The sequence below is a fragment of the Macaca thibetana genome, chromosome 20 (assembly GCF_024542745.1).
Source record: "Macaca thibetana thibetana isolate TM-01 chromosome 20, ASM2454274v1, whole genome shotgun sequence".
Lineage (NCBI taxonomy): Eukaryota > Metazoa > Chordata > Mammalia > Primates > Cercopithecidae > Macaca > Macaca thibetana.
The window spans coordinates 64823773-64966208 of NC_065597.1; the positions used below are offsets into that span (position 1 = coordinate 64823773).

The 142436-nt window shown below is 48.6% G+C and overlaps 3 protein-coding genes and 1 pseudogene across 23 annotated transcripts in view; 3 read left to right on the forward strand and 1 right to left on the reverse strand.

Annotated features, from left to right (window-relative positions):
* Nucleotides 1-666: 666 nt before the first annotated feature.
* Nucleotides 667-14537, forward strand: DEXI (Dexi homolog). The gene is made up of 2 exons (XM_050774639.1): nucleotides 667-1589; nucleotides 13874-14537. Exon 1 carries the CDS (start codon nucleotides 1156-1158, stop codon nucleotides 1441-1443), a length of 288 nt encoding a protein of 95 aa, XP_050630596.1. The 5' UTR covers nucleotides 667-1155; the 3' UTR covers nucleotides 1444-1589; nucleotides 13874-14537.
* Nucleotides 14538-17033: 2496 nt separating this feature from the next.
* CIITA (class II major histocompatibility complex transactivator) lies at nucleotides 17034-79077 on the reverse strand. Of its 20 annotated transcripts, none has more exons than XM_050774198.1 (20): nucleotides 78733-79077; nucleotides 46983-47129; nucleotides 46647-46742; nucleotides 43364-43426; nucleotides 43088-43168; nucleotides 40547-40591; nucleotides 39921-40067; nucleotides 39304-39447; nucleotides 38213-38377; nucleotides 37288-37356; nucleotides 33962-35612; nucleotides 32924-33082; nucleotides 31853-31924; nucleotides 26398-26478; nucleotides 25594-25686; nucleotides 23452-23538; nucleotides 19644-19727; nucleotides 19404-19487; nucleotides 18569-18666; nucleotides 17034-18021 (listed from the first exon to the last, which is right to left on the reverse strand). In XM_050774198.1, the coding sequence occupies exons 1-19, from the start codon at nucleotides 79013-79015 to the stop codon at nucleotides 18591-18593; spliced, it is 3627 nt and encodes a 1208-aa protein (XP_050630155.1). In that variant the 5' UTR covers nucleotides 79016-79077; the 3' UTR covers nucleotides 17034-18021; nucleotides 18569-18590. The 20 variants fall into 20 exon arrangements, 18 of the variants coding, with proteins under 18 accessions (XP_050630155.1, XP_050630156.1, XP_050630164.1 ...); XM_050774199.1 differs by having other exon boundaries at nucleotides 43088-43165; nucleotides 78733-79027; XM_050774207.1 differs by lacking the exon at nucleotides 78733-79077 and adding an exon at nucleotides 67680-67944 and having other exon boundaries at nucleotides 43088-43165.
* A 19181-nt stretch (nucleotides 79078-98258) lies between these two features.
* LOC126944141 (rho GTPase-activating protein 21-like) lies at nucleotides 98259-104711 on the forward strand (annotated as a pseudogene).
* A 21303-nt stretch (nucleotides 104712-126014) lies between these two features.
* The window catches only part of TVP23A (trans-golgi network vesicle protein 23 homolog A), a 52472-nt gene continuing 36050 nt past the window's right edge, over nucleotides 126015-142436 (forward strand). The window contains exons 1-2 of one of the 2 annotated variants that reach the window (XM_050774550.1): nucleotides 126015-126207; nucleotides 126512-126591. In XM_050774550.1, coding sequence (XP_050630507.1) covers nucleotides 126199-126207; nucleotides 126512-126591 — 89 coding nt within the window. In that variant the 5' untranslated portion in view covers nucleotides 126015-126198. The remainder of the gene's footprint in view (nucleotides 126208-126511; nucleotides 126592-142436) is intronic. The other variant, XM_050774549.1, reaches the window with a different exon arrangement.

Consider the following 142436-nt stretch of genomic DNA (forward strand, 5'->3'; position numbering starts at 1 on the left):
TCCTGAAAGACATACGGTGGTTACCCAAGAGCAGGGGGAACCAGTGGGTGGGAGAGACTCCCTTTTCTGTGTACTTCAAGGTTGTTCGAATGTTTAGCCATATGTATTATTGCTTTTAAACATGATTTACAAACTAAAAAGAAACAAAAAGCAACCTTATGGTTGAAGATCTGAACTACCTCGGAATCTATTCAGGTATTCCTTAACTCTAGGATGCAGGTTCCCTAGTGGGCAGACCTTCCAGCAACCAGAGTTTGGAGAAGCGAAGGGGACACTGGTTGATCACCATGAAAACTGGCGCTTTGGGAATGTCCAAGATTTTCAGGGCAACCGTCCGTCGCCCCTCCCCGACCCCGCCTCCTTTCAAAGGAGAAACGGAGTCCCAAAGACGCATGCATCAAGGTGCAGCGGAAGCCCGGGTTTTCTTCGGCTTTTGAGGCCTTAGCATTATGTCTAGGTTTGAATTGTGTTCAATCTCTTTTCCCTCCCGCTATTTGATATGCAGAGCGAATCTGAGCGCAGACCCGAACCAGGAAAGCAACTCAGACGCGAGCGCTCCGAGGGGCGGAGCGAAGCGGTATCCGCCCCCTGGAGGCCCGGGCCAGTCAGCGCGGGCGTCGAGCCGGCCAATGAGCGTATGCAGGGGCCGGCCGGCGAACCAGCTCGGGGCCGCTCGGGAGGCGGAGCTCCGAGCGCGACCCGGAGAGAGACGCGGCGGCCGCAGCCATGGGCGCTGGGCCTGCGGGGGCGCGCGGGGGGGCGCGAGGACCTGCGGGGTCGGGCGGGAGAGACAGCTGCCGGGACCGGCCCTAGACGCTCAGCCGCGGTGGGATCCCCGCCGGCTGCGAGGCCCTGCGAGCGCCAGAGAGGCGCCTCGAGGGAGCCGGGCAGCCGCCGGCCACTTCAGGGGGGCCCGTCTCGCCGTCTGGGCGGTCGAGAGGGCCTTCTGGGCACATCTGGGGGTGCGGTGACCCGCCCGGCGTATTTCAGGGGTCGGGGCGCGTTTGCCAGGGGACATCTGGAGCCCGGCGCCGCCTCTGTCGGGCCCCAGGGCACCCCTGGATGGCTGCGCTGTGCCCTCGCCGGCCGCCCGGGCGCCGCAGCGGCTGAGTTCGCCGGGATCGCCGGGCCGCCGCCGCCCTTACCACCCGCTGCATGCTCGGCGCCCGGGTCGCGGCCCACCTGGACGCACTGGGCCCCCTGGTCCCCTACGTGCCGCCGCCGCTGCTGCCCTCTATGTTCTACGTGGGCCTGTTCTTCGTCAATGTGCTGATCCTGTACTACGCCTTCCTTATGGAGTACATCGTCCTTAACGTGGGCCTTGTCTTCCTGCCCGAGGACATGGACCAGGCGCTCGTGGACCTCGGTGTACTCTCCGACCCCGGCTCGGGCCTTTACGATGCTGACTCGGAGCTCGACGTCTTTGATGGGTACTTGGAGTAGGGTCTCGACTGCCGTTCCCCTCTTCCCTCGAGCCGCAACCCACGCCCTGGACCAGCCGCCCAGATCATGCCGCCGCAGCTGGTTGGGGGCACCATCTGGACGGGGATGGTTCCCCAGGAGGAGATCCTCCCCTGCCTCCGAGGCCTGTAAGTGCCATCTCCGAACAGGATGAGGGCGGTTTGGGGCGCTGGCAAGGGAGAGGGAGGCATCCCCAGGCCGGATACACACCCCTCCCTCAGGCTTCTCCCTTCACCTCCTCCAGGTCTAACTGGATGCCAGGAATGGCCAGACCCCTCTTAAGTCCTTCGTTTGGGCTAGAAAGCTTCCCTCAGCAAAGGGGACAGTTGGTGAAAAGGAAGGGAACCCCGAGACTAAGTTACATTTGGGGTCACCCTGTGACTTACCCCCCAAAGCTTATGGAAAAAGCCTTCGCTTCCAAATCTATTTGAGGAAGAGCTGTTCGCTCCTCCCCCAATCCTCATCCTGGCTTGATGATGACCTTGGCTTTTGGGGGATTCTCGGTCATCCTAGAAGGATAAAGATTTAGAGGTGTCAGAAGGCACAGGGAGCCAGGCACGAATCATATTTGTACTGTGGCCCTTGGGTGGCTGGGTGGGGATTAAGTGCAGGGGCTCCAGGCCAAGGCTGTGAGAGGAGAAATCTCAAGCAAAGAAGCCTGTACTTCCTTTTGGCCTTGGGTTTGCTGCTATTTTGGAGTCAGATTTCAGGGTGCCCCAGCTCATCAGTTCTGCAGCTCAGAACTGCAGGGGCTGCCAGTTTTGTAGGCTCCCTTCACAGAACAGGCAGGCAGGGAGCTGGTGCTAGGGCTCGCTTTGTCTGCAGTGTTTGCAAGCACTCAGGGGGCTCTTAGGTCCTTGGGAGAAGGGACCACAGGGTCATTGCACTGAGATGGTCAAGTCCTGTCTTTGGGGCTGTGATGAGGGAGCTTTGCATCCAGCATCCAACCCACTGTGTATGTGAGAGGTAGGGAAATGAAGGTCCAGGGAGGAGTAAGACTTGGTCATAGTCGCCAGGAAGAGAGGCAGCTGGACTCAGTGAGAGAGAACACATGACCAGATAAGCTGTCAGGCAGCCTCCGGGACTGGTGAGGGTCACAGGGCAGGCAGGAACGCCTTGGCTCAGCCCCTGAGGCTGGACAGTACTGGAGTGTCACTTGGCACAGGGCCTCAGTGGCAATGAAGAGGGGATGCTGAGTTATGGTAAGCAAGGGCTCCTTTAGGAAAATGGACGCTAATACCATTCACCCCAAGCAGGCTGAGTCCACCCCTCTCCTGCATTACCTGGCTTTGCCAAGACAACCACAGGCAGAGGGTGTCTTAGTTCAGTCTTCTATAACAGAATACCAGAGGCTGGGGGACTTAAGCATTTATTTCTTACTGTTCTTATAAGGGCACTAATCCCATCCATGAAGGCTCTGCCTTCATGACCTAATCACCTCCCTAAGGCCTCACCCCCCAATACCATCATTTGGGATCAGGGTTGCAACATATGAAGTTTGAGGAGACACAAACATTGAGTCTGTTGCAGGTGGTGGTACAGGGTGGGGTAGGACCTACTGGCAGCATAGCTGGGTGCAGAGGGCTCTCCTAAGGGGTCCACAGTGAGATTTCTTTGAAGAAAGCTTCCGTTGAGCTCAGTAAGATCTTAGCAAGAGCCAAGTGCCAGGGGGAGCGTGTGCCAGCTGCTCTGCACACCTCCCCAGCCTGCCTGCCTGCCATCCGTCCGTTCTTTTACGGAACAAACACTTTTTTGTTCAGTACAGTGCCTGGTGAGTGAACACAGTGAGGAAGACAGACCCAGCCTTGGCCCTTTGGCACTTGGTGAGGAAGACTAGTAGGAACCCAAACAAGAGAATCAGATTTTTTCAGAGCTATGAAGACAGGCAAGAAGGATGTGAGCCGTGTTCAGTGCCGTGTCCTCAGCACTTAAAACTGTGCCTGGCATCTAGTAGATGGTCTCTGTAGGTGTAGACATGGAGTAAAACAAGTGAACCAGTAGAATAGAGATGGTGGGCTGCTTTAGCTGAGGGGTCATAGAAAGGCTCTCTAAGGAGATGATGCTTTTGAGCTGAGCCTTAATTCGATAGAAGGATCTAGAGAAAAGCAGTCCAGGCTGAGGGTGCTGGTAGTCCAGTAGTGCCAAGACCTTCAGGTGAGAGAGAGTTGGTTTTTCCAGCAACCAAAAGGAGGCCCATGTGGCTGGAGAACAGCCCCAGGAGAGGTCAGTGAGGTGGGCGGGAACCATACATGGAGGACCTGGAAGGCCATAGCCAAGAGCAGTGGAAAGCCATTGGAAGGTTCTAGGCAGGAGATGACACAATCACATTCCCATTTTGTAAAGATGACTCTGGCAATTGTGGACAGAATGAGCTGAGGGGTAAGAGGGGAAGCAGGGACACCACCTCAGAGGCTGTTGGTTGTCCAGGCCAGACATGACAGAGGCTTGGATGAGGGGAGTTTAGTGAAGATAGAGAAACATGAACAGACTGAGAACAACTCTCAGAAGTAGAACCTATGAAATCCATTCAAAATCTGTAGTGAGCGTTGATTCTATGGCACTCCTGGGTCTAGGCCCTTTGCATATGCACTCACTCATTCAACAGACTTTGACCCTGCCTGCTCTTCTGCCAGGCCATGTGCTAAGGCCCTGCGGTCCCAAGATAAATCCCTGTCTCCAAGCCAAGCACTTGACTTTGAAGCAGTGTAACTTGGTGAAGAACGTCTTATTTTATCTCTTTATCACATCAACAGAAACACTTCCCCTTCCAAATGAAAACATTGGCATATTCTGAACTAAAAACTGAATCCCAAATGCTTCGACATATTTTGCAGCAAACGCTGTTTAAGCAGAAACACCAGGAAGTATCTCTCAGGGACACCCTTGCAAAGCTCTCGGGGTGTCAGGGCCTGACCCTGGGAAGTGGGGAGGCCTGGAGAAGTGGTGGAAGCCATGCACAGCCTTCCCCCCTCCCCACCCTCAAATCCAAGCCAAGGAGGTCTTGCCTTCAAGTGCTGAGGAAGCTCAGAACCCCGGGGTATGAGAGAGGTGGCTAGCAGCAGGGAAGCCGCTGGGAAAGACCTCAAGATGATCTGACTGAGCCTCATCTCCAGGCCCCTTTCCATAAGCAGGGGAATGCCGGTAGTCAGTCCTGTTTTTTCTCAGTCGTTCTCATGTGGTCACATGTGTTCCCCACATGCCAATCCAGGAAACAGTGACTAAGGGCAAGGGGCATGTCACGCAGTGGGGCCCAGGATGAGTATCAAGATGAACAGGCGCACCCACTTTTGTTCCCTCTTTTTTTTCTCTCTCTTATGTGTGGACCCACGTAATTCATTTCTTCAAACACTTGCTGAGCACCTACTTGAGGAGGCAGTATTAGGGTCATGGTTAAGAGCCAGGGCCCTGGGTTCACATCCTAGGGTAGCTGTGACCTTGGGCATGCTGCTTAACCTCCCGGTACTTTGGTTTCCTCTTCTAGAAAATGGAAATAATGAAAATCTCCCTTGTTGTGAGGACTAAGTGAGATATACATAAAGCACTTAGACCTCCTTGTATATAGTAAGAGATGTTTTAATATTAACCACTCGTATTCATAGTCAGATTTAATGGAAAGCGTGTTATACCCATGCCCTTGTGAACGTAGAAACCTGCACCTATACTCGTGCACGAATATTTATATTCCATGAGCAAAAGAGGATAGGCTGCCTGAGTGCCAGGGAGGTCCAGGTCTAGCCTAGCTGGGGGGGACTTCCCACTCTGCCTTCCCAGCCCCAGCACCCTCAGGAGATCTTTCTTGCTGCCCTGTGGTCCTCAGGGCACCAGAACCCTGGAGAGCCGGCTCTGTGGTCTTCCTAGAGTGTTAATTGTTGCCCAGGAGCAGGGAATGGGGAATCAGGAGCTCCCTCCTTCCCAGGAGAAAGGGCCGCAGTGGCTGGCCTGGGAGCCAGGGAGAGTCCTCACGTCCCAGCAGTTCTGGTGCAGAGGCAGCTCAGTTGGATTCTTCGTCCCAGTTCCTAATGAAAGCGAAAGGCCCTGGTACCTGCCAGCCCTCTCTTGGCACACAGTGAGCTGAAAATGCAGAGACTGGAGAACATTGCCACCAGAGTTGGCTTGTCCTGCTACAGCTCAGCTTTGGAGCTGAGGGTTATCCAATTCATTGGTCTATCTTATTCCAGGATTTACTAGGCTTCAGTTACCTCCCGACTAGGAACCACAGCTGCTCCTTCCTAACCTGGTCCCTCCTTGCCAATTTGTGGCCTTGCTGTCAGCAGAACCCCTGTGCTGGACATACAGCTGCCCAGCTCAGAAACCCAAACCTGCCGCAGGGACACAGTCAGATTTGAGTTATGGGAGATCCCACAGGCAGGGGTAAGGGCGGATGCAGGAAACCAGGCCAGGAAGCTGTGGCTGTCATCTAAGCAAGAGACAGACAATGGTGACACAGGGAGACAAGTGTGCCCCCAGGCCTGGCCACCTCTCCAACTCTGCTCCTGACATGAGGCTCACCCAGAAGGTCCTTGGCCACAGAGTACATTGGTGCCAGCTGCGTCTTCAGACAGGAGAAAACCCCAGTATGTGTCTCAACACAGTGAGACGTCAAGGGCCCCACTCTCTTAGCCCTGCATTATACAAACTGGAGATTTCAGCCAAGAAACAGGCAGGATCTGCCCCACTTATAGCCCGTGTGTCTGTTTTGCTGAACTAAGAAAGTGAGGGCTCCTCTCAATTTGGATATTCACATTTCTGGCGTATCTGCTAGCTTTCCTCCCAGAACTTCTGAAAGCATAGTCTGCTTTTGGGAAACCCAAGATCACAATAAAAGTGGCAGACATCTTTATCCCCGTCTCACAAATCAACGGAGGCACAGAATGGGGAGGTGGCGGCCAAGGGAACAAAGCCAGGGAAGGCTGCCAGCCCGGCTCCCTGGCCACAGCACCGAGGGTTTGAGGGGCGCCCCCAGTGAGGGCTCCCCATCCCCGACTTTGGAACACCAGCTCATAGTTTCTGCCAAGCCTGTGTCATACACACTCTTGCTCCTTTTTCCTGAATAAAAAAATTAAAAAATAATTTCACACATGCGGAAAAGTTGCAAGAGCACAAAGAATGCCCACCCAAATTCACCAAGTGCACCAATTAGCACTTTGCTCATGTATACATGCATGCATGCCATTCCCTGTTTGTATATGCATGCCTGTGTATATGCACACACGTGTATATGTGTAATTTTCATAAGCATTTGAAAATGGGTTCATTATGTACCTTTACTCCTAAATAATTCAGTGTTTATTTCCTTAGAACAAGGACAAATTTGCATAACCACAGTAGGGTTGTCAAAATCAGCAAATCTAGTATTGACACAATATACAATCCTATGACCAATCTCGTCTACAACTTTATTCAAATTTTATGGAGGCTGAGGTGGAAGGATCACTTGAGTTTAAGACCAGCCTGGGCAACTTAGTGGGATCCCGTCTCTACAAAAAGTAGGAAAAAAAAATAGCCAGGTGTGGTGGTACACGCCCATAGTCCCAGTTACTCGGAAGGCTCAGGCAGGAGGATCGCTTGAGTCCAGGAGTTCAAGGCTGCAGCGAGTTATTGCACCATTGCACTCCAGCCCGGGCAACTGAGTGAGACCGTATCTCAAAAAAAAAAAAAACCAAAAAATTGTCCCAGTAGTGTCCCCGAACAATAAAAAAGAGAGAGTTGAGGTCCAGGATGCAATCCCAGATCAACTTTTGCATTAATCTCGAGCCTTCTTCAGTCTGGATCAGCTCCTCAGTCTGTCTTTATCTCTTGTGACATTGACATATTAGAAGAGTACAAGGCTGGTGTTTTGTAAACTGTCTCTCAATTTGGGTTTGTCTGATGGTTATATTTGAGATTAGATTCAGATGAGGCGTTCTTGGCAGGAATATTGCAGAAGTGAGTGTGTGTCTTCAGTGCATCTTACCGAGAGGCACGTGCCATCTGTCCCCTTTCTGGCAACGTTAACTTTGATCAGTTGGTGAAGGTGGTGTCTGCCAGGTCTCTCCACTGTCAAGTTGCTATTATTCCCTTTATAATTTGCAGTTTAAGATGAAATGCACTAGTTTTAGTGCTCCATTTGTAAAACTACTTTTTTAGGTGAATTTATTTTAAAAAGAATGTCTATGTCACTAAAGAGAAAACCGTCATCACTTGGCATGGATAAAAACCCTAACTGCCAAAGCCATTAACTTTTGGCCAAATACCAAAGCCAGCTAAAGACACAGGGCCTTGGCCTGCTCTCTGTTTGTTAAAAAGAGATTAACAACTGTCAGGTGATAAACATAAGATACACCAGCACCAAACTGAACTTTCTCCTCTAAATAATCATAAGGATTGACCAAAAACTGAAAAGCAAATTGCTTGCTCACTATATGTGATTCCTTGTTACTTAGGGTCACCTCCCTGTACCCTCTAAAATTGTTGCTTACAACTGCTTTGCAGTTGGACACATCTTGGTTTAAATCCCAGCTCCACCAACACCTCAGACTTCATCTCCTAAGCCTCGGTTTCCTTCTCTGTAAAACAGGGATAATAGTAGCATATAATTTGCTACTATTTTTGCCTAAGGGCTTGTGCAAATTAGATTGGGATAGTGAATGATGTATAGTCGGTGCTTGCTTAGTGAGTGAGGTGGTCAGTGTCAATGGTGTGTCAGACCCTGAAGGGGCTCTAGCCCAGGAAGCCTTCCCCCCTTTCTTTGGGCGCCCTTCCTCCTGAGGATTGGTTACCAAGGAGGGTGTGTCTGTGTGGGCAGCCTTTGAAGTAGCCCAAGAGCAGTGATAATTGGTACCCAGTGAGTCCCCAGATGATGCTGGTACCCTCACAGCTGCCATCCCAGGCCTCAAGCTTGGAGTGGCGGGGAACTCCCTCCAGGGCAAGGCTTCATTTCTGGGAGTCCCTCCTGGCAAGTGGCTTGGCTGGGTGGTTAAAAATAACTGCCTCTCCCCCATCTCCATCACTTGCCCCAAGCGTCACCCTGTGAAGCCGCCAAGGAGGGTTCCATTAGACAAGGGAGGAAACTGAGGCTTGCAGAAGTTTGATGACTTACCTCAGATACCCATCTATGAGGTGGCAGCATTGGGCTCCTGGCCACACTGTCCTGATGCTTCCCCGAGTGAGGTGCTCTGCTGGAGGCGTCCCAGGGTGGCAGTGAATACGCAGCAGCGGAGCAGATCGGCTTTCAGGGGCCCGACACCCCCTGAGCACCTACTGCTTTGCCCTTTTAACTGGCACCAGGCTCAGTTGTACAGGCCAAGGGTATCAAGCTAGAATTCATGGTTCCATTTTCATTGTATTTTTAGCATTGCCTTCTGTGTATGATAAATTCTACTGCTTTGGGTGTTATATAGTGACATAAATGATCTTTTTTAAAAATTGGAGTTTAAAAAGTGCATTGATTTAAAATACTAAGTAAATAGTAGTCCAGGTGGTTCTTGGATGTGGCAGGACCTGGAGGGAGGCACTGGGCAAGTGCTGTCCTTCCAGAGGCCTCAGGGAGTCTTGGATGTGGTCAGCCGGAGGCACGTGGTGGACCAGGCATCTTCACAAAGCCCACTCCTGATCAGCTTTGGCAGCCAACATGCAAATCAGAAGCCAGGTTTGAGAAAGTGGCCATCATTTCTCTGTGACACTGGCTTTCCTCAGGGACATGGACCTTCCGGCCACTAGGAGACGGCCACCCAGTCACCAGGGTGGAGGATCAGAGTGGCTGCGTGAGCAGGGGAGGGTGCCATCTGTCTTTAGCCACTTTAATTGATTGTTTTGGTACTTGAAGAAAGGAATGAGCAATGGGTTTCTAGAAGGCAAAGTCTTTGAAGGAGGAAAAGCGCTACTGCTCTCAGAAGGCCCCCAGCCTTGAGAAGGTTCCCTGCCGGTATTGGTTTCTACCTGGGAACAGGTAGGGCTAAGGAGGGAAGGAACCACCACGTACTGATGCCTCATGTGTGCTGGGTATTGCCAGGCACTCCACAGACACAAACAACCCAATGCGGTGGGCATTGTCCCCTTTTCCGGATGAGGAAACCGGCCCAGAGAGAGTGGGTAACTTGTCTGAGGTCACACAGCCAGGGAGGGGCAGAACTACAATCAGCGCAGACAGGCTGAATCCAGATCTCACAGGGTTTGCCCTGAGGAGCAGCACAGTGGGCAGCTGAACTCCAGGAAAGAATCCCCTTCTACCACTTTCAGAGCCGCGCCTACCAGTGCCCGTAAAATGCAAGGGCCATCTTCTTAAGCCACATCCTGAACCAGGCAGCTTCTCTGCAGAGTTATTGAGCTGAGACATTGCTTCACAAAGTGGATCTAGTACCCAACTGTCATTCTGACTACAGAAGCCAGCCACGTCCTCTGTCCAGCTTTGGGGAATGGCCTGGAGTGAAGGCTTACAGTTTCAGAAAGGGGGAAAAGATCTAGTGACTGATAACTTGTGTGCTGTGCTCTAATGATGTCAGAAGGTTGGAGAACCTGCTGCCCTGGGTTCTACAAGCTGCAGCTCTGGGGTGCTTTTCAGTCTGGGGCTCTTGGTGCCTTAGAGCAAACTTGTCTAACCCGTGGTGCGGCCTGCAGGCTGCGTACAGCTCAGGACGGCTTGGACTGTGGCCCAACACAGATTCCTAAACTTGCTTAAAACCTCGTGAGATTTTAGCCTGGCCAACATGGTGAAACCCCATCTTTACTAAAAATACATAAATTAGCCAGGCATGGTGGCATGCGCCTGTAGTCCCAGCCACTCAGGAGGCTGAGGCAGGAAAATTTCTTGAACCTGGAACTGCAGTGAGCCCAGATCATGCCATTGCACTCCAGCCTGGGTGACAAAGCAAGACTCTGTCTCAAAAAAAAGAAAAGAATTTTTTTTTGGTTTGTTTGTTAGTTGTTTTTTGGTTTTTTTTTTTTGATTTTGTTTTATTTTTTAGCTCATCAGTTATCATTAGTGTATTTTATATGTGGCCCAAGACGGTTCTTCCATTGTGGCCCAGGGAAGCCAAAAGATTGGATACCCCTGCCTTAGAGAAAAGGGATGAACCTGCAGTGCCGAGTGGTTTCGGCTTTGGGATCAGGCCACAGAGGTTCAAATCCTGGCTCTGCCATTTATGAGCTGTGTGGCCTTGCACAGCTTGCTTAACCTCTCTGAGCTCCATGTGAAATGCAGGGATAATGGTCCTACTTGGCCCCACCTCCTAGAGTTGTTTTTGAGGAATAAGTGAGTTAAGACATGAGTTAGACAAGCCGGGCGCGGTGGCTGAAGCCTGTAATCCCGGCACTTTGGGAGGCTGAGACGGGCGGATCACAAGGTCAGGAGATCGAGACCATCCTGGCTAACACGGTGAAACCCCGTCTCTACTAAAAAATACAAAAAAAGCTAGCCGGGCGAGGTGGCGGGCGCCTGTAGTCCCAGCTACTCGGGAGGCTGAGGCAGGAGAATGGCGTGAACCCGGGAGGCGGAGCTTGCAGTGAGCTGAGATCCGGCCACTGCACTCCAGCCTGGGCGACAGAGCGAGACTCCGTCTCAAAAAAAAAAAAAAAAAAAAAAAAAAAAAAAAGACATGAGTTAGAGTAGTACAAGGTGAACACGAAGTAAATGCTTCATAAATGTCAAGTGTTGTCACGATTTTCATTTAGGGTTTGCCAAGGCTGCCACTGCAAGACACAGGAGGAAAGGGGTTGATCTCTCATAGCCAAAGTGGGTGACGGATGAGAATTGAACTGTGTCCCAGGACATCCTCCAGCCCTAGATATAGAAGTCTGGGGTCACATCCCTGTCCTCGAATCACTGTGTGACTTCAGGCAGAGATCACCACCCTCTCTGGACCCTTTTATTCTCTGTTGTGGAGTGAGTGGGACCAGCTGGGATCAAAGCCCTCAAACCTCATACAACACTCAGCAGCTTTTCCTCTGTCTGCCTGTTACCTGAACTATTAACAGTTTTCTTTAAATTGGCTCCTTTTAAAGTGAAACCTTTTGAAAAGAGAAACTTTTGTGTTTTTTTGAGACACAGTCTCACTGTGTCACCCAGGCTGGAGTGCAGTGGCATGATCTCGGCTCACTGCAACCTCTGCTCCCCCAGCTCAAGAGATTCTCCTGCCTTAGCCTCCCGAGTAGCTGGGACTACAGGCGCCTGCCACCATGCCTTGCTAATTTTTTTTTTCTTTTTTCTTTTCTTTTTTTTCTTTCTTTTTTTTTTTTTTAGTAGAGATGGGGTTTAGCCATGTTGGCCAGGCTGGTCTTGAACTCCTGACCTCAATTAGCCATGTTGGCCAGGCTGGCCTCACACTCCTGATCTCAAGTGATGCACCCGCCTTAGCCTCCCAAAGTGCTGGGATTACAGGCGTGAGCCACTTTGAAAAGAGAAACTATATTACTACCAGAAATGGAAACTTGGCATCACTTGCTATAAATAGAAGGCAACCCTACAGATAAACACAATGAAAACAGGAGTGTTAGTAGATTCCACGTGTAGCCCATTCAGACTGGAGATCTGCACACAAGAGAGCAGCTACAGCCAGACTAACGCCTGGCTGGGACTGTCGGGGATGCTGCTTGTGGTCACAGGATTGGGAGAGGAGTGAGGTCCTCACTGAATGATTCCATCTTCTCCTTTTTTTTTTTTTTTTTTTTTTTTTTTTTTGAGACAGGGTCTCTGTCACCCAGGCTGGGTGGTGCAGGGGCACAGTCATAGTTCATTGCAGCCTTGAACTGCTGGACTCACGCAGTCCTCCTGCCTCAGCCTTCCAAGTAGCTGAGACTACACCGTGCCTGGCTAAGTTTTAAATCTTTTATGGAGACAGAGTCTCATTATGTTGCCCAGGCTGGTCTCAAACTCCTGGCCTCAAGTGATCCTCCCACCCCAGCCTCCCGAAGTGCTGGGATTACAAGCATGAACCACTGTATCCAGCTGATTTCATGTTCTGTTAACACCCTGTCCACACAAATCTGAGATGGGCTCAAGGATGACCGCAGGCCTTGGAGATCTCTGCAATGAGCATCTGTGCAGCTGAATCTGAGTAACGGATTCTGCTCGGGGCTCCTGGCCAGCAGGTGTCTCAGGAGCAGCCTGGTGGAGGGCAGCTATGGGGAGACATTAGCCCTGCCTGCACTTACAGCCTGGGGACCAAGCAGGCTCTGGAGGCAGAGAAAGGCCTCAGCAAAGAAGGGCAGGTCAACCTGCAAGGAAGAGTGAGTAGAGGGAATGGGGTGAGGCACCCACAGTCTCTGTTAAGTTCTCATGGCACTAAGCAGGGTCCTCAGCCTGTGCTAAGACCTCAGGAGATGGTAGCTGCTCTCATTCAGACTGTTTCCATCGTTATTACCAAGCCAGTGCCAGCTTTGCCTCTCATAGCTGTGCATCTTTAGGCAGGTTACTTGGCTTCTCTGAACCTCAGTTTCATATCCTATACAATGATAAGAACCTCTGTTTCTTATCCTATACGATGCATGGATCTCAATGGAAACAGTTCTGCCCCCTTAGGTCAACCTTGGAAAAAGGGTAGGAGGGCATTTTTAGTTGTTACAGTGACCAGGGATGCTACTGGCACTTAGTGGCCTGGAGCCAGGGATGCTGCTAAATACTCAGTGCCCAGAACAGCCACTCCACATCCAAGAATTATCCTACCCCAAATGTCAATAGCACCCTGTCAAACACCAATACATGTCACATGTTTAACATACAAGTTCTGCGAGATGTTCAGTGAAGTTTGCGGAAGGGATAGTCTGAGCTGGCAGATGAGGCTTGGAATCAGAGCAGGGCTTGAGGGGGCTGCAGAGGGGTTGGGCATGGGAACACAAGGTGCTGCAGCGACACTGGCACCCAGCTGGGCACATAGAGAAGGCAGTGGGAAACGGGGACTTGCCAGGGGGCCAGGCCATGGAGACAGTGCTGCATCCTGAGAGAAGGAGCCAAGTGGGCTGCTGAGTGACTTGGCTGTGGCCAGTGCCTTCCTGTAGGTTGCAAAGCATTTTTCCGGGCAAGGTGGGAGGTGTTGCCAAGCCCTGCCCATTACCCAGCGCTGGCTCAGCTGGCCCAGAGCTGCAAGTCAGCCTTCAGACCCTGGGTGACTCCTGAGCAGACTGCACCAGCGTCCCCCTCCTCCCTCCCAATAAACAGGACAGACCTTCCTCTCCCGTGTGACAATGTGCTGGTTCTCCAGCCCAGGGCCTCTGAGAAATTAGGCAAATTCATTAAAAAGAGTTTTAATAAAAATTGCAGAAAGACGTTTTCAGCCTGAGTCTGGGGCTCCCAGTGGTTCCCCAAATTCAAAGGATGGAGGAAGACTTCCCTGCCCCACCCCAAACCTCCTGAGCCTCATGGATTGGTCCCTGTCCCCAGCCAACATGGTGGCAGGGTGGGGCTTCCATGCTAGTAACCCCCCTTTTTCCTTCTTGTTAGGCCTGCTCCCCTCAAAAGCTTCGTGCCAACAGAGAGGTTCCTATTTGGACCCAGGAGAGTAGAAAAGAGATTGGGACTGAGTGCTGAGGTTGGGAAGGCACCTGCTCCCACAGAAGGGGGAATGCACGGGGCGTCCCACGACCTCATCTGCCCGCAGCGTTACTCCGATGGCCTGGCCTTGGCTTCTGATTATTTGCAGCTGCGATGGAAGTTTACAGGAACCCAGCCAGAGTTCGCCTCCCCGCACTTCACCCCGGAGCGCACCTGCTTCCCCCACTTCACCTTCAGAGAGGACACTTCAAACTGCGGACACACGCAAAAGCAACTCCCAGCTCCGTTTGATGTGAGTTGAGCCTTCGGGCCAGCTGGGTTTAGCCCGAGGCTGGTCTTAGATGCAGCGGCTGTTGCAGGGAGTGACTCAGAAGAAAAAGCTGAGGAAGCTGTCGGGGGCTGAGGGTGGGATTCTCGCTTCTTCATTTCAGGTTACTCGTTCTTCAGCAAGTTGGCAAAACAGACATCATGCTGGGGAGGGCCCCATTACTCCCCTGGCTGGAAAGGCTTTTCTGACAGTATGAGTGTTGTGCCTACTTAATTCTGATAAACCTGTTTAAGCAATACTTAGGAGGCTGACTTCTTTGGATTAAAAAAATGTATGCAACTCCAACCCCTGGGGCCCTGCGTTTTTTGTTTTTTTTTTTTTTAACTTTGAGATTCGGGAAAGGAGTTCTAGGCAGAACCTTGTGGTTGACAAATAGCAGAAGACAAGGGTCTCCCAAGTTGGAGATCCAGAGGGGTTCAGAGAGTCTGCCCCAGTCGGGCTGGTGTGAGAGTCCCAGGCTGGCCCTCTGCCCCACTCCACAAGCCAGGGACAGCATTTGGGGTGTGGTGGGAAAAGCCTGAAGGCCAAACTAGAAACCAGGCCTGAATCCTATAGAGGTGGCAGTGGGTATCCTGTGCCAGGCACGTGGTAGACCTTCATTAAAGATATGGGGGAAGGCCTTGGCATGGTGGCTCATACCTGTAATCCCAGCACTTTGGGAGGCCAATGCGAGCAGATCACTTGAGGTCAGGAGTTCAAGACCAGCCTGGCCAACGTGGTGAAACCCCACCTCTACTAAAAATACAAAAAATTAGCCAGGTGTAGTGGCACACACCTATAGTTCCCAACTACTCGGGAGGCTGAGGCAGGAGAATTGCTTGAACCCAGGGAGGCAGAGGTTGCAGTGAGCTGAGATTGTGCCACTGCACTCCAGCCTGGGCAACAGAGCAAGACTCTGTCTCAAAAAAAAAAAAAAAAAAAAAAAAATTGGAAGGATTAAATGAATGAGTGGAATTGGGTCAACTTGCAGTTTCACGGAATACTAGCAGTAATTCTCTCCAGTTTGCAGAGCACTTGACTTCAAAGCACCTTCACATACACACCGAGTGAAGCAGGGTACAAATGATTAACCCCCTTCTACAGGTGAGGAGACTGAGGTGTGGGAGAGTAGAGGCGGCAGAACTCTGGGGAAAGACAGTTGTAGCACCACTTGCCCTCATGCGATGCTAAAGAAAGAAAAGCTACGAAATCTGGAAAGAAGACATTTGAGAGGCCCAAGGAAAAAGGTGAGCTTGAAGAGGGAGACATTTGCATGCAGAGAGAGGCCCGAGAGGAAAAGTGACCATTTGGAAGGTGCGCGGACTTACAATCCACTGGACGTGGAATTGCATCATCATGCCCCGATTCCTCTGAGCACTGCCCTACCACCTGACAAATGGGGTTCGGGGCACTTCCAGCACACTGTGCCTGTGCCTGCAGAGAGGTCCTCCAAAGAAGTCAGGAGTCCATTCCCTTATACGAGTGTGACTGTAAGTATCACTTAGATCTGTGACATGGAGACAGTGATTTATCCACACTTATGATGACTGTGTGTTAACTACAAAAACATGCCCCTCTGGGTTAAAAGGCTCCACACCAGCACTGCCAACTTGGCAAGCAGAACCCAGACTGGTTTGCAACCCCCATGTTCCCCCTTGACCAGGTGCCTTTGTGCAGTGTACAGACTGGCCAACCTCACCTGGCAGCCCTTTCCAAAGATTTTTTTTAATTTGCTAAAATATAAGACTCACCAGGGCAGGAACATCTTATTCATGACTGTGCACTCAGTATGTATTTGTAGAATGAATAAAGCAAAGTTAAGATCCATGCAGCCGGGTCTGGATCCCTCAGACTCTCTTGACACCCACGTCTCACTTGCTGGGGAGAGGAGCAGAGCTTGGGAACCAGGCTGATCCTGTGGGCACTGGGGCTGGTGAGCTGGAGCTGAACAGGCAGCTCCCATTGCCACCAGGAGTAAGCTAAGCTGTCTTGAATTGGGGCTTTCGGGCAGACTATGCCCGAGTGGAAAGCAACAGTCGTGCTGGCAGCTCGCTGGGTAGAAAGCGGAGCTGCCAAGTCCCTTTCGAGCTCACTGCAGCCAAGGTGGGACTCCATCTCTGCTAAAAACCAGCTCGCTCCCAGGACAGAGGCAGAGGACAGTATCAGAGGCAGAGGCAAACATTCCCCTTGGTACAGCTTTCGGTGCTTCAACCTTTCTCATCCCCAAGCAATGAATTTTCCACTGAATTTTAGGAAGCCACAAAGAAAAATCCTCTCAGAAAAGAGGACTTGAGTCAAGGTGGGCTCTGGTGTGAGTGTGTGTGTGTGTGTGTGTGTGTGTGTGTACGTGCACACATGTGCATGCGACATGTGGTGAAAGGAGGGTGGGTAGCAGAGTAGCAACCCTTGTCACACTGGCCAACAAAATATGGCAGAAGTGGGCTGGGTGTGGTGGTTCACGTCTATAATCCCAGCACTTTGGGAGGCTGAGGCAGGAGAATCACTTGAGGCCTTAGTGGAACCGAGGCCCCAGCCAACAGCCAGCATTGCCTGCTAGACATACAGGAGAATGAGTCTTCAGGTGACCCCAGCCCAGCCCTCAAGCTGTCCCACCTGACACAGAGTAGAAGAGAAGGAGCTGTTCCCGCTGAGCCCTGCTCAAATGACAGATGTGTGAGCAGAATAAATGTGTGTGTTGTTTTAAGCCACTATGTTTTGGAGTGGCTTGTTATGTATTAGATAACCAGAGCAGTGGGTACCCCAAAATGGTAACAGGGTATGAACTCAAACCCTGGACCTGCCTGTGACATTAAAGAGACATTTATAATGTAGTGAAAAAAGACACAGGAAATGAAGCTGTGCTTCCAGTCTGTTCCCCTCTCACCACCCCATTAGTGTCCCATTAGCTGTTTCCCTGCTAAGGGCTGGTGCATCTGGCCAGGCCTAGCTTTGGCCTTGGCCAACAAAGTCAGTGCATTGAGTCCCAGAGACAAAAGCAGCTGCCACAGAAGCCCAGCCTGTTGCAATCTGGGGAATTAGTAGGCTGGAAGTTGCCCATCAATGTCTTCTGAGTGCCCGGTGTGCCCTATCAAGGTGTCTGGTCGGAGAGCAGGGTGGAGAAGTACTTTCTCTGTGGCTGGGTGCTGTGGTTCATGCCTGTAATCCCACCACTTTGGGATGCTGAAGTGGGTGGATCACCTGAGGTCAAGAGTTTGAGACCAGCCTGACCAACATGGCAAAACCCTGTCTCTACTAAAAATAAAAAAAAATAACCGGACGTGATGGTAGGTGCCTGTAGTCCCAGCTACTCCGGAGGCTGAAGCAGGAGAATTGCTTGAACCCAGGAGGCGGAGGTTTCAGTGAGCCCAGATCGTACCACTGCACTCCAGCCTGGGCAACAGTGAGACTCTGTCTAAAAATAAAATAAAGAAGTACTTTCTCCCCAAGGTGGCAGGGGCCTAGGCAAGCAGAATAGGGCTGCCTCCGTCACTCTCTCTGGCCTGGCCGTGGCCGTCCGCAATGTCCTGCAGGGAAGGCCTCAGGGCTCCTGGGTGGACTGCAGCTGCCACCAGGCATCCATCCAACTGGACGCTAAAGAAGCCTGGAGCCGGGTCTGTGTCTGTCAGCAGAGCAAGACGTGGTTCATTCCGCAGCCGGGCAGAGGCCAACCCTGAACCAGCAGGGGCCGGGTGCCAGGATGCTGAGGCTCATGGGATATAGCCTGGAGAAGAGCTGTGTCCACAAGTACCCAGTTCAAGGTCCAGCGTGATCGGTGTTCTCAGAGAACGTGCTGTAGGGGGAGGAGACAGGAGAGGGGGTTGGACACTCTAGGAGGGGCAGCTTGACACCTGGGAAGGGTGCTATCAAGATGGGGAATGGGAGGGGCAGTGGGAATGGAGGCGTATGTGCAGCCCAGTGCGGGGAGCACAGCGATGGGGGACAGCAATCTTCATAGTGAGGGGCAGGAAACTTGTCAAGCAAGTTCATCTGAAGACAAACCCGGAGCATCAGGGCAGCCACCAAGCCAAAACAGCAGCTGGGAAGGCTTGGAGTCCCCAAAGGAAGCTCTTCTAAGCACTGAGGCTCGGGGATGTGGATGGCCAACTTTCCTGTCCCCTGGTCTCTAAGCCTGACTGCAGGGATCAAGCTCGCAAAGCCTGGATGACAGCTCCACCGAGCCCAGGGTGGAGATGGGGGGATGTCTCTGATGATGTGATCGTCCAAGGGTGGTGGCCCAGCCCCACCTGTGTCCCACCTGCGTTTTATGAATGCCACGTTCACAAGGACACTGTCCCCAACCCCCTGTGGCTCTCCCCTCCCCAGCCCACCCTGGTTACCCTGTCCAGAGCACAGCTGGGATCATCTCAGGCTGATCCGTGAATCCTGTTGTTGCAGGTGTTCCTGGACACTGAATGGGATGGTGGGCGTCCACATCCTGCAAGGGGGAAAGGGACACAGAGCCAGGTTAGAGGACAGAGGGTGGTCTGGGGCTCTAATGACAGCTGCCTCCAAATCCCTCCTTCCACCCAGCCTAGAACCTTGGGTACTTTTCCCCTGGCAAGATACAGACCGGTGTGGGTCATGGGGAAAAGTAGAAGCCTAGGAGGCCCGAGATTCCTTTATGGTTCTGCAGCTGACTTGCTGTGTGACCCCAGAAGGTTAGTTAACTGCTCTGTGCTTTTTTTTCCTCATCTGTAAAATGGGTCTCGTAAGACCCACCCTGTGTGTCTTAGAAGATACGAGTGATTATGGAGATAAAAGTGCTTTGAAAGAATATAAAGTAACCACTGTTGGACATCATGGTGACTTAATAAAAGATAAACTTGAACCATATGAAATTGCCAATTTTACAGGTCAAAAATGGGTGGATGTCAGCAATTTCATATGGTTCGGCCTAATATAGCATTTATGGAGCATTTTGGTGTGCCAGCTACTATTGTTATAAGAGCTTTGTAGGGCTTGATTAGTTTAAGCCTCACAAAACCTCTTGGGTGGATATTATTACCATCCCCACTTTACAGATGAAGAAGCTGAGGCCAGAGGGGGCAGTGTCTGCTCACTTAGGGTTGCAGATTGGTGAAGGGAAGAGTGTGATTTGAGCTCTGGGGTGACACTGGGCCACACGCCTGGGGAGTGAGTTGTTCTCCACCCACCAGGTTTGCCTGGACTTACGCCAGCGTCTCCACGTGAGGACACTTCCGAAGGCTGGCAGCGAGCTGCTGGGCCCCGGCAGCCGTGAACTTGTTGTACTGAACGCTGGCAAGAGAAACGCACTTGGGGCCTGACCCTTAGGACTCCCCAGCTCCAGACCAAGGCCACCCACACACCCAGCCCTTCCAGGACACCCAGGGAGAGACCCTCAGTGTCCCCCACCCGGGCTGAGCCACCCACCGCCCAGACTCCCACACTCACTCCATCACCCGGAGGGACACCATGTCTGGAAGCACACGAGCCAGGCTCTCAGCTCCCATGTCGCAGATGCAATTATTGTACAAGCTGTCAGAAACAGAAGGGAAGGGATTGGAGGCCCGTACATGGTCAGCCTTCCAGAAGCCACCACCCCTAGGTTCCAGAAAGAGCCTGGTCCCACCATCCCTGGGGGAAGGGACTAATATTTATTGCATAACAGAGCCTGGCATTGTGCCAAGTACTTACATAGACCATTAGGATGGTTCCCATTTTCCAGATATGAAAATAGAGGCTAGGAATGAATAAGTGACTTGCCCAGAGTTTCTTTCCCCAGGTCCCACTAGTCCTCTTGTCCAGGGCTGTGGTGATTGCTTCTAGGGTCTCAGTGTCCCCTGCAGCCTGGAGGTCAGCCCCGTGGGAGTCACCGCCTACTGGGATTACTGCCCCATTTTAAAGACAGGCAAACCAAGGCCCAGAGAGTTGAGGCCATTTCTCTGTGGTCAAACAGTGAGCCCAGGAAAACAGCAGGACTAAAAGGAAGTCATTTCTTGCCTTACTGTGTGGAAACTCCCCGGAGAACGACTTCCCAAGTTCAAATCCCAGCTATGCCTCTTACTGCCTGTGTGACCTTGGGCAAGCTACTCAACTCTTCTGAGACTCAGTTTGCCCATCTGTGAAATGGGCATGATTGAGTCATTGTGGGGAGGAGTAAATGAATCAATGCTGGCATAACATTTAGAATATGCCTTGGTGCCTAGAATAAACTAAATGTTAGCTATGGTTCTGACTACCTCACAGGAACATTGGTGAGGGTCACATGAGTCAACATAGAGGGCATGACCAGCACTGGGGGCAGGAAGAGAAAAAGCCAGTTAAGGGCCAGCTCGAGTTTCTGTGGCGTATTCACAACCAGCATTAGTAGCAGTGAAAATAGCATGATGAGTGTCATTGATGCCAACTTCGGCTGTTTACGCAACACCAAGCAGCCTTTTAACAGGCCAGGTGCTGCTGTGGGTATGATTTCAGGGCCATGACTTTGCCATGATTCAGCCTCAGAGCTGCCTTGCAGGGCCGCATATAAAAGCAGCAGATGCGGTGGCTCACGGCTATAATCCCAGCACTTTGGGAGGCCGAGGTGGGTGGATCACCTAAGGTCAGGAGTTCGAGACCAGCCTGACCAACATGGCGAAACCCCATCTTTAATAAAAATACAAAATTAGCTGAGCGTGGTGGCACATGCCTGTAATCCCAGCTACTCAGGAGACTGAGGCAGGAGAATTGCTTGAACCCGGGAGGCGGAGGTTGCAGTGAACTGAGATCACGCCATTGCACTCCAGCCTGGGCAACAAGAGCGAAACTCTGTCTTGAAAAAAAAAAAAAAAAAAAAAAAAAGCAGCGGATTTACACTGCTGCCAAGTGGATTCAGGCTAAATCAACTCATATCACAGGTCGGCCGCTACCAGTGCAGAAACTAGATGGGGGTTTTGCAATCTCTGAACCCTGGAGACCCTTCCTCCACCCCACAGGGAGAGTAATCTGACCTTATTTCATCGATGCCAAGACATGTATGTCACCATTTGAATGTCATTGAGATCAGGATGTGTCTTATAACCAATAGCGTGTCACAGCTTGCATTTTGGCCTAATGCTGGGGTCTTACAATGGATGGCCTCTCAGATTCCATGAAATATGATGTTTCTTAAAGTGTAAATCAGTCCGGGCATGGTGGGTCACACCCGTAATCCCACCACTTTGGGAGACTGAGGTGGGTGGATCGCTTGGGCCCAGGATTTCAAGACCAGTCTGGGCCACATGGTGAAACCCTGTCTCTACTGAAAACACAAACATAGCCTGATGTGGTGGCAGGCGTCTGTAATCCCAGCTACTCGGGAGGCTGAGGCATGAGAATCACTTGAACCCAAGAGGCAGAGCTTGCAGTGAGCAGAGATCATGGCAGTGAGCCAAGATCATGCCACTGCACCTTAGCCTGGGCGATAGAGTGAGACTTGGTCTCAAAAAAAAAAAAAAAGAAAGAAAGAAAAAAGAAAAAGAAAAAGAAAAGAAAAAAAGAAACAAAAGTATAAATCAGATCAAGTGTCACCTTCACAGGCCCACCTGCTTTTCCATTCACACTGAAAAAACTGCAAATGCCTCTTGTGACCCACAAGGGCCTCCCTGTGTGACCTGGATTCCCCTGACCTCCCCTACTTCCACCATTGCCCAGCCTCTATCCCTCATTCACTACACACAGCCACAGTGGCCCTTCTGACCCTCAAAACCCAGCCCCTTTTCCCACTTAGGGCCTTTGCACCTGCTGTTCTTTCTTCCTAGAGTCCTTTTCCCCTAGAGCGTCCCACAGAAGAATCATCTCCCCAGAGGTCCTGTACCCTCCTGGGCCTTGTTAGTTTCCTTCCCAGCATGAATCACTGTTTTACAATATTTTATTTATGTAGGTGCTTAATTCTTACTATGCAAAGAAACTCAAAAGCAAGAACCACATCTCTGGTTCATGCTTGTATCTCTAGTTTTTAGCACAACTGTGAACCAGACAGATTCTATTTCTGCCTTTGACTTTCTTTGCATAGCAAGAAGTAAGCACCTACATAAATAAAATATTGTAAAACAGTGATTCATGCTGGGAAGAAACTAACAAGTCTCAGGAGGGTACAGGACCCAGCTACTTGGGAGGCTGAGGTGGGAGGTTCGCTTGAGTCTAGGCAGTTGAGGTTGTAGTGAGCCATGATTGCACCACTGCACTCTAACCTGGGTGAGACCCCATCTCCAAATAAGTAAGTAAGTAAGTAAATAAATAAATAAATAAATAAATAAATAAATAAAGTGGCCGGGCATAATGGCTCACGCCTGTAATCCTAGCACTCACTTTGGGAGGCCAAGGCGGGTGGATCACCTGAGATCAGGAGTTTGAGACCAGCCTGGCTAACATGGTGAAACCCCGTCTCTACTAAAAATATAAAAACTAGCTGGGCGTGGTGGTGGGCACCTATAATCCCAGCTACTAGGAACACTGAGGCAGGAGAATCGCTTGAACCTGGGGGGCAGAGGCTGCAGTGAGCTGAGATCATGCCACTTCACTCCAGCCTGGGTGACAGAGCAAGACTCATCTCAAAAATAAATAAATAAATAAAAATTAAAAATTAAACAAATAATAAGGGACCAAATGCCATCTTTCCTGGGAATCTGACTCTGTCCTCAGTAAGTGCAGAGCTCTGGTGAAGAGGAGAGAAGTTTCTCCCAGTCTGGCGAGTGAGAAGAGCTGGTAATGCTGAGTTGGATGACTGGGGCTCTGGTCCAAGCCCAGTCCTCTCATTATCTCTGGGACCACACCAGGGCCTGGCTGGAAGTCACTCAAAAGCAAGAGGTGCTATGCCAAGGCCTACCAGAAGGTGGCAGTGAAAGCACTGACCGGCATGTGAGTGACAAGGCGGGCAAAAGCTGCTCGTGCTGGTTAGCCTTCCAGAAGCCACCACCCCTAGGTTCCAGAAAAAGCCTGGTCCGGCCATTTCTCGGGGGAAAAGGACCAATATTTACTGCACGACAGAACCTGGCATTGTGCCAAGTACCTACATAGCCCATTAGGATGGTTCCCATTTTCCAGGTAAGAAAACGGGGGCTAGGAATGAATAAGTGGCTTGCCCAGTGCTTCTTTCCCCAGGTCCGGCTGATCCTTTTGTTCAGGGCTGTGGTAATTGCTTCTAGTGTCTCAGTGTCCCCTGCCGCCAGCATGACGTGAGTTCCCTGTGCTCCTCAGCCCCCCAGCTCAGCACCTGACCGGTAGCCGGGACCCCACTTACCTTAGCCTGAGCAGGGATGCAGCGAGTGAAGGCAGGCCCTCAGCAAGTTTGTAGGCACCCAGATCAGTGATGCTGTTTTGGGACAGGCTGCGGGGACACAGTGAGGGGGAGGGCTCAGAACCAAACTTGCACGCCTCCCTTTGACCTCAAGGAGAGTTGTGGGTCATAGGCTGTGAATGGCGCTGTTGACAGACTTAAGCTACCTCTTGGTAAATAAGAGGATACTGTTGGGTCCTGTGGCCAAGTGGAGGGCAGGAGTGAGGAGGTGGATGGGAGGGAGAGCGCACCCTCCTGCCCCCACCTGTCCTATGATTCTACAAGATCCCCTCTTTTCACTCTGTGCCACTTTTCAGCACTATAATGAAATAAGTGTTGGCATTATTTGTTTAATGGCTGTGTAATCCTTTCTGCTGGGTTGTGGGCTTCATATGGAGCAGGGCTGTGTCTGTTTTGCTCATTACTGTATCCCTGTGCCTAAAGCACTGCCAGGCACATAGTAGGTGCTCAATAAATACTTAAGTGGGGTGGCAGGTAAGAAAGGGAGGGAGGGAAGGACTAAGGAGAAGAAATCTAGCTTACAGTGTTACCTAGGATACTAGAAATTACTGGAGAAGTCCCAGGGTCCTACAATTAAGGAAATTGCTAAGGAAATTCCGGTAAATTCTTTGGCCATCCCAAGACCTTGATAGTGACGGGGAGTGTGGGAAGATTTTGATATCCTCTAGGTTCAGTAAAAAATCATGTTGAACTGGGCATGGTGGCTCATGCCTGTAATCCCAGCATTTTGGGAGGCTGAAGCAGGCAGATCACTTGAGGTCAGGAGTTCAAGACCAGTCTGGCCAACCTGGTGAAACCTCATCTCTACTAAAAATACAAAAGTTAGTTGGGTGTGGTGGTGTATGCCTGTAATTCCAGCTACTTGGGAGGTTAAGGTGGGAGAATTGCTTGAACCCAGGAAGTGAAGTTTGCAATAAACTGAGATCGTACCACTACACTCAAGCCTGGGCTACACAGCAAGACTCCATCACCAAAAAAAAAAAAAAAAAAAAAAAAAAAAATCACATTGACCCAGGCACAGTGACTCATGCCTGCAATCCCAGTACTTTGGGAGGCAGAGGCAGGATGGCTTGAGCTCAGAAGTTCAAGACCAGCCTGGGCAACGTGGCGAAACCATGTCTCTTCAAAAAAATACAAAAATTAGCCGGATGTGATGTTATGCACCTGTCCCAGCTACTCAGAAGGCTGAGGTGGGAGGCTTGTTTGAGCCTAGGAGATTGAGACTGCAGTGAGCCATAATTACACCACTGAATTCCACCTTGGGTGACAGAGCGAGACCTTGTCCAAAAAAAGAGAAAAAATCACATTGATCCTCCTGTATCTTACCATCTCCAACTTCCCAGAGCCCAGAACAGTTTTTAAAAAGTTTTACTGTTTTGATAATAATGCTTTATTCATAAATCCTAATCTGTCTCTCCTATTTCACCCCCAGTATAATTTTCTGTCACCGAACATTATTTTCACTGCTGTACACTTCATAATTACTGACTTGTTTACTTGTTCATTATGTCTCCTCACTAGAATTTAAGATTCCTGAGGTCAGGGGATTCATTTGTTCTGTTTCAAGCTGGGTCTCCAGGGCAGGGCCTAGAAAAGTGTCTGCACATAGTAGGTCCTCCTTAAGTATTTGTAAATTGATAAATGGTTGGGTAATTAAATAAAGAAATGATTGAGTGAGGGGTTGGATGAGTGAGTAAAGAAATGACTGAATGAGTGAATGAATGAATCATTGAATGGAAGGATGAATGGCTGATTGAATAGGTGAGTGAGTGAATGAATCATTGAATGGAAGGATGAATGGCTGATTGAATAGGTGAGTGAGTGAATGAATGAATTAATGGATGAATCCACTGGGGCTGTGCATGGTAGCTCACACCTATAATCCCAGCACTTTGGGAACCTGAGGTGAGAGGATTTCTTGAGGCCAGGAGTTCAAGGCTGTAGAGCTATGATCATACCACTATATTCCAGCCTGGGTGACAGAGCGAGCCCTTGTCTAAAAAAACAAATTTAAATTAATTTTTAAAAAGTCAGCTGGACTTTGGGGGCCAGATTCAGCAGGAAGGGCAGGCCCAGCTCACTCACTTGAGAGTTTCCAGGGACTTCAGCTGGGGGAAGGTGGCTGAGAGCTGCGAGACACCCTCGTCCCCGATCTTGTTCTCACTCAGCGCATCCAGGCTGCAGGTGGAATCAGATGGGGGCCATCAGCTAGCGTCCAGGGGGCCATCTGACTCTTCCCATCCCAGTGTGGGCCTCCTCAGCCCTGGTAACTGCCCTTCCCGCCTCCCAGCTCTAATACACCATAGGCAGCCAGCATACTCCTGAGCTTTTCAGACCAGGACTTCATCACCTGGAGGCTCTAACCAGCCAGCCAGGGGACAAAGTAACTTGTGATGGACTGGAATCCCTGTTTAGCTTCTTAGGACCCCCCTGAGGCTTTGCAACTTCCTTAACCTCCATCGTAAAGTAGGACTATGCTCCCCAACCCCTCCCCAGCTGAATTGCTGAGAGCAGCAAATGAGGTTGTGAGGAAAAGAGTTTCAAAGGTCACAAAATGATCTACAACTTTTTTTATTTTGGGGATTCCCATCTGCTGTGGAGTCATCTCATCACTCATGTGCCAGCCACGTTGAGGATGCAGTAGGTGGAAGAAAGAAAAAAATGGGACAAAGTGAGGGCTTTCCTCTCTGCATGTGCCTTGGGGGCAGGATTTGGGGTTGTCAAAACCCAGAGGTTGCTGGACACTGTAGCATGCACCTGTGGTCCCAGCTACTCAGGAGGCTGAGGCAGGAGGACCACATGAGCCCAGGAATTCGAGGCTGCAGTGAGCTATGATCACAGCACTGCATCCAGATGTTGAGAGGAAGGGGTCCCAGAGTCTATACTCACTCCAGATGCTGCAGGGAGGAAAAGGCCGTGAGGATCCGCACCAGTTTGGGGAAAGCCTGGGGGCCTGAGATGGGGCCCAGCCTAGGAGGCAAAGAGCAAGGGTAAGACCTCCAGTCACAGTCACAGCCCCTCATTCAGCCCCAGGGTGGGATAGAGACAAGGCACAGAAGTCAGGTCCTGTCTGAGGCCCCTCCTCTTCCCTTCCACCACAGCCTCTTAGGTCCCTGCAATCCTTCCATATAGGACCCCAATCTTTTCTGCTTGGGGTAGATTTCACAGCCCCCCCATAACAGGCCAGCTGAGACTGGGAACAGTGGTTCATGTCTGTAATCCCAGCATTTTGAGAGGCCAAGGTAAGAGGACCGCTTGAGCCCAGGAGTTAGAGACCAGCTTGGGCAACATAGCGAGACTCTGTCTCTACAAAAAATACAATAATTAGCCGAGTGTGGTGGTGTGTCCTGTGGTCCCAGCTTCTTAGAAGGATCGCTTGGGCCCAGGAGGTGAAGGAAGCAGTGAGCCATGATCACACCACTGCATTCCAGCCTGGGTAAGAGTGAGACCCTGTCTCAAAAAAAAAAAAAAAAAAAAAGAAAAAGAGGTAAGTTGGACTCTCAGCTTGGGGCTCCCCAACTTCTGTCTCTAAGTAGGGAGCCAGTTCTTACTCTTCCCAACATCCACGGATACCCTTCTCCCTCCCCAGCCTGCGGAAGGAGTCCTCAAATGCCAGCTGAGGACCACCGCCAATGGTAAACCAGGTGGTTGACTAATATACGTTTGCATTTTAATAACAAAAGGAACCATTTGTTGAGCATTTATTATAAGCCAGGGACATGCTAGGCCCTTCCCTTGGCCTAGATCTCATTTACTCCTCAAGACTCTGAGCTACAGGCTCTTCTTACCTCCATTTCACATATAGGGAAACTGAGACACTGGGAGATCAAATAGCTCTTTGGGTCACACAGCCTGGATCAACATTTAGACCAGACTTCAAGGAGATGAGAAAAATAAGGACAATGAAGGGCCGTTTAGTTTAAAAATATGGTTAAATGCATTCCATATAAAAAGCTGTCTTTTATTCTGCAATTATGTCCTTTGAACTTTTTCAATATTAAAATGATCGTTCTTTGGTAAAATTATGGTGCCAGCAGTGGGTATTTTGTTACTCGTTTGTTTGAATGAGCATCCTTGATAAAAATTTAAAAACAGTAACCGCACACGGTCAGTCAAATTCGTTCTGAAATGTTCTCGGTCTCTGAAATCCTGAAGTCTGAGAACCACTGGCCTCAGCAAAAGGCCACAGGATCAGGGTTTGACTTCAGGATCTGGCATTTGGCTCCCTGCTAAGGGTCTTGGCAAATCCCTTCACCCCTGAGTCTCGGTCTCCTCAAATATTTCACCCCAATCTTATGGGGTTCTTGGATTAAGGAATTCATTGTTAAGTATTGACCGCTTGCCTGTTATGTGCCAGGACCGGGGGGGATGTTGTGGGCCAAACAGATGAAAATCCCTGCCTTCTGGGTGCTGACATTCCAGTGGGGAAGACAGACAGGTAATCAAAGACATTGGAAAGCAAGCTGATGTCTGAGATAATGAATCACATAGAAATGTACAGTGCTGAGGGGGATGGAGTTTTATTTTTAACCGTGAGGGCGATGGAGTTTTATTTATTTATTTATTTATTTTTGAGATAGGGTCCCACTCTGTCGCCCAGGCTGGAGTGCAGTGGCACAATCTCAGCTCACTGCAACCTCTGCCTCCCGGTTTCAAGTGATTCTCTTGCCTCAGCCTCCCAAGTAGCTGTGACTACAGGCGCCTGCCACCATGCCCAGCTAATTTTTTTTTTTTTTTTTTTTAGTAGAGATGGTATTTCACTATGTTGGCCAGGCTGGTCTCAAACTTCTGGCCTTGTGATCCACCCATCTCGGCCTCCCAAAGTGCTGGGATTACAGGCATAAGCCACTGCACCTGGCCGGAGTTTTATTTTTAACTGTGAGGGTCAGAAAAGGCCTCACTGAGGCCGGGCGTGGTGACTCATGCGTGTAATCCCAGCACTTTGGGAGGCCGAGGCAGGGGGGATCACAAGGTCAGGAGATTGAGATCATCCTGGCCAACATAGTGAAATACCGTTTCTACCAAAAATACAAAAAATTAGTCGGGCGTGGTGGCAGGCACCTGTAGTCCCAGCTACTCGGGAGGCTGAGGCAGGAGAATCACTTGAACTTGGGAGGTGGAGGTTGCAGTGAGTCGAGATTGTGCCACTGTACTCCAGCGTGGGTGACAGAGTGAGACTCCATCAAAAAAAAAAAAAAAAGAAGGAAGGAAGGAAGGGAAGGAAGGGAAGGAAGGAAAGGAAGAAAAGGAAGGAAAGAAGGGAGAGAGAGAGAAGGAAGGAAGGAAGGAAGGGTGGGAGGGAGGGAAGGAGGGAAGGAGGGAGGGAGGGAGGAAAGAAAAGAAAAGAAAAGAAAGGAAAGGAAAGGAAAAGAAAAGAAAAGAAAAGAAAAGAAAAGAAAAGAAAAGAAAAGAAACGGCCTCACTGACTAAAAACCAGAGGAGGTGAAGGCGTGAGCCATGCAAATATCTGGGGAGAACCGTTCCAGGCAGAGGGTGCAGCTGGTGTAAAGACCTGGAGACAGAAGCATGCCTAGGAGGGTGACAGCCGGCAAGGAGGCCCTGTGGCTGGAATGGAGAGAGCACCAAGCGAGTGTAGGAGGTAAGGGTGAACATGTGAGTGGGGACTGAATTGGGGAAGGACTTTGTGTACAAGTGGAGTTTCTGTAGGGTTTTGAGTGGTTGAGCACCCTGATTTGACAGACAAATGAGGTCTACAGGGTGCCAGGCACAGTAGAAGTGAGAGAAAATGCCAGAAATAGTCTTCCTTCCTTCCTTCCTTCCTTCCTCAGAACCTCCTCAGGGGATTCCGGGCTCCAGGTGGCTGGTCACCGGGCCCTAGGCTGTTCCACCCCATGGCCGCTATTCCCCAGAGTGCAGTTCTGATCTTGAACTAGGGGCTTTTTCTGTTGAAAATAATTTAAGCCAGAAAGGGCCCTCAGTTATTGTTTTCAGACATTTCCCCTTTTCAGCATCGTTTTTACCTCTGGACAATTGTAGCACCTTGTCTCTGTTCAAAACAAGAGACGCTGGCTTTTTTCTGGTGCACAGGGGAACAGTGATCAGGGAGAGCTGACAGCTTGTGGGTGACCAGCTGGGGGACCATGGGCAAGTCACTTGACCTCACCAGGCCTCAGTCTCCTCATCTGTAAAATGGGGAAGATGATGACTATCTGTCTCCCACAGTAGCTCGTGAGATTAATGAGACTATATAAAAAATGCACTGAATTATAGGCCAGGCGTGGTCGTTCACGCCTGTCATCCCAACACTTTAGAAGGCTGGCCAACATGGGGAAAGCCCGTCTCTACTAGAAATACAAAAATTAGCCAGGCATGGTGGTGTGCACCTGTAATCCCAGCTACTCAGGAGGCTGAGGCAGGAGAATTGCTTGAACCAGGAGGTGGAGATTGCAGTGAGCCGAGATCACACCACTGTATTCTAGCCTGGGTGACAGAGCAAGACCCCATCTCCACAAAAAAAAGGAAAAAAAATGCACTGAATATACCACAGGCATTTAACAATTCCTTCCTAATCATTAGATGATCTAGACCCCTACCAAGGAACAAACATTCATTTAGCTTTTTCTGTGGAAGGAACTTAGGGCCAGGCTGACCTGACTTTTATGACTTTGGATAAACGGTGTAAAGTCTCTTGTTCTCAGTGTTGCCATTTGTACAATGGGGGATGATGATAATGCCTCTAGAGGAGGGTCGCCTGAGATAATTGAGATGGAGGGTGAGTTGCAAATTTAAAAGCCTGTTCTAGCCAGGTGCGGGGGCTCACACCTGTAATCCTAGCACTTTGGGAGGCTGAGGTGGGAGGATTGCTTGACTCCAGGAGTTCGAGACCAGTCTGGGCAACATGGTGAAACCCTCTCTCTACAAAAAATACAAAAATTAGCCAGTCAGGGTGGGGCATGCCTATAGTCCCAGTTACTAGGGAGGCTGAGGTGGGAGGATCACTTGAGCCCAGGGAGGTTGAGGCTGTGGTGAGCTGTGACTGCGCCACTGCCCTCCAGCCTGAGGGACAGAGTAAGACTCTGCCTCAAGAAAGAAAAGAAAAGAAAAGAAAAGAAAAGAAAAGAAAAGAAAAGAAAAGGAAAGGAAAGGGAAGGGAAGGGAAGGAAGGAAAGAGAAAGGAAAGAAAGGAAAGAAAAGAAAGAAAGGAAGGAAGGAAGGAAGAAAGAAAGAAAGAGAAAGAAAGAAAGAAAAAGAAAGAAAGAAGGAAAGAAAGAAAGAAACAAAGAGGAAGGAAGAAAGAAAGAAAAAGAGGGGGGAAAGGAGGGAGGGAAGGAAGGAAGGGAGGAAAGGAAATGAAGGGAAAAGAAAGAAAGAAAGAGAAGAGAGAGAGAGAAAGAAAGAAAGAAAGAAAGAAAGAAAGAAAGAAAGAAAGAAAGAAAGAAAGAAAGAAAGAAGCTATGTTCTGACAGATCGAAATATAATAATTATTGTGCTTTCTTGGGGCCCTTGTGTGGTGGACTGCCCCTCCTCAGTGACCCAGATACAACTGGACTCCCTAGAGCCCTGCCTAGGTCTCCATTTCTGTCACCCCAGCAGCACTGTCTAGGATGTTGGCCCCCAGCCCTGGCCGCACATAGAGTGACCAACTGTCCCAGTTTGCCTGGGACTGAGGGACTTCTTGGGATGCAAGACTTTCAGTTCCCCAAACAGGATAGTCCCAGGCAAGCAGGGTTGCTTTTTCATCCTAGCTGCACTTCAAAAGCTCCTGGGAATCCTTGAAACTGAGGGAAAGATTCTCCCCAGGGAGGCCATCCCTTGGCTGTGGAAGTAAACAAGCTCAGGCACAAGAGGCATTGTGCAGCTCCTGGCCACAGGAGGGAAAAGAACTCTATAGTCAGTGGCATCCTCCTGCGGAAGGTTGGGGACACACTGGGCCTTTTCTGATCCCTGGCCAAATTACAATTCCAGGAAAGCCTTTCTTACTCCCCTCTCCCCACTCAGCTCATTCCTTATCCTCACTGAAGCTTCAGTGCAGATATCACCTCCTCCAGGAAGTCCCCCTGACCTCCTCCAGAGGGGAGTTGATTAGACTGTCAGCTCATTGAGGACAGCAGCCTCAGTCATTCAAGTGCTCAATATGTCTGTTGAATGAGTGATGGAAATGACCATGTTAACCAGCAAATGGGTCCATTAGCTTCAAATGCAAGAACCTCCAGCATTTGCCCAGACTGGCCACTTTCCAGCTACTGGAAGCTGTTTCCAAAGTGGTGGGCAAGAGGGTGCGAATGACCCTGGAGATCCATCTCGATTCATATCGTACAAACCCAGCTAATGCTTCAGGGGAAACTTTGCGCAGACCCACGAGACAATCCACCCCTTTGCTTACGCAAACTCCAGTTTCTTTAGGTCCCGAACAGCAGGGAGTTCCCCAGCTGTGTCTTCCGAGGAACTTCTTGTCCTGGAGAGAACAGGCAATGTTAGGGAGAACAGGCATTGCTGTTGCTGAGCCCTTACCCATAGGTCCATGATGGCTGCCCCAGTGCCCCAAATTCCCCAGGGGGATTGCTTTCCTTGGGGCAATTGCTGTCCCCCTCTTAAAAAAAAAGATCTGTCTGGATGCGATGCCTCATGACTGTAGTCCCAGCACTTTGGGAGGCTGAGCCAGGAGGATCGCTTGAGGCCAAGAGTTCAAGACCAGCCTGGGCAACATAGCAAGATCCCTGTGTCTACAAAAACTTAAAAAATCATCTGGTGTGATGACATGCACCTATAATCCCAGCTACTTGGGAGGCTGAGGCAGGAGGATCGCTTGAGCTCAGGAGTTCCAAAGGTGCACTAAGCTATGATTGCACTGCTGTACTCTAGTCTGGTACACAGAGCAAGACCCTGTCTCTAAGAAATAATAAAAATAAAAATAAAAGATCTCAGGACTGTACCTTTCATGGAAATGAGCCTCAGATTAGGCACTTACCAGTACCTATCCCAGACAGCACTTAAGAGGTGCTCAAACAACATGTGACGAAGGAATGAATGAAAGACAGTTTACTTGTTCTGTAATCCAGTTTTGTCTGCCTTCTGGACCTTAGCTCTGCCATCTATAAATTCGGGACAACAGTTGTCCTAAATACCTCAAAGGGTGGCAGTGGGTGTCACTTCTGTTACTAGATGCACAAGGCATCCTTGTTAACTCCTAGAAGGGGAGAGGTTCTCCATGGCTTTACCTAAGACTTGGACACATGATAGCAGGTTTTGAATGCAGCAAAATTTTCAATTCTGGAGGCTCCGCCTGGGCAGTGAGTGCAGTGAGAGACTCTGGCTGGCCAATGCCCAGAAAGAGGGCATGGGGTGTCCCAGAGGACAGGGGGCACTGCAAATGCCCATGACAAACTTGAGAATGGGTCCTACATGTCCTCAACCTGCATGGTGTGAACCACCTCCCATCCGCCTCTCCCCTCACCTCTGAGTCTGCACAAGCTTTCCCAGGTCTTCCACATCCTTCAGGGACTTGGCTTTGAAAGGTTCAATGGTGAACTTCTCCTCTGCTGCCTGAAGTAGCTCAGTCTCCCCATGCTGCCGCAGGGACTCCCACAGCGCCACCGTGTCACTCAAGGCAGCCCTGTGGAGGGAGGGCCTCAGACCCAGGCACGGTGACCAGGCTAGACCTTAGTGGAAGGGCAGCTCCATGAAGGGTCCTCCTACCTATTAAAATACTTTCTTTCCTTAGCTCAACCTCTACCTTTCCCAGAAAGCCTTCCATGACCACTCCAGCCTTTGTTGATTCCTACTTTCTCACAACTCGCACGGTGGTTTTCTTTCACTTTTTGCTTCGGCTACCAGGAAGCTCACTGCCAAATTATTGGCACAATTATGTAGGACCTTGCAGCTTGGGTAAAGTATGTTTAGCGGGGAATATGGAAGGAATCCTCTGGAGATTAAGCTGAAATGCTCAAGCAGATTGCAGACCAACTTAATGAAACCAAATTGAGGAATTTAGACTTCATCGTGACAGTGGTGGAGTGTCCCTGAAGGATTGTAAGCAGGGATGGGATACAATCAGATTCAAGTTCTGAGAAGATTGGTCTGGTTGCTGAATATAAAATGGAGCGGAAGAGGAGAGAATGGAGGCAGAGAGTCCAAGGGAAGGCTATGGCTTTACTCTTAGCATAAGAAAACAGTGGCTTGCTCAGGGGGTGGAAAGAATAAAACAAATTTGAGCCCAGGCCAGTCTCAGATTCTAGACATATCCCAGTGACTGGCACATGGCAGGCCTTCAAATATTGATTGGGAGAATGCCACTGCCTCTCACTTGCTGTGTGGCAAGTGGTCGCCCCTCTCTGAGCCTCAACATCCTCATCTTAAAAATGGAGAGAATCCATTCTGCCCCACCCGGCTGCCCTGAGTACTAAAAGAGACCCCACAGAGCACTGGGCTTGGCACCAAGACCACAGTTAATGCCCAACACAAGGATGCCTCTTCCCCTGACCCCTCGCCCCACCTGAAATGGGTGACACAGCTGAGTCCCACGAGGCTCCCCAATCCAGAGGGGTCAATGCCAGTGCTGCGGAGGTCCAGGGCGAAGTCTTGGCCTGCAGCCTCCAAGGCCTTGCCCAATACATGTGCATCGGGAGGTGTAAGACGGGTGCCCAGAAAAGAGAGGCGGGCAGGGAGCTCCTGCACCACGTGCTGCCAAATTCCAGCCTCCTCAGCCTCGTGGGCACAGTGCAGCAGCTCCAGCAGCTGCCGCGCCCGCAGTGTGCCCGGCTGCAGCCGCTTCAAGTACCTTGCTAGCACCTTCTGCTTCCTGTCCGTGAAGGCAGTCGCCGATGGCCCGACTAGGGCTCCCAGGCAGCGGGCGCGAGGCTGGAAGATCAGCCCAGTCAGAAAGCGTGGCACGCCCTCCAGCCAGTTGTCATAGGGCCTCTTCTTCCTTGGGGTCAATGCTAGATACTGCGGGAGCTCCTTGTCCTTGATTTCACCACTCAGAGCCAGCCACAGGGCCCCCAGGAAGCATTGCAGGAGGAAGCTGGGGAAGGCCAGCTCGGACTCTGTGGCCCCTGGGGGGTGTTGCACTAAGCCTTTGGCCATCGCCCAGGTCCTCACGTCTGCAGATGGGAACTGGTTCTCCTGTAGGGTACTTTGGTGTCTGCGGCCCAGCTCCCAGGCCAACTTGGCCAGCTCTGCCAGGGCCCCCGGGGGGCCATTGAGGGCTGCACGGCCCAGCAGGCCGACATAGAGTCCCGTGAGTGTGGAGGGCAGCTCGGCGTCCTCCCCAAGCTCCAGTAGGGCCTCTGAGAGCTGGCACACTGCCTGGCACAAAGTGGGGCTATGGCTGTGACTGAGAAGAAATGGCCGGTCCCGGAGGAGCGCCAGGGCTCTGTCTTGGTGCTCGGTCATCCCTGAGCACTCAAAGTAGCGCATCACATAGGCCTGGGCCTGCTCCATGGAGAACCCGGACAGCTCAAACAGGGCGTCGGCCTTGCTCAGGCTCTGGACCAGGCGACCCCGGGGCCGGGCTGTGAGGAGGAGGGTGCAACCTCGGAGCAGCTTCTTCTGGAAAAGGCCAGCTAGCAGTCCCCGGAGGGAGCAGGGCTCGGCCAGTGCCGGGCCGCATGTGCTGTGCAGGAAGCCGTCTTGCGCTTCCAGCTCCTCAAAGGCGTCTAGGATGAGCAGAATGCGGTCAGGTCTCTTCACGATGTGGCTGAAAACTTCATCGGCTGCCACGAGTGGCCGTGGGCCCAGGGAGAAGAGCAGGTCCTGCAGGCGGTAGACATCCCCCGGGCGGTTCAAGCAGTGGCAGGGGACAGAGAAGACAAAGTCGTATTGGGGAAGCCGGCCACAAGCCCAGGCCCGGCTCACTGCCCCAGCCCAATAGCTCTTGCCCTGACCAGCTTTGCCCAGCATAGCAATCACTTGTGTCTCACGTGGCCTCCGGTGCTCCTTGGCAGCCAGCAGCCCCTCAGCCAGGCCTCCTTGGGCCAGCTGCCGTTCTGCCCAGTCTGGGGTGGCCAGTTCCCGCTCCAGGCTCTTGCTGCTGCTTCTCTCCAGCCTGGCCTGCACCAGATCCACCTCCATCAGGATGCCATCGGGGCCTGTGGGCTCGGCCCGATACGTGTCCTGCAGTGAGCGGTAGAACTGCTCCACCGACTCTGCAAAGGCCAGGGGCATGTCAGGGTAGGGGTATGCGAGAGGCAGGGCCAGGGCCAGCCACCACAAGGCCAGCACTGCCACCATGATTTGCATCTGTTCCCCACACAGTTTTTGTTTGTTTGTTTTGTTTTGCTTTGAGACAGGGTCTGGCTTTGTTGCCCAGGCTAGAATGCAGTGGTGTGATCATAGCTCACTGCAGCCTCAACCTCCTGGGCTCAAGCGATCCTCCCGACTGCACCTCCCAAGTAGCTGGGACCACAGACATGTGACATCATGTCCAGATAATTTTTTTGTAGAGATGGGGTCTCACTATGTTGCCCAGGCTGGAGTGCAATGGCACAATCATGGCCCACCGCAGACTCAACCTTGCAGGCTCAAGCAATCTTCCCACCTCAGTCTTCTGAGTAGCTGGGACTAAAGGCGCCCACTGCCATGCCTGGCTAATTTTTCTTTTTTGTTTTTTGTAGAGCTAAGTTCTTACTATTTTGCCCAGGCTGGTCTTGAACTCCTGGGCTCAAGCAATCCTTCTGCCTTGGCCTCCCAAGGTGCTGGAATTATAGGTGTGAGCCACCACATCTGGCCCCCATACTGTCTTCATCAACTGCTTCATTCAGTCACCCACTCATTCATTAGTTCACTCATTTCCACATCCATTCATTCACTCATCCTTTCTCTTGTTTATCTGTCCACTCCTTTTAGACCTTTTCTCTCTCTCTTTTTTTTTTTCTGAGATGGATCTTGCTCTATCGCCCAGGCTGGAGTGCAGAGGCACAATCTCAGCTCACGGCAACCTCCACCTCCTGGGTTTAAGCAATTCTCCTGCCTCGGCCTCCCAAGTAGCTGGGATTACAGGCACCCACCACCACGTCCAGCTAATTTTTGTATTTTTAATAGAGACGGGGTTTCACTATGTTGGCCGGGCTGGTCTCGAACTCCTGACCTCAGGTGATCCACCTGCCTTGGCCTCCCAAAGTGCTGGGATTACAGGTGTAAGCCACGATGCCCGGCCACCTTTTCTCATTCCTTCATTTACTCACTAAACTTTTTCTTCTCTTGATCACTACCAACTCACCATGGGGAGGTCATGGGAGGGAGTGTTAGGAGTTAAGACAGTGGAGTCCACGTGTCTGGGTTCAAATCCCAGCTCTACCATTTGGAGCAATTCTGAGCATGTTATACATCCCACCATGCCTCAGTAGCCTCATCTGGAAAATGGGGATGATATTGGGATTGTGCGACACTTTAATGATTTAATATACCTAACATGCTTAGACCAGTATGTGAGAGCAAGTATTTTGTAATTTAGCAATTCTGCTATTCACTGGTTTATTCCCACTTTCCATTGCTCCCATCCTCATCAACTTCTCACTTCATCCACTCGCTCACTCCATCATTCACTTGCCCCTCATTCATTCTCTCAGCCTGAAAATGAGATGTTAACACCCAGTGCAGGCTTATTGGAGGGCAATAAATATTATTTAAGGGAGTGGTGGAGTGAATGGTGAAATGACGGCATCATCAAATAAGTGAATGAATGAATGAATAAATAAATAAATAAATGAGTGTGTGAGCCAACAAAGAAGGGATTGAATAAACATCAAGTGAATGAGTGATGTGAAGCCAGATTTGGGCTTCCATCTCCAGCACCCAGGGCAGAGATCCCGCACCACTCACCAGGCCATTTTGGAAGCTTGTTGGAGACCTCTCCAGCTGCCTGGCGTTGGGTGGGGGACGTCTTGTGCTCTGGAGATGGAGAAGCAGGTACCAGATTTAGGGTGAGGGTTACCCCTGGGGACTCCCCTCCCTCTGGGCCACTTAGTCCTTACAGCCTTCGTGGGCTGAGTTTCCCAAGTTGGAGGTTATAAGATTATCGGCCTGAAGCTGTATCTAACTCAAAGGTGTCTTTCTTTGGCCAACTGTACTTTAAAAAATTTCACCTATGTTTAAAAAAAAAAAAAATCACAATATCAGGTGGGGTGCAGTGGCTCACGCCTGTAATCCTAGCACTTTGGGAGGCCAAGGCAGGTGGATCACTTGAGATCAGGAGTTCAAGACCTGCCTGGCCAACATGGTAAAATTTGTCTCTGCTGAAATTACAAAAATTAGCCAGGTGTGGTGGTGCACACCTGTAATCCCAGCTGCTCCAGAGGCTGAGGCAGGAGAATCGCTTGAACCTGTAGGGTGGAGGTTGCAGTGAGCTGAGATTGCACCACTGCACTCTAGCCTGGGCAACAGAGCGAGACTCCATCTCAACAACAAACAAATAAATAATAAAATTAAAATTAAAAAATCACAATATCTATGTAAAAATCAGGGTTTTCAGCTTCAAAAGGCCTGGCCACATTGTCTGGCTTTTCTGCTGGGTAACAAGCAGCTGAAGGCTGATGGCTGTATTTGGATGGGATGTGGATTCTCTGGCTGTCCCCTCCCCCACAACCATGCCTCCAGTCCCCAGAGACCCTCCCTGTCCTGACTGACCCCTAAACATGACCTGCTGTCCCTACAGGCAGCTTTGCTTATGGATCTTATCCAAGACAATTCCTTCCCCAGGGCCTTGATCCTGCTTCTAGTACATCTCACAGGCCCTGAGGGTTCTTACCTGTCACGTTTGCTCGGGAGATCAGGGCAGGTTCAGGCATGCTGGGCAGGTCAGTGGCTGATGGAGCGAAGGGGCTGGTGGAGCCTGGTCGGTCTGGAGATGTCGGGAGGCCATGGACAGTGAGTCCACTGGGAGGGGGTACTTGGCTGGCCTGGGGCACCTCACCTACATTGGGGGTAGAGAGGGGTGTGAGAACAACCAGGTATTGATTCCAGAAACGCACTTGGGTCACCCCTACTCCAAACTGGGCTGTGGAGCTCACGAAGTCTGGAGAGAAGAGAGGAGAACTTCCAAAGGAAGATATTTCAGGACAGAGCTGAGGAAAGAGCTCTGGATTTACATCTAGCTCCTGGAACCTTGCTTTTCCAATCTGTGAAATGGGCGCAATTAGCTCATTAGGAGCTTAGGGCAGGTACTACTATTTCACTGTTCCTGCTGTGTGGTAAGTGCTCATTTTCCTAGATATCAGGAACTGCTTCTCCGCTTCTGAGATACCAGTGCATTATACTGAAACTGTCATGCAACCATGAACGGATGCTCTGGACTTGAGTGGAAGCATCCTCCTGGCCTCATCCCTAAAAGCCCAAACACACCTTCCCTGGGACAATTCACAAGCCCTCAGTGTGGTGGGTCAGTAGGGATCATTTTACTGATTAGGAAACAAGACAAATCAGAGAAAGCTATGCAAGGATGCACACCAAACTATTCACATCAGCATACTAAAAGAGTGAAACAGTGAATTCTTGTAAACATCACTTATCATTAGCTTATTAATGCACATGTATTGATGTCACAATTTAAAAACAAAAACATTAAATAAAAAATAAGGAAAAACTAAGGGTCAGAAGGGGAAAGCAACATATAGAAGGCCATACAATCACTCTTGGTCATGCACCCAGACCGCCTCAGAAATCTCTGCCCCTCTGCTTTGATTTTTGGGAAATGGGGACAGAGAAAGTTGTGCTGGGGAGGGAGGATCATGAGAAGGTGCTAGGGCACCACTGCCAAGTATGTGGAGTATGGGAAGGATGAGGTCAGGGAGTAGTCAGGTAGGAGGGAGAGGTGGTCGGAGAGCCAGGCCCTGCACTCACCGTGGTAGATGAATATACTGGAGACCCCTGTTCCAGTCCCAGAGATTTGCCAGAGCCCCTGGGGCACAGTGGAGACAGTGGGGACAAACTGGATGGGTCCCTCAGGGAGATTCAGGCAGCTCAACGAGGAACTGGAGGAAGGCACTGCAAGAGACAAAGGCAGTGAGGTGGGATCTTGCATAGCACCTGTGTTTGTGATTCTGCTTTTGCTTATTTGATTAATGTCTGACTTCCCTAAAGGGCCCTAATTTCCCTAAGAGCAGTAGCTGTTTCTGTCCTGCCCTGATGGCATTCTTAGCACCTAGCAGAGCAGCTGGCACAGAGAAGGAGCTCCATGAAGAACTGATGAATGAATGAGGCTGGCAGGTGAATGCCCTAATTGGTGGAGATTCCCTCCTAATCCTTGAACGGATGTGTTTTCTTCCGAGGCATGTTCTCTGCCAGGGATTGAACTGATGGGGGCCCCAAGGATGAAACTGGCTGGGGCAGAGGTGAGTGACACTGATAGGGTCGGGGAGAGGGGAGGTCCAGTTTCTGGCAGTCCCTGCCTTGGTGTCAATTCCTTATCCACCTCCCAAGAGGGAGAAAGCCCACCCTCTCCAAGCCCCCTAACATACTGGGCATCTGATTGGTTTCCTCTAGGCGCATCCGGCCGGAGGCTGGCTCCTGGTTGAACAGAGTAGGCAGTGGCAGGCAGGGCAGGGTGGAGGAGTTGCTCACTGGTCCCACCAGGAAACTGCCAGTCACCACAGCTGGGGGCTCAGCTGTGAGGAAGGGGGCTGTGTTAGAGGCTGGATGCTTGGAGGGGCCTTCCTGGGATGGGGAGGGCCCCAGAGTGGCGTGAATCTCTCTCCTGACAGAGGAAATGCTTGTCATCCTCTCAGCCCTGGCTGCAGCTGTGTTGATCAGCAACTGCTCTGTGCCAGGCAGCCCCCCAGTCCTCTCCCTGTAACTTGGCTCTGAGAGCTTTGCTGAGCAGGACCCTAGGGCTTCCACACGGAGAGCTCGGGCAGAATAGAACCTATGAACAGGCTGTTAGCTCCAAGGCCCTACCACCTTCCACAAACAGTCGTGAGCCCTTCAGGGGACCCTAAGAGGCCCCAAGCTCTCAGGCTCTGCCCAAAGAAGGGCAGGGGCTGTACCATGCACCATCCCCAACTGACTTGGGCCAGGAGTTCAATCTCTTCCATCCTCTCCCCAAGTTATCCACCCCTCCGAACCCTAGCCCACCTGCCCTGCTCACCTGGCTTCCAGTGCTTCAGGTCTGCCGGAAGCTCCTCTGGGAAGGCTGCAGAGAGAACATATGGTCAGCTGCCCCAGGGAGAGGATGTCCCAAGCCAGGAGAGGCTCAGGACTCCAGCAGGCCATATGGCCTTAACTTCCAGGTTGGGAAGTGGTCTTGTACGTCCCTTTACCTCCCCTTCCTCTAACCATTCCAACCCCAGCTCCTTGGCTTGAACCCAAATCCCATCTCAAACCACCCCAGGCAGTGCAGCAGCAGAAGAGACCTAGCCACAAATGGGGACACAACACGGGTTTTAACTAAAAAACAAAATAGAACAAAGCAAAGCAACCTGCTATTGAGTCCCTTCCTAGCTGTGTGCCTTTGCAATGCAGCTTCTCTGAACCTTTGATCTCACATCTATGAAATGGGGGTGGTGGTTCCTACATTGCAGGAGTATGCCAGAAATCCGTGAGTGAGTATCAAGCACTCACATCAACAGATTAAAAACCCATATATCCCTTAGCAAGGGTCTGCTTAAACAAATTATGGTTCATCTACCCAAGAAAACACCACATGGCCTTAAAATAAAGGATGCTGAAGTACACAAGGGGAAGTGTAAATCTGCAATTTACACTTGAAATGTACATTGAAATGTACCAAAAATATAAAGAATGAGTGGGTGGATGGATAGAGGGATGGACAGATGGATAGAGATGTGATGAGATGAATAAAACCCAACATTAATTGTAGAATCAAAGTGGTACATGGTGGGTATATGGACCTTCATAGTACCATTCTTTCACCTTTTCTGTATCTTGAAAACATTTTTTTCTTTTTTGAAACAGAGTCTAGCTCTGTTGCCCAGGCTGGAGTGCAGTGGTGCAATCTTGGCTCACTGCAACCTCTGCCTCTTGGGTTCAAGTGATTATCTTGCCGTCACCTCTCCAGTAGCTGGGATTACAGGCGTTTGCCACTATGCCTGGCTAATTTTTGTATTTTTAGTAGAGATGGGGTTTCGCTATGCTGGCCAGGCTGGTCTCAAACTCCTGACCTAAGGTGATCTGCCTGCCTTGGCCTCCCAAAGTGCTGGGATTACAGATGTGAGCCACTGTGGCTGACTGAAAACTTTCATGATAAAATCTTGGGGGGAAATATTTATCAAATGAAAACATAAAGAAGAAAAACAAAGAAAATAAAGAAACTGCTGAAGATAGGACCATGTCCTCTCCCTCAATAATATGGAATGTGACCTCCCAGACATAGTAAATGAAGAAAGCGAAGTACAGAATAGTGTAAATAAAATGTGGCCATTTGCATGGAAAATTAAAGCAAATACAAGAGCTTGTTTTATTTTTGACAAGGCAAGAAGGAAGCTGGTCACATAGGTTGACTAAGATAGCAAAACTGAGAGAACTATAGAACAGAAGTGGGAGGGAGATTTTTTTTTTTTCACTGAATATTCTTTTTGTTGTTGTTGTTTGAGACAGAGTCTCACTCTGTCATCCAGGCTGGAGTGCAGTGGCGTGATCTTGGCTCACTGCAACCTCTGCTTCCTAGGTTCAAGCGATTCTCCTGCCTCAGCCTCCTGAGTAGCTGGGATTACAGGCATGCACCACCACACCCGGCTAATTTTTGTACTTTTTGGTAGAGACGCGGTTTCACCATGTTGGCCAGGCAGGTGTCAAACTCCTGACCTCAAGTGATCCACCCTCCTTGGTCTCCCAAACTGCTGGGATTACAGGCGTGAGCCACCGCGCCCAGCCTTCACTGAATATTCTTTGCACTTTTAAAATTCTTATACCCTGTGTGTGATTCACCCGTTTTAAAAATAAATAAATAGATACAGGGCTTACCCATAGTCAGACCCATAGTAAGTACTCAGTTAACTGTTACACCCATTTTGCAGGTGTTTTCATTCAACAGCTATCTATTGAGTCGCTACTGCATACCAGGCACTGCACTAGATGCTGAGGAAGCAGTCATGAGCAAGAAAGACGAGGTCCCTGTGCTCACAGTGGCAGAGCAAGGCATAAAATATGTCCAGATGGTAATGAGCGCTAAACTGCAAGGAAAAAGACACACAAGGTGAGAATAACTGAGCTAATCTACAGGGAAGAGTGGTCAGAGAAGGGTTCCAGGAGAAGGTGACAGTTTAGCCAAGACCAGAAAGATTCAAAGGAGTCAGCCATGGGAAGAACTGGGGGAAGAGCATTTCAGGTAGAGACTATAGCAAATGCCAAGGCCCTGAGGCTTGAAAGGGCACATGGGTTACAGGAGTGGAGAAGCTGGTGGTGGCTGAAGTGTGGCGGCTCATAGTGGATTTGGAGAGGGAGGAAGGGCCATGCAGGCCTTGTGGCATGTATTTTGTAGCCATTGGAGGGTTATCAGGGCCATGAAATAATCAGATGTACATTTTAAAGCTCCTGTCGGCTTTTAAAGCACCTCCCAGCCAGGCAGGACTTAGCGAGGGAAGCAAGCTGGAGCCACAGCAGGCTTTGGAGTCAAGGAAAGGCCAGGTCTCAAGCAATTCTAGGTTGGATCAGGGAGGGGCTCACTCACGTCTTTTCTGACTTTTCTGCCCAACTTCTGCTGGCATCTCCATACTGTCACCGATCACTTCATCTGGTCCTATGTGCTCTACTTTGAGAAAAACCAGAGACCAACTCACACAATCAGTGGAAGCCCAAGGTGAGTGTCTATTGTCCCCACCTTGGGGAGAGGGGTCTGACTGCCCATAAATGAATGGTCATCAAGTATTAGGGCGCCCCCCAAGGAAGAAGTCAGGAAATGCAGGCTGAGCCAAGACCTGCCCCCCCACCGCCCCCACAAACTTACTGAAAATGTCTTTGCTCAGGCCCTCCAGCTGGGAGTCCTGGAACACATACTGGTCCAGTTCCGCTGCCCAGACAAGGAAAAGTGCAGTCAATCAACAAGGTCTCACTGAAGGCCTACTGTGTGCCAGGCCTTGGGCTGGAGACCCTCTGGGCCTGGCACACAGTGGGGGCTCAAGAAATGTTTGTTGAATGAATGAATGATCAAACAAATGAATGAACACTGACGCTCCAGGGGCTCTTAATCTAATTGAAAAGGTGAGGTATGTATCCATGAAAACTTATCTACTGCTGCAAAGAAGAGCAAGGCGGAATGGTAGAGTTACTGCAGGATTTGAGTTCAAATTCCACCTCTACTCTCCACTAGCCCTACTAGCTGTGCAATCTCGTGTTAGCTACTTAACCACTCTGGGCTTCCATTTCCTCATCTGTGTAAGATGAATAAATAATGCCTATTACCCGGGGATCGATGGTGATAATTAGAGGTTCTACATCTAGAGCATCCAACACAGTAGCTGGTATACAGTAGGCACTCAATAAATAGTGGTAACTATATAAAGGGGTACATGGCTTGGAGCCTTTGGAATATAGGCACCATGACACGAGGTCCGAGAAAAAAAGTGTATAGTGGGATGGGGCAATCTGGGAAGGCTTCCTGGAGGGAGGGATCCTGGAACCAGGCCTTGAAAGATGGGGCAGAGTCTGGGAGAAGGAGAAAAGATAGCTTTTTGGGTCATAGTGACAGAGTCTGGAAAGATGTTCAGAGTATGTTTAGGAAACCCTGAGAGATAGGTGACGGTGGTAGAAGTTTCATGCTGGGGAAAGTCAGAACTTGATTTTATAAGCAATGGAGAGCCACAGAAGGCTTCTGAGCTGAGGAATGGAAAGATGGCCATAATGAAGGTGATGAAAATGAAGACGATAATAATGATGGTGATAATAATGATGATGGTGGTTGTGGGGTAGTACCTAACATCTATTGAATGCTTACTCTGCGCAAATTCCTTTTCTAAATGCTTTACACATTGTGACTTACTCAGTCTTACAACCATCCCATGATGGTGAGTGTGAATATTATCTCCCTTTTACACATTTGGAAGCTAAGGTCATATTTCAGGATGCTGCAAAAGAATACTTGCCCAGGCCTGGGCTTCACCTTCCAGAAGCAGAGAGAAAACCCACAGACTTGAGAAGCAGACTTGGGTGAAGCTGCCTGTTATGATTTGAATATTTGTCTTCTCCAAAACTCATGTATAAATGTAATCCCCTATGTGGCAGTATTGAGAGGTGGGGCCCTTAAGAGGTGATTGGGGCTCTTCCCTCATGAATGGGTCAATTCGTTCATGGATTAGTGGATAAACAGTTTAATAAACTGGGTTGTCATGGGAGTAAGACTAGTGGTTTTATGAGAAGAGGAAGAGAGACTATCACACCAAAACCTCTTGCCTCGTGATGCCCCACACTGCCTCGGGACTCTGCAGAGAGTCCTCACCAGCAAGAAGGCGCTCAGCAGATGCAGCCCCTAACGTTGGACTTCTCAGCCTCCATAACTGTTAAGAAATAATTTTTTTCTTTATAAATTACTCAATGTCAGGTATGTTGTTTTAAGCAACAGAAAATGGACTAACACACTGCCTCACCTACTTGCTGAGACAGCTTCCACTGCCTGTGGAGATGCCCCTAAGGGTGGGGGGGGGAGACAAATACTACGACATGCCCAAATCCTTAATGACTGCCTCCAGTTGTGAGGAAATGTGAATGTCCTCAGCCCCAATCACTTCTGCTTCCCCCATGTAAATCCCCAGGAAGGGAAGGAAACCATCAAGGTCTCAGTTCTGTAATTTCTGAAACATGAACAATTACTAGTCTCCTCCATTTTCTTCTTTGTATGATTTTCAATAAATTGTGCTCTGGGGAAATATTGGCCACATTTGGATCAAGCACAGAAGTGCTGAATGCTGCAGATCCTGGGTGGCCAGGAAAAGGACCACTAGGAAGAGTTTTGCAGGTTGTTCACTGCACAAGGGTGCCCCAAGCCAACAGGGAAAATGGGGGTAGGAATCCAGTTTGCACTTTGCTAGCCAAGCAGTTACTTCCTAGTAGGGGCTGCATCCTCCAGAATAGGACCACTTTTTTCTGTTTCAACAGAGACTCTGTATGAGGTGGTGGTGATGCTGATGGGAGGGAATTCTCTATCCCACTTATCTCTCCCAAAAAACAAACCACTAGCAGCAACACCACCACCACCTCTTCCCAAGAGTCCTGCCCTTGTCTGAAAGCTGTAGCTCGGGCCGGGCGCAGTGGCTCACGCCTGTAATCCCAGCACTTTGGGAGGCCGAGGCGGGAGGATCACGAGGTCAGAAGATCGAGACCACCCTGGCTAACACGGTGAAACCCCGTCTCTACTAAAAATACAAAAAATTAGCCGGGTGTGCTGGCGGGCGCCAGTAGTCCCAGCTACTCGGGAGGCTGTGGCAGGAGAATGGCGTGAACCCAGGAGGCGGAGCTTGCAGTGAGCCGAGATTGCGCCTCTGCACTCCAGTCTGGGTGACAGAGCGAGACTCCATCCCCCCTCCCCCCCAAAAGAAAAAAAAAAGCTGTAGCTCTTCTTAAAGCTGCAAATTGACTTCTTTGCTTAAGCCTTAGCAAATCTTCCAACCCCAGACACTTTCTTTTTTGTGGTTAAAAATGGGGACTTTGAAATGAGAAAGACCTAGGTTAGAATTTCAGATCTGCACATTACTACTTCTAAAGAAAACTTCGGTAGGTCGTTTCACCTCTCTAAACCTCAATTTCCTCATTTGTAAAAGACAGAAACTAACAATATGTATTTCCTTTGTTGTTGTAAGGATTCCAGACGATAATATATGGCCAGCAATGAGCATACTATGAGTATCCAGTAAATGCTAGTTATTACAAATACTAGAGTAGCTTGGCTAAGGAGCTGGGAGGAAAAGGGAAAGAGGCGTATGGTATGGGCTTTGTAGGAAGGATAGACAGAAGAACAAGAAGCGGAAATGGGTATAGACATGGAGGTGGAGGATGTAAACATGAGATTTTTGTTTTCTTGGTGGTCATTATTGAAGGAACCTATTTCTCCCACTGGACTCCATCTCCCCGCTCTTCCCTGGAGTCTCCGTTCTTCCAGCCGTTGCTCCGCATCACCCTTGCAATGATTTCTGTGGGAGGGGCCTGACGTGGCTCATGATGAATGGGTGATATTGACAAGTGACAGCAAAGAACCCTTGCCCTTGATTGTTCTTTTCTGGGCTCAGGTGCTTCCTCACCGATATTGGCATAAGCCTCCCTGGTCTCTTCATCGCCTTCCATGTCACACAACAGCCTGCTGAACTGGTCACAGTTGATGGTGTCCGTGTCGGGTTCTGGGAGGAAAAGTCCCTTGGATGAAGCAGGGAATTTCTGGGAAGAGGGCTGGTGGGGAAGGAGGGAGAGGCCGGGCGGGGCTAGGAGACCATGCCTATCTGCAGAGAGCGTCCCACAGGCGTGGGAGCTGTCCGTGGTGCTGACGGGAGCACAGGGGCCAGAACTTCCCTTGATTGCCGTCTGTACAGCAAGCTGAGGGGTGGGTGATACCGGAAGAGACCAGAGGGAGGAGGGCCCACCTGAGTAGAGCTCAATCTCTTCTTCTCCAGCCAGGTCCATCTGGTCATAGATGTGGTAGAGGCACAGGGGGTCAGCATCGCTGTTGAGAAGCTCCAGGTAGCTGCCTTCTAGGGGCCCCAACTCCATGGTGGCACACTGTGAGCTGCCTGGGAGGGAAGACATGCTCAGTCACCTCACAGGGTGTTGGAAAGAGGCAGAGGATTGACACCTACAACAACTCCCAGCTGGTGAGGGCTGGGGATGCGAGGAGTGAATAAAAGTGGTCATTCAGCACCTCTTATGTGCCCAGCGTGGTGGAGAGAGGAAGCCACATTCCCTTCCTCCAAGGAACTTACAAACATATGAGAAGATACCCAGGAGGTAGAAGAGGGCACTAGGAAGTGTAGATTCCATCAATCTCACACAAGAGAGTCAGGAGACCTGTCCCACATTTGGCAATGCCATGAGTGGTAACAGCTAAGATTTATAAAGCAACTCCTATATGCCAAGGACATGAGCTGTCACTTTTAATAATCATATTAGCAACTATGTAAGGAACGTACTATTATTATCCTGACTTTGCATATGAGAAAACCGAGGCTCAGAGAGGTGAAGTGATTTATGTAAGGAAACCCACGTCCGAGTGGAACCAGGATTTGAACCCAGACAGTCTGACTGAAGGCCCTGCATTTAACTGCAATATTCTACTGCTTTGGGTGGACTTGAGCAAGTCTCTGCTCCTTTCTGTGCCTCAGTTTCCTAATATGTAAACTGAAGGAGTCTGAGCAGATTCTAAGATTTCCTCATTGTTTGAAGGGCATATTAAATACTTTTAACACTATTTCATTTAATCTTTAAACAATCCCAGATGTGGATACCTCAAATATCCTGACATGATCATTATACAATCTATGCATGTAATAAATACTCACATGTACCCCATAAATATGTATAATATTATGTATTAATAAAATAAAAGAAAACAAGAAAAACCAGATACATCCACATAAAAACATGTACGTGAATGTTAGTAAAAGGATAATTCATAATAGCCAAAATATTAAAACAGCCCAAATATCCATCAAAAAATAAATGGATAAACAAAATGTTGCTTATCTATACAATAACGTATTCTGCCATTAAAGGGAGAAAGCATTGATACATGCTGGAACATGGATGAACCTTAAAAATATATGCTAAGTGAAGAAGCTAGACACAAAGGGTCACATATTGTATGATTCTACTTATCTGAAATGTCCAGAACAGGCAAATCCATAGAGACAGAAAGTAGAAGAGGCAGGACATGGTGGCTCATGCCTGAAATTCCAGCACTTTGGGAGGCTGAGACGGGAGAATTGCTTGTGCCCAGGTGTTCAATACCAGCCTGGGCAACATAGCAAAAGCCTATCTCTATTAATTTTGTTTTTAAGTAAAGAATATTAGTGGTTGCCTAGGGCTTAGTGGAGAGGGATTTTGGAAGAAAATGGGGAACAACTGCTGATGGGTATGGAGTTTCTTTAGGGGGTGATGAAATGTTCTAAAATTGACTGTGGGGATGGGAGATGGTCGCAGAACTCTCTGAGTATTCCCAAAAGACCATTGAAGTGTACTTTTTTTTTTTTTTTTTTTTTTTGAGACGGAGTCTCTGTCACCCAGGCTGGAGTGCAGGGGTGCAATCTTGGCTCACTGCAACCTCTGCCTCCCAGGTTCAAGCGATTCTCCTGCCTCAGCCTCCCGAGCAGCTGGGATTACAGGCACCCCACCACCACCACACCCAGCTAATTTTTGCATATTTAGTAGAGACAGGGTTTCACCATGTTGGCCAGGCTGCTCTCAAACTCCTGACCTCAAGTGATCCGCCTGTCTCCTCAGCCTCCCAAAGTGCTGGGATTACAGGCATGAACTGTACTTTTTAAGTGGGCAAATTGTATGATATGTGAATTACATCTCAATAAAGCTGTTAAAACCTAGGAAGTAAGCATTATTGTCTCTATTGGCAGATGAAGAACTTGAGACTCAGAGAGGACAAGCAACTTCCTCAAGATCATGCAGCTCTTGCTGGGGAAAACCTAGCTGAAGGCTCATCTGTGTGACTCCAAGGCCCCTGCCCTGATCCCTGGTTCAGGTCCATGTTTCCATGGTATATTCATTTCCCAGGGCTGCTGAAACAAGGTACCAGCATCCAGGTAACTCAGAACAATAACACTTATTCTCTCATGGTTCTGGAGGCCAGAAGTTGAAATCAGGGTGTCAGCAGGGCCACGCTCCCTCCAGAGGCTCTAGGCTCTAGGGGAGAACACTTCCTTGCCTCCTCTAGCTGCTGTGAACTATTGGTGATCCCTGACTTGTGGTCTTGTGGCTGCATCACTCTAAACTCAGCTTTAGTGGCCACATCACCCATTCCTCATGTCTCAAGTCTCCTCTTTCTCTTATAAAGACACTTGTCATTGGATTTAGGACCCACCTAGATAATCCAGGATGATGTCATTTCAAGATCCTTAATTCTTTTTTTTTTTTTTCCCCTTCTTTTGAGACAGAGGCTTGCTCTGTTTCCCAGGCTAGAGTGCAGTGGTGCTATCTCGGCTCACTGCAACCTCCACCTCAAGGTTCAAGTGATTCTCCTGCTTCTGTCTCCTGAGTAGCTGGGATTACAGGTGCTCACCACCATGATCAGCTAATTTTTGTATTTTTAGTAGAAATGGGGTTTGCCGTGTTAACCAGGCTGGTCTTAAACTCCTGACCTCAAGTGATCCTCCAATCTCAGCCTCCCAAAGTGCTGGGATTACAGGAGTGAGCCACTGCACCCAGCCCCTTAACTTAATTCTATCTGCGAAGACCCTTTTCCCAAATAAAGTCACACTGAGAGGTTCCAGGGATTTGATATGGACATATATTTTGGGGGGGCCACGTTTCAACCCACCACACATGACATGCAGATGAAGGCTGGAAGGAAACAGAGGGAGCTTCCTGGAGGAGGTAAGAGGAGAGCTGGCCCTGAAGCTGGAGGACCAGAGGGAGCCTCCTACTGTCCTATTCTGGGCCCAGAAGAGAATAAATTGAAGGGTAAACTCATGAGAAAACACACACGCAAGTCGCCACCCCATTCCAGAGACTCATTTTTTTTTTTTTTTTTTTTTTGAGACGGACTCTCGCTCTGTCTCCCAGGCTGGAGTGCATTGGCATAATCTCGGCTCACTGCAACCTCCGCCTCCCGGGTTCATGCCATTCTCCTGCCTCAGCCTCCCGAGTAGCTGGGACTAAGGCATCCACCATCACGCCTGGCTAATTTTTTTTTTTTTTTTTTTTGTATTTTTAGTAGAGACGGGGTTTCACCATGTTAGCCAGGATGGCCTCAATCTCCTGACCTCGTGATCCACCCACCTCGGCCTCCCAAAGTTGTGGGATTACAGGCATGAGCCACTGCGCCTGGCCTTTTTTTTTTTGAGACGGACTCTCACTCTGTCGCCCAGGCTGGAGTGCAGTGACGCAATCTTGGCTCACTGCAACCTCTGCCTCCCGGGTTCAAGCAATTCTCCTGACTCAACCTCCCAAGTAGCTGGCACTACAGGCGCCTGGCACCATGCCCGGCTAATTTTTTTATTTTTAGTAGAGACAGGGTTTTGCCATGTTGGTCAGGCTGGTCTCGAACTCCTGACCTCAGGTGATCCGCCCACTTTGGCCTCCCAAAGTGCTGGGATTACAGGTGTGAGCCACCATACCCAGCCCAGAGACCCATTTTCTTTCACTCATCCACAGCTTTCACTGCCTGTGGAGAGGCTCAGCATAGACTCTGGATGTCACAGAGAATGATCTTTCCAGTCCAAGCTGGGGCACTGGCTGAGGCCGCTTGTTCATGACGGTTGAGTGGGGGCTGCAGGAATCCAAACACAACCGGCTTGCAGCGAGGTCCCAGCCAGCCGTGACTAGAGGAAGCAGAACTGAAAGATGGGGCCACAACCCTTTTCCTGGAGCGAGGCCAAAGCTGGGAGGTGGTTGGGGGGTGGGACGCTCCACCTCTCCCAGCCCCTTGGTCAGGGACACAGGCACGAAATCTATTCTCTCAGAGCAGTAAGAGAAGACTCCTTTGCCCCAACTCCTGCCTGCTGCCCGCCTCCCATTCCACCCATGCTCTTTATTGAGAACCTACATTGCAGCACGCTGCCTCCTCTTTGAGGCAGTGTGATCTCGTGACAAGAGCTCCAGATGGACCCTAGCAACTCCATGAATGAGTTGTGTGACTTTGGACTTTGGGCAAGTTACCCAGATTCAGTTTTCTCACAGCATCGGGTCTGCCAGGGACCTTCAAGCTTGACCTCTTTCCTTCACTCTGCAGATGACAAGACTGAGACCCTGGGAAGGACATGACTTGCACAAGACCCCGTAGACTGCCGGTGGCTGCCCCTGCACCTGCTCCCCCACTCCCCCCTCCCCCCGCCAAGACCCCCAGGCTGGTGCTCTTTCCTCCCAATCAAAATGTTCCCAATCAAATGATCACCCTTGTCCTATCTAGGCCCAAGCATAGAGACACAGGTCGTATCACAGACGGGGGATAGTGAGAGGGACCGCAGGGAGGAGCCTGGAGACATTTAGCCCACCCCACTTATTGATGAGCTCCACTTCAAACTCTGGATGACATTGCCATGTGGTTAAGCACACAGTCAGATAAATACATTGAGAAGGGAAAGAAGGCAAGTATTGTGAGCTTTGGGGTAAAATTTACCAACTTTGAGACTACCTCTGCCTACTAACACACTGCCACCTAGGCAAGTTCATTTTTTAAACCACTTAGAGCCTCAGTTTCCTTATCCATAAAATGGGGATAATAATAATTGGCAACTCACAAGGGTGAGGGGAGTTAAGTTGCATGGAGCCCTTAGAAAGGGGACTGGCAATCAGTAAGTGCTGAATGAACAGAAGTTTTAAGGCAGCACAACTTCTACATGGTGAGTACAATATGTGTGATGGCCATCATTATTATTAGATTGCTTCTTACCTCTGTGAGAGTGACAAAGGGACACTTTCCCTTCCATTTCTTCCGAGGTCAAACTTTGTGAAGCTGAGCTTTCTGCTCTTTTCCATAAGGGGACCCTGCAGACTTAATAGGAACAAGAAAGCCCCCACAGGCCAGGAATGGTGGCTCACATCTGTAGAAATTCCAGGAATTTGAGACAGCCTGGACAACATGGCGAAACCCTCTCTCTACAAATAACACAAAACTTAGCTGGGTGTGGTGGTGTGTGTCTGTAGTCCCAGCTACTCAGGAGGCTGAGGTGGGAAGATCGCCTGAGCCTGGGGAGGTTGAGGCTGCAGTGAACTGAGATTGCACCACTGAACTCCAGCCTGGGTGATAGAGCCAGACTGTGTCTCAAAAAAAAAAAAAAAAAAAAAAAAAAAAAAAAAAAAAAAAGGCCCCCACAGCCAGCAGGGCAGCTTGGATGGTCTGACCATGCCCCCTATCACCACCACTGAGAAGTTGCCTGGGCAAAAAAGTCACCAGAGGTCCTAAGATCTGTGTCACTGGCTCAACCTGGACAAGAAGAAATCCACTCCCAGAAACCCCCAATACACATTTCAACCCCCCCCACTTCCTGCTTCCCTAAGACCGAAGCCTGCACCTTAAGCACTTCCTTTTGGGTGTGGATTTGCAGCTCACAATGGACTTCTGCCTCCATCCCCCATAGCTGAGTTCCCAAAAAGCTCTGGGGAGAAGGCAGGGTAGAGTGTTATGCCCATGTGAGCTTGGAGGAGGTTCACACGCCTCAGTGAAGTGGCTTGTCCAAGGTCACGTGGTTTGGGAGCTTGCTTCTGAATTCTGGCTGCGATGCCTTAGCCAAGTCACTTGACCTCTCTGAGCATCAGTTTTCCCAACATTAGATCTGGACAATGAAGATCGCCTTGCAGCCCAGCACTTTGGGAGGCCGAGGCAGGCGGATCACTTGAGGTCAGGAGTTTGAGACCAGCCTGGGCAACATGGTGAAATCCTGTCTCTACTAAAAATACAAAATTAGCCAGGCATGGTGGTGCGCTCCTGTAATCCCAGCTGCTTGGGAGGCTGAGGCAGGAGAATTACTTGAACCTGGGAAGCAGAGGCTGCAGTAAGCCAAGATCGCGCCACTGCACTGCAGGCTGGGCGACAAAATGAGACACCATCTCAACAACAACAACAAAAAAGATTGTCCTACAGGATCATCAGAAGGCCAAGGGGGGTTCTGTGTGGGGTGCCAGCTACATGGGAAGCCCACAGTCAAAGGAAACCCATTACATTAGGGGGTGTCAAAGCTGAAACTCAGGCCCAAGACTCTAGGTTTCACCACAACGCCACAGCTGCCTCCCAGTCACACCAACATCTACTTGAATCTTGGCATGGGACTGTCCTCTATCCCCGGACCCAAGTTTCCAATGTCTATAGACGCTTAGAAAGTGCTTCAAAGGCCCCTTCGTTGGATTGTTTCTCCAACCCACAATGCCAGAGCAGGGTGGAGGGAAAAGATGGCCCTGATCATCCCATGGCAGAGAGAGCCCTTCAGCAATCCCTGAGGGCAGGGATCGCATCGCTCAAGCTCACCTCCTCCCAGCTCTCAGCATGTTTCTGCACATGGCAGCCTCTCTTCATCCATGGCAAAGATGCAGAACTAGAATTCACAGTGCCCAGCAAGTGCCAGGTACCAAATGACATGACTCGTAGGTGTTATCCCATTTGGTCTAACTTACACATCAGCTATTTGTATTCCTGTTTCTCAGATGAAGAGACAGGCTCAGAGAGATTAGTGAGCTGAGATTTGAACCCAACTACCCATCTCCAAAGCCTCAGCCCACTCTACAGCCTTTTTGAATGGCTCTTGGCCCCCCACCAACCCGGCGAGGAAAGGCGTGGGTGGCAAGACAATTTCTCCTTTTGAGGAGCCATCTGGGGGCAGGGCAGAGGTGTGGTCTGTGTCTTTCTGGTAAATGGGCAGTATTTTTAGAAGGTCCTCTTTGAAACTGTGCTTCCCCCTGGGCCACCACCTTCCACATCCAACTCGAGAAAATATTCCTGATCTTTTTGCCGTCAAAAGTCCTTTTTAGGGTTCATTTTCATCCCCACTTCACACTGCTGAAGGATTTGAAAGACTAAGTATAGACACTAAACGGATGTCTGAAATAACAATTCATTTCTCTCTCCCCGGAGGGAAATCAAGTGTTGCCGGAATGTTCTAACTCAGACCCAAACAAGCTGGAGATCAGTGCATGCAGCTCTTCTGTGCATAACATAATGTTCCATCTCAGCTGGTGGGAGATGAATGGGAGCTCAGATGGTGAGCTTTGGGGTGAAATTTCCCAACTTTGAGATTATCCCTACCTACCAACACACTACAATATGGGCAAGTTCATTTTTTAAACCACTTGGAGCCTCAGTTTCCTTATCTGTAAAGTGGAGAATAATAATAATTGGCAACTCATAGGGTTAGGGGAGTTAAGTTGCATGGAGCCCTTAGAAAGGGGACTGGCGACCAGTAAGTGCTGAATGAACAGTAGCTTAAGGCGGCACAGCTTCTGCATGGTGAGTACAATATGTGTGATGGCCGTTTTTATTATTTGCTTCTTACCTCTGTGACAGTGACCAGGGAAGATTTCTTTGTGTCTGGACCTGTGCTAGATGCCTTGCATTTACTATTCTGTTTCAACTGTTAATGGCAACTCTGGGAGATTTGTGTTATTATACCCATTTTACAGATGCAGGGGCTGAGATCATGTCCAGTTCATTAGATTATTTTCTTTCCGGAGGAGGAGAGTCTATCTTTGAGGGTCTAAGGAGGCACTGCAAGGGAGAAGAAGACTCTTTTGCTATCCCTAAAAGCCTCCAGCACTGCTCTGAACTGTGATTAAAGAGCATGAGAAGGAAGCCAGTGGTGGTGGCTCATGCCTGTAATCCCAGCACTTTGGGAGGCCGAGGCTGGCGGATTACTTGAGGTCAGGAGTTCAAGACCGGCCTGACCAACATGGTGAAACCCTATCTCTACAAAAATACAAAAATTAGCTGAGCTTGGTGATGGGTGCCTGTAATCCCAGCTACTCCGGAGGCTGAGGCAGGAAAATTGCTTGAACCCAGGAGGCGGAGGTTGCAGTGAGCCGAGATTGCGCCACTGCACTCCAGCCTGGGCGACGAGCAAGACTCTGTCTCAGAGGAAAAAAAAAAAAAAAAAAAAAAAAAGAACACGAGAAGGAATACTTCCCTACACTTGCCCGTGAACTTCTCCTCCTGAGGAATAATGGGAAGACCTCTGAACTGTGTGCCTAGTTTTGAGTTTCTGCTCTGCCTTTAATCCTCAGTACATTACCTTAGCCCTCCGAGCTTCCGTTTCAATGAGTGTGGGAACCCCTTCAATTGAGTCTTTTTGAGATTCTGATTACTCATTGCCTGGCAGTCTTCTCCTTTTCCTTTCACCCAAGGCCCCCCACCTCAACACCAAGTTGCTCCCCAACCTCATGACAAGCTGCTTCCGGGGGCCAGATGATGTTGAGAAGTCAGGGGCCTAGGAATGCCTATCTACCACGACCAGACCCCAAACAGCTTCTTTGTGGGCATAATAGCTCAAATGAGTTCTCCTTTTGCTCGAGCACCCTGTAGTACTCCCAGATAAACACTAAGACTTAAACATCTCTCACTTTTCCCCTCTAAAGCTGTAAAACAATGATTTACTGAGCACCCCATAAGAAAGTCGCCGAGCTCAGTTCCTTACGGGCCCCAAAGAGGTTTGCCACGCAGTCCCTGCCAAAGAGGCTTGCAATGTAGACCCAGATGATATTTTAGGAGAGAGACAAAACATCTTAATAGCATAGTGGTTAAGGGTGCAGGCTCTGGGTTCAAATCTCAGTTCCACACTAGCTGTGTGACCTTGCAAACGTTACTCAGCCTCTCTGAGTCACAGAATCAACTGCATTTTATTGGCACAGTGCTTACTTCACTGGGTTGTTGTGACTTGCCTAAAGTGACTTAGCCAGTAAGTGGTACTAAGATGTAAACTCCAAAAATAAAACAGCAAGGTGTCCTTTGATACTGTACAACTGGCAAAAGTTAGAAATCTGGGAAATGCCAAGTGTTAGTTACACAGGGTTTGTGGGAATGTAGATGGATGGAGCTGCTCTGGAGAATGACCTGGCATCATGTAGAATATCTAAGGATATGTAGATCCTACAACCTGGCAATTCAGCTCTTGGGTCTATACATTCCGAAGAAATTCTCCCATAACTCCCCAGGAGAACTTATCTGAGGATGGTTACTGCTGTGTTATTTGTGTTGACAGAGGGTTAGAGGTCACCTAGGTGTCCATCACTGGGGGTGTGGACAGGTGAAAAGTAACCACTGAACTCCATAGAGAACAAGGTCCATGATTAGAAGCAAAGACCAAATGCATCAGAAGCAAGGCAAGTAGATCTTAATAACATAGTATGGAATGCAAAAGTAAGACACTGTGGCCGGGCGCGGTGGCTCACACCTGTAATTCCAGCACTTTGGGAGGCTGAGGCAGGTGGATCACTTGAGGTCAGAAGTTTGAGAGCAGCCTAGCCAACACGGTAAAAAACCATCTCTACTAAAAATAGAAAAATCAGCCTGGGTGACAGAGTGAGACTCCATCTAAAAAAAAAAAAAAAAGGCAAAACACGTTTTATAAGAGCACATATAAACAGAAGGATACACCTGAAATGCATTAGAATGGACACCCGGTATGGGAAATAGGGACATTAATGAAGAGAAATCCCTCATGTGAACCAAGGATCTTAGTGTACTATGACCTGGGCTGGGCTGGGTAGTTAATTGAAGGTTTAAAGGTCCAAGTGTTGAAAAGAAGGAGGCTTCTGGTTGGGCGCGGTGGTTCACACCTGTAATCCCAGCACTTTGGGAGGCTGAGGCAGGTGGATCACCTGAGGTCAGGAGTTCGAGACCAGCCTGTCCAACATGGCGAAACCCCGTCGCTACTAAAAATACACAAATTAGCCCGGTGTGGTGGCGGGCGCCTGTAGTCCCAGCTACTGGGGAGGCTGAGGCAGGAGAATCACTTGAACCTGGGAGGCGGAGGTTGCAGTGAACCGAGATCGAGCCACTGCACTCCAGCCTGGGCAACAAAGAGAGACTCCGTCTCAAAAAAAAAAAAAGAAAAAAAAAAGAAAAAAAAAGAAAAGAAAGAGGCTTCATGGGGTGGGGTCGATACCTGTGTGGCTCACCAACAATAGGGCCTGTACAGAGCCTGGTACCTATAGATGCTCACAAAGAAAGAAACCTCTGCTCTTGCCACCCCATAGGCTGTCTGGGGATGGCTTGATTTGTACCTGATAGCCCAGGGTCCTGGGGAAGAGATAAGAACATGCTGGACTTGGAGCAGGATGGGGGAGGAGCTGGAGGTAGAGGAAGAAGCCCCTCGCTCTCCTGCCTGCTGTTTGCAAACCAAGTGTAGGTATCCCAGGAGAATGAGACAGAGAGAGGACTTAAGAGAAATGACTGGTCTCACTCAAGACTTTCACTTCTTGGAGTGGCACGAAGAGGTCACAACAGGTGGAGAGGAAACTAAGGCATGTAGCAACACTGCAACACTCAGGGGCTTATGGGCCTGGAAACAGTTGCAGGTTCTGATCATTTGTCCTCAAGGCAGGGAGAGTGGAAGACGTGTGTGCATGTGCGTGCATGTATATGTGTGTAATGGGGGCAGGAAGTAAGATGAGCTTCATCTCAGGAGACGTCTGGAAATATTGCTATCGGTTGGCTCTAAATCCCCTCTCTGACCTGCAGGCTCCTCAACTGTGCAACAGGGGCTTGGCTGCAAAATCAAAAGTTGAATCCGGTTGATAGGCCTACTTGTTTCATTTCCCAAGCCAAAATAACTGTCTGTGTGTGTGTGTGTGTGTGTGTGTATTACCATCACAATGTCTCTATATAGAGTACACACAATTGTTACCAGAGGCCCCACTACTCCCTATTGCCTTCTGCCTGTACACATTTCACATCATTATGACCCCTTTGGCATTTGGATTTGCCACCCTTGGCAGGTCCCTTCTAGCTCTGACCTGCTGGAAAGATAATGGGTTGAGAGGGATGGGTGACGGGGGCAGGGAGAAGCAGGGTTCAATTCTTTCCTGTCCTGCAATGGAATTGAGGTGCACAGTAGGTCTTTTTCTACAGAGGGTCTTGGAGGCGACTGGCCCTGGGTACCCAAACAGGCCAGTTCCACACAGAGAAGAAGCAGGAAGCACTAAAGTTGCAGCATCTGGGGTGTTGGGTGCACTTTCCCAGCTCTGCTGCCAGCTCAGATGGAAAGGTGATTAAGAGATAAGCTGTCTGAGATCACACCTGTAATTCCAGCACTTTGGGAGGCAGAGGAGGGAAGAAGACTTGAGGCCAGGAGTTTGAGACCAGCCTGGGCAACATAGTGAAACCCCACCTCTTCAGACATAAAAGATACAAAAATTAGCTGATGTGGTGGAGTGCCCTTGTAGTCTCGGCTACTTGGGAGGCTGAGGCAGGAGGATGGCTTGAGCTCAGGAGCTTGAGGCTGCAGTGAGCAATGATTGTACCACTGCACTCCAACCTGAGCAAGAGAGTGAGACCTTGTCTCATAAATGAATGGATGGATGAATGAATGAATGAATGGTAAGCTCTCTGGGAACTGCGGGATGCAAAGAGCTACTCCCCGCTGACACCTGCCTGCTGCTCCTTTTTGCCATCACAATTCCAGTGCCCTTGGATGGATTTCCATTGCAGCTCCCTGCCCTTTGGGTTTGAACCAACCAGCCTCTGGCAAACAAAGTAACTTCAGAGCAGGAAAGCTGAAAACAAAGCAAAACTGGCTCCAATCCCTAGTCAAAGGGCTTCTCAGCAGTTGGAGGCAGTTTAAAGAAAGAAGGACCCACTCGGTCATGGAAACAGCAGTGTTTACAATAGCCTGGTGGGATGGAATTGACCCAGGGAGTCATGAGACCTGAGATACGGGCACTGCTCTGCTTCTGATAGGCTGTGTGACTTTGGGCAAGCCCGTTCCCCTCTCTAGTCCCCAGGGCCCTCATCTGTTAAATAAAAGGGTCACACAAGAGTAGCGGTTTTCAGATGAAATTTTACATGGATCCTAAATTCCTGAACAGGTGAAGAGAGCACGCTGTGGTTAAATAGGATCGCCAGAGGCTCCACTACTCCCTATTGCCTTCTGCTGGGACACATTTCACATCATTATGGCCTTTTTGGTTCTTGGGTTTGACACCTGTGGCTCAGAGGCCCTTTTCAGGTCCCTTCTAGCTCTGACTTCTGGGAAGATGATGACTTGGAAGGGATGGGTGATTGGGGCATGGAGAGGCAGGATTCAATTCTGTCCTTGAAACCTCTCTTGCCTAAAATAAGCTGTAGAGAGTACAGTTTAAAAACACAACTCAGCCTGGGCGTGGTGGCTCATGCCTGTAATCCTAGGACTTTGGGAAGCTGAGGTGGGTGGATCAGATCACTTGAGCCCAGGAGTTCGAGAGCAGCATGGTCATCATGGCAAAACCCCGTCTCTACAAAAAATACAAAAATTATCTGGGCACGGTGGTGTGCATCTGTAGTCCCAGCTACTCAGAAGGCTGAGGTGGGAGGATCACTTGAGCCTGGGGAAGTCGTTGAGGCTGCAGTGAGCCGTGATTGTGCCACTGCACTCCAGCCTGGGAGACAGAGTAAGACCCTGTCTCAAAAATAAATAAATACATGAAACTAAGTTAAAAAAATAAAAACACAACTCCACCAAGTGAAAGAAGCCAATCTGAAGAGGCTACATACCGTATGACTCCAGCTATTTATCTGAAAAAGGCAAAACAATGGAGATAAAAAGGTCGGGGGTTGCCCAGGGTTATGGGGGAGAGAGGGAGGGATAAATAGACAAAGCATGGGATTTGTAGGGCAGTGAAACAAGTCTGTGTGATACTATAATGTCAAATACATGACATCATATATCTGTCCAAACCCACAGAATCTACAACACCAAGAGTAAACCCTCGTATAAACAAACCATGGACCTTGAGTAATAATGATGCATCAATGTGGGTTCATTGATTATAACAAATGTATCAGTCTAGTGCTGAATGTTCATCATAGGGGAGGCTATACCTGTATGGGGGCACAGGGGGTAGATGAGGGGTGTGAAGCTCTAGCTTCCTTGCTGTCCCAGCTTGAGTGCTCCCTATGGGATTGGCTAAGACCTCTGTTGTGACTGCATTGCACCTCAACTCCTGCTGCTTCCCAACCCTGCTTTCTTCCCTTTTCCTTTGGGTGTTCCCTCCTGTGACTGTCCGCAGTAAACCTCCTGTATGCAAATCTCCATCTCCTACTTGGCTTTCCAGGCAATCTGACCTGAGACAACTTACTTCTACTTTTCCTCCAAGAGGGGCCTGGAAATCCTACAGAACCCCACAAAAGACACCACAGATGCCCCCTCTGAAAGTTCAGGCAAGCCACCTATCTTCTCTGGGTCCCGATTGAGGACCTTGACCTCATAGCAACTTGGAAAATCTTAAAACTCAAATGAGCCATCATCTCCAGCTTGTGCGTTTGCCAGTGAAGGGTAAAGTTATTGCGGGTGAGGGACTTGGTGGTCCCAGGATAAGAATGAAGATGAGCTGTATGAGCTGCAGCCAGGAGACCTTCCGTCCCTGTCCAGAATGCAGGGTTGGGATAAGAGTTCCCTTCCCCACTTGCCTGGTCTGTCCCAGCTCCAGATGGCCTCCCTTCTGCTTGCCACTCCTAGCTGCAGTCAATGACCTGGAAAGGAGTCCAACAAGTTTTTCCTGGAAAGGAACCTGACCCTGGTGCTGGGGTAGGGGGTGGAGTGATGAGGATCTTGTGACTGCAGTTAGAAAAGCCAGGCCCCACACTCCAGTCTTGACCTATCCAGCTCTACTTAGCACAGTCCCCTCAGCACTCTGCTGGGTGCTGCAGACCCCAGGATGAACCATGAGCCAGTCTTGCTTGCTGGGATCTGACTATGGAGTCCAACCATTGGCAGGCTTGGCTGTGAATGAGAATTACCTGGGAAAGGTGTCAAAAACACAGCGTCCTGGGCCTCACCCCCAGTGGCTCTATTCAGGGAGTCTGCAGCCGGGCCCAGGAATCTGTATTTTCTTTCATTTTTTTTGAGACAGAGTTTCACTCTCGTTGCCCAGGCTGGAGTGCAATGGCGTGATCTCGGCTCACCACAATCTCCACTTCCCAGGTTCAGGTGATTCTCCTGCCCCAGCCTCCTGAGTAGCTGGGATTATAGGCATGCGCCACCACACCCGGCTAATTTTGTATTTTTAGGAGAGATGGGGTTTCGCCATGTTGCCCAGGCTGGTCTCGAACTCCTGACCTCAGGTGATCCGCTGGCCTCAGCCTCCCAAACTGCTGGGATTACAGGTGTGAGCCACCATGCCCGGCCTGGAATCTGTATTTTCAAAGATTTATTTTTGGCCGGGCGCGGTGGCTCAAGCCTGTAATCCCAGCACTTTGGGAGGCCGAGATGGGCAGATCACGAGGTCAGGAGATCGAGACCATCCTGGCTAACACAGTGAAACCCCGTCTCTACTAAAAAAAATACAAAAAACTAGCCGGGCGAGGTGGCGGGCGCCTGTAGTCCCAGCTACTTGGGAGGCTGAGGCAGGAGAATGGCGTAAACCCGGGAGGCGGAGCTTGCAGTGAGCTGAGATTCGGCCACTGCACTGCACTCCAGCCTGGGAGACAGAGCGAGACGCAGTCTCAACAACAACAACAACAAAAAGATTTATTTTTATTAATTTATGTGTGTATATATATATATATATATATTTTTTTTTTTTTTTTTTTTTTTTTTGAGACGGAGTCTCGCTGTGTCTCCCAGGCTGGAGTGCAGTGGCGTGATCTCGGCTCACTGCAAGCTCCACCTCCCGGGTTCACGCCATTCTCCCGCCTCAGCCTCCCAAGTAGCTGAGACTACAGGCGCCCGCCACCACGCTCGGCTAGTTTTTTTTTGTATTTTTAGTAGAGATGGGGTTTCACCATGTTAGCCAGGATAGTCTCGATCTCCTGACCTCGTGATCCACCCGCCTCGGCCTCCCAAAGTGCTGGGATTACAGGCTTGAGCCACCGCGCCCGGCCAACTTTATGTATATTTTTTTCTAAGAAAAGATGTTGCTCTGTTGCCCAGGCTGATCTCGAACTCCTGGTCTCAAGCCGTCATCCTGCCTTGGCCTCCCAAGGTGCTGGAATTACAGGCATGAGCCACTGCACTGCGCCCCTTTCTTAATTCTTACATCTTTCCTTCCTGAAGTTTCTCAGCTGCCCTCTGCTGCCATGCCCTTGGTCTAATAGTCACCAGACCCTCAGCCTAGATTTTACAATATCTTCCAGGTCGTTCCTCTCTTGCGGTTTCCCAAACTGCAGGCATTCGTCTTCCATCTTTACAATTTTTTGGGGTCATATTGACATATCACCTGTTGTATAATTTACCTCAGGATTTTCCTTAAATTAATTTTTTAAAGAAACTTAAATAGACCGATTTTAAAAGACAGCTTTCTAGAGTTGAAAGCAGGGAGTCAGACAGATATTTGTCCACCCGTGTACCTAGCAACATTATTCACAATAGTCAAGAGGTAGGAACAACCCACCTGTCTATCAATCAACAAATGAATGGATGAACAAAATATGGGATATCCACATATTAGAATACTATTCCGCCATAGAAAGGAATTACACGCGCCATGACATGGATGAACCTGGAAGACATTATGCCAAGTGAAAGAAGCCAGGCACAAAAAGACAAATATTGTGTAATTCTATTTATAGGAGGTGGCCCAAAACATAGAGACAGGAAGTTGGAGTTACCACGAACTGGGTGGAAGGAGCAGTGGGGAGTTATTGCTTATTGGGTAGAGTTTCAGTTTGGGAGGATGAAAAAGTTCTGGAGAAGGATGGTAGTGGGGGTTGCACAAGAATTTGAAATATTTAATGCCACTGAATTGTACATTTCAAAGTGGTTAAAATGGTAAATTTTATATGTATTTTGCCATGATTTTACAAAAAGAAAACTTTTTTCCCCACGTATAAATGGAGAAGCAAAACCAAACCAACAGTATCACTTGTGGTTGAAAAAGAAACAATGTTACTAAAATAATGTCAACTTGTCTACCACTTTGTTAAAAAGAAATCTTAGCAAGCATTAGGGCACTGTCAAAGATCAGGGAAAATCAAGAGACTTTGTCCTTGATGCAAGAAGGATTGAAGGAATCTGAAAAGTATCTATGTCCTTCCTATGAGAATCGGTGGTAACTAATGCCTCTTTCTGAACTGTCTTTTGACTGTGTGTGTCTTGGTCTTTGGAAACCTCCCATCTGCCTATGCTTTCCTCTCTGAATTTTTTTTTTTTTTTTTTTTTTTCTGAGACAGTCTTGCTCTGTTGCCCAGGCTGAAGTGCAGTAGTACAGTCTCCGCTTTCAGGTAACCTCCACCTCTCAGGTAACCTCTGCCTCTCGGGTTCAAGCGATTCTCATGCCTCAGCCTCCCAAGTAGTTGAGATTACAGGCGTGCACCACCATGCCCGGCTAAAACACAAAAAGGCGTTTTAGTAGAGATGGGGTTTCTCTATGTTGCCCACGCTGGTCTTTAACTCCTGGCCTCAAGCAATCCACCCGCCTCGGCCTCCCAAAGTTCTGGGATTACAGGTGTGAGCCACTGCGCCCAGCCCCTCTCTGATCTTTCTAAACAATCCCTTTAGGATCTATAACAGTTATTCCCAATGCATGAATATTCTTTGGTGGTTTTCCAAAGTGCTTTTTCTGTGCACATCAGACATCATCAAGCAAGCTCTCATGTTTTATCCATTTTACAGATGAACCTCAGAGAGGGGAAGTCACTTGTCAGGGTGACTCAAGGCGAATCAAGGCTAAGTCCAGAAGCTTCCTACCTCCCTCCAGCCACTTCCCTGATTGCCTGGAACTGACCCAGAGTGTCCTTGGGTTAATTTTCTGATTCTGCTCTTCTCAAGGTATCTGAAGTTGGGTCTTAGGACATGAAACCAAGCCCCAGCCATCAGACAGACTGGGTATCAACAGGTTTCTCTCTGACTGCGTGGGACCTGCCCTGCATTTGTGGAGGTTCACATCTGCTTGCTGCACTGGACTGGGCTCTCGGTAGACCAGGGTTCAAATCCTGCTTCTGTAAACTGCTTGCTGTGTGGCGTTAAGCAAAACAAGCAAAACAAAACAAAACACCTCCTGGGACTTCTTTTCTGATAGAGGGTTTGTAACAGGGAGAGAGTAAAGAGATGAGACCACATTAGCGCCTCCCAGTGTCTCTGCCCTGGGGACTTTTGCACCACAAGCGAACATTGGAGTCACCTGGGATAGATGGTTTAACCTGCACGGTCTCAGCCTCACCCCAGGCCTAGCCAACGGAGCCTGGGGGTGAGCCAAGGAACCTGCATCCTAAACAGGTTGATCATCCTAGGTGATGTTCATGTGTGGGAAGCCTGGGATTCCCAGCTCAGTCATCTCCGAAGACCCTGCCTCCAAACGTTCTGAGGTTGTTGGAGACCAGGTCATTACCTAAGGCAGCCGGGGGTTTGCAAGGTGATCATTTGTTGGAGTCAAGTTCCTCTGGTTCCTCTTTCTCCAAGAGGAAGAAGTACCAGTTTCCTTGACCTCACTCCGGAGAAGTATTTATTTATTTTTTCTTTGGAGTGGGGAGCAGAGACTGAAGACTTCCTGCCAAAGTTAGAAACTTCAGGCTGTGACTGGGGAGGGAGCCATGCCTTGAACTTCTAGGCTTTTGCCGCTTCTCCTGTGCCACCTAGGGTGGAGAGGGGTTGTGGGACTCAGGAGGACCACGGCTTTTAAGAGTTACAGACAAAGCTAAGCATGGTGGCTCTGATTCCTGCTTTCCTGGACCCTAAGAAGACCCAATTTCTCACTCCCACCCCGGCATTCGTATGCTGGCTTTCCGAGGCCCTTTAGCCTCTCTCCTTAGAGGGTGTGACTCAGGACCCCAAAGCGAGATACAGAAGTGAGAGATCAAGAGATCGGTTCAGTCCGGGAGACCCCTCCCCCACCCCTCCCAACAACACACACCTTCGCCAAGATGTTCAACGAGAGTTGAGGACTACTCTCATCCTCCGGTTAAAGGTTTGGCTCCCTGCTGCCTCCCTGCACAGGGGCCCCCGCCTGGAAAGCCCAATATCCAAGATTCCAGAGTTAGAGGAGGAATATGACCCAACAGAGAAAGTGAAGCTCAGAGAAGGGCGGCCCTGGTCCAAGGTCTGGAGTACAAGAAGGGCGTGTGTTTTCCTCCGCGCTCAGGTGCGCGCCTCTGAAGGATCCCGGGCACACAGAGTCCGCCAAGGGTGGCCTGGGGCGTGCGTCTGCTGCGCGCTCCCCGTCTGCGCTCCAGCTTCTCTGTAGAAGCTGCCGCCAGGCTTTCTTGCCACCCGCCCACGGCCCTGGAGCTCTGGGCACAGCAAGCCAAGCCCCGGGTTCCCAGCTCCCCGTTCCCATGCAGAGTCGCTCCAGGGATGCAGGAAACGAGGTGTTTCCCGGGTCTACATTCTGCATATTCCATCCGCCCTCCTCCCAGACTTACTGTGTAACCTTGAGCTAGTAACTAACAGTCTCGGAGCCTCGATTCTCAGCCCGACCTTAGGGGCTGCAGAGAAGACTTTGGTCACCTACCGCTGTTCCCCGGGCTCCCGCACGCGCTGCTGGTGGCCTCTCCCTCCCGCCAGCTCTGGGGCCGCGGCGAGTCTGTGGCAGCTCGTCCCCTTATCATCTTACCTCCCCGCCTCCCCGCAGATCTTTTCCCTTTCACTTTCTTTCTGCATCACTAGACGCTGGCCAGGCTGTGGAGCAACCAGGCACCTGCTGTGGCCACCACGTGCTTTATCAGAAGTGGCATCCCAACTGCCTGGGCCCTTCAAGAGGTCCCTACCACCAGTCGGCTCCTCACAGTGGCCAGCTCCACTTCGAGGAAAGTCCCAGGCCCAGAGCCGGAGCCAGGAGCTAGGGAGCCACTTGGGCAAGTGATCAGCAAGCCCTGACTTGCAGAGAGCTCGTCCCCTCCCCTGGGTGGCTCTCTGTTTCTCTCCAACTCAGTCCAACCGTGAAAGTGGCAAACCACCTCCCAGGGCACATGGAGGAGTGAACTGAGCTATTCAGTCCTCTGATGCTGGCCCTACGGAGGAAGACAAAATCTCTCAGGGCCTTCCATGGATGGAAAACCTGTGTCCCCATGACCACACCCCCAGTGGTGGCAAGAGTCCCGCCCTTCCTTTTCAGAGGTCTTGGATTCCTGCTGGGTCTTCCAGGGCATGAGACCTTGAGGTGGTGACTTTCCCTTTTCGGGCCTGTATTTCCTCATCTGGAATTGAGGGAGGGGGCAAAGTCACCTCTGACTTTTCCCCATCAAACCCTTTCCCCTAGCAACTTACAGCGGCACCCAGCAACACCCGCAGACCTGTCATCTCTCTCTGGGTTCAGAGCAAACCATACATTTCAGGGGAGTCTGAGAAAAGGGGTACCTTTTCTCTGTTTCTCTGGAATGGCAGGACCAGCTGAGACCGCACTCTAAATTAAGATGCTTTCCCGGCCCTTTTACCTTGGGGCTCTGACAGGTAGGACCCAGCCGGGTGTGGAGCCAGGCAACGCATGGTGTAGGAATTCCAGCCAGGCAGAAGCTCCTGGAGTCTGGCAGCCCCTCCTCGTGCCCTCAGCTTCCCCAAAGATGCCTTCGGATGCCCAGCTCAGAAGCACACAGCCTCATCACTAGCCTCATCACTAGCCAGTCACCGGTTGGGAGCCCGCCAAGCTAAGCCAACATGCAAAGAAACAAGTGAGGGACTGTCAAAAAACTCTCCCTGCAAGGTGGCCCCAAGCCGTCAGATTTCTGTTTCTGAACACCCTCTAATTTTCCCACACTCCCTTAAATCCTTTAACCATCCGACAACAGCAATGCCAATAAAATTGAGCTCCTATGATGATATTCAGTTCCTACAAACTACTGGGCAGTGTGCTAGGTCCCTCGTCATTACCCTATCATATGGGCTTTCCCACAGGTCCATTTTACACTCCAGGAAAAGTGACTCAGAGAATATAAACAACTTCTTCAGGGGCACACCCTTCGCAGCCAACGGTGGAGCTGCCATGCTGCCTTCAGAGCCAGTGCTAGGTGTCTGCGCTGTGCTCTTCCCACCATCTGTCCCCTTGTCCCCTGCCCCTTTTCTAACAACACCATTTTAAAACTGGGGGAATGGCAGCATCCGCCAGCTCTCACCAGCTGCCAAGGGCTCAACAGCTACACCTCAAGGCTGACTCCAGTTTTGGTTTCCCTGCTTCTCTGGGGATGGAGTAGAGTCTGGCAGAGGTCCCGTTTTGCAGAAGCAGTGCTCAGTATTTACCCAAAGGGATGAGAAAGGATCTTGCTGTGGGCGGAGCCAGGCCAGCATGCTGAGAGTTAATGACACACTGCCCGAAAGTCTGACTTCTAGAACCTTTCGGTGCTGATACAGGATTCACAGTCCAGACACCTGGCTGACCTGAAGGTTCCCTCCGGTGGAAGGAAATAGACAACTCTTTCACATCTTCCAATGGCCTGCCCCAGCAGGACACAGACTCATGTTCTCATCCTCATCCCCGCCCCCAATTCAGAATAGTTTCTCTGTTTATCTAGAATGGCAAGACCAGCTGTGACCGCACTCTAAATTAAGATGCTTTCCCGGCCCTTTTACCTTGGGGCTCTGACAGGTAGGACCCAGCCGGGTGTGGAGCCAGGCAACGCATGGTGTAGGAATTCCAGCCAGGCAGCAGCTCCTGGAGTCTGGCAGCCCCTCCTCGTGCCCTCAGCTTCCCCAAGGATGCCTTCGGATGCCCAGCTCAGAGGCACACAGCCTCATCACTAGCCTCATCACTAGCCAGTCACCGGTTGGGAGCCCGCCAAGCTAAGCCAACATGCAAAGAAACAAGTGAGGGACTGTCAAAAAACTCTCCCTGCAAGGTGGCCCCAAGCCGTCAGATTTCTGTTTCTGAACACCCTCTAATTTTCCCACGCTCCCTTAAGCCCTCCCCACGCGTCTGAATTTCAATTCCTTGTTGTGGATTGCATTTGGTGAAGACAGAAAGTTACACAGAAAGTCTGTTGGGGGAACCTTCAACACTCTGACATTCATAAATGATGATCACAATGGAACCGCGCTGGTGCCAGCTGCCAACATGTGCCATCCTCTGCACGATGGGGCCAGTATCATAGCCGCCCCAAATGCCTCAAGACAAGCTGAGAGCCTCTTTTGGGGACTTCTTAGATGCCGTTCCCCTCTACCATGCCCACCCCCACACGAAATTGCCCTGAATTTCCCTGGACATCATAAGTGGCCCACCTGTCATTTTCATCCCTAGATATTGGACTAAAACACAAGTTATGCCTAAAAGAGTGTTGACCCAAATATAGTACCCTTGTAGCCAGATGGTTTGGGATGACCCACCGATGTGATGCTAAATAATACTGACTCCCACAGGGAGAAAGGTAGTGTCTTTTCCAGGATCTGCGCATCCTCCCAATGGCATCAAGGACGAAGTCTCAGTTTGGTGCTAACATGTCTTTAACACCTCTTCTAATGTATGATCACTTCATTTTATAGAAAGCAGCTCTCTAGCCTCAGAGCCTTCTATAGTCAACAGTATCTTGCTAGAATCGAACATCACTCTGCTTTCTTGTTTAATGGTTACCTCCTGTTTTTGCCATTTTTTTTCCTTTATATTGGAATGTAAAGTTTTATGTGAAAATAAAGTAGATGTCTGGGCCAGGTGGCTTGTACCTGTGATTCCAACATTTTAGGAGGCCAAAGCAGGAGGATTGCTTGAAGCCAGGAGTTGGAGGCCAGCCTGGGCAACATAGTGAGACCCTGTGTCTACAAATTATCATCATTATTATTATTTTTTAGACAGAGTTTCACTCTTGTTGCCAGGCTAGAGTCCAATGGGACGATCTTGGCTCACTGCAACCTCCGCCTCCCGGGTTCAAGTGATTCTCCTGCCTCAACCTCCTGATTAGCTGGGATTACAGGCACTCGCCACTACATCCGGCTAACTTTTCTACAAATATTTTTTTAAAAATTAGCCAGGTATGATGGTGCACACCTGTAGTCCCAGCTACTCTGGAGGCTGAGGTGGGAGGATCGAGCGTGCCCAGGAGTTCGAGGCTGCAGTGAGCTATGATCATGCCACACACTCCAGCCTGGGCAACAGAGTGAGATCCTGTCTCTCTTAAAGAAAAGAAAAGAAAGGTGAATAAAAAAGGTGAGTGGTTAAAAAAATACCCTGTCATAAATAATAGTAAGGTGATACGCAGAAAACACAAAAATGAGGAAGGTGGTACTGAAATGAAGGTTTGGAAGCAATGACTTGCGTGCCTTATGCATTTTTGCTGAAAGAGCACTGGACAGGGAACTTACTAGCAGGTGTGCGACCTTGGCCTCTTTACTTCCTCTCTGTGGTCCTCAGTTTCCCCAGGTGTGAAATGAGAATGATGCCCTTCTTTGAAAGGTGATTACTTTGAAGGCTTCACTGTTTTCAGAAGTCCTGGGGTGAGGAGGGGGGTGGAAATTGCTGGACAAATAAGAAGTGCTAAGAGTCAATTTGAAACAGCCTTGCTTGGTGGGGCTAACAAACGGACATGGTGAATGTCAGAAATTCTAAGAAGGGCCAGGCGGGGTGGCTCATGCCTGTAATCCACTTTGGGAGGCTGAGGCAGGCAGATCATTTGAGGTCAGGGGTTCAAGACCAGCCTGGCCAACATGGCAAAACCCTGTCTCTACTAAAAGTACAAAAATTAGCCTGGCCGTGATGGTGTGTGTGCTACTCGGGAGGCTGAAGGACGAGAATCACATGAACCCAGGAGGCGGAGGTTGCAGTGAGCTTAGATTGTGCCACTGCACTCAAGCCTGGGTGACAGAGACAGACTCAGTTTCAAAAAAGAAAGAAAGAAAAAAAGAAAGAAAGAAAGAAAGAAAGAAAGAAAGAAAGAAAGAAAGAAAGAAAGAAAGGAGGGAGGGAGGGAGGGGGGGAGGGAGGGGGGGAGGGAGGGAGGAAAAGAAAGAGAGAGAGAGAGAAAGAAAGAAATTCTAAGAAGTCTAATTATCCTACGACCTAGTGTCATGGGAGAGGCACCTCTGACTGCTCAGCCATCTTGAGGTCCCATATGGGGGTCCCTTTCTGTTCTCAGAGATAGCTGGCTCTGATGTCCCCCCATCCCGCCCTCAGACCGATGGCCAAGGCAGCTTTGGAACTTAGAATGGGCCAGCCACGACTACCAACTCTCACCTGGATGACTGCAGCTGCCTGGTATATCTTCCCTGTACCAGAGGTTCATTTCAGTACCACCTTCCTCATCTACATCTTCCTTGACTCCTCCAGACCCGGGTCTTTTCCACAAGACCTGAACCTGACGGTGCCTGTGTCAGTGTAGGTCTCTGAGCAGAGCAAGGGACACCCGTCAACCCGTGTGTTTGGCTGATGGCAGAGGATGCACTTTGGCACCCGGAGGCACCAGGGTAGAGAGGCTAGAGATGAGTGGCAGTGGTACCCAGCCAGGAGCTGAGCTGAATTTCAGCAGAGGCAGGTGAAGGTTCAGGGATGGAAAGGGAGCGGGCAGGAAGGCTCAGAGGCAGAATGACAACCTCTGGCACTGAGTGAATGGGGGTAAAGAGCAGGAGGAGGAGTGAAGCCCACCGCAGGCTTCTTATCTGTTGAAACACCTGCCTCGTTGCTTCTGCCTCTTAAAGACTCCTGCAGGGTGGATGCGGCGACTCACACCTGTAATCTCAGCACTTTAGGAGACTGAGGTGGATGGATCACTTGAGGTCAGGAATTCGAAACCAGCCTGGTCAACATGGTGAAACCCTGTCTCTACTAAAAATAGAAAAATTATCCAGGAGTGGTGGTTCATGCCTGTAATCCCAGCTGCTCGGGAGGCTGAGGCAGGAGAATTGCTTGAACCCAGGAGGTGGAGGTTGCAGTGAGCTGAGATCATACCATTGCACTCCAGCCTGGGCAACAGAGTGAGACTCCATCTCAAACAACATCAACAACAACAACAACAACAACAACAACAACAACAACAACAAACTCTTGCAGAGGTGATGAGGATTCCCCGAGCCCAGGTCTGCTTGGGACAAAGTCAGTTCTCTCCTGAGAGGGGACCCCTGTCAGGAGAGGTGCTGCTGAAGCCAGTCTTGCCCTAACGATCTGAATTTATTTGTCTTGAGCCAGAATCTAGCATGGCAGCAACCACTAGCACCCATACTGGGGTCCCCTGACAAGTCCCAGGGAGAGATGGGGAGGAACTTGGTCTTCCAAGTAAAGAACAGTGTTCTGGAAAAATTGCCGGTCCTTGCTGCAGTCTCCCAAAACAGATTTCGCTCAATCCTACCTTCGCACCTTGGTTCCCTGCAAGCCAGGGGAGAACGCTGGGAGCTTGCTCCCTCCCGGCGCTGCTCTCCTGCCTTCTCCCTTTTGGCCTATATTTTAGCCATCCTGAAAAGCTCGAGTTCCCAACTTCATTGCGCCACCAGCTAACTATAATTTTTTGCTTTGCTAGGTTTTACAAAACTTGCTGCAACATTGTTTGGCAATAAAACTTCAACTTTCAAGTTCATAAGCATCATCCCTGCTACCTCCGATTATATCATAAATCTGTTAATGTCTAGGGCCAGGTCTTTAATTTTCTACGGTCACCCCAATGCCTACATAGAACTGAGCATTTGAAAGACACATCATCAGGCTGGGTGCACACTGCACTTTGGGAGGCTAAGGCAGGCATGTCACTTGAGCCCAGAAGTTTGAGACCAGCCATGTGCAACACAGCGAGACCTCATCTGTACAACAAATAAAAAAATTAGCCTGGCAGAGTGGTGCATGCCTGTAGTCCCAGCTACTTGGGACGCTGAGATGGGAGGACAACTTGAGCCCAGAAGGTTGAGGCTGTAGTAAGCTGTGATTGCACCACTGTGCTCCAGCCTTGGCGACAGAGCAAGACCCTGTCTCAAAAAAAATAAAATAGGCTGGGCGCGGTGGCTAATGCCTGTAATCCCAGCACTTTGGGAGGCCGAGGCAGGTGGATCACAAGGTCAGGAGATCAAGACCATCCTGGCTAACACGGTGAAACCCTGTCTCTACTAAAAATACAAAAAATTAGCCGGGTGTGGTGGCGGGTGCCTGTAGTCCCAGCTACTTTGGGAGGCTGAGGCCAGAGAATGGCGTGAACCCGGGAGTCGGAGCTTGCAGTGAGCTGAGATCACACCACTGCACTCCAGCCTGGGCAACAGAGCGAGACTCCCTCTCGAAAAAATAAAAATAAAAAAATAAAATAAAATAAAAGACACACTATTCCACGACCATTTGAAGGAATGAATGGAGTTTTAGATTTGAACGATCAAGGCAGCCTCCAGTTCCAAATGGATGAAGATTCCTCCCCTACTAGATTGAAAGTGCTTCTTCATCTCATGCTTTTTGGTGAAAGAGCACTGGATGGGGAGTCCACCATAATTTCTAGCAGGTGCTAAATAAATGATTCAGGAGAAGGAAAGAAAGGAGGTGAGAAAGGGAGGAAAAGAGATCGGTGAACAGGGAGATAGGTGAGTAGAATACAACTGCTATGTATCCAAATTAGGGAGGAACATGGGAGAGCATATGAGAACCTGGACCTACTGATGGATTGTTGTATAGGGGGCTTAGTTGGTAGGAAGGCAGGAAAATATTTTGACATGTAAATATATGGGAAATATATGGGTGATTAGGTAGGTACAGAAATTGATTAACTGATAAGTAGACATGAGTAAATAAGTATATAAGTATGTAGGTAGTAGATATAAATAGATAGATTGAGGAGTAGATTACCACCATAAGACAGGGCAAGAGGCTGGCCACGGTGGCTCATGCCTGTAATCCCAGGATTTTGGGAAACTGAGATGGGTGGATTGCTTGAGGTCAGGAGTTTCAGACTGGCCTGGCCAACATGATGAAACCCTGTCTCTACTAAAAGTACAAAAATTAGCTGGGCATGGTGGCAGGTGCCTGTGATCCTAGTCATTCAGGAGGCTGAGGCAGAAGAATTGCTTGAATCTGGGAGGCAGAGGTTACAATGAGCTGAGATCATGCCACTGCCCTCCAGCCTGGGCTACAAAGCAAGACTCTGTTCCCCAGCCAAAAAATAATAGTAATAATAATTAATTTTAAAAAAAGACAGGGTGAGAATAATGATAATAACAATAATAAAAAGAAATAGATATGAGAAGGTAAGTAGACAGATCAGGAAAGTTGGAGGGCAGGCAGGTAGGTGGATGGGAGAGTAGACAGTAAGGAACGCAGGTGAACTGTTCAAGGTCATAGCAACAGAGAATAGAAACCGTCCCTGGTTGGAGAAGTGCCAGGCTTAGGGGCAAGTTGTGTTTGGAACAGTCTGGCCTGGGAAAACCCATGGGGAAATGCCAGCTTCCGGATGCAGGTGTGTCTCCTTCTGTGGTTCCTGGGGTAGAGGGCCAGAGAAGCACTCCAAGGTGAAAAGCATGAGTTCCTCACCAACACATCCCCTTTCCTGAGGCAAAGGAGGTTCCCAGGATCAGAACAGGGGCTAGTTCTCAGGAAAGGAAGCCCAGAAGGAGGGAGGGCACAGCCTCTATCCTCTCTGGTATGTCACAGCTCTGGTTTCTCACATCCAAAGGATCAGATGGGGAAGGAAGCTGGAGGAAGGGAGCTTACCGATTTGGGAAGTGTTCCTACCTTTCCAATAAATCAGGCAACTTCCCAGAGGGAGGCTTTGTTCTATTCTTCCTAGAACTGAGACCTCATGGGCGAAAATACCACACAATGAAAACAGAACAACAAAAACAACCAACAAAGCAGAGTCAAAGGAATCAATAAAATCTAAGACCCTGGCAGGGGTGCCCTACAGCCTCTGAGAAAGTGTGCAGAATGGGCCCCTTCATGCTGTGCCTTCCATGGTCAAACCTAAGGCCAGCTAAGGCTGCCCACACTTAGAGTCATCTTTCCACCATTCACGTTGGGCTTGTGGTTGCCTCAGACGCCAGCCTCGAGGCTGAGTCAGAACCAGCTTCCTCTTGCAGGAAATGCATGGGTCTTACACTGAATGATGTCCCTGAGCCCTTAGATCAGTGACTCCGAATGCTATTATCATCTCCACTTTGTAGATGGGGAAACTGAGGCAGGGTTCCCAGGAAGTGCTCAGAGTCATATCTCTTGGAATTGGGAAGGCAGGACAGGCACTCAGGCTGTCTGAGGACATGGCCCATGTGCTAATTCAATGCCTCAACCCAAGGACAGGGGCCACATTGATTCAGTTCTCAAACATGCACAGTACCCAAGCACTCAGCACTGCGTTTTGCACAGAGTAGGTGTCTAGATATTGTTTGGGGCCCCCAGTGAGACTGCAGTAATTATTTTTCTCGGTGCTTCAAACCCCTGGTTTATCTTCTTCCTGTTCAATTCTCCTTGCTGTTATCCTCCTTATAGTGGTCTGATGTTTTTACAGTGTGACCTAATGCCAAGCACTGCCTTGGAAGGTTTCTACCTACCATCTCATTTAACCCTCACTAGAGCCCTGGGAGATTCGTGTCATTGCTCCCATTTCAGAGATGAAGAAACTGAGATTCCGAGTGGTCTAGTCATGTGGCTAAGGTCACATGGTGCATAAAGAACAGAGGATGGCCTCAGACCCAGAGTTGTCCAGCTGTCCAGCTGTCCAACCTCCAGCCTGGTTCTTTTTCCATCATCACCCATCCTAGCTCCCCCTTCTTTGGCTTCTGACAGGTGTTGTCCCGATGTTGTCACCCACTGTTGACCAGGGACTGCCTGAATGTTTGCTTTAACTTCCTATTGAGGCACCTGAGTTCCTCCAGGGCAAGGACCTTGACTCTTGGGACTCACTGGAGCTTTCATGGGACTGGATGCACAGAGGTTGCTCTGTGTAGCATAGAGCGAAACCCCTAAGCTCCCATCTCCAGAATTGAGCTTTCTGCACAATTGCAACTAAGGTACTGCAATATCTGAAGGTGCCTTCTGAATCATCAATTTCACTTTGAAGATTGCCGACCTATTTGGGGTAGATTTATGGTAGCCCCTTGCGTTGTTTAGGAGAGGAAGCCAAAACAGTACTTTTTTTGCAGAAAGTACAGCAATTGGCCAGGACTCATGAGACCCCATAGTCTCCCTCTTCAGAATATGACCAGAGGCAAATCACTTAACTTCTCTGTGCCTCAGTTTACTCGTTAGTAAAGGAGGAATAATGGTATTACAAGAACTATCCATTCATCCATCCACCCACCCATCCACCTACCCATCCACTCAATATTCAACAAATATATATTGCATACCTACCGTGTGCTCAGGCCCTGTGCTAGGTATTTGGGACATATTGTGATCAAAACATAGATCCATGTTCACATGGAGTTTATTTTCCAGTGGGAGGGTCAAACAATAAACAGCAAACACACAATACAAAAGTAAGATATACAGAAGGTGGGGAGCCAGGCGCAGTGGCTCACGCCTGTAATCCCAGTACTTTGTGGGGTGGATGGATCGCTTGAGGTCAGGAGTTCAAGACCAGCCTGGCCAACGTGGTGAAACACTGTCTCTAAAAATACAAAAATTAGCCTGGTGTAGTGGCTTACACCTGTAATCCCAGCTATTTGGGAGGCTAAGGCATGAGAACTGCCTGAACCCAGGAGGTGGAGGTTGCAGTAAGCTGAGATCTCACCACTGCACTCCAGCCTGGGTAATAGAGTGAGACTCTGTATAAACAGACAAACAAACAAAAAAGTGGGGAAAAAAATCAATCTGGGGAGGGGGCTCAGAGTGTGGAGGGAGGAGCTGCAATTCTAAATGGTTTGGTCAGGGCAGGCCTCGTTGATAAGCTGCAAAGAGTAGAAGGAATTTAGGAGGTTGACCAAGAGAATGCTCGGAGAAGAGTGCTCTAGACAGAGGGAATGGCATGTGCAAAGGTTCTGAGGCAGACAGTGTGCTGAGCATGTCCGAGGAACAGCAAGGGTGCCAACGTGGCTGGAGTAGATGAATGAGGCAGACAGGAGTAGGGGATGAACAGCAGGGAGGTGATGAGGTGGGAAATTGTCCAGATTGTGGGCCGTTGTCCAGATTTAGCTTTTTCTCTGAGTGACGTGGGAGCCAGTGGAGCATTTAGCACAGCAGAGGGCCAAGGTCGTTACAGAGTGGTTCGGAGGGAGGGTCACAAAATCCCCACATGGATGATTTCCTTTTCTGAACTCCCATAAAAATGAGTCAGTGCCCTTTGTTTACAAACCATGCAATTCTCTTGCCCTGTCCTCTTTCCTCCCCTCTGAGAGCTGTCCAGCAGCAGCACACCTGCCCACTGTAGAGGGTCAGGCCTGGCAGCCCTGGAGGGAAGCTGGCTGCAGAGCAGAAAGAGAAAGCAGGAAAAAAGCAATTTGCCCTATACCCCTCTCAGCTCCCCAAAGACCACACTGGGCCCTGAGTGCAGTTCCACTTTCTGGAGTCACATGAGATCAGAAATAAAAATATTACCTCCCGAGGGAGGAAACACAGTTAAATAACAGGAACCAGCACTCTCGGAAGGAGGGGGTGGGAGGGGCTGGAGTGTCCGGCAGCAGCCTGTGAGGGCACATGTGGCTGGGGCGGGAGGGGCTGCAGCCAGGGAGAGAGGAAGGTTCTGGCTTCTCCCCCAGTTGGCATCTGTGCCGCCATCGAGACCACACTGACTGTCTGAACCCCTGTTGAGAAGCCAAGGGAGAATGTTTGGGTGGTAAAGATGCCCCCTTGCCTAGCTGTTTGTTAGGAGGAAGAGAATGAAAGATGAGGCCAAGAGACGATGGAAACCACTTGGGTGAGAATTTGACCATAAAAAGAGCCAACCCCGTAGAAATGTATGTCTTGGCAGGAAAGTTGGTAAACAGCATTGATCTGGTGCCCAAGATAAGGCCGCCAAAACGCATTTGATGCCCTGAAGGTTAAGTTGAAGATCAAAGCTTGTCTGTCTTCAAATCTAGCCTTCACCACTTCCCACCTGGGGGACCTGGGCAAGTTGTGTCACCACTGGGTAGAGTCTGTTTTCTTCTCTAAGTGTTAAATACGGATGAGGATCAAAGGGCTCAAGGTCAAGGGAGAAGTAAGTAAGAGGGTTCTAGATTGTGGTTAGGAAGTTTCTGGCACACTAAATACTCAAAAAATGTCAATCACTGTTATTCTCTCAAGACTTGCATTTCAGAAGGAGATAGAGCTAACATCGTCTTTAGAAAGTTATGACCATGTCGGATGCGGTGGCTCACGCCTGTAAGCCCAGCACTTTGGGAGGCCAAGGTGGGAGGATCACTTGAGCTCAGGGGTTTGCGAGCAGCCTGGTCAACACAGTGAGACCTCATGTCTACAAAAAGTAATTTTAAAAAAGTATCCAGGCATAGTGGTACCTGCCTGTGGTCCCAGCTGGTTGGGAGGCTGAGGTGGGAGGATCTACTTCAGCACCGCAAGTTGAGGCTGCAGTGAGCTGTGATCGTGCCACTACACTCCAGCCTGGGCAACCAAACAGACTCTGTCTCAAAAAAAAGAAAGTAAGTTGTGACATTGCAATGAAGGGAGGACTTCTTTGTAACTGGGTAGGAGACATAAAAAGTTGGAGGAGCCAAGAATGTGAGTGGACAGAGTACAGTACAGGCTTGTCTTTCCGGTTTAAGATGATTGTGTCACCAATGCTCTTAAAAATAAGGCATTCATTCTCTCTCCCTCCAAGCGAGTTCTTATTCTCTGTTTCTCATCTTTCTTTCCCCTACCTTCTCCCTTTTTCTCTTCCTCCGTCAGCCTCCCCTTTCCTTCCTCTCCCTCCCTTTTCTCCCTGTCTCTGCCTGTCTGTCTGTCTCTTTCTGTCTGTCTTTCTCTCCCTTCCTTTCTCACTCTCCCTCTGTCTCTGGGTTTCTGTCTCTGTGTGTCACACAGACACACACATGCACACATAAGCAAATGCATGCAAACGCACACATGCTCATGCACACACATACACACAAGGTGAGCTCTGCTTTCAGCTCTTTCTCTGGCTCCTCCTTTCTCTGCACCCCATTTCTCTATTTTTTTTAGATGGAGTCTCCCTCTGTTGCCGAGACTGAGTGCAGTAGCACAATCTTGCCTCATTGCAACCTCTGCCTTCCGAGTTCAAGCAATTCTCCTGCCTCAGCCGCCTGAGTAGCTGGGACTACAGGCACCCACCAGGATGTCTGACTGATTTTTGTATTTTTTAGTAGAGACAGGGTTTTGCCATGTTGGCCAGGCCGATGTTGAACTGATCTCAGGTGATCCACTTGCCTTGGCCTCCCAAAGTGCTGGGATTACAGGCATGAGCCACTGCGCCTGGCCCCATTTCTCTCTTTTTGATTCACAATGATTGTGCCTGCATCCATCTTCCCCACTAGACTGCGGGCCCCTTGAAGGCAGGAGCTGATCTATCCATCCATGCCCCGTTAATGTTGGTGTATCATCAGGGCTCAGTGAGTGAACCCAAGCAGGCATTTGGCTGCATGCCCCTGGGATGGTTCCTTCCAGCAGAGTGGGAAGCAGCAGCGTACACTCCAGCACACCCAGCAACAGCGACAGTGCTCCAAGTTTTCACTGCTCCTGCCAGCTCACCAGACACCAGTCTGCCTTCCCGTTGACTTCTCTTTCAGAGAGGAGGGAAAATCCTTGAGCTGCCTACAGTCTGTCATTGCTCTTTGATTAAAAGTGATGCCAACTTACCATCATGGTCACTGTGGCCGGGGCCCCTCTCGGCTGCTGGGGACTGCAGCCCACTCTGGGCCCACCCCAGGAGGGCCAAGTCCAGGTCTCCTTTCTCTAGGAGGGTCAAAGAGATCTTCCTGGCCAGAGCCTCACTATCAGGCTCATGGAGCAGGGTGCAGTGGTATTCCCTGGAGAGGAGCTCCTCCTTCAGCAGGCTGTCCAAGAGGGCCTGCACCTGGCTGGGCTGATGGCTGGAGAGCAGTATTCGCACCTGAGTCAGGATGGCCTGGAAGTTGTTCATGGCAGCCCTTGGAGTCAGGGCAGCTGCCCCGGCCAGTGCCTGGGATCTCCGCTCACCCGGCGTGCAGCATCCAAAACATGAAGTGAAATCCAGGACGAGGGAACCTCTGCAATTTATTGCAGTTTATTTCTACTTAGGAAGATTTCCTCTTTTGTGTTGTAGGCTGGGGTTCCTGAAGAACGGATGGATATTGGCTTTTGGGTTGATTCAGACTCCACAGGTATTCTCTGGGTCCTACCCAGGTGCATGTGCCAGAGAGGCCCACATTCTTCTGTTGGAGCCAATCTCGTATTGCTAAGAGGAAGGCAACATGCCTCTGTAGAGGACCTATAGGGTAATAGGTCTTTTCAGATGTTTTATCATAGCAAGAAGGCATTGTGGTATAGAGGTTAAGCAAATAGGCTTGGAGCTAATCTGCCTATGTTCAAGTCTCAGATCTGCTCCTTGACAATTATGTGACTTTGGGCGTGTTAAGTAGCATTTTTTTTTTGGCAGGGTCTTGCTCTGTTGCCCAGGCTGGTGTGCAGTGGCGTGATCATACTCACTGCAGCCTCAAGTTCCCAGGCTCAAATGAACCTCCCATCTCTGTTTCCCGAGTAGCTGGGACTACAGACTCACACCATCATGCCCCGCTAATTTTTTATTTTTTGTTTTTAACAGAGACAGGGTCTCACTCTGTTTCCTAAGGTGGTCTTGAATTCCTGGGCTCAAGTGATCTTCTTGCCTCAGCCTCCCAAAGTGCTGGGATTACGGGTGTGAGCCACCAGCCTGTCTTAATTAGCATTTTTAGTCTCTGTTAACAGTACTTACGTTATAGGGTTGTTGGGAAGATTAAATGAGATAACATAAATAGAGTTCCTAGTGCATTATCTACAACATGATGTTAATACAATAAATACAAACCATCATTATCATTATTAGTGATTAATCATGCAAACTACTATCACCTTGAGTTTAACCTCACAAAACCTCAGTCTCCTCATCTGCAAAATTTCCCACTAAAAGCAATCCAAGCTCATATACATTTAAGGGGCTTAAATTAAGTGGACCTAGTAAGCACTTAACGAATACTGACTATTTGTTAAGACTATCCCCAACTTACTAATGCACAAAACTGAGGATTTGCATAGAAGCCAGTCTGGTTTATGATTCTAAAAATCCCCAACCCAGTTTTAAAGAACCCATAGGCGAGTGTTCTCCTGCCCATTCTGTAACATGCCGTGACTTTGTTTCCTTCCAGACTCAGGACTACCATCTCTCAGATGGGGCCATTTGCATTATTCACTTAAATGAGACAAAGGATTTCCATTTCCAATATGGCTGACCAGCTCCCATATGATCACTACCACAGGTAACAACTATAAACTCTGGGGAGAATATAAAAAACAACTATCTGAAGGCACTGGAGAGTGACAGGCCAGGCAGATACCGGAAGGGAGTCAGCACACGGATAATGAGAATATCACCAGTGAATTTCCTAGTTCATGAGTTTAGTCTGAAGGCAAATTTCAATCAGTGCTGTGCAGGGCAGTTAAGACTCTTATTTTAAAAAGGGGGGGAAAAAAAAAGGCTGGTCATGGTGGCTCACAGCTATAATCCCAGGACTTTGGGAGGCCGAGAAGGGAGGATTGTTTGAGCCGAGGGGTTTGAGACCAGCCTGGGTAACATGGAGAAACCCCATCTCTGCTAAAATTACAAGAGTTAGCTGGGTGTGGTGGCTCATGCCTGTGGTCCCAGCTACTTGTAAGTCTGAGGTGGGAGGATCGCTTGAGCCTGGAGAGGTTGAGGTTGCAGTGGGCTGTGATACTGCCACTATGTTTTACCCTGGGCCACAGAGTGAGACTGTATCTCAAAAAAAAAAAAAAAAAAAAAAAGGAAAAGTTTACTGCCCTTTACAATCAGAGGATAGAATTTGGGGCAAAAATAGCTACTGGAAAGTAGAAATCCCAGACAGAGAGGGAGAAAAGAGTAGCCCCAAATTCTGTGTATAACTGCCCAAATATCTGGCTGGCCTCTGGACCACATATGTATTCATAGGTCAGACTCCAAGCAGCTCAGCTAAGGCTGAGCTAAATTTTGAGCTGCAATGGGTGTAGGGGTAGGAGATTTTGCATTTGATTCCAGCCAAGTTATATTCCTACTGAAATAAAATCCAAAAATATTAACGCTGTTCAGATTATAACAGAATCCAGGGTGTTCATGACATATCCCTAATGTCCTGTGTTCAATACAGTATTACTTGACATAGGCCAGGTGCAGGGGCTCATGCCTGTAATCCCAGCACTTTGGGAGGCCAATGCAGGTGGATCACAAGGTCAGGAGTTCAGGACCAGCCTGGCCAACATGGTGAAACCCTGTCTCTACTAAAATTACAGAAATTAGCTGGGGATGGTTGCGGGCACTTGTAATCTCAGTTGCTCAGGAGGCGGAGGCAGAGAATTGCTTGAACCCAGGAGGCAGAGGTTGCAGTGAGCCAATATCGAGAGCCACTGTACTCCAGCCTGGGTGACAGAGCAAGACTCTGTCTCAAAAAAAAAATAAATAAAAACAAAATTACTTGACATATAAAGAAACAAGAAACAAGTAACATTTTCAAGAGAAAAAGACAATCAATGAAAACGCCTCAAGATGATGCTGATGTTGAAATCAGCAGACAATGATTTTTAAAGCTAGGATTATAACCATGGAGGAAAAAGACATCAAAGATGTAAAGGAAAATACGCTCATCAAAATGAAAAGATAGGAAATTTTAGCATAAAAATAGAAACCATAAGAAATAGAATCTATTAAAAAAATAACCAAATGGAAATTTTCAAAGTGAAGAATACAATGCATGAAGTTTTAAAAGTCACTGGGTAGAATTAACAGCAAAATAGATATGAAACAAGAAAAATAATTTTAAAATGGTACAGTAGAGGTTATTCAATTTGAAGAAGAGAGAGAAAATAATTTTTAAAATGAGCTTCAAGTATTTGTGGCATAATCTCAAAAGGTTCAACTTATACATATATAAAGTCACAGAAAGGGGAGAAAGGATGAGACAGAAAAGGTATTTAAAGAAATAATAGCTAATGTGTTCTCAATAAAGATGCTTCTAATGAAGTAACTCAGGAATTGAAAACGAAATATCATATGTTCTCACTTATACATGGGAGATAAACTATGAGGACGCAAAGGCATAAGAATGATATAATGGACTTTGGAGTCTAGGGCGAAGGGTTAGGTGGGTGAGGGATAAAAGACTACACACTGGGTAGAGTGTACACTGCTCAGGTGGTGGGTGCACCAAAATCTCAGAAGTCACCACTAAGGAACTTATCCATGTAGTTAAAAACCACCTGTTCCCCCCCAAAACTATTGAAATTTTAAAAAGTAGAAAATGGGGACAAAAGATGTGACTATGGAAGACTAGTCAAAGAGATACAATGTTACTGGCTTTGGAGATGAAGGAAGGAAGTCACAAGCCAAGGTATGTGGGTAGCTTCTAGAAGCTTGAAAAACCATGGAAATAGCTTCTGTCCTGCAATCTTCGGAAGGGAATCAAATTCACCTTGATTTTAGCCCATTGAGACCCACGTAAGACTTATACAGTAATGTTAACAAAATAAATTAGTGCTGTTTTAAGTAAAAAAAAAAAAATAGCCAAAGCCTTTTTTTTTTTTTTTTTTTTTTTTTTAAGGAATACAGATTTGAGAAGCTTAGCAAATCTAAGTAGGATAAATGCAAGAAAACCACACCTAGGCACATAATAGCCCAACTGTTGAAAACCAAAGCTAAAAAGAAACTCGTGAAAGCAGCCAGTTCAAAATAATACAGTACATATAGGAGAACACCTGAGGATCACCGACTTCTCATTTGAAACCATGGCGGCTGGAAGACTGCGGAAGAATATCTTAGAAGAGATAAGATTTTAAAATATGTTCATCCTGAGTTCGACATTCAGTGCAAATATCCCTCAAGAATGCAGACAGAAATAGGCATTTTCAGATAAAAGAAAGCTAAAAAGATAGGTTGCAGGAGATCTGCATTACAAGATGACGAAACAGCAAACGGTGGGTACACAGAGCCAGGGATAAGGATCTGTTGTTCTAATCACTTAATAAGTCTGCTTTGATTGTTCCTGTCAATCCAGTGACCACTTGTCATGTGCTTGGTGGAGAAAACCTGGGTGCCAGCCTCCACTTGGCCACTGACTCACTGTGCCATTACTGGCAAGACACTTCCTCTCTCTGGACCACAATGTCGTCACCCATGAAACACATAGGTCGGATTACATGGTCCCCAGGATTTTTCACTTCTGAAATACTACAGTTTCCAGGGAGGTGTTACCTAATTGCAGAACCCACTGGTCTTGAGCTCAACAATATTCCCCTGCAATTAATCACTGGCGTATTACTTCTCCCATCTTTACTTATTCAGAGCTTCGTGCATGATTTTTTTTTTCTCCTCCAAATCACATGCAATCTGTACTAATTATTTACCTAATATTTTGTTTTACTCTGTCTTACTGATTTAATTTCTTTTAAAAGGAAATTTCCTATGTTTATCACAATTGGAAAGACAGCATCCCTTGTGCAAGAATAGTAGGCAACTATAACAACAACAACAAAAAAACAACCCAGGCAGAATGTAAAATGATAATATGAAAGTTTAGATTTCAGTTTGTTCGAGTTTCTGATCCGGGGTACCTATCTCCCTTTGCGACAAAAGGTAGTTAGCAAGTGTTAGAAAGGTATTAAAGATAGAGTGGCACCAAGCTAAAGCTCTCTTGCATCAACAGGTAAGTAAAAATGTTAAGGGTGTAGAAAAACGGGAATTCTACTTTGCTGGAGAGCATGTAGAATGGTGTAATTGCTTAGGGTAGTAATTTGGTAATGCCTATAAAATCATTAGATAATACTCAGGATTTCCACTCTTCAGTATTTATGCCAGAAAAATTCTTACACGTGGGCATTATGACACACGAAGCAGCTTTATCTGTGCTAGAAAAAAAAAGAAAAAGAAATAAAAATCACCATAAGAATAGATAGAAATGTCTTTTATAAACATTCTGGAGTACGTACAGCTTTAACCAATTAAACTTAATAAACCTAATCAAAGTGTAGGAAGTTGATGTTTGTTAAAAATAAAGTTATTTAAATAAATTACACATTGGGACACTGAGTGAGTTTTAGAGGTTTAATAGTTGAATCTTTTATCATCTTCTCCCCTTCAGTTTCATCATAGTATAGTGTTACATGTAAAAGTGAATCCATAAGCTATGACCTGGGACTGCTACATTTCTAAGAAGAGACCCTTAACACAGGTTGCTAAAGGTACAGCATTCAGATATAGGTATTCTAGAATCTTCTCATGAGCTCAGCTGCTAGTATAATCTCCACACCAGTGGTAGCATTGGTCATCTATGATTACCAACCTGTAATTCCTTCCAGAATCATCATAAGTTATTTGCCTTCAGGGCTCTTTGTGACTGCTCTTCCACAAAAAACTGGTCATTTTAAAGAAAATACTGTTCATCTTTTTTTTTTTTCTTTCTGATTCAGGATCTCATTCTGTTGTCCAGGCTGGAATGCAGTGGTGCAATCATGGTTCATTGTAGCCTCAACCTTCTGAGCTCAAGTGATCCTCCCACCTCAGCCTCTTCCCATGTAGCTGGGAGTGTGCCACCATGCTTGGCTAATTTTTAAATTTTGTGTAGAAATAGGGTCTCACAATGTTGCCCAGGCTGATCTCGAATTCCTGGCTTCAAGCGATTCTCCTGCCTCGGCCTACCAAAGCACTGGGATTACAGGTGAGAGCCACCGCACTAAGCCTAGCCATTATTCCTTATAACTTTGTTGTTGTTTTTGGGACAGAGTTTCGCTCTTTTTGCCCAGGCTGGAGTGCAGTGGCACGATCTTGGCTCGCTGCAACCTCCACCTCCTGGGTTCAAGTGATTATCCTGCCTCAGCCTCTGGAGTAGCTGGGATTACAGGCACGTGCCACCATGCCCAGCTAATTTTGTATTTTTAGCAGAGACAGGGTTTCACCATTTTGGCTATGCTGGTCTCAAACTCCTGATCCGCCCGCCTCAGCCTTCCAAAGTACTGGGATTACAGGTGTGAGCCACTGCATCCGGCCGTTATTCTTTATAACTTTTTATATGTCTAAAGTATCCTATTCGATTGAGTCATATAAAACTGCTGATATTTGTTTGTTTTAGATTCATAAAAATTGCTGTTTCATGTGGTGTAACCGAATATAATGATGAAGATGATGATGAATTGAGAGGGGACTTTCTTACTAAGTGATTGGTTGTTATTTAACACCTATGGGTGAACCCCTTTTCCCTCAGTTATCTGCCTGCCAGCAGGGTGGCACAGAAACCACACTTTGGGAAACACCAGTTTAGTTACCAATCAAGACCTGGGTCTTGACTCTGAAGACACTAGGGGCCCTGGGGATGAGAAGCTTGGGGCCTGAGGCTGAAAGCAGGGGAAAGAGAAGGTGCTGAGGGATCTTTTGAGAAGGGCAGTGAAGCTGGTCACATGTAAAATGCTCAGGCTCTATTTCCCCAGTTCAAGGCTTGGGGCTCAGGTGGTCCTTGAGGTCACCTACCTGTTGGGTGAGGGGTAATTGGCTTCTCTACCTCCTGCTCCTCTAGCTAGAAATCAATGATGATATAATTTTTAAAATTCAGATATCATTTCTTGAGTGAGAATATTGGGGAGTTATATGCTTTCTGTATATGGTCTCATCATCACCAAAAATAATTCAAGGTAAGCATCAATCATCTTACTCTACGGATGCGGCTAAGGTGTAAGTTACAGAACCTGGGCCAGAACCTGTGTTCCTGGGAGGAACGCTGGGCTGCAGATTTTAAAAAGGAGAAGAGGGCTGGGAACACAGCATCTGCTGGGGTGGCTACTTCCCCCTGAGAGGCAGAGGAGATCAGCTCCCTGGATCCACGGGCGTGTCCAGGCTGGCCCCTGTGGCTGCTGCATGCCTGCCCACAGACCAGGCTGTTGCATCTCAGCCTGAGTCACCTTGGCCGCTGCTCAGGGATGTGGACTGCTACCTTTGCTTCTTGGGTTTCCCAGCAAGGCATGTGGAGTTCACTCCTGACTTATGACTGAAAGCAGTGGGGAGAGTGGGTGGAGACTGGCGTGTCGTCTACAGGATGACAGCACGACCCACTGTGGCTCATGTGGGCCAGAGGTAGGAGTCAGGAGACCTGGGCCTGGTTGGGTACTGGAGTTGGCTTCACCATCTCCTCCTCCACCCCATTATTTCCAGCACCATTTTCCCCTCTGCCACTCCCACATTGCCACCACTACTTCCATAGTCACCATTACTTCCATCACCTCTACCACTCCGCCATCACCACCACCATCATCACCACCACCATCATCACCACCTCTGTCATCACCATCATCACCACCACTGTCATCACCACCTCTGTCACCAACACCATCATCATCACCACCACCATCATCACCACGATGGTCATCACCACCACCATCACCACCACCATCACCACCACCATCATCACCACCACTATCACCACCACCTCCATCATCACCACCTCCATCAACACCACCATCATCACCACCACCTCTGTCATCACCACCACCATCATCACCACCACCATCATCATCCCTACCATCATCACCACAACCATCATCACCACCTTCATCATCACCATCACCATCATCAGCACCACCATCATCATCACCACCATCACCACCACCAGCATCATCAACACCATCATCACCACCTTCGTCATCACCACCACCATCATCACCACCACCGTCATCACCACCTCTGTCATCACCACCACCATCATCACCACTACCGTTCCTGCCACCTCTATCATTATTCTTTTTTTTTCTGAGACAGAGTCTTAATCTGTCACCCAGGCTGGAGTGCAGTGGCATGATCTCAGCTCACTACAACCTCTGCCTCCAGGTTCAAGTGATTCTCCTGCCTCAGCCTCCTGAGTAGCTGGGATTATAGGCATGCACCATCACACTTGGCTAATTTTTGTATTTTTAGTAGAGACAGGGTTTCACCATGTTGGCCAGGCTGGTCTCAAACTCCTGGCCTCATGTGATCCACCCACCTCGACCTCCCAAAGTGCTGCGATTACAGGTGTCAGCCACCGCACCTGGCCATGTGGTTAGTATAAGTGGATTTGAATCCCTGCTTTATTACATATAAGCTTGAACATGCCCTCTTATAGTGCTATGTCTTAGTTTCCTCATCTGGGAAATGATGTTCATCATGTGTTAGACTGGGCCTGGCATGTAGTAGCCATCTAACAAACTCATTCATTTATTGAATAAATGAATCAACCTCAGTGGGGCACTAACAGAAACAGAGAAAACAATCATGAACAAAAAAAAAAAAAGAAAATTGCTGGTCTTATGCAGCTTACAGTCTTATTAGTTAAAGGTAAATCTGGGCCAGGTGTGGTGTGTCACATATGTAATCCTAACATCTCAGTGATCCGCCTTTCAAAATCCTGGGATTACAGGCGTGAGCCACCACGCCTGGCTTGCTCTGAAGTTTTAAAAGACATAGACTAAATACTCAATGCAGGCAAATTGCAGTTAGTAAGCTAAGATCAAAGTTTCCAGGTCAGAGTGCATTTTATTCTTACCTTTGAAGTCTTATCAAGAGCACATTCAAGATAAATCTTCTCTTGAATAGATATGCATATATACAAAGATATACACCTATTTTTAACTATTACCTTTCCCATTTTCTCTATTATTTACTTCTGAAACTCTTTGTTTTATGTTAGACCTGTCATCTATGTCTTTTAACATATCTCTCATATCTTTCTTCTTCAGAATTAGTGAATCAGAAAATCTACTAATTTACCATTTAATTTGTCTACTAAGTTTTCATTTTTAGTTATATTTTTCATTTCTAGAAGTTTTATTTTGTTCTTTGTAAAATTTGCTCCGTTTTTTGTTTTTTTTTTTTTTTTTTTTTTTGACAGAGTCTTGTGCTGTTGCCCAGGCTGGAGTGCAGTGGTGAAATCATAGCTCACTACAGCCTCAACTTCCTGGGCTCAAGCAATTCTCCCACCTCAGCCTCCCAAGTAGCTGGGACTACAGGCATGCACCACCATGTCTGGCTAATTTTTAAAATTTTTCTGTAAACATGGGGTCTCCCTATGTTGCCCAGGCTGGTCTCAAACTCTTGGGTGGCCTCCCTATGCTGCCCAGGCTGGTCTCAAACTCTTGGGTGGCCTCCCAGAGTGCTAGAATTACAGGCGTGAATCAATGTTTACTGCCCAGTTGTTCTTTATAGTCCCTGTTCCCTGATTTTTTTTAAGCTTCTCCGTTAATCTTTAAATAAATTCACCATCTGGTTTGAGTTGGTTTTTGAAAATAAAGAAGTAAATAAATAAAATATATTCAGCAGTCTTCTAGTAAATATTAAACAACTGTATCACTGTCTCTTTAAAAAAAAAAAAAAAAGAAGCCCTAATTTAGTGTTTACCCACCTCCATGGTGTAAATATTCCCACCATGGACGATTTCAGGCTACCAATGTGATATTGATGAACATGGAGTTGGGAAGGGATACCCACAAACAGCTCTCCTGATCTACACCAGCTGGCTTAAGCACACCTCTGATTTTACACATTTGTATCTATATTCTGGTATCTGAAGCCTCTGGATTTGTTTGTTTATTCATCTTTTAGAGACTCTGCTGCCGAGGCTGGAGTGCAGTGGTGTGATCACTGCTCAATGAATTCCTCAATTCCAATCCTTGAATTCCTGAGCTCAAGTAATCCTCCTGCCTCAGCCTCCAAAGTAGCTAGGATTATAGCGCATGCTATCACGCTCAGCTAATTTTTTAACTTTTTTGTAAAGATAGGGCCTCACTATGTTGCCCAGGCTGGTCTTGAACTGCTGGCCTAAAGTGATCCTCCCACCTTGACCTCCCAAAGCGGGAGGGAGCCACTGAGCCTGGCCTCTGTTTTTACTGTCTATTGTTTCTATTTACTTCCACTCAAGATGCTGTGCTTCTTTGGCTGTGTGTGTGATTTTTTTTTTTTTTTTTTTTTTGATGTGAGCTATTCATTTCCTTAGAACTTTACTGTAGGTGACCTTTGAACCCTGGAATATAGTTAAATTCCATTAGAGAGGAATTACTGACTCCACCCCTGCTAATCTTTAAGCACCCTACTTCTAATTTATAACATCTTTAGATGATGATGATGATGATGATTATTACTAGATAGCATGAATTCAGGTCACAAACCTGAGTAAGGACCCCTTTGTAATGACAAGTTCTCAGGTAAGATATTTTTCTTCTCCTACATTCAACCCTAAGATTAGGACAGGCAAGTTTCAAAGCTGTTTCTCTGGCAGAGTTTAGCTCTTTACTTTAGTAAAGTGACAGTGTACTCCATTAGGGTTCTGCTGTATGCAGAAATCTACCATTGAATTATCACCTGTGGCCAGGTGCAGTGGCTCATGCCTGTAATCCCAGCACTTTGGGACACCGAGGCGGGCAGATTGCTTGAGCCCAGGAGATCAAGACCAGCCTGGGTAACATGGCGAAACCCTGTCTCTACAAAAAATACAAAAAAAATTAGCCAGGCTTGATGATGCCTGTAGTCCCAGCTACTTGGGAGGCTGAGGTAGGAGGATCGCTTGAGCCCAGCAGGGTGAGGCTGCAGTGGACGTGAATGCATCACTGCACTCCGGCCTGGGTGATGGAGTGAGACCCTGTCTCAAAAAAACAAAAGCAAAACAAACATTCTCACCTGAGGTTTCCCAGTATGCTCTACAGCTTTCAAACGAGGAAGCTTGGGTTCTCTAGAGTTTGATAGGAACCTTCAAGAAGAAAAAACCTTTAGTGAGTGCTCACCGGCATTCTTGACTTCATGCCATTTGTGGGATCTAAGGAGCCTTATCTTTGTGCCAGACCAGCAATGTGTTTTGTTTTTATCTATTTATTTATATATATATTTTTGAGACAGAGTCTTGCTGTGTTGCCCACGCTTGAGTGCAATGGCACAATCTCAGCTCATGGCAACCTCCAACTCCCCGGTTCAAGCAGTTCTCCTGCCCTAGCCTCCTGAGTAGCTGGTACTACAAGCATGTGTCACCACACCCAGCTAATTTTTTTGTATTTTTAGCAGAGGCGGGTTTTTGCTATGTTGGCCTGGCTGGTCTCAAACTTTTGGTCTCAAGTGATCAGCCTGCTTTGGCCTCCCAAAGTGCTGGGATTTCAGGTGTGAGCCACCGCACCCAGCCTATCATCTAAATCTTCTTCATCACTTTTCATCTGAACCTGACTCCCTACATGGTCTAAGCACATGACTTCACAGTTGGTCCTCCCAGCAATCCTGTGTGGTAGGTACAATCATCATTCCCATTTTACAGATGAAGAAGCTGAGGCTCATCAAGCTTAAGTGAGGGTCCCAGGCTAGTCAGTGGTGGAGCCTGATTCCACACAGTGGTCTCATCTAGAGTGGTCTCATCTTAATCACCACTCTTTAAAGTTTGGCTGGGCGTGGTGGCTCACACCTGTAATCCAAGCACTTTGGGCGGCCAAGGTGAGCGGATCACTTGAGGTCAGGCGTTTGAGACCAACCTGACCAACTTGGCGAAACCCTGTCTCTACTGAAAATACAAAAATTAGCCGGGTGTGGTGGGGTGTGCCTGTAGTCCCAGCAACTCAGGAGGCTGAGGTACAAGAATTGCTTGAACTTGGGAGGTAGAGGTTGTAGTGAGCCAAGATCACACCACTGCACTTCAGCCTGGGTGACAGAGCAAGACTCTATCTCAAATAATAATAATAGTAATAATAATAATAATAATGTTTGTTTTCCTGCCTTCACCATCATCCTCCGTGGCAGCTACAGGGATCTTTCTAAACTGCACCACTGGTCACGTCCCTCCTTATCGCAAAGCCCTCCAGCAACGCTTCCACTGCCTTGGATGAAGCGTCAGCTCTTCAGGAAGGCTCTTTTCACCTGCACAGCCTCATCCCCTATCACCGGAAATTGTTCTTACTGCATTCCATTCACTCCGCTTGCAACCTCACTGCAGCCCACACATGGCATCAGAAAGGAAGCCATGTTCTCCCCTCCTTCTCAGACTCTGACACACCATACTCTAACTGCACAGATTCCCCCTTCATTTTCCCTTGATGAACTCCTACACATCCTTCAATACCCAGCCCAAATGTTACTTAGTGGAAGGTTTCACTCACCTTCCTGCAGAACTGGTTGTTGTGTCCTTTGCCCTATAATACCTTGGCAGAAGATTTTTTTATCTTCGAGGATCATTAGTGCCAGAGAAAGTCAGGTAAAAGCAAATCTAGTCAGAATGGGACTAAAATTTCATAGTAAATATTGAGGGGGAAAAGGATTTAATTATTTGATTGAGACTCTACCTTAAAAATGAAACTAAATGAAACTAAAATTTGTAGACACTATTCTGTCTTTAGCTAATGAAATTATAATTGCAATACTGTACTAATTTTTAGAATGAACAGAGTATGAAGCCAGGACTGATGTATATTTTTTCTTTTAGGCATAATTTTCTGATAAAAAATTTTTTGGAACACATGATATAACATCGTTTTCTGCAAGTTTCATGCCATGATCTCACAGAAAGGAAGTCATTTTTACAAAAACGTTTGAAAGTACTACCAGTTGACCAACGGGTCTTTCTCTGTCTTTTCATAATGAAATTATCTGTTTTAAGCACCTGTCCAGACTTCTTGTCAATTTCCTCTTTCTCAGTTGTTTCTTAGCCTATGTCTTCCACATGCTCATTTGTTGATATCTTTGTGGGTGCTTTGAATAGCTCTCCAGCGCCATTTACATTGACTTCAGGAAATTCTGTAACTTGGCAAGGATGGCAGTTTCACTTTGCAAATGATCACATACACTCAGAGACAGACAGACTGAAAGAGGGTGTTGATATGAGGGACAGAGCTAGACTAGGGTTCGAAAAGGATGGCTCTGCTGATCCAGAGTCTAGTTAAGTCTGTTGGACTGTTTCCTGGTGCTAGTAATGCACTATACTTATGGGAGAGGTTCCAGTTGGGAAGAGCTGGGTGAAAGGTACACAATACCACTTGACACTCTCTTGGCAAGGTCAATTGAGTCTATAGCTATTTCAAAACAAAAAGTTAAAAATATTATAGAAATAACTCACAGGCAAGAAGGGCCTAAGGAAACGTGGAAATGAAATTCATGAGACCTAAACTTGAAAATTAAACTTACCGATGACCAGATACTTTATTAAAACATTATTAAAATTTTATTATGGATGAAGGGTGGGGGCCAGATAATGAATACTTGGGCTTTCACTAAGTCCTTTCATGGAATTATAATTACTTATTTAACTGGCTACCTTCGTTCCTTGGGACTGTGAGTTCCTTAATGGGTGGGAATGGGTCTTATTGACCTTCATGTTCCCAATGCCCATCATAGGGGCTGGTGTTAGATTTAAACCCCTGGTAATGAATAAATGAATGGATGAAGCCTCTAATTTCATCTTGGCACAGTTAAGCCCTGGGAAGAACAGTATCTATGGCTTCTCCTCTAATAGTGGCTATGGTTTGGGTTTTCATGGTAACAATAGTTGCTACAGGTTATGGGAACCCGGCTGGAAGGATTTACCTGCTATGATTCTGCCCTCTCTTAGCAGACGGTGTTTGTTCACCTACCTGTCCTACCCCCTGAATCAGCGAGGAGGACTTGGGGAATTTCAGGGGTGGTATGTTTGGGAAAACCCAGTTTTGGGTGAAGTCACCTCCATGGGCACCTGGAAAGTGACCTGTAGATAAGAATCGATTCTTCCTGTAGAGGCTGGATGCGGTGGCTCCTGCCTGTAATCCCAGCACTTTGGAAGGCTGAGGTAGATCACCTGAGGTCAGGAGTTTGAGACCAGGCTGGCCAACATGGTGAAACCCTATCTCTACACAAAATACAAAAAATTAGCTGGGCGTGGTGGTGCACACCTGTAATCCCAGCTACTTGGGATGCTGAGGTAGGAGAATTGCTTGAACCGGGGAGGCAGAAATTGCAGTGAGCCGAGATCATGCCATTGCACTCCAGCCTGGGCAACAGAGTGAGACTGTCTCAGAAAAAAAAAAAAAAAAAAAGAATAAACTCTTCCCCATGCTGCTCAGCCTCAGATTCTAGGACGGGGTTTCAGAGATGGCTTTGTTCCCCTGGAAAATAACAACTCCATCTTCAAAGTGAGAATATTATTCCCTACACTGTCCTTGCCTCCTTTCTTCTCCCTGAAACTTAAAAGAAATAAATCCAGCTGTCCATACATAGTCTCTCTTTCTAGAAGCAATCTAGGGAAATCTTTAAATATCATTCTGTAATAATACTGTTATGCAACTTGACTCTCAAATGTTTCATGTAACGTATTTTGGACCCCTTTCTATGTCAGTGCATGAAAATCTGCTTCATTCCTTTGTTTGTTTTGTGTATTTACTTGCTTCATTCCTTTTAATGGCTCTGCAATATTGCACAGAATGAATATATCATTGTTTATTTAATGATGGACATTGACATTGATCTGATTTGTTACAAACAATGTTGCAATGGTCATGTACATTTGACTTCCTAGCTGTTGACATCTATTGCCAGCTTGCCCACTGTTATGGTTTGGACATGGTGTGTTTGTCTTCACCAGAACTCATGTTGAAATTTGACCTCCAATGTGGTGGTGTTGGGAGGTGGGGCCTAGTGGGAGGTGTTTGGGTCATGGGGATGGATCCCCCACGAATGGCTTGGTGCTAGTGTTGCAGTAATGAGTGGGCTCTGTGAGGCTGGATTAATTCTCATGTGAATGAATCAGTTCCTTTGAGAGTGGGTTGTTATAAAGCTGGGACACCTTTGGGTTTTGCCTCTTCGTGTCTGTTTCCCGTTTGACCTTCTCTGCCATGATATGATGCAGCATGGAAGCCCTCACCAGAAGCTGGTGTCGTGCCCTTGAACTTCCCAGCCTGCAGAACCACAAGCTAAATAAAGTTTTTTTCTTTGTAAATTACCCAGTCTCAGGTATTCTGGATTTAATTCTCAATGGAATGGATTAGTTCCTTTGAAAGTGGGTTGTTTTAAAGCCAGGACACCTTTGGTTTTGCCTCTTTGCATGTGTCTGTTTCCCATTTGACCTTCTCTGCCATGATATGACACAGCAAAAAAGCCCTCACCAGAAGCTAGTGTCGTGCCCTTGAACTTCCCAGCCTGCAGAACCACAAGCTAAAAAAACTTCTTTTCTTTGTAAATTTCCCAATCTCAGGTATTCTGTTAGAGTAGCACAAAATGGGCTAACACATCCACCCAAAAGATTGTACCTGCTTTCACACTCCCAGCTATAGCATGGGACCATGAAGCCAAGCCTCTTGAAACAAAAAAGAAATTGCATTAGCAATGAAGATGATGCTTAGCATACAAAGGAAGAATGAACCCCACTTTATAGGGAGTTTTCTTAGCTATTTTTTGTTTTACTTTCAGCCTCTTAGCAACCTTGCAGGGATGAGGAGACTGATGAGTGGTGTGGCTGCTATAATAATTACTCATTTTACAAACATTTGGTGTCAAGCCCATACAGGATACCATGTAGAGGGTGAGCCAAGGTGCTAGAGATGGCCAACAGGAGAAGACATCTCTCTGGGGGATTAGGTTCCTGCACATCCTCCTCCAGCCCAAGTCCAGTTTTTTGCTCCCTTTAGAGCCAAACTCTTTGAAAGCATTAACTATACTCCTCTGTCTCGGATTCTTCTCTTTGCTCTCTCTCTTTTTTTTCCTTTCCTTCCTTCTTTTTTTTTTTTTTTTTTCTGAGACCGTGTCTTGCTCTGTTGCCCAGGCTGGAGTACAATGGCACAATCATGCTCACTGCAACCTTGACCTCCCACATTCAAGCAGTCTTACTTCAGTCTCCCACATAACTGGCACCACAGGTATGTGCCAATGTGCTTGGCTAATTCATTTTTATTTTTTAGTGATAAGGTCTCACTGGAGACCTAAATAAATAGGCAGACCTTATCTCTGAAAAATAAAAAATAGGCCGGGCACAGTGGCTCAAGCCTGTAATCCCAGCACTTTGGGAGGCCAAGACAGGCGGATCACGAGGTCAGGAGATCGAGATCATCCTGACTAACACGGTGAAACCCTGTCTCTACTAAAAAATACAAAAAGCTAGCTGGGCGAGGTGGCGGGTGCCTGTAGTCCCAGCTACTCGGGAGGCTGAGGCAGGAGAATGGTGTAAACCCAGGAGGCAGAGCTTGCAGTGAGCTGAGATCCAGCCACTGCACTCCAGCCTGGGCGACAGAGCAAGACTCCGTCTCAAAAAATAAATAAATAAATAAATAAATAAATAAATAAATAAATAAATAATAAATTATCCCGGCGTGGTGGCACGTATCTATTTATTTAGGTCTCCCTATTTAGAGTAATATCTTGCCTGGCTAATTTATTTTTATTTTTTAGAGATAAGGTCTCCCTATGTTGCTCAGGCTGATCTTAAACTCCTAGACTGAAGTGATTCTTCTGCCTCAGCCTCTCAGCATGCTGGGATTATAGGCATGAGCCACTGGGCTTGGACCCATTCTCTGTTAAACCTCCTCCAATCAGGCTTTTACTCCTACCTCCCTCCCAAATAGCTCTCATCAAGGTTGCTGTTGCCACATCTAACACGAAAAACCATCAGCATTTGCCATGGTCTACCACTCACTCCTTGAAATGTTTTTCCCACTTGGGGTTGCTTCTCCTCCTGTATTTCCCCCTCATCACCTCCACTCTCAAATTAGAGCACCCCAAAGCTCTTTTCTCAGACTCTTCTCTTTTTTTGTTTTCTTTTGAGCTGGAGTTTTGCTTTTGTTGCCCAGGCTGGAGAGCAATGGTGCGATCTCGGCTCACTGCAACCTCCGCCTCCTGGGTACAAGCGATTCTCTTGCCTTAGCCTCCCAAGTAGCTGGGATTACAGGCATGTACCACCACGCCTGGCTAATTTTGTATTTTTAGTAGAGACGAGGTTTCTCCATGTTGGTTAGGCTGGTCTGCAGTGGCCCAATTTCAAGCAAATGAGTATTTCGAGCAAACTCTGCCTCCCAGGTTCAAGCGATTCTTCTGTGTCAGCCTCCTGAGTAGCTGGGATTACAGGCATCTGCCACCACGTCTGGCTAATTTTTGTATCTTTAGTAGAGATGGGTTTTCACCATGTTGGCCAGGCTGGTCTCGAACTTCTGGGCTCAAGCGATCCTCTCACCTCAGCCTCCCAAAATGCTGAGATTACAGGTGTGAGCCACCACACCCAGCCTCCTCTTTTCTTTTCTAGCCACATTCGTCCCTTGGACAATCCATCCAGCCCCATATCTTTAAATCCCATCTGTATGCCCTTGACTTACACACGTCAGTCACCATTCCAGACCTCCTCCAGGAACTCAATAATCCTAATCCGCTTCAGAACCTGACTTTACATCTGCTTCTTCCAGGAAGGCTTCTCAGATTAATCCACCCACTGCTCACCAGTTCTGTATTCTCCTTGTCCCCAGCATTTGCAGTTGCTGGCAATGTTGAAGCTTCACTGGAAACTTGACATCTTGCAAACAGTTTTCGCAGATCAAATAGCACATATTGGGGAGCCTCTCAAAAACTGCGTGACTTTGGGCAAGTTAGTTGACTTCTGTGAGCCCCTATCTGCGAAATGGAAGTAGAAATAAACTCCCACTTCTTAGGGTTTCTGTGGCACCTAAAGGAGACGTGGTCTACGAAACACCAGTGCTTAGCACACAGTAAGTATCCACTACATATTAGTATTTATTACTATTTTTTTTGAGGCAGAGTCTCACTCTGTTGCCCAGGCTGGAATACAGTAGTGTGATCTCCCCTTACTGTAGCCTCCACCTCCTGGGCTTAGGTGATCCTCCCACCTCAGCCTCCCAAGTAGCTGGGACTATAGGCACACGCCACCATGCCTGAATAATTTTTGCATTTTTGGTACAGATGAGGTCTTACTATGTTGTCTGGTCTGGTCTCAAGCCCCTGGGCTCAAGCTCAATCCCAAAATGCTGAGATTATAGGCGCAAGCCACTGCACCTGGCCAATTTATTACTATTATTATCTGGAAATGACCTGGCAAGTTAGATGTTTTGATCTCCATTATGAGGAACCCAAAGCACACAGACTAGAGCAATTTGTACAACTCACAGCAGCCAGCAGGAAATCAAGCCACATTTCCTGCCTTTCTGTTCTACTTCCCCACATCCTTCAGAGATTCCATTTCTAACATTCCACTTTATATCCAACGGCATTCATCTCACATGTGAATTTTAAATCATTCTCCGATTTCTGGTTACACCCAATAACAATGACGATGCTCTGCTTCCCAGGCCTTTGTGACTTTTGCAAGCATGTTCATGTAGGATTTCACACTTGAATTGCCCAGCAATTCTGCAGTATGGGTAAGGTACATCCCACAATGTGGGCAGGCACATCCTCATTTTGCAGACAGGAAACCTGAGACTCAGAGTGGCAAAGTCACTTGTTCATGATTTCACAGCACAAAATGGCAAAAACCATTGTTAGAATTCAAGGGCTGGCCGGGCGCTGTGGCTCACGCCTGTAATCCCAGCACGTTGGGAGGCTGAGGCGGGCAGATCATGAAGTAAAGAGATCGAGACCATCCTGGCTAACACAACGAAACCCCATCTCTACTAAAAATTACAAAAAAATTAGCCGGGCATGGTGGCGGGTCTCTGTAGTCCCAGCTACTCAGGAAGCTGAGGCAGGAGAATGGCGTGAACCTGGGAGGTGGAACTTGCAGTGAGCCGAGATCGGGCCCCTGCGCTCCAGCCTGGGCAACAGAGTGAGACTTCATCTCAAAAAAAAAAAAAAAAAAAAAAAAAAAATTCAAGGGCTAAGCCAGGGTTCACCTTCCAGCCTACCACAAACTCACATGCCTTCTCTTTCCCCCTCTCTCCTACCACCAAAAGATCCTGCATTCAGCAGACCCTCAATGAATGCTTATAGGGAGCCTCCCCCTCCAGAGAGGGTAACAATGTGCACCATGATCATCTTCAGACCCCAAAGAAGACCCAAGAAAGGCGAGTGGGGTGAGTGGCTGCCTTAGGCCGACCCAGCTCTGGAAATTCTGTCCCCAACTCAGGCATCATCTAGGGGGTCATTCTAAGTATTCAAAGTATTTGGGTAGAAAGTATTTCAAAAGCAAGTTGGTTGTTTATTCATGAAACTTCCTCCCAAGATGGAGAAACCACAGGGGTAAGTTCTCTTTTCCAAGTAAATATATTAATCTGCTTCTCCAAATTTGAACTGTGCAGGGGACAGAGATTCCCCAAACTCTTGCAAAGCCAGATTCCACCCATCCGGGAACCAGCCTCATCCATTGCCCATCATTCAACGAACGTGTTGCTAGGAGCCTACAAACTGCCATTCTGTGTGTGTGTGTGTGTGTGTGTGTGTGTGTGTGTGTGTGTGTGTGTGTGTGTGTAGGTGGTGGGGTGGGGGAGTAGACAAGTGTGGTTGGCATGCAAAATGAAGTATTTTTATTTATTTATTTATTAGGGACAAGGTCTCACTCCATCATCTAGGCTGGAGTGCAGTGGCATGATTATAGCTCACTGCAGTCTCGAACTCCTGGGCTCAAACCGTCCTGCCGCTTCCTGAGTAGCTGGGACTACAGGTGTGTACCACCACACCCAGCTAATTTTTAAAATATTTTTTGTAGAGATGGGATCTTGCTATGTTGCCCAGGCTCAACATGAATTATTCTTAATGTGAAGGGAAATGTCTTCACAGAGGGTGTTAGAGGCTGAATTGAGTCCCCCATCCCTATTCATACGAAGTCCTAAAACCTAGCACCTCAGAATGTGACTGTATTTGGAGACCAACTCTTCAATGAAGACTTTGGATTAAAATGAGGTCATTAGGGGCCGGGCACAGTGGCTCATGCCTGTAATCCCAGCACTTTGGGAGGACAAGGCGGGCAGATCATGAGGTCAAGAGACAGAGTCCATCGTGGCCACATGGTGAAACCCTGTCTCTACTAAAAATACAAAAAATAGCCGGGCTTGGTAGCAGGTGCCTGTAGTGTCAGCTACTCGGGAGGCTGAGGCAGGAAAATCTCTTGAACCCAGAAGGTAGGGGTTGCAGTGAGGTGAGATCGCACTACTGCACTCCAGGCTGGGCGATAGAGTAAGACTCTGTCTCAAAAAAAAAATAAAATAGAGATGGAGGATGTGCTATGTTGCCCAGGCTAGTCTTGAACTCCTGGCCTCAAGTGATCCTCCTGCTTCAGTCTTCCAAAGTGCTGGATTACAGGCATGAGCCACCGCACCCAGCCAGAAAATAGCATTTTTATTGCCGAAGCCACCCAGTCCATGGTACTTTAATACGGTAGGCTGAGCAGACTCATGCAAAGGGAATGTCCTTTTGCATCACGGACTGTGTCCATTGTTGGACACAATTTCCACTCCTCCTTATTGCCTTGCACATGCCTGCTTTACTCATCGACATTGCCTCACTTCTCCTGATGGTGTATGAGTTCATACTTACTAAGAGGTTACTTGTGGAAAGGCTAAGAACCACTTTCGATCTTCCATCCCACATGACTGCCAAACCCGTTATCATCAGGGTGGCTTCCCATCCACTCATCGGAAGAAGATATTGAAAGAACCACCATTCATCTACTGCTCTGTATTCTTCCGTTCCAGGAAAATTTCTGGCTTTATTTCTTTGATGCCTTCTTCCCTTCTGTCTTCTCGCTTCTCTTTTTAGAGAATCCCTAAACTCTTTTAGTCAGTTGTCTGGATACTCATTCATAGAGGCCCCACTAGTCTTGCGTACCTACCTAGGCTTCTGTTGCCCTATATAGAAAGCAGAATGATGGGAAAAAATGGAGGCAGGTAGAATGCAGTGAGTTAAATTGTGTCCCTAAAAAAGATATGTCCGTGGCCAGGTACAGTGGCTCACACCTGTAATTCCAGAACTTTGAAAGGCGGAGGTGGGAAGGTGGCTTGAGCCCAGTAGTTCAAGACCCACCTGGGCAACATAAAGAGCCCTCACTTCTACAAAAAAAAAAAAAGATATGTTCAAGTCCTAACTCTCCATATATGAGCAAACTTAATTCGAAATAGGATCTTTGCAGATTTCATTAAGGATCTCAAGATGAGGTCATCCTTGATTTAGGTTTGACATGGGTCAAAATCCAATGACTCATATCCCTATAAGGAAAGTAGAGGGAGATTTGAGACACATGGGAGAGAGGAGAAGGCCACGTGAAGATGGAGGCAGGGACGTCCAGGGGTGGTGGCTGATACCTGTAGCCCCAGCACTTTGGGAGGCCGAGGTGAGAGGATGGCTTGAGTCCAGGAGTTCAAGACCAGCCTGGGCAATTCAGAGAGACCTCGTCTCTATAAAAAAAATTCTAAAAACTACTAGACATGGAGGGAGGTGTGTGTCTGTAGTTCCAGCTATTCTGGTGGCTGAGGATCGCTTGAGCCAGAGAGGTCGAGGCTACAGTGAGCTATGATTGTGCCACTACACTTCAACATGGGCGACAGAGAGACCCTGTTCCAAAAAAATAACCAGTCTCCAGCATTTTATTTCGGGGAAATGGGTTCGGTTCATGCTGGTATCTCTTCCCTGTTGCAATGCTTTTACGGAATGAAACCTTCTTCAGTGCATTAGCTAGTGGTGGGCTCTGTTTGTCTTTGATGGACAGAGCCAGAGGTATAAAAACAGCGTGCTCATTCTCCTCCCTTCCAATCTCCTGTCTGGGCCCGCACTGGCCAATGGGAGCCTGTGGGTGGTGGGCGCTGCAGCTGCCTGTTGATTGGGGCTCTTATGGTCAGCACCTGTGCAGGCAGCAGGTGTGGAAGGGAAGAGAAGGGAGGGGAACCACTCTGGAGGTAACAGAAGCTAGCCAGCACACCCTGCTTCCTGGGGGCTTCTCGTGGCATCAGCAAGAGTCTTGTCATGACTGTACCTTAAAACATTCCAAGGCCAGGTGTGATGGCTCATGCCTATAATCCAGCACTTCAGGAGGCTGAGGTGGGCAGATCACTTGAGCCCAGATCACTTGAGAAACCTTTTGTTTCTCAAAAGGTACAAATGGAGCCGGGCATGGTGACTTCTATGGAGTTTGAGACCACCCTGGGAAACTCGGCAAAACCCCATCTCTACAAAAAATACAAAAATTAGCCGCATGTGGTGGTGCACACCCGTAGTCCCAGCTACTCGTGGGACTGAGAAGTGGAAGGATTGCTCGAGCCCAGGAGGTCAAGGCTGCAGTGAGCCAAGATTGCACCACTGCACTCCAGCCTGGGTGACAGAGCAAGACCCTGTTTCCAGATAAAAAACATTCTGAAAAAGTCTCACTTCTTCTGGGCAATGTACTCTGAACTTCCAGCTTAGGTCTCAGGACACACCTAAGACACAGGGGCTCTCCAGGTGGGTTCTGATGTCAGACAAAGTCATGCGTGACCCTGCGTGTTGGGTCACATGGCCGGCAGGATGACTCTGAAGGCCTCTTTTGTGTCTGGCCTGTGCCTGAATCCCAGCCAAGGGAAGCGGCCGCCCAGTCCAAAGGCCTGGCTTTCGGTTTCAGGCTGCCTGTGGTCACACCAAAGTCAAGGACTCTAGAAAATGTTTTCCTGGTTCTGCAACCTCCGGAAACCCCCTAAAACTCCCAGCAGGTGGGAAGGCACAAGGGGCTGTGAGGAGGAAGCCCCACAGGCTGAAGCCCCACAGGCCCCAGCCCCCACACTTCGCTGGGGTGCCTCCCTCCTTCTAGGATCTGGGAGTAAGCTTTCTCTTTTGACATTCCTCAGCCTGGCCCTCCTGCCAGACTCCACCCCTCACCAGGAATGGAGAATACTCATTTACTCGTTTATTATATTTATATATTTATTATGTTATTTATTTTTATAGATAGCATCTCACTTAGTCACCTAGGCTGTTAGTGTAGTGGCATAATCATAGCTCACTATAGCCTCGAACTCCTGGGCTCAAGTGAGCCTCCTTTCTCAGCCTCCCAAGTAGCTGGGACTATAGACATGCACCACTAAAGCCAGCTAATTTTTCAATTTTTTCGTAGAGATGAGGTCTCACTCTATTGCCCAGGCTGGTTTCAAACTCATGGGCTCGAGCAATCTTCCCACTTTGGCCTCCCAACGTGCTGGGATTACAGATGTAAGACACTGTGCCTGACCTGGAGAAGATTTAAAATCCAGGAAGGAAACAGAAACTGTGCTATTAGGAAGCAGGACAATGGTTCCTCTGGTGGGGGGTGGGGGGTGGCTGGAAGGGACTGACCCCCACAGGGGCTTCTGAGGGTTGCAAACATCCTGTTACTTGGTCTGGATGCTGGATCTCCGGGAGTGTTCAGTTTGTGAAAAGGTATTAAGTTGTACATTTATGATTTTACACTTTATGTATGTTATGCTATTGTTTAAAAATGTTTTTTTTTTTTTGACAGAGTGAAACTTTGGAAAATAGACTGCCAGTTTCTCAAAAGGTACAAATGGAGCCGGGCATGGTGACTTCTAATGCCAGTGCTATGGGAGGCCGAGGCAGGAGGATCACTTGAGACCAGGAGTTGGAGATAAGCCTGGGCAACAAAGTGAGACCCCCATCTCTACAAATATAAAAGTAACTGGTCATGGTGGTGCACTCCTGCAGTCCCAGCTACTCAGGAGGCTGAGGCAGGAGCCCAGGAGTTGGAGGCTGCAGTGAGCTGTGATCACACCACTGCACTATAGCCTGGGCAACAAAGTGAGACCCTCTCTCTCTAAAAAGAAAAAGAAAAAAGAAAGATGCTCTAAAATTGACTGTGGTGAAGCATGGACAACTTCGTTTATATACTAAAAGCCAATGGCTGGCCACAGTGGCTCATATCTGTAATCCCAGCACTTTGGGAGGCTGAGGTGAAATGATCACTTGAGTCCAAGAGTTCGAGACCAGTCTGGACAACAAAGGGAGACCTCATCACTACAAACAAATTCTAAAAGTTAGCAGACATAGTGGTCCAGTTACTCGGAGGCAAGGTGGGAGAATCGCTTGAACTCAGGAGGCAGAGGTTGCAGTGAGCTGAGATTGCACCACTGCACTCCAGCCTGGGTGATAGAGTGAGACTCTGTCTCCAAAGAAAGAAAAAAGCCATTGAATTGTACACTTTTAATGGATGAGTTGTATGGTATGGGAATTGCACCTCAATAAAACCGTTATAAGAAATTCACGCCGGGCGCGGTGGCTCACGCCTGTAATCTCAACACTTTGGGAGGCCAAGGCGGGCGGATCACGAGGTCAGGAGATCGAGACCACGGTGAAACCCCGTCTCTACTAAAAATACCTTGGTGGCAGGGGCCTGTAGTCCCAGCTGCTTGGGAGGCTGAGGCAGGAGAATGGCGTGAACCCGGGAGGTGGTGCTTGCAAGTGAGCGGAGATGGAGCCACTGCACTCCAGCCTGGGCGACTGAGCAAGACACCATCTCAAAAAAAAAAAGAAAAGAAAAAAAGAAATTCATCAGTGCACAGAAATGAAACAGTGAGTTTTTGGCCAATGTCAGCACCATCACCTCAGATTTTTCCACCACATCGTCTGCTACGTACTTGACTAGCCGGGACTCCAGTTGACTGAGCCCTGAGATGCAGTCCCTGGCAGAGAGCAACGGGGACCAGGCAGACGCCGAGAGAAGCGAACTCATCAGCGAGGGGCGGCCTGTGGAAACCGACAGTGAGAGCGAGTTTCCCGTTTTCCCCACAGCTTTGACTTCAGAGAGGCTTTTCTGAGGAAAACTGCGAAAAGTGACTAAGAGCAGCCGGAGAAATTCTGAAGGAAGTGAAGTGAGTTGCACAGAGGGAAGTTTAACACCAAGTTTAGATAGCCGGAGACAGCTCTTCAGTTCCCATAAACTCATCGACTGTGATACTCTCTCCAGGAAAAAATCAGCTAGGTTCAGGTCAGACAGTGGAAGTCTAGGAGATGCCAAGAACGAGAAAGAAACACCTTCATTAACTAAAGCGTTTGATGTTATGAAAAAAAGGAAAGCCAAGTGGGAGCTTTCTGACACCCACCAGAGGCGAATCCGAAAACAGGAACCTACATGGAAAACGAAAATAGCAGATCGGTTAAAACTGGGACCCAGAGCCCCTGCGGATGACATGTTTGGAGGAGGGAATCACAAAGCGAATGCTGAGACTGCTGAAAGGAAAAGCATCCCACGCAGACGTACTCTAGGAGGGCACAGAGATGCTACTGAAATCAGCGTTTTGAATTTTTGGAAAGTGCACGAGCAGAGCGGGCAGAATCGGAACTTTCAGCTGTGAACCGGTTAAAACCAAAATGCTCAGCCCAGGACCTTTCCATCTCAGACTGGCTGGCCGGGAAACGCCTACACACTAGTACCTCTGACCTTAGCAGAGGATAAAGTGGAGCTCCCCAGGCGGAGAACCCAAGCACCTTAGAAACAGCCACGACCCACACACCTTTGGCCTTTCAGTGCGACACAGGCGGTTCTTCCAGCACCTTGGCTTCAACAAACAGGCCCCTTCTTTCCATACCACTGCAGTCACCTGACCAAATGAACGGAGAAAGCTTCCAGAACGTGAGCAAAAATGCTAATTCCGCAGCGAATGCCCAACCTCATAAACTGTCTGAAACCCCAGGCAATAAATCACAATTTCATCCCTGTCTTTAAACTGGGGGTATGTCCACTCTAGCAAGTAAAAAGCTACTGCTACACATTCCAGGAACTGTCAATATTTTCTTGTACCAGAATTGTTACTATGCAGCCTTCATTTGGGCTGGTTTCATCATTTTGCACTGTGAAATAGCTTTACAGTGGATTACTACAGCCAGAAGAACATATATATATGTATTATATATACATATGTTATACATATTATATATGTATATATGTATTTAAAATATATCATATTTTATATATACATACATATATACATACATAATAAATAAATGTATTTAAAAATATATCGGATAGTTGTATACAAGTGAGCAAAGCATTTGTTGCAGCTTACTACATAGCATATACCCCAAGTCACTGAAGAAAATCACTGGCATTAGTGTGCAACAAGTTTGTTCTTTTGGCTTCATCACAAACAAAAGTGCCTCATCATAAAAATACATGTGGTTTTTAGGGTGCCATATTGTTAAAATTAGATAACTTACATTGAATAAATGAATGTGTTTTATCGGTAACAAATTTCATTACATTTACCAGTTTTAACACAGGTGGATACAGAACTTCCATTCTTTAGTCATTCCAGGTGGATCTGAGTTTTATATTCCAACTTTTAATACAGTTTTTGGGTTTTGTGTGACTTGAATTTTTAATCTTTCTGTAAAATACGTAACTTAAATGAATGTATTAAATGTGTATCTTTTCTCCAGATACCAGATTTGATATAAACGTTGTAACATAGGTGTGTAGATAGTGGATCCTGGATGGAACTGGCTTCTTTATCAAGAAGAATATAATTCTGCATGAGGACTTAATGAATCCAAACCTGTGTCATGCCTGTGTCCATATCCAGTTAAATACTGGAAATAAAAATCATTTTGGTGAAAAAAAAAAGAAAAAAGAAAGAAAGAAAGAAATTCAGCAGGGCATTAGCATTAGAAAGAATACCAGACCAATCTGAATGAATGCTGGACAGATGGCCCCACCCACAGGGCTGCACCGGTGCCTACCAGTGGCCTCCAGCCACCGGACAAACATACACAGTCTGTTGGCTTCCCAGGCTCAGAAAGACTCCAGATCATAATCTAGTGCAGAGAATCCTGAAGGTGGGAAGTACAGGCAAGATCCAACGCAATCCTTGGGCTCCCTAGAAACAGATCCTGAGATAAGGATGTGGGTGGGAATAGTTTATTTGGGGAGGGTTCCAGGAAGGGAAGGAAGTTAGAATACGTGATGAACAACTGAGGCTCAATCCCATTTCGGGGTGAGGGAGAGGGAGCATTTATCCTCCACCCTGACCATCACTGTGCAGGGGGGAGTGCTCCTGGGGCATTCACTGCCTTCTTCTCACCCTGGCTTGGGTGGATGGAGCCCACAGGTGCAGAGTCACAGCTTGCCTGGACGTGTGCTGGATTTTTGAGTGCCAAGGAGTATGGGCAGGGCAGCCCCAACTCCACCTTGCCTGGGCAGCTCTCAGGTGCTGTGAAACCGTGGGTAAGCCCTGGCCCCTGCAGGCCTCAGTTTCCCCTATCTGAAAAGTACAAAATGAAGGTGATGAGAGCAGTGTTCTCAATGGGGCATTTGGCCATATCTGGAGATATTCTGGGCTGTCACAACAGGGAGGGAAGGTGTGTCTGGCATCTAGTGGGTAGAGACCAGAGATGCTGAATCCTACAGTGCACATGACAGAATTTCACAACATAGAGTTATGTAACCCAAAATGTCAGCAGTGCCTCAGCTGAGAAGCCGGAGCTAGGATCCACCCACCTCAGCCTCCCAAAGTGCTGGCATTACAGGTGTGAGTTACCGCGCCCGGCTGAGAAATTCTACGAATGATTTTCAACTTGAACATGCCAAGCTCTGAGTATATCCCAGAGAAGGCTTATGCCAACCTCATGCCAGTCAGGGACCACTGCTCCTGTACCCCTGAGCGCTCCAGGCGGCCCCTCAGAAGCAGACGAGCCCAGGCTCCCTGACTCCAAATCTGCTGTGAGCCTCTCCTGGCTCTCCTGTACAACAGTGGGATATCCCTCACGAGCTGTGGGAGCAGAAGCCGGGACCATCCTAAAGGCCTGGAGACAGCCCTATAAGTCCTCACTCCTCAACCCAAGCCCTCAGATTTTTACAAAATAGATTTCACTTTTTAGAGTAGTTTTAGGTTCACAGCAAAATTGAACAGAAGATAGAGGCTTCCCTTGTACGCCCTCCCCCAAAACATACGCAGCTTGTCCCACTCTCAACATCCCTCTCCAGAGTGGAACATTTGTTACAGATGATGAATCTATATCGACACTTCATCACCCCAAGCCCATGGTTTACATTAGGGTGGATGAATGTACCCGAGGTACATTCTGTGAGACTGGGCCGAAGGGTAATGACATGAATCTACCATTACTGTGCCATACAGAGGTTGCACTGCTCTAAAAATCCCCTGTGCTCCACCTGTTTATTCCTGTCTCCCCTCAACCCCTGGCTACCACTGATCTTTTTGCTGTCTCCATAGTTTTTCCAGAATGTCATAGAGTTGGAATCACAGAGAGTATAGCCTTTTCAGGTTGGCTTCTTTCACTTACTAACATGCACGTAAGTTTCCTCCACGTATTTTCACGGCTTGATAGCTCATTTCTTTTTAGCACTGAATAATATTCCATTGTCTGGATGTACTCAGTTTTTATCTGTTCCCCTGCTGAAGGACATCTTGGCTGCTTCCAAAGTTCTGGCAATCATGCATAAAGCTGCTATAAACATCCATGTGTAGGCTTTTGTGTGGACATGAGTTTTTAGCTCATTTGGGTAAATGCCAACGGGCCTGATTCCTGGGTTGTATGGTAGGAGTATGTTTATTTTGTTACAAACTGCCAAGCTGTCTTCCAGAGTGACTTCACCATTATTGCATCCCCACCAACAATGAATGACAGTTCCTGTTGCTCCAAAGGGGGGAGGTGCCACACACTTTTAAACAGCCAGATCTCACAAAAACTCACTCACTCACTCACTCACTCACTCACTCACTCACTCACTATCAGAACAGCACCCAGGGGATGCTGTTCATAAGCACCCATTCATGAGAAACTGCCCCCCGATCCAATCACCTCCCACCAAGCCCCACTTCCAACATTGGAGATTACAATTCAACATGAGATTTGGGTGAGACATAGATCCAAATCATATCACAGCCGGACTTAAGTCCTAGCTCTGCCACTTACCAGTGGGACCTTGGTCAAGTTGCTTAACCTCTCTGGGCCCTGGGAGAAGCAGCACAGTGCAAAGTAGCACTTGTGTTTTGGGATGTCTGCCCATGTAACTCTTAGACTGGGGCACCTATGGAAACTGCCATTTTTTATACTTAGTATCTTAATACTGAAGTCCTTTTGTCTCAGTCCACTTCATGTTGCTATAAAGGAATACCTGAGGCTGGGTAATTTACAAAGAAAAGAGGTTTATTTGGCTCGTGATTCTGCTGGCTGGAAGTTCAAGACTGGGCATCCAGTGAGGGCCTCAGGCTGCTTCCACTTGTGGTGGGAGGTGCAGAGGAGCCCCGTGTGTGCAGAGATCACATGGACAGAAAAGAAGCAAGAGTGGGGGCAGGTGCCAGGCTCTTTTTAACAACCAGCTCTCTTGGGAACTAATAGAACAAGAACTCACTCCATGGGAGGGAGAGATCCATCCGCATGCCCCATGCCCTAAACACCTCCCATTTGTCCCCACCTCCCACATTGGGGATCAAATTTCAACATGAGGTTTGTAGGGAACAAAGATCCAAGCCATAGCACCCTTTTCCCACCTGGCAGTCCTGAGAGCCTCTCTTCATGCCTAGTTTCTGCTCCTCTGTACCCTGGATGAGTGCTTTATCTCTTTAAGGGGCTTCCCCATGCATGAGTCGTGGAGCCAATGTCTTAAGCCAAATAGTCTCAAACACAACATCCATAGTGGACAAATATCCATCTACCCATTTTTTGCGTGATTCAAAATAAGGTAAGATATAGGTATGGCTGCTGTGACAAAGGCCAATGACAGACAAGTGTATTTCTTTCTTGGGTAACAGTCCAAATATCAGCCATTCAGAACAGATAAGGAGGCTCTGTAGTGCAGGGTTTCAGCTTCTCTCTCTTTCATGGTTTCCCCATCTTTATTCATGGCTCCCACCTCATGATTCAACATGGCTGCTCCAGCTCCTACCATCACAACTGCATTCTATCAGAGGGAAAAGTATAACCCCAAAGTGGCACAACTTACTTTATTAGCTTTACTTTACATGACTCACTGCAGGGGAGGCCAAGAAAGGTGATCTTTAGCTGATAGGACCATAAGCCAGCCAAAAATCCTCATCTGATGTGAGAAGATATTAGAGTCAGCTGGTAGTTTTGCCCTACATAACAGAACAAGATAGAAGTTTAATTTTATTCATGTGGTTGGATGAATACTGAGACCAAGGGGTGTGAGGAAAAGATCCCTAAATCCCCAACAGAGTAATGGGCAAGAGGCTGGAGTGAGACAGAAGCCTGTTTGGAAAAGCTGTCAATGTTTTCTTTTGTTCAATCAACAAACAGGCATTGAGCATCTCCACTGTGTCTGACACTAGAGTGGACACTGAGTGTATGCAGCGAGGGAAGTGGGTGAAAAAGCTTGGTTGTTCCCAGCTGACATGGTGATCAATTTTTTGCATGCCTTTAGTATTGTGCCTCTGTTTACTGAGCACCTAATATGTGCCAGGCCTGGGTAGGGGATAATGAAGCGGAAACAAATCCAGCCTGATCCCAAAAGACTCTCACAATGAATAGGCACTGCCCACAAGCCACATGGGAATGCCCGGCTCTCTCTGTTCGAATCACACCTGCCTGGGATGGGGTGGGGGTGAGGAAAGGAGGAGGGATGGCCTGATCTTCAGCAGCATCAGTTCCTGAGCCCTGGTTCCAATCTCACCCCTATGCTGTCCATCTGTGGCCCTTTCCCCTCCTCTGATGTTCCAGGTCTAGAGCAGGATTCATGGTCCTCTCCTCAAGGCAGCGGGGATTTCAAGGGACTTGGACCTCTAGAAGTCACCAGGGAAGGGGTGTGGCTGGTTGGATCTGCTATCCAGGTGGCATGGGGAACATGTAGAGTGACCCACTCATCCTGGTTTGCTTGAACTATCCCAGTTTTAGCACTGCAGAGCCTGCCTCCTGAGAACCCCCTTGGTCTGGGGAAACTAGCAGAGTTGGCCACCCTAGAACCTTGGATTGTATCTGGGTCCTCCCCTACCTCCCAACTTCGAAACCAGTGCTTCTCCACCCTGGCTGCACATTAGCATCTCCTGGGCAGGTTTTTAAGAATGCTGCTGCCTGGGTCCCCCTGCCAGACGAGTTCATCCAGAGTTCAGGGTTGAGGCTGGGTGTGGATCTTGTAAAAACAAAAACAAAAATTAAAAAAACAAAAACTCCCAGGGGATTCAAGGTGGAGCCAGGATGTGAGCCCCTCCTTGGGGATGAAGCCGAGCCAGGAGATGGTAGAAGGTAGATTTTTGTTTTCTAGCTCCAGTGGGAGCTCAGGAGGAGTGGAGAAGGAACGCTGGGTTGGGGTTCATTGACTCATTCCTTCACCCACTCATTCGTTCATTCACCCACTCATTCACTTATTCATCAGTTATGTACAGAGGACCTGCTATGGGGACCTGCTATGGGTCAGCAGCTGTCCTGGGGCTGGGGACATGGACTGGGGGAAGAGGGTGATCATGAACTTGTTTTCAAGAAGCTCACATTCGAGTCGGGAAACACACAGTCAACAAGCAAGTCATCTGGATACTTCCAGATGAAGATGGGAAGGAGCTTGATGGAGTGATGTGTTGGATGAATGGGGCTACATCAGCTCCTGAAAGCCATTGGTTGGGTGCAGCATCTGGGGGCTTCACCACTCCAGACCTTTGGCCTCAACTGCTGGGTCTTCAGGCTTGTGAAAGACAGAGACAGCCCCCAGGCAACGTCCCAGGTGTTTGCCAGAGAGTGAGTGTCATAAGATCCTAGTGTGGCACCGACCACAGCTCCTCCAGAAAGTGACCTCTGAGCTGCCACCTGAAGGACATGGAAGAGCTGGACAGGTGACGAACACGCCAGGGCATGTGGAGGGCATGCCAGGCAAGGAGGATGGTAAGGGCATAGTCCCCAAGGTGTGTGGAGGGCATATCAGGCAAGGGAGACGGCGAGGGCATAGTCCCCAAGTCAAGTTTGGTGCATTCCAAGAACAGCCACAAAGGACGGTGGGCAGTGTGGCCTGGGCGAGGAAGAGAGAGTGGCAGGGGCTGAGAGTGGGGAAGAAGTCTCCAGGGCCAGGCCATGCGGAGCTGAGATTCAACTGTGTGGGCAGGGAAGCCTCTAGAAGTTTTTCAGCAGGCATCTACGGGATCCACTTACTGCTAGACAACAAGCTCACTTCGCATGTGGTCTGGAGAAGGGATTGTAGGAAAGGGCACAAGAGGAAAGAGGAGAGATGGTCTCACCCTCCTGGGTGGCCTTGGCCAGTCCCTTTTCTTCTCTGAGATTCAGTCACTTATCTGGAAAATAAGGCCAACAAGCCAGGCCCCATGTGCTTCAGAGGGGCATTTCAGCTGTGTGCAGTAGCTCATGCCTAGAGTCTTAGCATTTTGGGAGGCCAAGGTGGGAGGATCACTTGAGCCCAGGAGTTTGAGGCTAGCTGGGCAGCATAGCAAGACCCTGGTTCTACAAAAAAAAATTTTTTTTTTTTTTAATTAGCTGGTCTTGGTGGCATGCACCTGTATAGTCCCAGCTATTTGGGAGGCTGAAGCAGGAGGATCACTCGAGCCCAGGAGGTCGAGGCTACAGTGAGCTGTGATTGTGCCACTGCACTCCAGCCTGGATAACAGAGTGAGACTCTGTCTCTACAAAAATAAAAAATAAAAGAACGGTGTTTGGTGACTCCCATGAGTGGAAGTCCCCTGGCTACAGCTGGATGAAAGTCTCCTGGCTGTGGCAGAACACACGGAGGGGGCTTGACACCACCCTTTGGGTAGAAGTGGCCAAGCCTGGACCCTCCAAATTCAGAGTGGGGCCTTTCTCAAGTTCTCTGCTTTGTGGTTGGGTTTTTCCAAGTGAACTGAGCTAAAATTATGAATGGTGAACGCAGTGTCTCGGAGGTATAAGGGCCAAGTGAGGCTGAGAAATGAAAATCCAGTCCTGGCCGGGCGCGGTGGCTCAAGCCTGTAATCCCAGCACTTTGGGAGGCCGAGACGGGCGGATCCCGAGGTCAGGAGATCGAGACCATCCTGGTGAACACGGTGAAACCCCGTCTCTACTAAAAAGTACAAAAAAAGTAGCTGGGCGAGCTGGCGGGCGCCTGTAGTCCCAGCTACTCGGGAGGCTGAGGCAGCAGAATGGCGTGAACCCGGGAGGCGGAGCTTGCAGTGAGCTGAGATCCGGCCACTGCACTCCAACCTGGGCTACAGGACGAGACTCCGTCTCAAAAAAAAAAAAAAAAAAAAGAAAATCCAGTCCTCAAGGTATCTTGGCCAAGCAGCCCTGGGGCTGGCTGGTCATCTCACTCTGAACTCTGGGACGCAGTAAGTGTGGTTGACAATTCCTAGCAGCATAGCACCAACTCCATATTCACGTTGAACACGAAGAAAGCTGGACTGAACTCTGAGAGAAGGGCAGAGCTGCAGACGCTTGGATTTCTCCAGACAGAATCCAAGAGTGATCACATCTCAGTGAAGGTCCCAAATCTTAGTGTATTCAGATCTTTTCTATTTGGCTGCCAGGAAACTCAGACCCATTCATAGTTCTCCTCCGCAAATATATTCTAGAACCTCAACGGTGGCTACGGAGATTTACTAACACTGAATATCCATTTATCATAGGTTCCCTGCCTACCAGGTACTGTGCTAAGCACTTAATATGAGCAAGGACTGGTACCATTCCCATTTTAGAGTCGAGGCGATGGAAATCCAGCAACATGAATTCACCTCGTGGGAGCCACTAGTAGGTAGCCATTGAAATCGATTTTCTCCATCCTCTGTAAAAATAGAATTCAGGGCATGGTGGTGCTTGTCCGTAATCCCAGCTACTTAGGAGACTAAGGTGGGAGGATTGCTTGAGTCCAAGAGTTTGAGGCTGCAGTAAGCTATGATTGCGCCACTGCACTCCAGCCTGGGTGACAGAGTGAGATCCTGTCTCTAAAAAATAAAAATAAAAATAAGGGCTGGGCTCCCAGCACTTTGGGAGGCCAAGGTGGGAGGATTGCTTGAGGCCAGGAGTTGGAGACCAGTCTGAACAACAAAGTGAGACCCTGTCTCTACAAAAAAAATTTTTTTTAATTATCTGGGTGTGGTGGTGTACACCTGTAGTCCTAGCTACTTGGGAGGCTGAGGCGGGAGGATCACTTGAGCTCAGGAGATCAAGGCTTCAGTAAGCTATGACGGTGTCACTATACTCCAACTTGGGTGACAGAGAGAGACCCTGTCTCTAGGAAAAAAAAAAAAAAAAGGATTGTAGTCAAGCACATAATCGGACTACATTTCCCAGCAACCCTTGCATTGGGTGTGGGCAGGTGACTACTTTCTCTCCAGTGGCATCTGTGCCTCTCTTGGGTCCTTTAAGTGAGTGACCTACCTCTTCCATAGTCTTTTCTCTTCTACCTTCTGGATATGGAGGTCAGCGGGTCCTGGGGTAGAGTGGATCCCCAAGCTAGAAAAAGCCGGGCTCTTCCAAGTGGAGAACAACTGCCCTGCCACCTGGAACACCAACCTAGAACTGTTGCAATAAACAAGTTTCCATTATGTTTGAAAAGGCAAGGTGTGTTTGCAGCAGGGCGTAGCCTAGGCTAATTCATGATGCCCAGAGTTGAGGCAGAGCCAGGACGTAAACCCAGTTTGTTGGGCTCCGGGAGTCTCAACTTTGGGGTGCTGTGTGTATGGCCTGGGGGTTCTCTCTTGCAGCAGGCCTGGAAGCATGAGTGCCACCTGAGACCTCTGTTCCACAAGCACCGATGCCCCCAGCATGTCCGCTTCCCCCACTTCTTCTGTTTTTGAGACAGAGTCTTGCTCTATCGCCCAGGCTGGAGGGTACTGGCATGATCTTGGCTCACTGCAACCTCCACCTCCCAGATTCAAGTGATTCTTCTGCCTCAGCCTCCCGAGTAGCTGGACTACAGGTATGTGCCACCATGACCAGTTAATTTTGTATTTTTATTACAGGGAGGGTTTCACCATGTTGGCCAGGCTGGTCTCTAACTCCTGACCTCAGGTGATCTGCCCACCTTGGCCTTCCGAAGTGCTGGGATTACAGGCATAAGCCACTGTGCCCAGCCCACTCCCCAACTTCTGCTGGCCTCAGCCTCCCTAAACTGCTGGTGGGTCTATTGTGAAGGGTTCAGAGCCACCGTTGCTGCTGCAAAGAGTGCAGCCCGGGGCGTCCCACTGATGTCACCAGGTATGCTTCTAGACAGGGCACAGATGGCCCTGCTGTTGTTGCTGGCCAAGCTGGGACTTCTAGCTCAGGCCTGATGCTCTTGCAGGATGAGACTGTCATCATCTCCAGGTCACTGGTTCCCTCTCCTAGGGAAGAAGTCTGCATGCTCTCCTGGACAGCCTTGCCACCTCCCTGTTTGTGTGATGCCACTAGCAGGGCCCCCCAGCAGGGCTGCCTGAGTTCCCAGGCTCACTGCACACAGCACTGAAGTGCCAGGCAGCTGGAGCGGGGACTGGTGTTAGCACCGTTGAATGCCAAGCCTGGAGCTCTCACTCCTTCCTGGTCTCAGGCTTCGGAGCTGAGTATAACCTACCAGACTAGGACCCTCTTCCCCTCCTAGGTGGCCTCATTTCTGGCACCCATTGCTGCACAGAGAAGCTACATTTCTTTTTTCTTTCTTTTTTTTTTTTGGGGGGGGGGTGTGTGAAACAAAATCTCGTTCTGTTGCCCAGGCTGGAGTGCAATGGCACGAACTTGGGTCACTGCAACCTCCACCTCCCAGGTTCAAGCGATTCTCCTGCCTCAGCTTCCCGAGTAGCTGGGATTAGAGGTGTGTGCCACCATGTCCGGCTAATTTTTGTAATTTTAGTAGAGATGGGGTTTCACCATGTTGGCCAGGCTGATCTTGAACTCCTGACCTCAAGAGATCCACTCACCTTGGCCTCCCAAAGTGCTGGGATTACAGAAATGAACCACCGCACCTGGCCCAGATGCCACATTTCAAGAGCTGTGTTTGAATATCCTGAGCTCACTCATGGGGAGGGCTATCTGATTTGGGGGTCCTGTTTCTCCCAGGGGCTCCTCGGTCCCTCTGTAAGTGAGTTGACGGTGACAGGTATGAGGGCTCTACCACCTCCATCTGCTGACACTTCCCAGGCACCAGCTGGGATGGGGGTGAGTGGGCATCATCCACTCCTTTTCCTAGCAGCTCCAGTCCCAGCTGGTGTGGCCTGTATATGGAGAAAGTAATGCAGAGAGGCCAGTGACTCATTTAGGGCCATCCTGCTGTTCAGTTCCCACCAAGGTAGTGGATGGCAGAGGTGGAGTAAAGACTCTGTCCTCTGTGTCTCCATGATGGTGGTTGGCAGGAGCCTACAGTCCCTTGGATCCTGTCACCATCTTCATTCCCACCAGGTCCTGGTGAGCTTTTGCTTCCAACAGCAGCCCCTGCACGTCTTAGCTAGAGACACCCCTCATGATGTTGGAACCCGCTTTCACTGTGTGTGTTCCTAGAGCCAATGGGGCAAGGGCGAGATGGGCAGGGGAGTATAAATACCCCAGCTCCCTCCTCCCACTGGAGACTCTGAGAACCCCCTGTAGGGTGAGCCACAGTTACCTTCTGTTAAGGGTTGACTGTGTCCTTCATCTCCAAATTCCTACATTGAAGTCCTAACCTCCTGTACCTTAAAATGTGACCTTACTTGGGGATAGAGTTATTGCAGACATCATTAGAAAGATGAGGTCACACTGGAGTAGGGTGGATCCCTAATCCAATATGACTGGTGTCCTTATAAAAAGGGGAAATTTGGACACAGACACGCATACAGAGAGAACATCATGTGAAGATTGGATTACGCAGCCACAGCCTAGAAAATACCAGAAACTAGGAGAGATGCTGGGGGCAGATCCTTCCCTAGTGCTTGCAGAGGGAGCAGGGCTCTGTAGACACATCAGTCTCGGACTTTTAGCCTCCAGAACTGTGAGACAATGAATTTCCGATTTTTAAGCCACTCAGTTTTTTGTACTTTTTGATACACCTTTGAGTGCCTTTGTCTGCTATCACACTCCTGTGTGGCCTCCCTGCCTCTCAGCCCATCTCCGCCTCCCTTCCCAGGGCACTGCCCAATCCCTAAGGCATTCGTGCACCCTTATACAGGGTATGGTGTGCTTCTGGGGAATCCTATCTAACAGCGGGTTTTTGTTGTTGTTGTCGTTGCTATTGTTGTTTTTTGAGACAGAGTTTCACTCTTGTCGCCCAGGCTGGAGTGCAATGGCACCATCTCAGCTCACTGCAACCTCTGCCTCCCAAGTTCAAGTCATTCTTCTGCCTCAGCCTCCCCAGTAGCTGGGATTACAGGCGTGTGCCACCACAACCAGCTAATTTTTATATTTTTAGTAGAGACAGGGTTTCACTATGTTGGCCAGGCTGGTCTCAAACTTCTGACCTCAGGTAATCTGTCTGTCTTGGCCTCCCAAAGTGCTGGGATTATAGCCATGAGCCACCATGCCCAGGCTACAACAGTAGGTTTTAAGGAGCAATGGCAAACTCACCAGCAGCAGACAGAGAATGAAGTGAGCACACCGGTCTCTGGGGGTGGTGAGCTTGACTCTGCAACCCCATCTAAGGGGGAATAGCACCGCTCAGCTCCCACCACAGGGAATTCAGGCTCCATGTCACCTGAGCTTCCTTAAGAAAAAACAGAAATACAGACTTCAAAAAAAAAGTGACATCTGATTTCTCTTTTCTTTTCTTTCCTTTTTTTAAAGAGACGGGGTCTCACTCTATCACCCAGGCTGGAGAGCAGTGATGTTATCACAGCTCACTGCAGGCTTGAACTCCAGGGCTCAAGCGATCCCACTGCAGCCTCCCAAGTATCAGGGACTGCAGACACAGGCCACCATGCCCCGCCTGGTTAGTATTTTTATTTTTTATTTTATAGATATGAGGTCTCGCTTTGTTTCCCAGGCTGGTCTTGAACTGGCTTCAAGAGATCCTCCTGCCTTGGCCTCCCAAAGTGCTGAAATTACTGGCGTGAGCTACCACACCTGGTCCCAATTTTCCAATCCTGGCCATTAACTCCATGAACTCTGCCTTTTTTTTTTTTTTTTTTTTTTTTAAACTATGCAGGTCCAACCCAAACATGTCTGGAACCCAGAGTTGACCCTTGGGCAGGCACTTTGCAACCTTGGGTTAAAGGTTTGGCAGGGACCGTGCACCCCAGTTTTGTGTGATGGGAAAAGCTATGAGCAGGGAGCAGGTGGAGACCTGATATCTACTCATGGGTCTACCACTGGTTTGCTGTTTACACCTGCTTCAAAACCTCTCTGAGCCTCAATCACCTGATCTGTAAAATGGGTATCATGTCATGCACTTCACCTACCTCCTGGAGTGGAAATAAAGGTGGATTGACATAATTTATTTAGCAAACAGTTACTATGTGCATGCAGTATGCTGAGTATGTGATAAAACATTAACTCCTAGCCAGGCACAGTGGCTCATGCCTGTACTCCTAGCACTTTGGGAGGCTGAGGCAGGAGGATCACTTGAGTCTGTTCCAGACCACCCTGCGCAACATAGCAAGACCTTGTCTCTACGAGAAATAAAAAATTACCTGGGAGTGGGGTGTACACCTGTAGTCCCAGCTACTAGGGGGGCTAAGGCAGGAGGATTGCCTGAGCCCAGGAATTGGAGGCTGTACAGAGCTATGATTGCAGTACTGCACTCCAGCCTGGGTGACAGTGAGACCCCCATCTCAAAAAACAAACAAAATAGCTCCTGCATTCCATCCAACAGCCCTTAAAAGCAAGTCATGATTCTCATTTCATACTGGAGAAAACTGAGGTTCAGAGAGGTTTAGTGACTTGTCCAAGCTATTTATCTCCCGACTGAGAAGAGGCAGAGCTGAGCTTCAAAGCATGCTGACTGCAAAGCATCTGAGTCCACAAACTGCTATTTTGGTTTTTGTTGTTGTTGCTTTGGATACATAGGAAGCAGAGAGATGGGCAGTGACTTCCCGGCTTGCCTTGTGGATCTCTGGACAAGCTGTATGGGGAGGAACTGAGCCTGCGTGGGTGATGCTGGCACAGAGCAAAGCTTCCTGACCCAGTCTGGACAGCGGCCAGGAGTGGGCTAAACAACCTACCACCCTTTCTCCTCAGCAGCGCATTTCCCGTAAATGATGGCAGCCTGCCTGCTGGCTCGCAGACCTGCCTCCATGCTACAGCGGCTACTTTGGGCTCCCGGCCTCATGTCTTAAATGCGTCCTCCACGTTGACACATGTGGCAGGGCATTTCGGGAGGGGATGGGGGCAGGTGGGCCTGTGCTGAAAGGTGGTGTGTGTGCGTGTGTGTATGTGTGTGTGTGTGTGTGAGAGAGAGAGAGAGAGAGAGAGAGAACTAGATTGAGGCCAGACCCTCCTTGGGAGGCCATAATCCAGGCCTCTGTGTCCCCTGAATTGTAAAGTCCTCATGAGGGGACTCTGTGGAGATTGGCTGCCAGGCGCGTGTCCTGAGTCGCTCATCCCTTTGTTCACCCACTCACTGACGGCTTGTGGAGCGCCAGCCGTGCACCTGGCCCCACGCTCTATGAACAGAAGAAGCGCCTGCCCTTATGGAGACAGTACCCTAGTGGAGGCATGGGGAGGGTAATCTCACCAAACTAATAAGAAAGCGAGAGTATTAGAGATTGTAGAAAGTGCTAGAAAGGAAACAAACATGTCGGGCCACAGTCTACATCCCAGACCCTCAAGAGGGACTGAGAAACTGGGTGGGACATGAGCTGGGCTTCAGCGAAGGCCCCTTGAGGGGAGACCTCGTATTTTTAGCCCTGAGAAAACCAGGAGGAGAAGGGCACTCCTGGCTGGGGAATCAGCAGGAGCACAGGCCCTGAGCCAGGAAGGGGCCTGGAAGTTTCTGAAAACCTTGGAGTCTGGCCAGTGTGGTCAGAGCCTGATGAGTGGCACAGGGAGGAGTGGGAACTACCAGAAGGTCCTGATGAAACAGGGCCTCTAGTGGGGACACTTCAGACCCCCCGGCTGCTGGGGGAACCACCAGCATCATGATCTCCCCAGCTCTGCCCTGATGGGAGAGGCCTGCTAACCTTTGGCTGCTCCAACAGGAGGCAGAGGTCCAGGGCCCATCCTGCCCATTGGGTAACAGCCACTACTCCCCACCCCGGCCGGCCGCAGAGAAGGCCCTGTTGACCTGACATTTCTGTCTCTTGTCCAGGCACTTGAGTGACAAGAGGCCTTCTCTGGCCTGTTTGCTGACTTTTCCATTGCGCTGGCGAGACGGTGTGTTGCTCGGGAGGCCAGGCGGGTCACATCAAAACTTGGCTGTCCCTTTTGTTCCCTGGTCCGGAATTTCCCCTATCTGTGCTTCTGGAGCCCTGTCTCTACACAAAATAAAATTAGCAGGCCAGGCACGGTGGCTGACGCCTGTAATCCAAACATTTGGGGATGCCGAGACAGGAGGATCACTTGAGGTCAGAAGTTCCAGACCAGCTTGGCTAATGTGGCGAAACCCCCTCTCTATTAAAAATATAAAAATTAGCTGGGCGTGGTGGTGGGTGCCTGTAATCCCAGCTACTCAGGAGGCTGAGGCAGGAAATCGCTTGAACTCGGGAGGCGGAGGTTGCAGTGAGACGGTGCCACTCACAGAGCAAGACTCTGTCTCAAAATAAATAAATAAATAAAATGAAATAAGCTAGGCATAGTGTCATGTGCCTATGGTCCTAACTATACAGGAGGCTGAGGTGAGAGGATCACCTGAGCCCAGGATTTTGAGACCAGCCTGGGCAACATAGTGAGACCCCCAACGCTAAAAAAAAAAAAAAAAAAAAGTAAAATGTATTTGCTTTGTCCCCCAGGCTGGAGTGCAGTGGCGTGCTCTTGGCTCACTGAAGCTTCCGCCTCCTGGGTTCAAGCAATTCTCCTGCCTCAGCCTCCACAGTAGCTGGAATTACAGGTGTGCACAACCACACCTGGCTAATTTTTGTATTTTTTAGTAGAGACGGGGGTTTCACCGTGTTGGCCAGGCTGGTCTCGAACTCCTGATCTCAAGTGATCCACCCGCCTCGGCCTCCCAAAGTGCTGGGATTACAGGCGTGAGCCACTGTGCCTGGCCGTTTATTTTAATTTTGACAGGCTTTCACTCTGTCACCCAGACTGAAGTGCAGTGGTGCAATCACGGCTCATTGTGCATTGACCTCCTGGGCTCAAATGATCCTCCCTCCTCAGCTCTTCAGCAGCTGAGACTATAGGCACATGCCACCATGCCAGGCTAATTTTTGTATTTCTTATAGAGACAGGGTTTTGCTATGTTGCTCAGGCTTGTCTCTAACTCCCCAGCTCAAGTGATCCTCTCGCCTCAGCCTCCTGAGTAGCTGGGACCACAGGCATGTACCACCATGCCAGGCTAATTTTTTTTTTAAATTATTATTTTTTTGTAAAGACAGAATCTCACTATGTTGCCCAGGCTGTTAATTATAATAATACATTCTCTTCAATCCACTATGTCCAAAAGATTATCATTATCGCATGTAAACAATTAAAACATGATTTCAATATTATTATTTTACATTCTTTTATTCCTACCATGTTTTTTGGTTTTTTGTTTTGCTTTTTTTTTTTGAGACAGAGTCTCACTCTGTTGCCCATGTTGGAGTGCAATGACACGATCTCAGCTCACTGGAACCTCTGCCTCCCGGGTTGAAGAAATTCTCCTGTCTCAGCTTCCCGAGTAGCTGGAACTACAGGTGCCCGCCATCACACCTGGCTGATTTTTGTATTTTTAGTAGAGGCGGGGTTTCATCATATTGGTCAGGCTGGTATCGAACTACTGACCTCAGGTGATCCACCTGCCTCAGCCTCCCAAAGTGCTGGGATTACAGGCGTGAGCCACCGTGCCCAGCCTTTTATTCTGACCAAGTCTTCAATCTCTGGTGTGTACTTTGCCCTGACAGCTCATCTCCATCCAGCCTCACCCCATTGCCAGGGCTCAGTAATGACTTGTGGCTCCTGGATTAGACAGCACAGCTTTGCATGGGGCATTTAGTGCACTTTTGACAAGCTCTGGTTTGCTGTTTTTTCACTTGGCTGTATGTATCTGTCTGCAACTAGAATGTTAGCCTAAAGAGGGTCAGTGTTGGAATTACAGGCATGAGCCACCATGCCCTGCCTGAGTTTCCTTATTTTTATTTGCTAGATCTGGCAACCCTACCTGGGGAGAAATGACAGGGTCATCGTCAGATGCCAGGGAGTCGGGTATAGATCTTAGGGGCCAGTGGGATTGTAAGGCGTGCCATCCATAGCAATGCTGGGCTGAGGGTGATGAGCAACTGCTGGCTTTGGTATGACAGGTCTGAGGGCTGCCACTTCCATCCTGCCTGGTGGGGACACGGAGTGCAGCTTGGGCCTTTTCAAGCCCCAGATGTAGTCAAACTCCTTCCACTCCCCACTGACCTTCTATGCCAACTGCCCTTTGCTCACAGCGAAAGAGTCAAACACTCTGCGTGTCTTACAGCCTGCCATGGTTCTGCTGGACTGACGTCGTCTTCCTCCCCTGGCCGAATGTTCTCCAGCCTCTGGGCTCCAGCACCCTGACCTGTGTTTGCCAGAATTCAAACCCAAGCCTCCGCCTCCTGGTCCAGGACTCCTGGGGTCACTGGAGAGAAAGACTGTGTGTGTATCTCTGTCCAGGTGCCCTTTGTCCCGGGGGCATGCAGTATGATGTCAACAGGAGCCACTCAGGAAAGGCCAGCTCTGTTCTGCCGGGAAGACAGATATCCCCAGCAGAGGCCCCTGACACAAGGCTCCTGTCCTGTGTGTTGCTGGCTCACGGGGGCTCCTGACCCGAGATCCCTCTGCTGATGGCCCCAAGTCACCATCAACAAGGCCGCTGTTTCCTGAGCCCCTGTTCTGAGAAGGGCATTTGACATGGTTTCTCTAGTCCTTCATTATCCTTGCCGGGTAGGGGGAAAGTATGGCCCCACTTTACAGATGTGGAGACCGAGGCCAGAGAGGTGAAGTCCCCTGCTTAAGGCGACCTGCCCCCTCCCCAGCAAAGCCTGCAGACTCCAGGTGTTGACCTCCAAGGTCATCCAGAGGCCAGTGGCTACCTGAGCCTGTATCTCCTTCCCTGGGGTTGTTCTGGCTTCAGGGTCCCAAGCCCAGCTGCAAGGATCAGAACCGGGGTTGCTTCTCGCAGGTCTGCTCCCCAAATCCTTCAGGGGCCAAGACCAATGGGGGCTGGGGGAGGGGAGAGGGTCAGTGTTCCCCAAAGACTGGGCTTCCAAGCCGTCTCTGTGGCTCTTATTAAGGCAGACCCCCAATCCCCAACCCTGGAGGTTCAGAAAACCTAGAGTGAGATCCTAAAATCTACCCCCTCCCCTTTTTTTTTTTTTTTTGAGACTGAGTCTCACTCTGTAGCCCAGGCTGGAGGGCAGTGGTACAATCACAGCTCACCACAACCTCCACCTACCATGTTCAAGCAATTCTCCTGCCTCAGCCTCCTGAGTAGCTGGGATTACAGGCTTGCGCCACAATGCCCGGCTAATTTTTGTATTTTTAGTAGAGACGGGGTTTCGCCATATTGGCTGGGCTGATCTCGAACTCCTGACTTCAAGTGATCTACCCACCTCGGCCTCCCAAAGTGCTGGGATTACAGGTGTGAGCCACTGTGCCCAGCCTAAAATCTACCTTTCAACAAGGGGTCTCTGCTGCAACCAGTTTTAAAACCAATGAAGAGTTCTCTGTGCAATCCTCAGGCCCTCTGCCCACGCCCCAGATTCAGGAAGCTGACCCCGCAGAGGGCCGTCTGGACCATGTGTAAAGGGAGGGTGCTTTCTTCCGATGAGGGAATAACAGGGTTTCACAGGTGGCCCCAGCACCTGTATCTTCAGCCCTCTGCCCCATGTGGACAGGTTAGGAGGGAGAGAAGTGACTCTGAATTTTTAGAGCCACCTCCAGATGGCAGGAGCTGTGGATATTTCTGGAGGACTCTCCAACCCAGTGGCTGAGAATGACAGTTGGTCTTGAGTGGGGATTCCAAGGGGGTTTTCCCATGACTCCAGGAGCCCCAACTCAACAGACACCAACAGCTGGTGATTCTTAGGGTCAGAGAAAAAGCCCCTAAATGTTCTGCAACGGCTTCTTCCCTCCAGCTGCCCTCCTGCCTCCTTCCTCCCAACATCCCCTCTAAGGCTGCTGGGGCCTGGCTGGGAGTGGGCCTCTCCGTTCACCCTTCTGGACAGGAAGAGCCCACAGGCCTTTCTAGAAAACCAGGCCTTGGTGGTTTAGATCTTTTCAATTCAAAGGGTGGTCCAGGGAGCAGCAGCATCAGCTTCTCACAGGGGCTCTTAGAAATGCAGGATCTTGGCCGGGCGCGGTGGCTCAAGCCTGTAATCCCAGCACTTTGGGAGGCCGAGACAGGCAGATCACGAGGTCAGGAGATCGAGACCATCCTGGCTAACACGGTGAAACCCCGTCTCTACTAAAAAAAATACAAAAAACTAGCCGGGCGAGGTGGCGGGCACCTGTAGTCCCAGCTACTTGGGAGGCTGAGGCAGGAGAATGGCGTAAACCGGGGAGGTGGAACTTGCAGTGAGCTGAGATCCAGCCACTGCACTCCAGCCTGGGCGACAGAGTGAGACCCCGTCTCAAAAAAAAAAAAAAAAAAAAGAAATGCAGGATCTTAGCCGGATGCGGTGGCTCACACCTGTAATTCCAGCCCTTCGGGAGGCTGAGACAGGTGGATCACTTGAGGTCGAGACCAGCCTGGTCAACATGGTGGAACCCTGTCTCTACTAAAATACAAAAATTAGCCAGGCGTGGTGGTACGTGCCTGTAGTCCCAGCTACTTGAGAGGCTGAGTCAGGAGAACCACTTGAACCCGCGAGGTGGAGGTTGCAGTGAGCCAAGATTTAGCCACTGACTCCATCTCAAAAAAGAAAGAAAAGAAAGAAAGAAAGAGAGGAAAGAAAAAAAAGAAAAGAAAAGAAAGAGAGAAAGAAAGACAGAGAAAGAAAGAAATGCAGGATCTCAGGGCCTGCCCAGACCCCCAGACCCCTGAGTCAGCATCCAGCTTCTAAGCCAACTCCAGGTGATTTGTTTGCAGATTGAGGGGTCAGAAGCACTCATTTACATCACTGGTTCTTTACCTTGCAGCCCAACACCTGGGAGCTTTAAAAGCACTGGGATAGGGTTCCATCCCCAGAGAGCCTGATTTAATTGGTCCATAACACAATCCGGGCAGTGGGTCTTTTAGAAGCTACCCAAATTGCAGCAGAGTTTGGCAAATATATATATATATGTATATATATTTATTTTAAAAAATTTATATATAAATATTTTTATTAAAATATTTTTTATAAAAATATATGTAAAATATATTATATATAAATATTTTTATGAAAATATATATAAATATATTTATTTAAAATATATAAATATATTTAAAATATATATTTATATATTTAAATTTAAATTTATTAAATTTATATATATTTAAATGTTGGTTCCCAAAGATGGCATAGTAGAGGCTGGGTGCAGTGGCTCATGCTTATAATCCCAGCTCTTTGGGAGGCCAAGGTGGGTGGATCACCTGAGGTCAAGAGTTGGAGACCAGCCTGGCCAACATGGTGAAACCCCCTCTCTACTAAAAATACAAAATACAGACATTACCCGGGTTGGTGGCAGGCAGCTGTAATCTCACTACTTGGGAAGCTGAGGCAAGAGAATTACAGGAACCCGGGAGGCAGGGGTTGCAGTGAGCAGAGATCGCACCATTGCACTCCAGCCTGGGCAACAAGAGGGAAACTCCATCTCAAAAAAAAAAAAAAAAAAAAAAAAAAAAAAGAGAGAGATGGCATAGGAGAAAGCACTCTCCCTGCACACACACCTGGCAGGCCTCTTGTGGGGTCAGCTTAGGGAATTGGGGTGGGGGTGGAGGGCAGAAATCCTGGAACCCAGGCCCAGGATCAGAGATGAGGCAGCTCCTGCCTCCGCCTCCGCCCATGGAGACCAGCAGTGGGGAAAATGTGTCAGGGGCTTGTGGCCCAGGGGCCCACTTTGGAGTCACCAGGGGCGGGGTACATGTACCTATTGCCCATGGCGCGAGGCAAAGGGCAGGACCAGTGGCTTTGGCATCCTGATGCTCAGACCTCTGCCCGTGGGTGGGGGTTCAGGACAGGGAGAGGGCACACAGGAGAGGAGAGTCACTGTGTCCTGGGCCAGGAAAACCCTCAGGTAATAAGTTTTCTTTCCGGGGAGTTACCCAGGAAGACTTCCACATCAAGAAACACTACTATTACTGTCAATCATAATATTAATACTACTAATAATTTTGTGTTTAATAAGTGCCTGGCATGGCGATGCACGCAGATCTCATTGTGGTTCTGAAGCTGTGACTGCAGCAGCATCACCCCTTAAAAGGCAGATGAGGCTGGGTGTGGTGACCCACTCCTGTAATCGAACACTAGGAGGCTGAGGTAGGAGGATGGCTTGAACCTAGGTGTTCAAGACTAGCCTGGGCAACATAGTGAGACCCTCCTCTCTACAAAAAAATAAAAAATTAGCCAGGTGTAGTGGTGCAGCCTGTGGTCCCAGCTATTCGGGAGGCTGAGGCGGGAGGATTGCTTGAGCCCAGGAATTTGAGGGCACAGTGAGCTATGATGGCACCATTGCTCTCCAGCCTGGGCGACAGCGAGGCCCTTTTCTTTCTTTCTTTTTGGTGGCGGGGCGGGGCGGGGCGGGGAAGGCAGATTCTAGGGCCCCACTCCAGGCCTTCCACATCCCCTGGGCCGGGCCTGAGAATCTGCTTTTCACAAGGTTCCTGGGAATTTCTTGCGCGCAGAGACTGTTGGGAAACACAGGATTTCTCCCAACCCTGAATGTGGCTGCCCACCACTGACATTCATTCCTTGCCTTATCATTCACTCCATTCACGTTTATGCGCTGTCCACACCATTCGCTGACGCAGCCTACCCCCACCGCCCCCCGCCCCACTCCCATTCCTCCCAGTATCTCTGTCCGCAGTTCCCCAGGCTGTTCCCTCCCTGCCGCCGCCTTCTCTCCCCGGCGCGTCCGCGGCGCGCCAAGCCCCCTCCCCAGCCCGCGACTGCGCCCTGGGCCCCGAGCGCCCCGCCCCACCCGAGAACCTGCGCTGAGGCGGCCCCACAGGGCGCAGGCCCAGACCCTCAGCGTCCACCGCCCGCTGCCCGCATCCGCCCGCCCGGCGTCCGAGCCCTTCACCGGCGACGGGTAGAGCTGGAGCCCTGGGCCTGGGCGCCAGGTGGGCTCCTGGGAGGGTTATGAAGCAGGTAGGGCCACGGGGATGCTGGGGCTGGAGGTGGGGCGGGGACGAGAGGAGCCTACTGGAGCGCTGGAGAAGCCGGGAGGAGGAGGAGGGATGCGCCGGGGCCTGGGGCTGGGCTGCACCCGGTGGTCGGGAGGGTGGAGAGGGCTTTGCCACTGCGGCCGCAGCGGAGGGGCCCCGCCAGCTCCGAGGGTCCACTTGGGAACCCAGTGGGGTGCGAATGGAGTCCAAGCCCAGGAGGACAGGGCGGGTGGGGTCGGGGTGTGCACCGCGCTTGGGCCTGCCACCTGCCCTTGCTGTCCCCCCAGGCCCTGGTGGACGATACGGAGGATGTGTCCCTGGACTTTGGAAACGAGGAGGAGCTGGCCTTTAGGAAAGCCAAGATCAGGTGTGTTGGGATGGAGCTTGTGTCAGGCGTTCCCCAAAGCTGCAAATTCATTCATTTACTCATTCATTCAAAATATATTGAGCACCTACTGTGTGCCAGGCCTGGGTCTGGGGACGTATCTGTGAACACATCAGAAAAGGTCCCTGCCCTCCTGGAGCCTGCATTGGGAGAAGCAGGAAGAAGGGGTGGAGCTGATGTTGAACAGGCAAAGAGATTAATGAGATAATTGAATGTGAGAAGAAATTCAGCCCTGTGATGAAAGAGAAGGTAACTAGAGAAGGCCACTTGCCTTAGTGCAGCCATTGGAGGGCCTCTCTGAGGAGGTGACATTTGAGCTGAGACCTGAATGATGAGAAGCGGCCAGCCATGGGAGACTCCAGAGAAAGAGTGTTCCAAGCTGAAGGAGCAGCAAGCCCAAAGGCCCTGGGGCTATGTTGTAAGATCAGAGAAAGCCACTGAGGCTAGAGGGGAGCAAGCTTGGCAGTGGACTGGACACGTGGAAGACGGCTTGGAGTTTTATTCCTATCCCTGCTGAGTCTAGTTAGACAGGCTAGTCCTGGGTCAAGTCACTTAACTGCCTGAGACCTCTAGCATCCCAGAAGGTGGCAGGACCAAAGCATGAGGAGTGACCCGTGAACGTGGTTACCGATGGCCCAGGCGGCAGCCCCTTCTAGAAACACCCACGGCTCAGCTTCACTCACCCACCCAGTTCAGCCCTATCTCTCCTTCCAGCTATCAGAGCCAGTAGGCATGGAATGGGCCTTGGCACCTAAATGCCATTCCTTGTTAAGTCTCTGTTTTTAATATTAAACTCTCTAATAAACCCCGGAAAGGAATAGACTGTATTAGTTTTCTATGACCGCTAGAACAAATTACCATTATCATCTTGGCTTAAGACCAAAGAAGTTTATTCTCCTGCAGTTCTGGAGGCCAAAAGTCCACAGTCAGTGTTTCTGGGCTGAAACCAAGGTGGCAGCAAGGCCATACTCCCTTTGGAAGAACTAGGGGAAAATCTATTCTTTGCCTTTTCCAGCTTTTGGTGGCTGCTGGCATTCTGTGGCTTGTGGCCTGTTCCTCCACCTTCAAGGCCAACATTATAGCATGTTCAGATCTCTCTCTGTTCCATGGTCAGGTGATATGTGTGTGTGTGTGTGTGTGTGTGTGTGTGTGTGTGAGAGAGAGAGAGAGAGAGAAGTTTCCCTGTGCCTTTTTCTTGTAAGGACTGTTGTGATGGCATTTAGGGTCCACCCAGATCATCTAGGATAACCTTTGCATCTCAAGATCCTTAATTATATGCTGAGTGCAGTGACTCACATCCATAAATAATCCCAGCACTTTGGGAATCCAAGGCGGGCAGATCACTTGAGGTTAGAATTTTGTGACCAACCTGGCCAACATGGTGAAACCCTGTCTGTACCAAAAGCTATAAAAATTAGCCAGGTAGGCCGGGCGCGGTGGCTCAAGCCAGCACTTTGGGAGGCCGAGATGGGTGGATCATGAGGTCAGGAGATCGAGACCATCCTGGCTAACATGGTGAAACCCCGTCTCTACTTAAAAATACAAAAAACTAGCCAGGCGAGGTGGCGGGCGCCTGTAGTCCCAGCTACTCAGGAGGCTGAGGCAGGAGAATGGCATGAACCCGGGAGGCAGAGCTTGCAGTGAGCCGAGATCCGGCCACTGCACTCCAGCCTGGGAGACAGAGTGAGACTCCGTCTCAAAAAAAAAAAAAAAAAAAAATTGCCAGGTATAGTGGCACGACCTGTAATCTCAGCCACTCAGGAGGTTGGGGAAGGAGAATCACTTGAACCCAGGAGGCAGAGGCTACAAAAAAAATTCTTAATTAAATTACATCTGCAAAGTCCCTTGTGTCATATAAGGTAGCCTTCACAATTTCTGAGGATTAGAACCTGGATTTCTTTTTTTTGAGACAGGGTTTTACTCTGTTGCCGAGGCTATAGTGCAGTGGTACAATTATGGCTTACTGGAACCTCAAACTTTTGGGTTCAAGAGATCCTCCTGCCTCAGCCTCCCAAGTAGCTAGGACTATAAGGGTTGCCACCACCCCTGGCTAATTTTTTAAAAATTTAATTTTGTAGAAATGGGGTCTTGCTATGCTGTCCAGGCTGATCTGGAACTTCCAGCCTCAAGTACTCTTCCTGCGTCAGCCTCTCAAAGCCCTGGGATTATAGGTATGAGCCACTGCACCCATCCAAGACCTGGATATTTTCAGAGGCTATTATTCATCCCACCATAATGGCCAGTGATTGTCTTTAAGGGAAGACACTGCAGGAGAACTGGAATCCTGGGTAAAGAATCTTCTAGAACATCTGAACTCATATGTGTTCAATCTCTATTGAGCATCTCCTGTATGCCCAACTCTGGGCTAGTGGCTGGGGATATGCAGAGTTCAGGACTCCACTCCTGCCTTTACGGGTTGCGCAATCTAGGGCAGGGTTGCTTAATCTCAGCACTCCTGACGTTTTAGGCCAGATACTTCTTTGCTATAGGGAGTGTCCTGTGCACCATAGGATGTTGAGCAGCATCCCTGGCCTCTATTCACCAGATGCCAGTAGCAGCCCATCCATAAAGTCTCAGGCATTGCCAAATATCCTCTATGGGGCAAACTTGCCCCCGGTTGAAAACCACTGATTTGTGGGGTGGGAGTAGGCATACCGGTGGCTGTTACAACTCAGTATTTGTGTTTTGTTTTGTTTTGTTTTTGTTTTTGTTTTTGAGATGGAGTCTCGCTCTGTCACCCACACTGGAGCACAGTGGTGCAAACTAGGCTCATTGCAACCTCTGCCTCCTGGGTTCAAGCAATTCTCCTGCTTCAGTCTCCCAAGTAGCTGGGACTACAGGTGCACGCCACCACGCTTGGCTAATTGGTGTGTTTTTTTTTCTTTGTTTTGTTTTGTTTTAGTAGAGATGGGGTTTTACCATATTGGCCAGGCTGGTCTCAAACTCCTGATCTCAGGTGATCTGCGTGCTTTGGCCTCCCACAGTGCTGAGATTACAGGTGTCAGCCACCGCGTCTAGCCAGAGCTCAGTATTTTAAATGCGGGGATAGGCAGAAGCTGGGGCTCTTACCCTGGCCAGAGGAGGAGGAAACAGCTAAGCTGGGACCCACAGGTGGGGTAGGAGTTGGTTAGGCTGGGAGGGGTAGATATACCATGGGGAGGCCTGGAGGGAAGGTCATGAGTTTAGGATGGTTCCGTGTGGCTCAAGACCCAGGTGCTGGTGAGTGGCCTGAGTGGAGATTGGGGCCAGACCCTGCAGCGCTCAGCAACCAAGCTCCAAGCTCTGGAGGTGCATTGTCCACTGAACGTTCTAGAGGATGGGGCTGTGCCTTTACCTGTGCTGTGCAGCACGGTGGCCCCAGCCACCTGTGGTGACTGAACAGCTGAAATGTGGCCAGGGCGACTGATGTTTCGATATTATTTACTTTAATCAAATTGAATGTAAATAGCCACATATGACTGTGGCATTGGGCAGGGCAGTTCCAGAGTTCAGTCACCGTGGAAGGATTTTGCTCAGGGCAGTGATATGAGGATTGCAGGATGGAGGCTGGGTTGTTCGGGTAGAAGGAGGGTAGGAGATCAGACCAAGGCACTGGCAGGGATGATGGAGGAAAGGGGCCCAGAGGCACAGGGGAGGTAGAACCCGCCCACCTTGCTGATGGTCAAGATGTAGGGTGGGGACGGGAATCATCAGGGTGACGCTCAGGCTGGTGGTCTGGTGACTCAGGTGAAGAAGCACTTTTGGAGGAAAGATGTTGAGTTCAGAGTGGTCCTTGTTAGGCTGTGTTGGAACATTCTAGTAGCCAGTGGACAGCTGGGAGGAGAGGCCAGGAGCTGGAGAAGCCACTAGGGCTGTAATCAGAGATCTGGGAGGCAGCAGTTCATGAATCCAGGTGGGTATGTTTGAGAGCCACCCATCCCAGAATCCTCGGTGTGCCTAATGCAGATTCCTAGGTCTGGCCCTGGACTTATTTAACCAGATTCACAGGGGATGGGCCTAGAAACATAAATTTAAATAGCACCCCCAGATGATTCTGATGCATAGGAATGTAGAGATGGCTCTAAAATCCTGAGAACAAATTAACTTACTTGGATAGCAGTGTAGAAAGGGAATTTTTTTTTTTTTTTTTTTGGAGATGGAGTTTCTCTCTTTTTGCCCAGGCTGGAGTGCCGTGGTATGATCTCGGCTCACTGCAACCTCCGCCTCCCGAGTTCAAGTGATTCTCCTGCCTCAGCCTCCTGAGTAGCTGGGATTACAGGTATGTGCCACCATGCTGGCTAATTTTGTATTTGTAGTAGAGACAGGGTTTCCTCATGTTGGTCAGGCTGGTCTCGAACTCCTTATCTTGCATGATCCTCGTACCTTAGCCTCCCAAAGTGCTGGGATTACAGGCGTGAGCCACTGTGCCCAGCCTAGAAAGGAATTCTTAACTGAGGTCTACAGATGGGCTTCAGGCGTTCAGGAAACCTCTGAAAACTATTATCTAAGTTTCATATGTGTGTTGTTTTAGGAAAAGGATCCAAACTTTGTTTGTTTGTTTATAAGACAGGGTCTTGCTGTGTTGCCCAGGCTGATCTTGAACTCCTGGACTCAAGCGATCTCTCTGCCTTGACCTCCCAAAGGCTCCAAACATTAATTGGATTATCAAATGGGCCCATGATCCACAAAAGTTACGAATCACTAGTGCAGAGTGAAAATGGTTATTTGTAAATCCCTTGTTGAAATGGATTCCAGGTTGACATCGAAAGGAGGTGATGCTGTGGAAGGGGGCCTGTCACAGGAGTCTGGGACATTGGGTTCATCTCTTCCTTAACCACTTTCTGGCTTTATGATTTTTGGACAGGTCACCTTGCTTTGCTGGGCCTCCATTGGCCAGTCTGTAAAATGGGGATAATTGTATCAGCCTGACTTCACCACGCGGTTACTATACAGTTTATTTAGTAAATATTTATCCAGCATCTGCCGGGGCAGGTGCTGGGCTAAGCCCTGGGGATGGAGCTCTGGTCTCTGCTGTTTCTGTCCCTGGTTCCAGGTCAGTGAGGTGCAGTGTTGTGGTGGGGGGCCCTGGGGAGTACGTCGCATCTTGCAGGATAAGTGGAGGGTGTAATTCCACAACAGAGCTGGGCACATAGAGGAAACATTAGCCTTGCTGTGTGTGTTTTTCCCCGGTGGACAAACTTTTTATTTCTTTTACTTTTCTTCAACTTTAAAAACTGTGATTTAAAAAAAGAAAAAAAAACCCACGCATAAAATTCCATCTTAGTCATTTTAAATTATACAGTTTAGTAGTTTAAGTATAGTCACATTGTTGTGAAACAGAGCGTTTTCATCTCGCAAAACTGAAACTCTGTACCGTTTAACAACTCTCCTTCCCCCAGCCCCTGGTAAATACCATTCTCCTTTCTGTCTGTATGCATTTGACTACTCTAGGGACCCCATAAAAGTAGAATCATACAGTGTTTGTCCTTTTTTGACTGGCTTACTTCACTTAGCATAATGTCCTCAAGGGTCACCCGTGTTGTAAAATGTGCCAGAATTTCGTTTCTTTTTAAGGCTGGATAATAATGCCATGATATGAATAAACTATGTTTTATTTACCCATTCATCCACTGGGGTATGCTTGTACCTCTTGCTATTGTGAATAGTACTGCAATGAACGTGGTTATGCAAATCTCTCTTTGAGACTCTGCTTTCATTTCTTTTGGCCATATACCCAAAAGTGAGATTGCTGGATCCTATGGTAGTTCTATTTTGAATTTTTTGAGGAACTACCATACCGTTTTCCACATAAGTTGCACCATTTTACAATCTTACCGACACTGTACAAGGTTCTAGTTTCTCCATATCCTTGCCAACATTGTTATTGTCTGTGTTTTTGATAGTGACCATCCTCATGGGTGTGATAACTATGTTATTTCATTGTGGTTTAGATTGGCATATCCCTAATGGTTAATGATGCTGAGCATTTTTTCATGTGCTACATGTCCATTTGTATATCACGTTTGGAGAAATGTCTATTCAAGTCTCTTGCCCATTTTTAAAATCAGGTTATTGGATTTTTGTTGTTGAGTTCTTTATTCTGGATATTAACATTTTCTCTTATTCTATAGGCTGCCTTTTTATTCTGTTGATTGTGTCTTCCAATGCACAAAAGTTTTTAGGTTTAATGTAATTCCATTTGCCTATTTGTACTTTATTTATTTATTTATTTTTTATATGGAGTCTTGCTCTATCCCTGAGGCTGGAGTGCAGTGGCGTGATCTCGGCTCACTGCAAGTTCTGCCTCCCGGGTTCACACCATTCTCCTGCCTCAGCCTCCCAAGTAGCTGGGACTACAGGTACCTGCCAGCACGCCCGGCTAATTTTTTGTATTTTTAATAGCGAAAGGGTTTCACAGTGTTAGCCAGGATGGTCTCAATCTCCTGACCTCGTGATTTGCCCGCCTTGGCTTCCCAAAGTGGTATATTTGTACTTTTGTTTCCTTTGCTTTTAGAATGTCAGTGTGCGTGTGTGTGTTTGTACGTGTGTGTGTGTTTAATATAATTTATGGCCAGGCATTGTGGCTCACGCCTGTAATTCCAGCACTTTGGGAGGCTGAGGCAGATGGATTGCTGAGGCCAGGAGTTTTGAGACCAGCCTGGGCAACATGGCAAAGCCCCGTATCTACAAAAAATGCAAAAAGTAGCCAGACATGGTGGCACACACCTGTAGTCCCGGCTACTTGGGAGGCTGAGGTAGGAAGATTGCTTGAGCCTGGGAGGTGGAGGCTGCAGTGAGCCATTATCACATCACAGAGCAAGACCTTGTCTCCAAGACAAAATGAAACAAACAAATAAAAAGAAATATAATTCACATTCCACCAATTTATTCTTTAAAAGTGTACGATTCGGTCTTGGTTTTGGTACATTCACAAGGTTGTACTTCCATTACTACTATGTAGTTCCAAAAGTTTTTCACTGTGCCAAATGGGAACCCTGTACCCATTAAACAGTCCCTACCCATTTTCCCCTTCCCCAAGCCCCTGAGAACCACTAATCTACTTTCTGTTCCTATGAATTTGCCTATTCCGGACATTTCGTGTAAATGAAATCTGGGTTAGTCAGGGATCTCCAAAGAAACAAAACCAATGGGATATCTACAAATATGTAGAAAGAGGTTTATGTTGAGGGATTAATTCATGCCACTATGGAGGCTGAGAAGTCCCACGGTCTGCCATCCACAAGCAGCAGACCAAGGAACGCTGGTGGCATACAACCCATCCTAGCCCGAAGGCCTGGGAACCAGGGGAGCCTACAGTGTCTCAGTCTGAATCTGAAAGCCCCAGAACAGAGGATCCAACATGTAAGTCCTAGTCTGACTCCAGAGGCCCCAAAGCCAGGAGGTGTGATGTCTCAGAGGAGATGGGGATGGCTATCCCAGCTTAAGCAGGGAGAGGAAATTCCCTCTTCCTTTCTTTGTTGTCGTATTCAGGCCCTCAAAGGATTGGATAATGCCCATCCGGACTGGGAAGGGTGGGCCTTCTTTTTCCTTTTCTTTTCTTTTCTTTTTTTTCTTTTTGAGACAGGGTCTTGCTCTGTCACTCAGGCTGGAGTACTATGGTGTGATCTCAACTCACTGCAACCTCCACCTCCCAGGCTCAATTGATACTCCTGCCTCAGCCCCCTGAGTAGCTGGGACTACAGGCATGCACCACCACGCCTGGCTAATTTTTCTATTTTTTTGTAGAAATGGGGTCTCACTATGTTGCCCAGGCTGGTCTTGAGCTCCAGAGCTCAAGTGATCCTCCCGCCTTGGCCCCTCAAAGTGCTGGGATTACAGCCCTGAGCCACTGCATGAGGGTAGAGCTTCTTTTCTCAGTCCGCCAATTCAAATGCTAATTTTTTTTCCCAGAAACACCTTCACAGACCCAGATGCGATCTGGGTATCCCTTAGCCCAGTCTAGGTGACACCTGTTTTGTATAATATGTGGCTTTTTGTCCGGCTTCTTTCACTTAGCACATTTTCCAGGTTCATCCTGGTTTTGGTGTTTATCATTATTTCATTCCTTTTGATGGTCAAATAATCACCCATTGTGTGGACATACCACTTTGGTTTATCCATTCATAGGTTGATGGGCATTTGAGTTGTTTCTGCTTTTGTGTTGTTATGAATAATGTTGCTATGAATGTTTTTTGGGGGCATACATTTTGGGTTCTCTTGGGCACATACCTAGGAGTGGAATTGCTGGGCCTTATGGTAACTCTGTTTTAGCCATGCCGTGTTTCAGACCAGCTGTGAGTGAGTGAGTGTTGTGGGTTTCCAGCTGCCTTGGGATGCAGGAGGAGCCTGGGCTTTAGGTCAGACGGACCTGGGTCTTGATTCTACCACTCCCTAGCCAAGTGCCTGCACCCCCACAGTACAGTTCTGGGCCCAAGCTGGCAGATGCAAATAGGCTTTGATATAAAACTGTGTTTTCTCAGCTCTATAGGAAGGCAGAGATAGAGCATCTTGAGCTCATTGGGAGATCTAGGCCCTGCACCCACATAGCTCCTTTTGCTCTACCACTACAAGAATTGTGTCTGGCTGCCACAGGCGAGAGCCAAAGCACTGTGGGTTACCTTCAATCATAGAAGCTGTAGCCTCCGTTTCCCACCAACCTTTTCTATGACTCTGTTTACCCAGACCCAAGGCCTGCTGGCCAACTCAGTCCCTCCAGTGCAGTGGCAGTGGGTGGCAGATACCACAGTCCTCGTGGAGCCTCTGTGCTATGGGAGGCCAGGGTCATTCCCAGGCAGGCCCTCATCAGCCCAAGCCTGATGTTAACCCTTGACTCACAGTGACCTTGAATTTGAACAGTGACCACCGCACCTTCTGGGTCCCCAGTTTTCTCTTCTGTAAAATGGGGATGATGTTGGCTATACTGTAAGGTTGTAAAAAGATGATTAAATGAGGTGAACAATGTGTTTAGGGGACCTGGCAGGGCTCCCGATGCCCCTTGTGGGTTTCATAAGTGGCACCTGTTATTCTGATCAAGAGTGTGACTTCCACATCCTGGGCTGTGCAGAGGCATGTTCTCAGCTCACCCCGTCACTCTGGGGTTCTCCCTGGAGTTGGAAACTGTCTTCCTATGGAAAGTTATTTTATGCTTTCAAGGCACTGTTTTCACAGAATTCCTCTGAACCCAAAGGTCATGGGCTCCCATGAATTCCCTCCCAAAGTAGGAGAGTGTCTTCCTGCCACAGACAGATTTCTTAGATCTAATTTTGGTCCCAGTTGTCAGAGCTGGTTTTGTGTGTGGCGTCTGGCCAGTGTTTCTTTTTCTTTTGCGGAATTGTGGGGGTATAAGGTCTCGCTCTGTTGCCCAGGCTGGAGTGCAGCGGTGTAATCATGGCTCACTGCAGCCTCAACCTCCTGAGCTCAAGCAGTCCTCCCTTCTCAGCCTCCTCAGTAGCTGGGAATACAAGCATGCACTACTGCGCCCTACTAATTTTATTTTATTTTATTTTATTGTAGAGACAGGGTCTCAAACTCTAGCCTCAAGTGATCCTCCTGCCTTGGCCTCCCAAAGTGCTGGGATTAAAGGTGTGAGGCACTGTACCCAGTCTGGGTAGTATTTCTTGGTTGGTCCTTGTTGAGCCTAGTGAATGTCATTTTGAGAAGATCATTGTCCTGTGGTCTCAGACGCTACAGGAAGTCACATGTTAGTGGGCCCAGGTCTTCAGGCAAATATGTAAAGTAAAAATCACCCCTGAAAATCCCTAACTAGCCCATCAAAGTAAGTTTTGTCTTTCAAGAAGTCTTCAGCAGTCACTTTATCTGCCATTGGATACAACAGCAGTCCTGAACGTAAGCCCCCGTTGAAATTGTTGGCTGCTGTTTGGGGGGAACTTACGTTGAATGAAAAATAACAATAGCAAACACTTCCCCAGCACTTACTGTATGCAAGCACTATTCCGGGTTTTTTATTTAGCGTAATTCATTTCGTCTTCATTACAAACCTAGGCACTCTTATTTTCTCAAAGTCAAGGTTAAAAAGACAGGCTAAGAGAGAGAGTTGAGTGACTTGCTCAATGTCACATACCTGTTCACTTCAAGGAGGGCATTTGAGCCTGACACAGTGGCGTGCCCCTGTAATCCCAGTTACTAAGGAGGCTGAGGTGGAAGGATGGCTTCAGTTCAGGAGTTCGAGTCCAGCTTTGACAACATAGCAAGACCCCACCTCTAAAAAGAAAAAAGAGGAGATTTGAACCCTTAGAATTGGGCTCTAGACTCCATATCTTGCATTACATTGTGTGCAGATACTCTCAGGGCAAGACACTCAGCATGAGCTTTGCCGTGAGAACGGCAGATTCAGGGCTTCCATCTTCGGCTCACCCTGGGGAGTACTTTATATTTTCCTCCTGTAAATGCTAATGCAGAATTGACCACTCTTTAGAGCAGCTTCACAGCCTTGGCACTGTGGATATTTGAGGCAGATCATTCTATGTTGTAGGGATGTCCTGTGCATCCAAGGATGCTGGGCAGCACCTCTGGCCCCCACCCACTACATGCCAGTAGCTTCCAACTCCTCAGCTGTGACAACTAAACATGTCTCCTGACGTGACCAAGTGTGCCCTCGCAGCCAGATTGCCCCTGGTTGAGATCTCTGATTTAGATTATCCCCTCTCTGTCTGGGGTTTGGATTTGGATAAGTGAAATTTGTATTTGAGGGAACTGAAAGCACCTTCTAACACTTCTGTTTGTGACATTGACCAAGAGAAGCCGGAGGTGTAAGGGCAAGGAAGGAGAGGGTACAGGTGATGGTATTGATGACGCCTTGGTGGGCACTCATCCTCTAAAATCAACATTAGTACATCTCTAACTGGCACCCATGCACAGACATGCACACACCACATCACGCTCCCACACACTAAGGAGAAGACGTTTAGCTTTTCTTTGTTGATTTTCCAGGAGTTCTGCTCACCTCGATGAGTGAGGACCCCTTATCCAAACCCCTGTCCCCTGAGCTTTTGGGAACAAAGTTGTATTGTATTGTCACCAGCTCTTTAAAATCTATTTTGAAATTATAGAAATATGACACATAAGCAGGTCCCATCAAGAGCTGATTGTTTAATTTTAAGGAAGGTTCATGATTACGAAGGAAAATAACCCACAGAATCAGGGAACTAGACAGATTTCGGTTCTCTTTGATTAGGGCACAGAATTACATATTTTGAAATTAACTCCTTACATCTAAGGCAGTTTAACTTCCTCTTATTTATATTTCTTGTTCACATGAAATTGTTGCATAAGCTGCGCCCACAATAAAATCACTGAAGGGCTGGGTGCGGTGGCTCATGTCTGTAATCCGTGCACTTTGGGAGGCCAAGACAGGTGGGTTGCCTGAGCTCAGGAGTTCAAGACCAGCCTGGGCAACATGGTGAAACCCTGTCTCTACTAAAATACAAAAATCACCTGGACGTGGTGGCAGGCGCCTGTAATCCCAGCTATTCAGGAGGTTGAGGCAGGAGAATTGCTTGAACCCAGGAGGTGGAGATGGCAGTGAGCCGAGATTGTGCCACTGTACTCCAGCCTGGGCAACAAAATGAAACTCTGTCTCAAAAATAAAATAAAATAAAATCACTGAGGGGTGATTTCTGCTGACCTGTGACCCACATAATCTGGGAAGACATTTGGGAGAGGACATTGGTCAGGTTCTTTGATGTTTTATCTTAGACAGCAGCTTGACTGCATGGACCTGGAATATTTAGTTCTTTTATTTTTTTATTTTTGAGACAGTGTTGCTCTGTCACCCAGGCCAGAGTACAGTGGCACAACCTCGGCTCACTGCAACCTTTGCCTCCCAGGTTCAAGTGATTCTCCTGCTTCAGCGTCCTGAGTAGCTGGGATTACAGGCATGTATCACCATGCCTGGCTACGTTTTGTATTTTTAGTAGAGATGGGGATTCACTGTGTTGCGCAGGCTGGTCTCGAACTCCTGACCTCAAGCGATCCACCCGCCTCAGCCTCCCAAAGTGCTGGGGATTCAGGGCGTGAGCCACCGCATCCGGCCAAATATTTAATCATTCATTTATTTCAAGGTTAGCACTTTTGCCATTTGGGGCCAGGTCATTCTCTATTATGGGGCTGTCCTGTGCATCATAGGATGCTTTGCACCATCCCTGGCCTTATCCTGTAGATGCCGGTACAGCCCCCATTGTGACAACCAAAATGTCTCCAGACATTGCTGGGGGACACTCCAGATCACCCACCTCTTTGAGAACCACTGGTTTATTCTTTTGCTCATTCATTTGTTCATTAAACCAACAAACATTTTCAAGGACCTTTGTGTGCCAAGCACATTTCTAGGGGCCACAGAGAAAACCAGATAGGCTTGGTCCCTGTCTTCCTGGAGCTGACATTTTACTTAGGGAGAAGACAATAAACATATAAGCAATGACTGAAGCAAGGAAACTTGAGAGAGTAAAGCGAAATGTGATTTTAAAAAGGGTCCAGGGGACTTTCTTCAGCCCTGAGGAGTCCTCTTCATGTGGAGCCCAGCCTTGGGGGTTCCATGGCCCCCTGCTCACCCTTCACTCATGACAGGAGCAAGCCGGCTTCTGAGATGACTCAGAGATAGCCACAAATCATGTTCATGGATTCCCTGCATTAAAATACAGATGTATTTCTCCCCTGGACTTTAACATACTTTAGAATAAAAATTGCAAAGTGACAGTCAGCCAACTGACTCCAAGCCTCAGGCATGCTCTTGTCGGCCAGGGAGATATTTTACATTCATTTGAATTTAATATTTACAATTAGAAAAGATCACATTAGGCCGGGCGTGGTGGCTCACACCTGTAATCCCAGCACTTTGGAAGGCTGAGGTGGGCAGATCACTTGAGGCTAGGAGTTAAACACCAGCCTGGCCAACATGGTGAAACCCTGTCTCTACTAAAAATACAAAAATTAGTCAGGCGTGGTGGCGTGCACCTGTAATCCCCACTGCTCGGGAGGCTGAGGCATGAGAATCGCTTGAACCCAGGAGGTTGCAGTGAGTCAAGATTGCACCACTGCACTCCAGCCTGGGCGACAGAGCGAGACTCTGTCTGAAAAAAAGAAAGAAAAAGAAAAGATTACATTGAAAATCTGAATTGCTTAGAATAGATTAACACACTGAGACAGAGGCAGATTGGTGGCTGCCAGGATCTGGGAGGAGCGGGGAGAATGGGGTGAAACTGCCCAAGAGGTACAGGGTTTTGCTTTGGAGTGATGGAAACGTTGGGGACAACAGTGTGAATTGTTCCCTTCATGCCACTGAATTGTTCACTTTAAAATGGTTAATTTTGTGGGATGTGAATTTTACTTCACTAAAGTAGGTTTTAAAAATATGATTGCTGGCTTGTTTGTTTGTTTGTTTTAAAGACAACGTCTAAGTCTGTGGTCCTGCCGGGAGTGCAGTGGCATGATCATAGTTCACAGCAGCCTCGAGCTCCTGGGTTCAAGTGATCCTCCCGCCTCAGCCTTCTGAGTAGCTGGGATTACAGGCATGTACCACCACACCGGCTATTTTTGTTGTTGTTGTTCTTTGTGGAGATGGGGTCTCTCTAGTTGCCCAGGTTGGTCTCAGGCTCCGGCCTCAAGTGATCCTCTTGCCTTGGCCTCCCAAGGTGCTGGGATTCCAGGCATGAGCTACTGTGCCCGGCCTGCTGGCTTCTTTTGGAAATCTGTTAGAGCCGGAAGAATGGGCTGGAGTTGCAGGGAGTTGCCTGTGGGTGAGCTTCAGCCCTCACCTACTCAGTTGACTTATTTCTCAGCTTTGCCTGGCCCTATGAGCACCTGAGGTTACAGCCTCCGACCCCAGCCCTGAAAACAGTGGTGAGAAAATATTATCCCAGTGAAAGCATTTTCCAGGGGCCCAAGAGGCCTTGAGTTGGAATTCCTCCCTGATGCCATGGTTTTCTCCATTAACTTCTTGAAGCCACCTCCAGGGGCCTGAGGGCCCTGTATGGACAGGCCGGCCGCAGGGTCAGGCTGTGCATATGGACATCTGAGGCCATCCAAGGCCACTCACCCTGAACCCCATGTTCCTGCTTGGCCCCTGGCCTTTATATACGCTGCTGTCTCTGCTTCCTAAATTTGTCCTTAGATCTTTAAAACAAAATTTAAAATAAATTTTAAAATTGAGATAGATTTCATATACTATGAATTCAAAATTCACCTCTTTAAAGTATTTAATTCATTGGTTTTTAGTATATTTACAAGGTTGTACACCCATCACCACAGTCTAATTTCCAAACATTTTCATCACCCCAAAAAACCCCATGTCCCGTAGACCCTAATCTACATCACTGTTAAGCAGTGTTCTCTAAACGAGGCATCTCTCCTTAGCCCCCACAACCCCAGTGTCTACCTAGGTCTGATGGTCAGCTGTTGTGTCCACCTCTTGGGTCCCCATGTTGGTTAAAATGTCAGTAAAGAGCCGAGAGCCTCATGGATACCCTGCTGGGACAAGCTCCCAGAACTAAAGGGTCAGAACCTCGAACACCAGGACCAGCTGATGGAACCCTGCTCCATTGGCCATTCTCACTGGACAGTAGTCATCCCATATCTGTTGTTGAATATTTTGATTGTGGCTCCGTTTACCTATTAATGACACTTTGCACCCTGGGTGGAAATCACTCCTCAGCTCCTTCCCCTCCCTGCTAGAGATAAGTAATGTCTGGGAGACAGGACTTTGTCCAGCCTGTTCACTGCCCTCTGACCTGGCCCTCCACCTGGTAGACTGGAGGTTCTCTATACATGTGTTGTTGTTGCTCTAAGCTCAGTTTATGTGTTGTTGTTGTTGTTGTTGTTGTTGTTTTGAGACGGAGTCTTGCTCTGTTGCCCAGGCTGGAGTGCAGTGGCACGATCTTGGCTCACTGCAATCTCTACCTCCAGGGTTCAAGTGATTCTCCTCCCTCAGCCTCCTGAGTAGCTGGGATTACAGGCGCCTGCCACCACGCCCGGCTAATTTTTGTATTTTTAGTAGAGACAGGGTTTCACCATGTTGACCAGGCTAGTCTCGAACTCCTGACCTCAGGTGATCCATTCACCTCAGCCTCCCAAAGTGCTGGGACTACAGGCGTGAGCCACTGTGTCTGGCCTCTAAGCTCAATTTATTAAACTCAGTGTTTCTTAAGCAGTGTTGAAAATCAATTAAAAACATTTATGTGTTCATCATAAACTTAATTCTATATCCTTGGGCAATTTAAATGACATTTCAAATTTAGCATTAGTGATTATGTGGAGCACTAAATAAACATGCAACCTAAAATACACACAGCAATGACAAAACTTACTGTTTGCAGCATGGTGGGGATTTTTTAGTGGTTAATGAAACCCCAAATGAAAGAAATATGTAAAATATAGCAGCAAGATATGTTGAATTGCAAAATGATATTTTGAATTAGTGTCCTTAAAATAACTTAAAAAAAACTTTTTACTTTGAAATAATATCAAACTTACGAGAAGGTAGCAAGAATAGTACGAAGAACTGATGTGTACATTTTACCAAGATTCACTAACTGAATGAGTGCAGTGGCTCACACCAGTAACCCCAGCAATTTGGGAGGCCGAGGCGAGAGGATCACGTGAGCTCAGGAGTTGGAGACCAGTCTGGCCAACATGGCGAAACCCTGTCTCTACTAAATATACAAAAATTAGCCTGGTATGATGGCACATGCTTGTAATCCCAGCTACCCTGGAGGCTGAGGCAGGAGGATCACTTGAACCCAGGAGGCAGAGGTTGCAGTGAGCCAAGATCACACTGCTGCATTCTAGCCCGGCTGACAGAATGAGACTGTGACACACACACACACACACACACA

Bases quoted from the DNA above. Each gene is read 5' to 3' on its own strand.
- DEXI (XM_050774639.1), top strand. From the start codon at position 1,156: ATGCTCGGCGCCCGGGTCGCGGCCCACCTGGACGCACTGGGCCCCCTG.
- CIITA (XM_050774198.1), bottom strand. From the start codon at position 79,015: ATGAACAACTTCCAGGCCATCCTGACTCAGGTGCGAATACTGCTCTCC. The intron at 38,378-39,303 runs GTGAGTGCAGGG...CCCCCAATGTAG, and splicing joins CAGTATATTCATCTACCACG to GTGAGGTGCCCCAGGCCAGC. The intron at 23,539-25,593 runs GTGAGTGAGCTG...GTGTCCCCGCAG, and splicing joins AAGTCCCTGGAAACTCTCAA to CCTGTCCCAAAACAGCATCA.